Source organism: Coregonus lavaretus, assembly GCF_964263955.1.
Source record: "Coregonus lavaretus genome assembly, chromosome: 13".
Taxonomy (NCBI): Eukaryota; Metazoa; Chordata; class Actinopteri; order Salmoniformes; family Salmonidae; genus Coregonus; species Coregonus lavaretus.
The window spans coordinates 48,908,001-49,052,179 of record NC_140000.1 but is presented as its reverse complement, the minus strand read 5'-3'; the positions used below and the strand labels follow the sequence as shown (position 1 = coordinate 49,052,179).

At 42.8% G+C, this 144,179-nt stretch overlaps 4 protein-coding genes across 7 annotated transcripts; 3 read left to right on the top strand and 1 right to left on the bottom strand.

Annotated features, from left to right (window-relative positions):
- The first annotated feature begins 28,880 nt into the window (after nucleotides 1–28,880).
- On the top strand, nucleotides 28,881–35,081 carry LOC311139177 (normal mucosa of esophagus-specific gene 1 protein-like). Of its 3 annotated transcripts, XM_084174066.1 has the most exons (6): nucleotides 28,896–28,966; nucleotides 29,098–29,148; nucleotides 33,127–33,195; nucleotides 33,482–33,570; nucleotides 33,987–34,047; nucleotides 34,715–35,081. In XM_084174066.1, the coding sequence occupies exons 2-6, from the start codon at nucleotides 29,098–29,100 to the stop codon at nucleotides 34,781–34,783; spliced, it is 339 nt and encodes a 112-aa protein (XP_084030192.1). In that variant the 5' UTR covers nucleotides 28,896–28,966; the 3' UTR covers nucleotides 34,784–35,081. The 3 variants fall into 3 exon arrangements, with proteins under 3 accessions (XP_084030194.1, XP_084030192.1, XP_084030193.1); XM_084174068.1 differs by lacking the exon at nucleotides 29,098–29,148 and having other exon boundaries at nucleotides 28,881–28,966; XM_084174067.1 differs by lacking the exons at nucleotides 28,896–28,966; nucleotides 29,098–29,148 and adding an exon at nucleotides 32,898–32,995.
- A 15,134-nt stretch (nucleotides 35,082–50,215) lies between these two features.
- On the top strand, nucleotides 50,216–95,292 carry LOC311139418 (anoctamin-4-like; the record flags this gene model as incomplete). Its single annotated transcript, XM_084174293.1, has 29 exons — nucleotides 50,216–50,456; nucleotides 51,661–51,741; nucleotides 59,559–59,816; nucleotides 68,452–68,652; nucleotides 68,918–69,054; nucleotides 69,995–70,147; nucleotides 70,991–71,091; nucleotides 71,454–71,498; nucleotides 71,614–71,745; nucleotides 72,105–72,211; nucleotides 72,555–72,610; nucleotides 72,970–73,091; nucleotides 73,348–73,482; nucleotides 73,776–73,872; nucleotides 74,507–74,567; nucleotides 82,433–82,515; nucleotides 84,851–84,991; nucleotides 85,278–85,442; nucleotides 88,328–88,364; nucleotides 88,529–88,640; nucleotides 88,747–88,804; nucleotides 89,297–89,394; nucleotides 89,496–89,638; nucleotides 92,856–93,008; nucleotides 93,324–93,471; nucleotides 93,608–93,727; nucleotides 93,825–93,933; nucleotides 94,042–94,245; nucleotides 94,606–95,292. The coding sequence occupies 28 exons, from the start codon at nucleotides 50,216–50,218 to the stop codon at nucleotides 94,231–94,233; spliced, it is 3,486 nt and encodes a 1,161-aa protein (XP_084030419.1). The 3' UTR covers nucleotides 94,234–94,245; nucleotides 94,606–95,292.
- LOC311139419 (uncharacterized protein) lies at nucleotides 74,657–80,340 on the bottom strand. 2 transcript variants are annotated; one of them, XM_084174295.1, is made up of 4 exons: nucleotides 80,028–80,340; nucleotides 78,154–78,264; nucleotides 75,132–75,284; nucleotides 74,657–74,914 (listed from the first exon to the last, which is right to left on the bottom strand). In XM_084174295.1, exons 2-4 carry the CDS (start codon nucleotides 78,233–78,235, stop codon nucleotides 74,721–74,723), a joined length of 429 nt encoding a protein of 142 aa, XP_084030421.1. In that variant the 5' UTR covers nucleotides 78,236–78,264; nucleotides 80,028–80,340; the 3' UTR covers nucleotides 74,657–74,720. The 2 variants fall into 2 exon arrangements, with proteins under 2 accessions (XP_084030421.1, XP_084030420.1); XM_084174294.1 differs by having other exon boundaries at nucleotides 78,154–78,268; nucleotides 80,028–80,339.
- Nucleotides 95,293–117,593: 22,301 nt separating the features above from the next.
- Nucleotides 117,594–119,108, top strand: LOC311139126 (amphoterin-induced protein 2-like; the record flags this gene model as incomplete). Its single annotated transcript, XM_084174017.1, has 1 exon — nucleotides 117,594–119,108. One exon carries the CDS (start codon nucleotides 117,594–117,596, stop codon nucleotides 119,106–119,108), a length of 1,515 nt encoding a protein of 504 aa, XP_084030143.1.
- Between the last annotated feature and the right edge of the window lie 25,071 nt (nucleotides 119,109–144,179).

The following is a 144,179-nucleotide window of genomic DNA, read 5'->3' as shown; positions in this document are numbered from 1 at the left end:
CCCCTAAAAATAGCATCGGCGGCAATTAAGCGCCAATCTAATCATCCTCCTGTGTAAACGAGCCGACGATTCCACCCTCATATTTCCCAGGCTTTCCAGACCACTTCCTCATCATCTTTGGCTATCTGTTTAATTACGCCCCCGTCAGCCCCAGATGAGGGAGCGATAGCCTTATCACCACGGCTCATTTCCAAATCCATGAAATTAATAAAGCCAACCTCCCATCAGCAGACTGCTATGGCTTGGTGGCTCCGTGACATAGAGGCTCAGCGTCAGTGTGTGAACTTAGCTAACTGGAACTTTAGTGCTTTTCCCAGGGAAGAGAGGATGTTCCTAGAGCAATGATGTTCCCCAAGGTGCTCCTTACATACAGTTCTAACATACAGCTGTTTAGATGCATAGTTCACAAAATAGTATCATGTTGCCTTGATAAACCTGACCAATTATAAGGTATTAGTGAGTACCTTTACACAGTGGCATCAGTGGCAGTGCAGCTGTTCCAACTGCCCACCCTCCAGAGAAAAAGACTGTGCTCGGCCAACCAAAGTCAGTCTCCAAGGTGCATTCCATTCTGACAGCCAGGGTCTCAGACATCGATTTTGGAAGGGAAAGTTGGGCGGATCTGTCACCACGTCGGGGGCTGGCAGCAGAACCAGACAGGCGGATGGAGCGCTCCCCCTAGGTTTGGGCCGTCATTTATCTCTAAATGACGGCAGATGGTGGGCTTGGCACCGGTGCCATCCTCTCAATCTCCCAAGGTGCATTTCTCTGATGGATGTGGCTGAGGGGAGGGCTTGGAAGTGGCTGTGCACGTCTGTGCTGCTCGATAACGGGGGGCTAAGTGTGTCTCTGTGCTAGCCCGTAACTTGTCACACATTACTCATACCACCTTCCACTGAGTTTATTCACTTCTTAGCTACATCTCTCACCACTTGTCCCTCTCAAGTGATGAGAGAAGCCCTCCATTCGATCCTGTGGAGTAATTCTTACCAACAAGATTTCACACTGTTACAGCCCAATGGACACTCTAAATTCTGTTCTGAGGATGGTAAAGTATTCCTTAGTTCAGTTTTAATCGTATAACACAGGGTATCCCAATCTCGGTCCTCGGGACCCCAAGGGGTGTACGTTTTGGTTTTTGCCCTAACACTACACAGCTGATTCAAATAATCAACTAATCATCAAGCTTTGATCAAGCTGTGTAGTGTTATGGCAAAAACCAAAACGTGCACCCCTTGGGGTCCCGAGGACCAAGTTTGGGAAACCCTGGTATAACATCAAAGATTACTGTGTTTGTAACACATAAGTTGTAATATATTCCGAGAGCTGTAAGGCCTCAACATTCTGCATTCCTTAAAACGGCTCTCTCTTTCTCACACATGCAAAACACGTAGTATACAGCAGGTGTATTTGGACAGCAGAGGCCCTCCATCATTGGCTGATCTCCTTGTTAGGGTCATCTCATGGTGTTAATAACCCTGGCCTCTTGCCAGAACCATTAGAGTGGAGATAACGCCATCATTAGCCCATCCACGTCCTAACGCTCACATCTCCATGGAAACCCTGGGCTCTGGCTGCTCCATGAGGCTCCCTTGGAATGCTCCCTGTGTCGTCATGGGGTGGCAGCTCAGGAGTGAAAGCTGATTTAGTGGCTGCATCAGGGAGCTGGCAGATTAGTGGCAGGGAAATAGGGGCCAGAAAACAGTTAGCAGGGTGATTGGCTCAGCAATAACAGAACGCCCCTTTGCCGATGGGGACCGGCACTATGCGGATGCAATGATGAAAAAGACAGTTAGCGAACTCCGCTGGGGCTTTACGAGGCGTGACTGGCTTTCGCATAGCCTTGATTGTAGATGTGCCATTCAGTAGTATGATTATGTAATGATGGGAAACTGTTACAGAGGATTTTAAGCAGTAAAGGCCACAACACATTGGTTCGTAGGGTACATTAAGCATAGCATAATGTTCATCTCAATAATACCATACATAAAAGTTGCATGCACCTTAATGTTGTACTCGTTGTGTTGTTGTACTCTTGTTATTCAGTGCTGTCAGCATGTTATAAACCTGCTGCATTCTATCAGAGATGGTCCCATTAGATAACAGTCCATCTTTCAACATCCCTCCATCTGCAGTGGGGTGGATTAAGAAATGATTTAATGAATTAAGTCATTCATGCCCAAATAAACAAATCAATTATTATGTTTGCGAATGACACTGTGCTTTATTGAGAGTTCAAAGGATTATCAAACTAGTGAGTTCTTGTATTTCCATTCCAAGTCTGCTGGTTCAGGCTGTTTGATCACACTTTGGGCAAGGCAACCAAACAGATTGTCTTGACAGATTGGTGCGGAGGAAGAATCTGGAACAAATGTGTGGGAAGCAGAAGATTCTGTTGGATAATTATCCCCCTTAAAGCCCCTCACTTACTAAAATATATCAGTGTAATATACCATGCATACACTTTGTGTGCCTGCAAGCCATAGCTTTGCATTCAGCTCTCAATATGCTTGTAACATGCCACGGCATGTTGATGAACCAACAGCTGTTGTTATGTTTGTTTTCATTGTTTGAATTGGCAAATGTCTCTAGTGATGGCAAAACTGAAACGTACCCTTCAATCAATTTCAGGGGCGCCGAATGATGGAGTTACAGTGGATCTTCTTTAGACTTAAAAAAAAAAGTTTTATAGTCACTGATCATTGTTGGAATAAAAAGCTAAACAAAGTATATATTGTATGTCATACTAAAGGGTGACGTAAGGCTACATTTGGCAAAGTCCCAGACTAGGAACCTGTTTTACCAACCATTATGAATAGTTAAGGAATATACTGGATGTACCACTACGCATTACAGAGGGTTTGATATATACTTCGTTAAAAATGGTTTAAGCTACACTTTCTGAGATGGATAACTCTTTTAGGGTAAGGGTTTTAAAAAAGTAGGTGTCTAACATAAAACATGAACAGAATAATGGGCAATATGTGGTGTGTTTGTTTAGCAAAATGTTGACTCATGAACGCTCCAGACGGTTTACAGAGCTTCTAGGAAAGCTGACCCTCACTTAGCCAAAAAAACATCGCTATTTAGTAAAGATCCCCCACTGCCTCCTACCATCGATCCTCAGCACAGAGAGAGACGGCTCGGGTCGAAATATTGTTCTTTGTTGTGTGTAAATAATGTCTCTTAGGGACAGACCCAGTTACAGAGGCATTCCGGTGTACTTGGCCTGAATGTGTTATTACTGTTATTCTGTGTAGACCACATCATCACTTGATGCAGACTAATAAACTGCTGAAGGACAGTATTCTGAAACAAGATGTAAAGTATTACAGATTCAAACACAACAGGAAAACTGCTGTATATCTGGTTCACAACAGAGAGTCACTTTTGGTTGAAAACGGACATTTAATATCAAATCAAATCACATTTTATTTGCCACATGCGCCGAATACAACAGGTGTAGACATTACAGTGAAATGCTTACTGTTATTTGTCAATGGGACAGAACATGCAAAGACAGTTTGTGTCTTTGGAAAGGGCCTTTGCAAATATGTATAAGCAATATTGACAGAGCTTTGGAAGTTCTAGTGCTCTCGTGGCTCAGGCACAGTTCTGAGGATCTTTGGGCAGTATTGTGGAGTAAAATGCACCACAAGTTTAGCACTTGTTCTCCAAGGGAGCTGACAGGGTGACCTGTAGAGCACATGGCTGGACGGTATTATCAAGGTTAGAGTCTCCTCTTCCGCCCTTGAGTCCACACGCAAACACTCCGGGAAAGTTTTTATGTTGCGCCTCCGCCTGTACCTCGCTGACTGGCAGCTCATTAGGGCAGCGATGCGCCATGCACGTGTTTGCTCCCAGACAGGCCGCGCCACGGGCTGCATGCTAATTGGGGAGGCGTAGCCGGTGTTGAAACGACCTTGTGTCCGCACCAGGCTCTGATTGTGTGTGTGTGGGGGGGCGATTCGCAAGCTCGTTTGTTGTCTGCCTAGCAGGGAGTCTCTCTCCTCCTCTGCTCCGTCTTGCTATTGCTCACCCCTTCTTCCTCTCGTGACCTCCAGGTTTCATGGCAAAGTCAGCCAACTCTGACCACTAATCCACCGTGAGAGCCGTCAAAGAAAAGAGAGAGTGAGAGAAATGAAAGAACGAGAGAGATGTGAGAGAGAATAAGAAAGAACGTAAAATGAGGACAGACATACAGGAATGCTGGAAGAATAAAAGAAAGTGGTGTAGAAAAAAATTCTACAAACAAAGTTTTACAATTCCATTCGGAATCAATGCAGTACGTACGGTTATGTACTGGGCTCCCAAGTGGCGCGGCGGTCTAAGGTACTGGATCTCAGTGCTTGAGGCGTCACTGGTTCGATCACAACCGGCCGTGATTAGGAGTCCCATAGGGCGGCGCACAATTGGCCCAGCGTCGTCCGGGTTTGGCCGGTGTAGGCCGTCATTGTAAATAAGAATTTGTTCTTAACTGACTTGCCTAGTTAAATAAAGGTAAAAAAAATTAAATATGTTGGTTGTAACCTACTGCTAAACATCTGCCGAGTCATTCACCAAAAGGCAGAGCAATTTAAAAGGTGCACTATGCAGAAATCGCTCTGCCATTTCCTGGTTGCTAAAATTCTAATAGTTTGCCTAATTTCAGTTTATGTGACAAAACAAGCAACTGTAGTGTAGAGAATCATTGTACCATCTAAACCGCTGTAAAATATATTTTCCATAACCAGAAATATAGTATTTTCAGCTGTTTGATGCTGGTGTACAAAACCGAAAGTAAAAGAAGCTAAAACGACAGATCTATACCTAACAATGTCAATTTAGTCGGGTCGCCCAAAAAGTTACATATTACAGCTTTAACGGCAATATTTTTGTCTTTCATAGCATTGTTTGTCATCATATGGTAGATCTATCATAGCAGAGCTATGGTTTTCAGAGTGAAGAATAATGACTAGAGTAGGCTCAATAAAGGCCAATCAATGATCCACAGCCGCATGCACACACACCCACACACACATACACACACTCGCCGTGGAGAGGGTTGCCAGCCAGAGTGTTTAAGTGCTATCAGTCCTCCTGCCCTACCCTCGTAGATAAAGAGGGGCCTGCCATCAGCCACGCGTCCGACTCGTTCAGTCCTCATTAAAAAGCCATCGTATTAAGAAATAATTTCAGCATGTCCTGATGAGCCTTTTATTGCCTACTCTAAAATCTTTTCACTTATCGAGGAGTCAAAGGGAGAGAGAGTGCTATGGTGAAGGAGAGGTAGAATGAGAACGAGGAAGTAGCTGAATGGAAGATTTCATTTTTAAGAGCATTTTATCATGTCATTTTGAAGGCTATTTCATCCTCAAGGGTGAATCAGATATGGCTGTCCTATCTTGCTGCAGGGAAGGACTCTTCAGAGAATTGTTGGCTAAGTTGGGAAGGGGTCTTCAGACCAGGTCTTGGTTGTGTTGAATTGAGTGCAGTAGTCTGTGTGAGGAGTTGCTATATGATTTCTTGGGACTGTATTATGGCAGTTTTCTGACTTGGATGTGTTCTTTGGTCTTTAGCTCAACATGTGTATCATCGTGAAACGTGTCCTAATAGTTGGGGAGTTGCTAGTTATTGGAAACAGTGTTGAGGGGAGCTTCCTTCTCCTAACATCTCCTATTCTCTTGCATGCAGTTTGGCTTGGCTTTGGGGTGTGGCTCAGAAGCAGCCATTACAGCAGTAGCCCATTACTCATCCTCCTAGCTGCTGTCTCGGGGCTCTCGCTCCAGTGCTAATGCAGATTACAGGGATATATGAGGGCTATTTTGTTCTCAGTGGGGTGGGAATGATCACTGGCAACCCTAGCTCTCTCAGATGCACGAGTATACATCTGTTCCCACTGTGAAATCGCACCCAAAGATCTATCAGAGCCAGAGCCCAATCAAATCTGTGGATAGTACATAAATTACACGTTAATTAGCACTTTATAGGAGTTTAATTATTCATGTACAACATGTTAATAGATGGCAAGGCCTTTGTGCAGTTTGGGGTAGTTCCAGAGTCCACTTCTAATGGTTAAAGTGAGTCATTATTCATCTGTTGTGTAAATAGCCCATTTCTCATGTAGTGCTACTGGAGGTCAAATGTTTGAGCAATCTGTCTCTCCAATAGTGCCAGTTTGAGGCAGATCAATTGATCATTTTACAATAAATATGTCACTGCTCATTGTGTGCCATGTAATACTGAACCATTTGGAACAAAATTGAGAGGGGTAAAAAATAGGACACTTTGAAAAGAAAACCTATTTTTTGCACATCTATCAAATGTGGTCCATAGAGTCTTATAGGAGGCTTCAATTGTGCTGCTAATGGCAGTACTACTGACTCTATTTTTACTGCTGCCATTAACAATAGTGATGTTTAGCAATGGTGATAGTAACTGTCACAGCATTACATTTATATTATTTTATATAATAATTATAATAATCCATCCCTCCATTCTTCTTTCAGGGCCCCACAACATCCAGTCATTTGGAAGAAGTTGTTTCAGCAATTAGCACATTTACAGGTGGGTCGGCTAAATTGCCGCCATCTCACATACAGGTAAGTCATGTCTTCTGAAGACATCTATTATAGAGATAGAGTGAGGTTATCGGTCTATATAGTACTCTTTTGTCTTTACGCATTGACCACGTCCATAATTGTACCTGCAATTGTGTAACCCCCCCATCCCCCCTCTTTCTAAAACAGGTCAAAAGATGTGCTAGGTTCACCCTCCATGAATCCCAATAATCCCATCATGCCCTAGGAGTTTAAAAGCTCCAATCCCGCTCGAACTCAACCTCACATGACTCCAGTTCCCATCACCAACTTGACTCCAGTCCCTTGTTGTTCAGTCCTGCTGTTTACACCCAGTGGTCTAGTTGTGACAGTGGCTTTCAATGAGAATCCAGTTGGCCTTCCATCTCTTTTACCCCTCATTAACGTTGGCCCCCATGTCAGAGCCCTGGGCTGTAGAGGGGAAGGCTCTCAGGGTGTCTGTATGGAGAGCCAGGTCTGATCCCAGCCATGAGGAGCCCGCAGGCGTAGAGCCTGGTTTAATATTCCGCTCTGCGACGTGTCGGCTTTCCAATTCACCGCGATTGCATTATTAAACTTACACAAGCTAATTTCCATACAAAACAGGATATCAGCGGCAGAGAGTCATGCATATTTATCGCCGTGTGCCTGGCTTACGCATGAATACACTCGCACGCAGGCATAACTTAGTCGTGGTACATAAGTGAGGGAGGAAAACCGAGGTGCATTCCTAATGGTTTGAGCATGAGAGGTCCTGAGTGAGGATGGTCAGTGAGATCTACATGTCAATCACCTGACAAACCGACACATAAACAGACAGTTTCTCAAACGCAAACAGTAGAGATGAGTTACACTTTGAGATCTGATGAGAAGTGTATTACTGATAATCTACATGCGCAGTCATGCACACACGGTCCAGCCAAGCCTCAACTTGTCCATGTTGACCGTTTCTTGCTAGTAGCTAGTTCCCTTAATGTCCCGACTCCCTACTCTCAGTTCCATTTCCCTGCCTGTGTCACCCCCGTCCCTGCTGCCCCACTGTTCTCCACTAGTTTCTCCTCTCCACCTCCCTCTCCTCCTCCCCCTCTTTTCTTCCTCGCCCTCCTTCAGGTGAGGACTCGGTTGACGTCCGTCCCTCCTCCTCCTCCTCCTCCTCCTCCTCCTCCTCCTCCTGTGAGATTGCTGCTGTGTCTTATGGCTTTTTATTCCTACGTGAGGGTAGATGTGTTCATGTAGGGATTGAAGCCACTAAACACACGGTGAGAGGTCAACGTGCAGGCCAGTAGAGCCAAGGCTTCCTTTTTCACACAGAGCAAATACCCTGCGGTGAAGTTTACTGTCTAACTCTATGCCTACATGTAACCATTATGTGACTTCTAAACAGAAATACCAAACACATAGGCCTAAACAGTGGCAACTCTCAAAGACCCACCAATGAAGGCCCAGTACTAAAGGCTGTAACAAAGCCAAAGAAGGTCCTAAGATATTGTCCAAAACCAGTCTGTAATTCACAGGTTATCAAACAACCTTGTTCAAGAAATTCTTAAGAAAAGGGAAGACATTTCTCTGCTAACAAATGGATGGAACACTTCAAGGCTAACGTAGGTCCACTACATCCATCTAAACTGAGGTGAGTTTGCTGAACACAATCCTGAGATGAATCACTGCAAAGCGTGAAATGTTGTTCTATGTGCTTTATTATGATGAGAAATAAAACCTACTGCTAGCTGCCATCATAGCTGAAGTGTAATAATTCAACACCCTCACTAATGTATATGAATGTTCACACTATAAAATCGACATCACAACACATGATAGGAGCATCAATTATTGACAGTGTTTTCTATAGACCTCAGAGCTTTCAGGGAGAATATGTTGGAATAGATTACTGCCAATGGATTCACTGCCTGAGGGTGTGTATTGTTGTCTGTTTAGTTGATGAATGAATATGAAGTGTTTGTATGTATATACATGCATCTCTGTCTTTTAATATTCTATCTCCTGGCAGACTGATTTTCCTGTAATAAATAATGCTATTTTGTGTTTTGTGTTGTTGCCGTTCTTCATTTGTTTCCTTTCATATTTTCAATGGTGCGAATCGATGAATAAATTATGCATTCAGCCAACCTTTTGTACCGTTCTGTTTCTTCTGCTCATCTGCACTGCTATTTCAATGATACCCCCCCCCCCCCCACACACACACACACACACACACACACACACACACCAAAGCTTTGTTTTCGCGACACCTAGACAAACTCGTGTTCTCAAATGAAATGCTGAAAGGCTGCCACAGGGATTGAAAAAGTCTAAATTCCTACTCATTTCGTATGTAAATAGCAATGAAAAAAATACACCCAATCATGACCTTTGACCCCAACACCTGTAGGAGCACTGTGATGAATCCTTTCACAAATTGTCAAGGGAAAAATGTGATACATCTGTGCCAATATGTTGCCATATAAAAATCAAGGCAATATTAATTGGTAAAAAGTTTATACTAGCTTGGAAAACAATATTTCGGACGTGATTGTCAGGGAAAGCCTGAGAGAGTTTGAGTGATTTCAGGGACAGGCGAACCGTGACAGCAGAGTGTAGCGGAGCAGTCTGGAGTGAGTGGTTGAGTAAAGGTGGAAACTTGCTAGAAGACCAGCATGTTTTTCTTCTTCACTGTGGTTGGGAGCAACCCGCCCCCACACACCAGCCATTTGTCTGGGGGATCCAGTTTGTGGTTTCATGATGAAACTAGAGGAAATCCGACCGCTGCCGCCGGCACACCACACATTTACTTTTCTATTTCTTCTCTCCTTTCTTCAATAATTCCTCCTCGTAGCCTTTTCCATTGAGTGCCGCTTCCACTTCTTACCGCAATTAGCGGAACGCAAAGAAGCCCTCTTGTTTGTCAGCACGGGGAAAAAATGGTAATTGGATAATCCGTGGAATTTCGGCAGTGTGTTCGGGGAGTTTGTAATTAAACCTGAACTTCTGACAAATATTGACTCAGATGAGCCCAGCGAGTGAAATGCATGCTAAACAACTTCAGGATGAGCCAATGGTAACCTAAACCAGCCAGTCAAAGAAGGATTTAGCTGCATGTAAACAGGCAGCCCAATTCAGATCTTTTTTTCACTAATTGGTCTTTGGACCAATCAGATCTGAAAAAGATCTGATGTGATTGGTCAAAAGACCAATTAGTGGTCAAAAAAATATCCGAATTGGGCTGCCTGTGTAAATGCAGCCAGAGTCATGCGTATATTTATTTCCCCATGAATTCAGCAAGTGATACTCAATGTCCGAAATCTATCTTGCCTACTTTTTACTAAAATGACATACTGTATAGGCTGCTAATCATAGTACACACTATTTTGAATGTACTGGAGTAAAAATGATGCAGTAAGCAAAACATATCAACATACTATGGCTCACACATACTGAGAATTCATAATCTAATGCGCGATTGCATTTCCCGCCATTCGTTCATTTTGGTACAACCCATCCTGTCATCGGATTATCAGTTGTTGTCAAACACAAATGGGTCTGAGAAGATGATTCTCTTCCTCGATAGCATGCAGCCAGTTATACTAGATGAAAAAGGCCAAAATTAGTTTGACATCTGGCATTTAAACAATGACTGACAGGGGGGCGCTGTTTTGCAGCCACCACGCAGCCATGTAGGTGAAGCTATAGAAATGCATTTATTAATGTCTACAATTGTTTATGCCAAGTATATTCTATTACAGACACCTTAATGCATACTTTAAAATTACATTATGTGAATAAGACATAAAAATAAAAAATAAAAAATATATAAAATCATATTCCTTAAAGTAGTTTTTAGAGAATGCTAATGTTCTTGTCCCCGCTACAACAAATAAATACTTAAATACATGTAATTATGTCCTTGAAACATTTGATTGAAAAACTATAGCATTCCATTCATTCCTATGGAGGACTGCTCCTTCTGAGGAGTACCAATATGGTGGCCAGTGGTTTCAAAGCCTCTCATTGACCAATACATAGCATCAGCAATCCATTAGATTTAAAGCATACTCAAATTTCGAAATTGGCTACTACAGTATTTAGAACCCAAGTATACGGTAGGTAAGGGTATTCGGACACGGCCTGTATCTGCGTCCTCTATACCAGTAGTTGACCTATAGTGAACCTTGCTGCTGAGTCTTATTGGCTAAATATGTCTTAGCAAGACATCTCACAATAATTCTTCCTTATCCCAGGTCCTCAAACGAGTGTGTCAGCATTCTGGCGGTGATCACAGTGGTTATGACTTTTTAATGGTTTGTTAATGGTCTTTGCTGTGTTGTATCCCAGCTGCCCAAACAACATTAATTGCTTAAACTGCTACTGCTGAGTCCAGTATCAAGCTAAACCTGTAATTACTGAGAATGTTTGAGTTTTGCTCAGTCAACAAATGGATAACGGTGGCCAGAAAATAATTCCATTCCTGATAGGTATGGCAACCACCCAGACAGGGTTGCATACTCATATATCTGCTGTTCTTGCACAACAAAAAAGCTGTATTTCTATAGGGTTATATTTCTATAGGGTTATATTTCTATAGGTTTTAGTCACAACAAACAATCCCACAATCTGCATTTTCCCCAGCCTTAATTAATTCAGAGGACTTGAATTATAGCATGTATGTACAGTTGAATTCAGAAGTTTACATACACCTTAGCCAAATACATTTAAACTCAGTTTTTCACAATTCCTGACATTTAATCCTAGTAAAAATTCCCTGTCTTAGGTCAGTTAGGATCACCACTTTATTTTAAGAATGTGAAATGTCAGAATAATAGTAGAGAGAATGATTAATTTCAGCTTTTATTTCTTTCATCACATTCCCAGTGGGTCAGAAGTTTACATTCACTCAATTAGTAATTGGTAGCATTGCCTTTAAATTGTTTAACTTGGGTCAAACATTTCGGGTAGCCTTCCACAAGCTTCCCACAATAAGTTGGGTGAATTTTGGCCCATTCCTCCTGACAGAGCTGGTTTAACGGAGTCAGGTTTGTAGGCCTCCTTGCTCGCACACACTTTTTCAGTTCTGCCCACACATTTTCTATAGGATTGAGGTCAGGGCCTTGTGATGGCCACTCCAATACCTTGACTTTGTTGTCCTTAAGCCATTTTGACACAACTTTGGAAGTATGCTTGGGTCATTGTCCATTTGGAAGACACATTTGCGACCAAGTTTTAACTTCCTGACTGATGTCTTGAGATGTTGCTTCAATATATCCACATAATTTTCCTTCCTCATGATGCCATCTATTTTGTGAAGTGCACCAGTCCCTCCTGCAGCAAAGCACCCCCACAGCATGATGCTGCCACCCCCGTGCTTCATGGTTGGGATGGTGTTCTTCGGCTTGCAAGCGATCCACTTTTTCCTCCAAACATAATGATGGTCATTATGGGCAAACAGTTCTATTTTTGTTTCATCAGACCAGAGGACATTTCTCCAAAAAGTATGATCTTTGTCTCCATGTGCAGTTGCAAACTGTAGTCTGTCTTTTTATGGCGGTTTGGAGCAGTGGCTTCTTCCTTGCTGAGCGGCCTTTCAGGTTATGTCGATATAGGACTCGTTTTACAGTGGATATAGATATTTTTGTACCTGTTTCCTCCAGCATCTCCACAAGGTCCTTTGCTGTTGTTCTGGGATTGATTTGCACTTTTTGCACCAAAGTACATTAATCTATAGGAGACAGAATGCGTCTCCTTCCTGAGCGGTATGGCGGTTGCGTGGTCACATGGTGTTTATACTTGCATACTATTGTTTGTACAGATGAACGTGGTACCTTCAGGTGTTTAGAAATTGCTCCCAAGGATGAACCAGACATGTGGAGGTCTACAATTTATTTTCTGAGGTCTTGGCTGATTTCTTTTGATATTCCCATGATGTTAAGCAAAGAGGCACTGAGTTTGAAGGTAGGCCTTGAAATACATCCACAGGTACACCTCCAATTGACTCAGATGATGTCAATTAGCCTATCAGAAGCTTCTAAAGCCATGACATCATTTTCTGGAATTTTCCAAGCTGTTTAAAGGCACAGTCAACTTAGTGTATGTAAACTTCTGACCCACTTGAATTGTGATCCAGTGAATTATAAGTGAAATAATCTGTCTGTAAACAATTGTTGGAAAGATTACTTGTGTCATGCACAAAGTAGATGTCCTAACCAATTTGCCAAAACTATAGTTTGTTAACAAGAAATGTGTGAAGTGGTTGAAAAACAAGTTTTAATGACTCCAACCTAAGTGTATGTAAACTTCCGACTTCAACTGTATATCCTATTAAATGGTTAGTGAAGTGAATGGTATTACTACAACCCGACATTGCCATAAGAGCTACACAGTTCTATTTGATGAAACCATCGTGTCTATGCATGATGAAATATGATTGTCTACCTGTCTGAGTAAATATCAGTTCACAGCCAAGGCACAGTTGGTGCAATCCAGTTTGTTGTGGTCCATGTTGAATAAAACAAGGCAATAGGCACTCGAAAAATGTTTTCCTGCAAAGGAAATTGCATTCACTACTGAACAGGTGCTTGAAGATAAATGGGACCTGATTGAATGTCCAGTTGAAGATAGTTCTTGTTTGTGCCTCCCTTCGTGCCATACACATACAACCACCTACATACAGCATGGACTAATGTCAACATCGATCCCCAACACTGTATATTAGGGAAGTGCATAAGCATAGCAGCTCAGTGATCACACCTGAACCCAATACTGGTGAATGACTGGAATAGACACAGCGCCCCCTGGTGTTAGCTGATTCTGCAACATCCACTCACTTTACATGCCACTGTACACTCCTAGAAGAAAAGATCTAGAACCTAAAATGGTTATTTGGCTGTCCCCATAGGAGAACCCTTTGAATTACCCTTTTTGTTTCCTGGTAGAACATTTTTTGGTTGCATGAAAAACCCTTTCCACAGAGGGTTCTGCATGGAACCCAAAATGGTTCTACATCAAACCAAAATGGGTTCTCCTATGGGGACAGCCAAAGAACCCTTTTGGAACCAATCAGATTGTGTTACTTAGAGTGCCAGCCACTCCGAAAGGCCACAGGGCAAACTTAACCATTATGGAATTAAGGAGCCATAATGACACCCAAATGATGTGGTTTGACCTCATATAATTTCACAGCTGTTAGCCTACATCTGAGCTTATTCTTGTCCTATTATGACTATTTACAATATACTTCTGGTTTCTGTAATCGATCTGAAACAAAGTGTATAAATACAAAATGTATTCTCAAACTTTTCGTAATGCTCATGGCAGCGTATGAATGGGTTTGACTTTCCTCTCACAGTGGGCTATTGATTGTGTCTGTGCTCCAGCTGAAGTCTTCCCAATTAGAAGATGGAATTGCTACGCTCGACAAGTGTTCCTCCCTACAGGTGTCTTTGATTTAGCATGGTAGAACAATGACAAACAGTGCTCACAACTGGGGTGTACTTCCATCAACTCCTTGCACAGATTTGATTAAATTAATTACTGTAATTTGCTCTCAAGCATCCAGCGTAACACAGAACCCCTACTTTTCTCCACCAAGAGATCCTGAAAGTCAGAAGTGATGCTATGTTGCAATTGGGTGGTTTGTTAATACAGAGAATCACTATCATACATAAAGAGTGGGATTAGTTAGATGGGAATGTCTCACTGTTTGGTATCATTATGGGAATGCCTGCAGGAGCACTGACTGGGTGTGCAGCCAAGGACACAGAGGTGGTTATTTGTAAAACTTTTCGCCACTGTAAATTTACTGTCTGTTCATGGAAAACCAATTTTAAAAAATTGACAGAGACTATGTTGTGCTTCCTCAGAATACTAACAAGAAGTTGAAGTTATATTCTCAAACATTCGTTCTATATTATCAGGCAGTTTTTTATTATAAATATTTTTTGACGAGCCAGATGTTTTCTTGACGCAAGAATACAGTCATATGCCGTGTTCACGTGCTAGTCGGAACTAGAAAACTCTGACATTTTCGACTTACTAAATGGTTGAACGTGGCACGTGTAGAACTACAACCAGTTAGCAAGTCAGACATTTCTGAGTTTCCTATAGTTCCGACTAGCATGGGAACGAGGCAATAGGCCTACTTGTAAAATCATAATTTCAGTAGCCTGGTTTCAAAGACGTTATCTTTTTAATTGTATTGGTAATCAATAAGTATATTTCCTCTCTCATTCTCTTACTCCAAGCCTATATAAACTGCCTAACAAAAGTAGAGTGGGGGGCCTCGTCAAACGAAAGACACTAAAAATAAGCCTGTGTTATGTTCAGATAACAACAGCCGTTCAGCGCAACCAGCAACATAGTACACACACACCAGTGCACACACACACCAGCCAGGTCACCCGTGATACAAGTCGGTATTCGACGTCCATCCATGTCTGAGGATGTCGGGAGATGACGTGGAAACCGGCCACTAGGGGCAACAGTGAGCGCTGTTACCTTCAAGTAGGTTTTGGTTTTGCTAGGGCATGTGGACAGGGATGGCAGATGGGCATAAGCATCTGCCTCAGATTCCAGAGGTTGCAAGTTCAAAGCATCTGCCTCTGATTCCAAAGATTGCAAGTTCAAAGCATCTGCCTCTGATTCCAAAGATAGCAAGTTCAAAGCATCTACCTCTGATTCCAAAGATTGGTTCAAAGCATCTGCCTCTGATTCCAAAGGTTGCAAGTTCAAATCCAACGATAGAAAGTAGTTTTTTAGATTTTTGTTTTAAGCCTATCCCAAACTTTAACCCTTACCTTAACCATTTGGAGTTAATACCTAACCTAAAGATTTTGGAGATAATGCCAACACTTTGAAATGTGACGTTTGGAGCAACTTCGAAATTTGATGTTTGAGAAACATGGATGAACGTCTGGTTCTGACGTGAGACTGTGAGAGCTAGTTGACACACACACACACACACTGTTGCCGTCTCCATGATGCCAAGGATTAATTAGCACAGCAGACTATCGGCCCATCTCTTGCCAGAGAAAGCACTGTCCCTTGATGAAGTTGGCTGTGCCACCTGTCTCAAATATGCTTCCTCGCCACGTTCCTCCGCTTTTCATTCATTCCCCCATTCCTTACTCATTAATTTAGCAGCCACCCTTTATCCAGGTGGGTTCACCATCGCTTATCGACAGGGTTAAAAATAAGATCCACCTTGTTCATATGCTTTCATTCTTCCCGAGGATACTCGGTCACGTTAATGAGGGCAATATCAAATGTTACCGTGTGCAATTATAGCAGTATGCCACGTTTGACTATAAAGGTCAAATGTACCAGCGGAAATTATATTGACTGATAATGATAAAGGACTTTATTACAGATTGACTTTGGGCTCTTTCAATCGAAATGTCCTTACAAACATCTCAAGTGTGTCTTTGGAGGAAACTGTATTGTCATTAGCTTATAGCGTAGTTGATTATTATTACAGCACTGTAAAGTGTCCATACAACCAGTGGCGATTTTAGCATGTAAATCTTGGTGGGGCAAACTCCCCCCAAAAATGTTTAGATGCATGCCAGCAAAGCCACTACACAACACAACACTAAACAATACATTAATTTCACTATAACGGTGACAAACGGTGCCCACAAACTGTTAGGGCCTACATAAAGCTGTCCCAACAGCAGAGTCCCAACAGCAGTCCCAACACCTTACCACTGCTACACCTGGCTATTAGCGGAGCCTTGTCTGGCAGCAAAACAGTTCATTCAGCCTCATTTTTTATATATTTTTTATATTTATTTGACCTTTATTCAACTAGGCAAGTCAGTTAAGAACAAATTCTTATTTACAATGACAGCCTACACCAACCAAACCCAGACGACGCTGGGCCAATTGTGTGCCACCCTATGGGACTCCCAATCACAGCCAGTTGTGATACAGCCTGGAATCTAACCAGGGTCTGTAGTGACACCTCAAGCACTGAGATGCAGTGCCTTAGACCGGTGCGCCACTCAGGAGCCTTTAAATAAATATATAGCTGATATGGCTGACTTGCTTAAACAAATGTGGTTTCTACTGTACAAACTATGGCGTAAGGGGGTGACGAACGGATTAGGCAAATCATAATTTCGATTAAGACATTAATAAGAGAGCTAGGACGGACGTAGTCAATATAACTATTTGTTCAGCACTTTTTAAATGTACAGCAACAGAATTCAGAACATGGGCCATTCTTACAGTATTCTTCCTGTACACCAAGTCAGAACCATAGGATAAATAAAGGGGGCATATAAGCAGACAATGAAAGCTCTTACAATATTCGATGATTACATTTCTCTAAAAACAGGTTATAGGCTACATGTGCACCACCAAGTCAGAACAGTAGGTGAAATGATGAGGGGAAAAGGGACCAAATTATTAGGGTGAAGCACATGGGCTACTAACAGCTTACTACACAACATACACTTAGTATTACTTTCTTAGCTACAGTATACATATCTCCCTGGCATATTACATCATTTATGCAGCAGCATACAATACATTTTTGGACTCACCTTGTGCTGTGCTCACTTGAACAGGAGGTGGCGCGGCGGTCCTTGTCACGCCCTGGCTCTGGGGACTCTTGTATGTTGAGCCAGGGTGTTAGTTTCTTTGTGTAGTGTCTATGTTTCGTTTTCTATGTTCTGTTCTAGGTTATGTGTTTCTATGTTGGCCGGGGTGGTTCTCAATCAGAGGCAACGAGAATCAGCTGTTGCTTGTTGTCTCTGATTGGGAACCATACTTAGGCAGCCTGTTGTGCACTTGTGTTTTGTGGGATCTTGTTCCGTGTTGGTTTGTGTTGTTAACCGAGGACTTCACGTTTCGGTTGGTTGTTTTGTATTTTGTATCGTGTTGCCAGTACACTATTAAAAAGATGTACGCATATCACGCTGCGCCTTGGTCCAATCATTATGACGATCGTAACAGTCCTTCATGGGCAAAATTAGTCGTCAAACTTTTTCATCAAAGCCTGCCATTCTCTGAATTTATGGTGCTTTCAAGACAACTGGGAACTCAGAAAAGAACAAGGTCGATTCATGACATCAGTGATCTTCAGGTCGTAACTCTAGAAGAGACTTGAGTTCCCAACTTACAATTCCGAGTTGGGTGACCATTCAAAACGTATTTTCCCAGTCGGAGCTCGTTCTTTTCAGAGTTCCCAGTTCCGAGTTTCCAGCTGTTTTGAGCACGGCATAAGTCATGCTGGATTGACAGCATGGCCAATGTTGAATGTTTATACTCTTAAGCTTGGAAAATAGACCCTTAAACCTAGACTTGGACCACACACGCACACTCCACTGAATAGCAGGCTAGTGATTGCTTTTCAATGCTTGCAGTTAGCCACTGATTCCTTCCAAACCACTCATTGTTGAATTAGCGATTTCCAACTTGTTGTGTAATGTTTATGTCCAATGGCCGATGAGCACCGATACGTTTTATCTATACTTTCTCTTCATTATTTCTCTTCATGTGACAAGGATTGAAAAGGATTTGCCAGTAGATTGTCGACTTGATTCATGATGCTAGCTAATTTTGAAAGTATGACGTTGACATGATCAGTCCAATCAAAGCTACTGTAGATATAACATGATTTGACGTAATTTAGCTGTGGCCAATGACCTTGAGCCTTCTTGGATGGGCTCTTCTAATGTAACTCTATGGCATCCAAGGGGCTTGATTTTTCGAGCTCTACCCATAGATTTTGCGGTGATGTAGTGTCCCCATGAGTGACAGAACACTGAGCCAATCACGGCGCAACTAGAGAACATTATCAACCCCTACGCTCCGTATTTTCCACTGGCTGCCCCACCACTACAGAAAACACTGAGTTAGGCTGAAACACCTGCATTTTGGAGCTGCCATACTCAAGAAAGCAAAAAAGAGACCAAGTTTGTATGTGGCTTTATTAACTCAATGATTTATTTATTTATTTTTACATTTTTTGGAAACTGATATGTGACACGTATTAATGCCAAAATAACATGCATAACAGGTGGGGCTCAAAACAGAAACCTGAATGACGGGTCGCCACTGCATACAATATAATTCAAATTGGCATTATAACAGAAGGCATCTCAGAGCTTCAGTCCAATCTGATCTGGCTGCAGAGTGTATTATCCTGCCCTGATCAGTCTGGTGCTGCTGCTAATCTAACCTCAGAGAGCGGGAGCAGAGCGGCAAGGAGGCAGGCTCCCTATCAGTGCCTGGGTCGCTGAACCTGGTTAAATATAGAAGTGGCCGAGATGGGCATCGATTTTTCTTAGAGTTGACGGCCCAGACTGACAGCGCTGAACGCAGCAGGCTTCACAGAGCCGTCGAGGGAATTTGCCAGACGAAGGTGATGAGATGAGATGGCAAGATCACGGCTACAAAGCTGCACAGCTACGCGCTCCAAGCTCCCTCCACCCCACCCCAGCGACGGTCTCCCCCAAAGTAATTACTGTACACACCCCCACTCTCCAGCCCTGAGAATGCAATAGGATTTTGGCTGGCTGAGCACCAGCCTGCCTCATCTCACTCCTTTTGCCAACAAAAAAAAAACCTGTGTACACACACACACTACAACACAGTCCAAGTCATCCTTGTGTCTCTTTCACATCCTCCGCTACACACACCCTCCGGTTTACAGACAAATGCCTGTGTAGTAACACTGTAATTACAGTCGCTAGTCATCTTGTGTGATTACAAAAACACTAAACTCAATTGCTATACAATTACTAAACTATTGTGCAACAATATGTCAATAAGCCTACATTCAATGTTGTTACTAGTGTCACCAAAAAGGACATATTCTGATATCAGGATATCATTTTATGTCTCCTATGTCTTAGCCCTGGTTTCTTTCAGCAGGAAGTCACAAAGGCTTCTGAATCTGCCTGTAGCACAATGCATGCTCCACTTGCATCCTAATACACCTCCTCCCCCTACAACCGTCATGGTCAGCCTAACACCTTCGTTTCACCATTAACTATGACCTATAACACATCAGTTTTCTTGATGTGATGGTTATTAAGGACAAAACCTCCCTCTCTACAGGTCTCTATAGGAAACCTACGGACAGGAATACCCTCCTTAGAGGTGACAGCTTCCATCCACGTCCACTTATTAAAAGTCTTTCTCTAAGTCAATTCAGTCGCATCAGAAGAAATATGCAGCTCAGAAACAGACCACGGACCTCATACAAAGGTTTAAGGAAAGGGGGTACAAAGACAATTGGGTAAAACATACCAATTATCGTTTTGAAGGACTAACACAGTTGGAAAGTTAAAGAAAAAGCAGAATACTCACCATTGGGGAAGGCATTTAAGGACATTATCAGGAAGCACTGGTACATTATTGATACTGACCCACAAACGTGAAAGACATTGTGGTTAAATCTGATTATCCACCAGAGAAAAGGGAAACTTTCTTGGACAAGGTTCCGGAGGGTAATTACAAATGTGGTCAATTGCTTAATGCAGCTTCACGTACAAATGTAACTCATTTACCCACCCCCGCACAGGACAAAGATTGAAGATCAAAGGCCTGATTACCTGCATGTCCACCAATGTTATTTACATGTTGAAATGTCCTTGTGGTCTGTCTTACATAGTGTCACGACTTCCGTCGAGGCTGCCTCCCCTCCTTGTTCGGGCAGGCTTCGGCGTTCGTCGTCACCGGCTTACTAGCCACTGCCGCTCCATATATCATCACTCCATTTGTCTTGTCTTGTCAATTACACACACCTGGTTCATATCCCCTCATTAGTTGTGTATAAGTGTTCCCTCTGCCCCCCTTGTCCTTGTGGGTGATTGTTTATTTGTGAGAGTAGGGTGGAGCTACTCGTACCTTGTATTGCCGGGGTAGATATTTCCCCTGTGCCTGTATTATTGTTGGAGCTACCCGTACCGTGTATTGCCAGGGTAGATATTTCCCCTGTGCCTGTTTTCATGTGTCGCTATCCAGCGCAATTGTGTACGACGGAATAAACTCTGTATTCAGTGATTTACCCTCCTGCGCCTGACTCCTATCACACTCATCACACATAGGGAAACCCGTAGAAGCCTTAAGACCCGGATCAGTGAGCACTGCAGCAATATACGGACAGGTGAGACACAAAATCAGGTTGCTGTTCATTTTATACAAGCTGGACATCCTATTAGTTCTCTGAGATACGTTGGAATAGAAATGGTCAAGATGTCACACAGGGGAGGGGACATTGAGAGGAAACTTCTTCAAAGGGAATCTTTTTGGATCCACAGGCTCAACACACTGTCTCCTCTTGGCCTTAACGAGGAGTTCGACTTGAAACCGTTTTTATAGTTTCAAAATGTACAAATTATTGTGTTTTTTGTCCTACATTTAATATTGTATGTGTATATATACACTACCAGTCAAAAGTTTGGATACACCTACTCGTTCAAGGGTTTTTCATAATTTAAACTATTTTTTACATTGTAGAATAATAGTGAAGACATCAAAACTATGAAATAAAATATAGGGAATCATGTAGTAACCATAAAAGTGTTAAACAAATCAAAATATATTTTATATTTGAGATTCTTCAAATAGCCACACTTTGCCTTGATGACAGCTTTGCACACTCTTGGTATTCTCTCAACCAGCTTCATGAGGTAGTCACCTGGAATGCATTTCAATTAACAGGTGTGCCTTCTTAAAAGTTAATTTGTGGAATTTATTTCGTTCTTAATGCGTTTGAGCCAATCAGTTGTGTTGTGACAAGGTAGGGGGGGTGGGGTATATGGAAGATAGCCCTATTTGGTAAAAGACCAACTCCATATTATGGCAAGAACAGCTCAAATAAGCAAAGAAAAATGACAGTCCATCATTACTTTAAGACATGAAGGTTAGTCAATATGGAACATTTCTAAAAAGTTTCTTCAAGTGCAGTCACAAAAACCATCAAGCGCTATGATGAAACTGGCTCTCATGAGGACCGCCACAGGAATGGAAGACCCAGAGTTACCTCTGCTGCAGAGGATAAGTTCATTAGAGTTACCAGCCTCAGAAATTACAGCCCAAATAAATGCTTCACAGAGTTCAAGTCACAGACACATCTCAACATCAACTGTTCAGAGGGGACTGTGTGAATCAGGCCTTTATGGTTGAATTGCTGCAAAGAAACCACTACTAAAGGACACCAATAAGAAGAAGAGACCTGCTTGGGCCAAGAAACATGAGCAATGGACATTAGACTGGTGGAAATGTGTCCTTTGGTCTGGAGTCCAAATTTGAGATTTCTTTGTGAGACGCGGTGTGGGTGTACGGATGATCTCTGCGTGTGTAGTTCCCACCGTAAAGCATGGAGGAGGAAGTGTTATGGTGTGGGGGTGCTTTGCTGGTGACACTGTCTGTGATTTATTAACCAGCATGGCTACCACAGCATTCTGCAGCGATACGCCATCCCATCTGGTTTGGGCTTAGTGGGACTATCATTTGTTTTTCAACAGGACAATGACCCAACACACCTCCAGGCTGTGTAAGGGCCATTTTACCAAGAAGGAGAGAGATGGAGTGCTGCATCAGATTACCTGGCCTCCACAATCCCCCGACCTCAACCCAATTGAGATGGTTTGGGATGAGTCGGACGGCAGAGTGAAGGAAAAGCAGCAGACAAGTGCTCAGCATATGTGGGAACTCCTTCAATACTGTTGGAAAAGCATTCCAGGTGAAGCTGGTTGAGAGAATGTCAAGAGTGTGAAAGGCTGTCATCAAGGCAAAGGGTGGCTATTTGAAGAATCTCAAATATAAAATATATTTTGATTTGTTTAACACTTTTTTGGTTACTACATGATTCCATATGTGTTATTTCATAGTTTTGATGTCTTCAGTATTATTCTCCAATTTAGAAAATAGTAAAAAATTAAGAAAAACCCTTGAATGAGTAGGTGTGTCCAAACTTTTGACTGGTACTGTATATTACTGTAAATATTGATCACATTCCTTGTGTATGATCATATATTTTGATACATTGAATGTTAATATTGTGAACCTATGTTATATATTTTTTACCTCCTGTTTCAGGAAGTGATGTCACTGAGTACTGCCTCTATATATAGGACCTTCCACCCCCACCTGGGATACGGATGCCTGATGAAGACCTAAGGGTAGAAACTTTGTTATAATTAAATATCACCTGGGAGCATGAGCAGCAGTGTGCGGCATTTTCCTTTCTGTTTTCCATCAGCCACAGAAGAGCTCACTCTTTGATTGGCTTGAAATGTCCTCATGTTCAGGAGGGCACTAGGGCAGAGCGGCTGTTTGCAATCTACAGTGGCTGACAAGGGAATCGATTACCTATTTTCATCCCAGTGACCTGGGCGAGATAAACCACAGTTTATCGTTTTACCTGAGATTGATTGAGGCCAAGTGCAAAGACCCAACTCTGCTGGCTTCCTGACATGCAGAAAGACAGAAAGTGTTTTAATCTAGACAGCCCTGTCAGTAATTCAATATCCCTTTGAGCAACCAGGAGAATGGTCTCCTGTTTAAGTCAACAGTGACTCATTTGAAGTCATAAGGTCCCATTCAACCAATCCTGGGATTCTGGGTTCTAAAATATTTCACTTAGACCTGTAGCTTGGGCTTCATTACAACATGCCATCATGCTGTCGTACAGGGACCATATTGGTGCTGCCCTTGGATTATGAACAAAAGTGGCCCAAAAAAACAAATGACGCATTGTCCCTGTTAAATAAATGATAAAAGTAATGAATAACTAGACTGGTGTCTATTGACTAGTGGCCTTGCTTTGTCTGAATCATTTCTGACTCACTGGTATGTTGAATTCTGTCACTCATTTAATTTGTTATATTTGGAAAATTCATTCATGTTTTTAATGTCCTCAACATAAAGTGGTGTGGCTGAAAATCCTCCACCAGTGAAATGTATTTAATCAGGTTCCTGTACTTTTAATTAAACTATTTTTTAGGAGGGACTTTCTACCTTTTTCTATCAAATGTCACACTTCTAGCTAAGGAACACTACATGACCATTTCATAATATGAGGACAAAATTGAACAGGTTTTTAAACAAATTTAATGAGCCATTTGAGGCCTTGAGACATTTTGCCTAATGAGGCATTCAGGTCGTCTCTCGCTCTTCCTACCCTTGTGGTCTCTCCACCCCTGGTTAAATTGTCTGAGTATCAAGACAGAGCTCTTTCTTTTGTCTCATAGCTCAATTATAACCCCAATCAATTGAGATGGAGACATGAGTCAGACACACAGGCTGACGGTAGGTCTGCAGACTGACAACACTGCTCGAATACTGATCTATAAAACACACAGACCAATCTAACATAACACATGAATCAGTCATAGCTGGCAATACCTAGAAATTCATAGTAAATCCCTGGATACACAATGTGTGACCACTACTCCTTTCATGGACGAGCCAACGTGTCAACAGTGGTAGAAGCTCTGTTGCATCTTAACAAGTTATCTCTTTCAAAAGTGACTGTTCAAAGTGATTATCCTATTAACCTGTGTGGGTTCTGTACTGTAACGTGTAACAATGTTCTTACTAGCAGCTATGTATGAATGTCCATCCCTAGTCGTCTTGCCACTGACCAGCTCATCCTCTCTATACCAAGGTATTTGTCTCTCTCTAGTGGTGATTACGGGTAAAAGTAAGCCCTGTCAGAGCACTATAGGGACCTCAGAAAATATACTATATTATTGTGCATCAAATAGACCAGTGGTTCTCAAACCTCTCCTCGGGGACCCCCAGCTGTTCCATGTATTTTATCTATTCCAGAGCCAGCACATCTAATTCAACTTGTCAACTAATCATCAAGCCCTTGACTAGTTGAATCAGGTGAGGTAGTTCAGAACTACAACAAAATTGTGAAAAGTCTGGGGGTCCCTGAGGAGAGGTTTAGGAACCACTGAAATAAACGACAGAAGTACAAATGGCCTAACATGATACACAAATGAAAGTAACTACCTGAACGCACACACATTATACACAACCCAACACACACAAAAAAGCCTGCACAACTTCTACTGTGATTGTTGATCAAACAGTCCAAAACAGAGCAATGATCAACAAGCAACATCCCAACAGCTCAGCTGTTCCAAAATGTACTGCTTAAAATAACTCCTGCACATCACACAGCAGTGCATAGGCATGCTTATGCCACGTCACAGTATTAAGGTGTACACAGATGAACTTTTAATTGACTGGTCCGGTGGCTGTGCATTACGCCAGGGATGCCACAAAGCTGGACAAATAATATTCTGAGATAACTGTATATTTCAGAGTTCGTACAGATAGAGACACTTGAAATGTGCATGTAGGCTATACAGATGTAGGATCTTCATTTGATCACTCTTTTGATGCTGATCATTTTCCTGCGCAATGCAGATGAGCTTCGTGATTTACATAAATTAACTGTAAACCCGCACTGACACGCGGTTATATTAACAGTTTTCCACTTTTAATGTAGCCTCATTTTGACCAGCTAATAACCTAACCACCGATCAAGCAACATTATGGACCAAACGTTAAAATCCTGTTGCTGCAGGATTATTTTGCTGCGACAATACAGGTCAAATTAATATCCTACACCTATAGGCCTACCTAACTCGACAATGAATAACCCATATTAAGGAACCAGAAATGCAAGAGCTAAATCTTAATGTTTATCAATGTAAACTGATTAACTTACCGATCCTGCTATGTGCTAGAAAGGCCTGCCTTTGAAGTTTCAGCAGGCGGCCCCGCTGGAGAGGGTTATCGAGAACTTCCGACACCATTCATGCTTCATCCAACTGTAAATTAAAATCAATTAGGTTATGTTCCCTATAGACCAAATGTAATGGTGCATTCAAGACAACTCGGAACTCGGAACTAGAAAATCTCTGACTTCCAACTTCAGTGCGTTCAAGACATCTGGGAAGTCTGAAAAAACAAGCTCCGACTGGGAAACATTGTTTTGAACGGTCATCCAACTCAGAATTACAAGTTGGAAACTCTGGCATCATCTAATGCCATGTTTAAGACAACACGGATCTCTGACATTTTCGACTTGGAAACTTGTTGTAGAAAGATGAGGCCCAAGTTTCTGAATCAACCAATAGGAAGCTCTGCGCAAATAACTTATGTTTATTTTAACTCAGAGGTTCAGAGTTTCTGAATTGTCTTCAACGCACCAGTAGAGCTCTGACTTCTCCGACCTGAAGATCACTGACATCACAAATGTTCCCAGTCTGATCCCGCTTTCAAAACAAATGGGAAGTCGGAAGTCGGAACTCAGACTTCAGTGTGTTCAGGCCGACTCGGAATTCCAAGTCACAAACTCTGTCATATTTCTAGAACCCCGACTTTCTGATCTGAAGAACACTGATATGAATTGACCTCGAGTTCCCAGTTGTCTTGGAAGCACCATCAGCTCGTTTTTTCAAAAACCATGTGATCAAAGGTCATGCAGTTTTTGATGAAGTCACCTTCAAGTCGTTGCAGCTGCTTCTCACCAACTGCACCATACAGCCATCACCTGCATTGTGGAAGTCACTATTTGTCAACCAATCATTAGGGTGTTTTTGGTTGACCCACGCGAACGTGACCAAAGACGTGACTGAAACAAGATACAAATAGTATCTTAGTACCTTTCTCTAACCAATTAATTGTACAAACGTTGTCAGTTTGTGAGTGTGCGATATTGGGGTATAGAAAAGTATATTTTGACAAAAACTTTTATAAACAGTAGCAGCTATGTTGACACTGTCATGTTGATCTGAGCCTTGCTGTTGGAAAACCACCATGGCGTCCGACTTTCTGCTGTCGCAGATGCAACTCCCCCTTTGTAAGCCTTATGGTGTGTTCAAGACAACTCTGAACATCAGAGTGAATATTTGCATACGTTTTTTGCGTAGAGCTTCCTATTGGTTGATTCTGATACTTTTCAAGTGGGAAACTCGGACCTCATCTTTCTACAACGAGTTTCCAAGTCGGATATTTCCGAGTTTCCGAGTTGTCTTCAACGCGGCAATACTGCTTGAACACACTGTGCCCAGGCGTTGCTGACACATGTCAGATCTTACAATGCCTGGATAGGTATTTTAAGTATCAGCTAACCATATCATATGTTATAGCAATCTGTCAGTCGACAGACTAGCTCTGGCCCCATGTGAATGCGTTGGATGTAGTAGAAGGCCTAGTAGTGATGGGCATTTCCATTCTTTAGTCAGCCGAATCATTTCGCCCGTAAAATTAACAATTTGTATAACTTTATGGCTTCAATTCCAACATTCTAATTAGTCATCAAAATTGTTAAAAGTTTTTAAACGCAATTCTAATAAATGCAACAGTTGGAAAATGGATGAAGATACGCCAAACTTTTAGAATTTAAAAAATCCATCAGATATTGACAGAATTATAGCACATAAAATATTGTACTGGCATGGACAAAAAAATGATTGGAGTTCAGGGATTTTTGCAGGAATTCAGATATTTAATTGTCAAATTTCAACAACAAAAAATGTAGAATTCACAAACAAATATTTTGTGTTAAAACAAAGAAATGTGGCCTCCCGAGTGGCGCAGCGGTCTAAGACCCTGGTCGATCCCGGGCTGTATTACAACCGGCCGTGATCGGGAGTCCCAGAGGGCGGCACACAATTGGCCCAGTATCGTCCAGGTTAGGGGAGGGTTTGGCCGGGGAGCTTTACTTGGCTCATCGCGCTCTAGCGACTCCTTGTGCCGGGCCGGGCGCCTGCAGGCTGACCTTGGTCGTCAGTTGAACAGTGTTTCCCCTGAGCCCGTTGGGGAGTTGCAGCGAGGAGACAAGATAGATAAAAACAAAGAAACGTATATGTGCCTAATTAGAATAAATACACTGTGGCAATTTGCATATATTAATAAATTAACGTAAAGGGGTAGAACAGGACTGGAACCACCAAAAACCTTGCTGTGTCTAGAAGGCCTACCTGCACTAACCTATGCTGTCTAGCCTGCCTCATTAATTACTGTTGTTGTCACGTTCAGACATAATATCACCATAATCCGAGTGCTCATTTTCGGAACATGCTTTCATTTCAGCACATGTAATTTGTAAACATTTCAACTGTATTAAATCATTACTTTTTTCAATTCCAAAAAACATATACACTAATAAAAATAAAGTTATCTTCTCTTTCTTATGATATAGGTGTCGAGACAATCTGTTAAATCCCAGAAAAAAGCTTCAGCGTTCTTATGGATGCAACAGAAAGACAAAGTATTCCATTGAGCCCATTTCAGCCATTACTGAGGTGTGTTTGACCGGTCATTACAAACATTTCCGTGGTCGTAACGTTAACAGGAAAAAAAGACAGGCACAAGCAATAGTATGAGTCACCGGAGTAAATTGAAAGCAATCAATCCAGTGATATTGAAGTTGATTTTGCACCTTTCAAACACTGGAAATAGATAGCTAAAAAATACAGATCCTCAGGTTGGCGGGGCATGCACGTTGCTACATTTTTATTAGGCATCTAAATAGGTTCCAACTCGTTTCCCATAAATCCAATGAAACAACGTGAGAGATATTCTTTATTGCAACTTGATGTTCAACAATTAGCCTTTTACTCACAGTTCCAGTTTTGGTTTGTGGAAGACACTGAATGTATTCCAAGCACAGGAGGCTGGTGAGCGAAGGAAGGCTCGTAATAATGGCTGGAATGGAGTGAATGGAGTGTTATCAAACACATGGAAACCATGTGTTTGATGTGTTTGATATCATTCAATTCATTCTGTTCCAGCCATGACTATGACACCGTCCTCCCCAATTAAGGTTCCACCAGCCACCTTTGAGTCCAAGTGATAATGATGGCAAAGGTAAACAAAATAAAATGGCAGTAAAAGGATCCATTAAAAATTGTCAATGAAATGATACAATGATACAAATTCCAAACAAAACGGTAGACAAACTGTGTCTCTGCTTGGCATATATCACAGTCTATCCGTATCACTTTGCTGGTGCAATACAGGTAACTTACCAGGTATCACAATAAACAAATATAAGGGTTTTTAATTTATTTTCCCAAATAATATTTTATTTACATTCCATAAACAATTTCAGCACATTTTATTTTCTATCAAAGTGGCTCGAACAAAATGTATTTAAAAGATTTCTCTGCTGTCGGAATGCTCAGAAAACGCGTACAAAACAATACATGTCATTTTCTCCTTGAACATTTAAAACCACAGGGGGGCGATGTGCTCAGAGTTGATCATGTGCCAGCTCAATTGAAACGCTGTGGCGGATTTCGATAGGGCATCTGTCTGCGTGCTTTACAACTCATATCGTGCTTTACAACTCCTCTCACCTCTGGTTGGCTAGTTGTCTACTTCAGACAGACCGTCAGGATGCTGTGCTCACAAGCACCTTGGGACTCTGGCAGTAACAGGTGAGACAGACAGCATCTATAGACCTGTTGCCTTATAGGATGGACCTACACAGATTAAGGATTTACTATACAGAATAACAATTGATACCGAATGGAATTTGAAAAGCAAAATTAAGTCTGGATTTTTTCAGATGCTGAGGAAGAGGAAAGAGGATCAGTGTTGTCTATGGTTTCTGATAAAGGTTATTATTTCCTCCTTTCCTAGCTAGGTTATTCCCCTCAGGAGATTAAAGGAAATTCCAAATAAAGAATTTAAGCTTTTCTTTACTATCAGATTTATTTATTTATTTATGGGAATTTCATTTCCCTTGCTTCCTGGATTGAAATACTGTATGTGGACCTCAATTCTCAAATGGAGTTAAAAGCAACCCTGTTATCCACTATAAGAAGTATAAGGCCCTCATCCTGACAGCTACATGTTTCTCTCTCCCAGCTGATTCCTATGATCGGCTTCATGGCATTGTCTGCTGCAGGAGCTACCTTTGCCTCCCTCTACTTTCTATTTACAAAGAATGATGTCATGTGAGATTTGATGTATTTTATCATGTATTTTCTGTACATGTTGGTTTCCTGGACCCAAATAAGCCTAGTTTCCATTGGAGATTCTCAATTCTTAGTTCAGGAGAATGTTTAATCTGGGTTTTGGAAACCGTCATATTCTACTATTTACTATTTATTGTGGATTATATTTGCTTGTCTTGCTATTTGTTTTGTTTCTAGTAATGTGAACTAGAAGTACTAACCTGACATTTTAAAATACTTTTATCTAAAGTGAATTTGCTTATCAGTCTCTGACAGGCCTGCCCGTTTTGAACTTTCTCATTTGATAAAAGACAAACCCTGGCATAGCAGGCAGGGATACAGTGGGGAAAAAAAGTATTTAGTCAGCCACCAATTGTGCAAGTTCTCCCACTTAAAAAGATGAGAGAGGCCTGTAATTTTCATCATAGGTACACGTCAACTATGACAGACAAAATGAGAGAAAAAAATACAGAAAATCACATTTTAGGATTTTTAATGAATTTATTTGCAAATTATGGTGGAAAATAAGTATTTGGTCACCAACAAACAAGCAAGATTTCTGGCTCTCACAGACCTGTAACTTCATCTTTAAGAGGCTCCTCTGTCCTCCACTCGTTACCTGTATTAATGGCACCTGTTTAAACTTGTTATCAGTATAAAAGACACCTGTCCACAACCTCAAACAGTCACACTCCAAACTCCACTATGGCCAAGACCAAAGAGCTGTCAAAGGACACCAGAAACAAAATTGTAGACCTGCACCAGGGTGGGAAGATTGAATCTGCAATAGGTAAGCAGCTTGGTTTGAAGAAATCAACTGTGGGAGCAATTATTAGGAAATGGAAGACATACAAGACCACTGATAATCTCCCTCGATCTGGGGCTCCACGCAAGTTCTCACCCCGTGGGGTCAAAATGATCACAAGAACGGTGAGCAAAAATCCCAGAACCACATGGGGGGACCTAGTGAATGACCTGCAGAGAGCTGGGACCAAAGTAACAAAGCCTACCATCAGTAACACACTACGCCGCCAGGGACTAAAATCCTGCATTGCAAGACATGTCCCCCTGCTTAAGCCAGTACATGTCCAGGCCCGTCTGAAGTTTGCTAGAGTGCATTTGGATGATCCAGAAGAGGATTGGGAGAATGTCATATGGTCAGATGAAACCAAAATATAACTTTTTGGTAAAAACTCAACTCGTCGTGTTTGGAGGACAAAGAATGCTGAGTTGCATCCAAAGAACACCATACCTACTGTGAAGCATGGGGGTGGAAACATCATGCTTTGGGGCTGTTTTTCTGCAAAGGGACCAGGACGACTGATCTGTGTAAAGGAAAGAATGAATGGGGCCATGTATCGTGAGATTTTGAGGGAAAACCTCCTTCCATCAGCAAGGGCATTGAAGATGAAACGTGGCTGGGTCTTTCAGCATGACAATGATCCCAAACACACCGCCCGGGCAACGAAGGAGTGGCTTCGTAAGAAGCATTTCAAGGTCCTGGAGTGGCCTAGCCAGTCTCCAGATCTCAATCCCATAGAAAATCTTTGGAGGGAGTTGAAAGTCCGTGTTGCCCAGCGACAGCCCCAAAACATCACTGCTCTAGAGGAGATCTGCATGGAGGAATGGACCAAAATACCAGCAACAGTGTGTGAAAACCTTGTGAAGACTTAGAGAAAACGTTTGACCTGTGTCATTGCCAACAAAGGGTATATAACAAAGTATTGAGAAACTTTTGTTATTGACCAAATACTTATTTTCCACCATGATTTGCAAATAAATTCATTAAAAATCTTACAATGTGATTTTCTGGATTTTTTTTTCTCATTTTGTCTGTCATAGTTGACTTGTACCTATGATGAAAATTACAGGCCTCTCTCATCTTTTTAAGTGGGAGAACTTGCACAATTGGTGGCTGACTAAATACTTTTTTCCCCCACTGTATATTCTGTTTTAATAATTTCTCTCTAACTTTCTTTCAGTTTAAATAAAAGTAGAACCCCTGAATTAGCTTCACCATGCCCAAAGGGATATTCAGTGTCTGTTTATTTTTTATTTTTACCCATCTACCAATAGGTGCCCTTCTTTGCGAGGCATTGGAACACCTCCCTGGTCTTTGTGGTTGAATCTGTGTTTGAAATTCACTGCTCGACTGAGGGACCTTACAGATAATTGTATGTGTGGGGTACAGAGTTGAGGTAGTCATTCAAAAATCATGTTAAACACTATTATTGCACAAAGAGTGAGTCCATGCAACTTATTATGTGACTTGTTAAGCAAATTTCAGCTTTTAAGTTTTTATTAATTTGTGTTACAATTTCGAACAACACAATTCCACAAAAATGGCACAAAAATGATCCAGTAAATTTTTTAATTAAATTATACAATGATACAATTTCCAAACAAAATGGTAGGATTAGATTAACACGATACACATATACTGAACAAAAATGAAGCAACATGCAACAATTTAAAAGATTTTACTGAGTTACAGTTCATTTAAGGAAATCAGTCAATTGAAATGAATAAATTAGGCCCTAATCTATGGATTTCACATGACTGGGCATGGGTGCAGCCTTGGGTGGGCCTTGGAGGGCATAGGCCCACCCACTTGGCAGCCAGACCCACCCACTCCAACTCTGGTGGACAGTCCTGCAGTCAGCATGCCAATTGCATACTCCCTCAAAACTTTAGACATCTGTGGCATTGTGTTGTGTGACAAAACTGCACATTTTAAAGTGGCCTTTTATTGTCCCCAGCACAAGGTGCACCTGTGTAATAATCATGCTGTTTAATCAGCTTCTTGATATGGCACACCTGTCAGGTGGATGGATTATCTTGGCAAAGGAGAAATGCTCACTAACAGGAATGTAAACAAATTTGTGCACAACATTTGAGAGAAATAAGCTTTTTGTGCGTATAGAACATTTCAGGGATTTTTTATTTCAGCTCATGAAACATGGGACCAACTCGTTACATGTTGCGTTTATATTTTTGTTCAGTGTATTTGAAAACTATGTATTTGCTTGGCGTCTATCAAAGACTGACTGCACCATATTAATTTGTTGGTGCAATACAGGTAACCACCAGCTGTCACAATAAACAAAATAGGTTTTTCTAAACATATATTTATTTTCCCAAAATAATAGTCTCTTTACATTCCATACACAATTTAAACACATTATTTGTTCTATCAAAATGGTTCCAACAATTATTATTATTTACTTGAAAGATTTCTCTGCTTTCGGGACGCTCAGAAAAAGTGCAGCAAGAAATGCACTTGCCATTTTTCACCTTAAATTTTAAACCACAGGGGGGCGATGCGCTCACGCTCACAGAGGAAAGTTGATCAACTGCCATCTCAATTGAAACGCTGTGAAGGATTTCGATAGCGCATATGTCTACGTGCTTTACAACTCGTATCACCTCTGGTTGGATAGTATTCTACTTCAAACAGACGGTCAGGATGCTCTGCTCACAAGCACCTTGGGACTCTGGCAGTAGCAGGTGAAACTGACAGCATCTATAGACCTGTTGCCTTATGGGATGGAGCTACATAGAATAATACAGAATAATCATTTTTACCACATTGATATTCAACTCAATCATTTAAAACAATCTTACATGTTTTCTTTTAGATACCTGAAGGGAATTTGAAAATCAAAATGAAGTCTGGATTTATTCAGATGCTGAGGAAGAGGAAAGAGGTGAGTTTCTCTCTATTTCTTGTTTTGGATCAGTGTTGTCTTATGTTTCTGATAAAGGTTATTCTTTCCTCCTATCCTAGCTAGGTTATTCCCCTCAGGAGATTAAAGGAAATTCCAAATAAAGAGTTTCAGTGTTTCTTTACTATCAGATGTATTTATGGGAATTCCATTTCCCTTGCTTCCTGAATTAAAATATGTGGACCCCAATTCTCAAATGGAGTTAAGACCAATCATGCTATCCAGTAGAAGGCCCTCATCCTGACAGCTACATGTTTCTCTCTCCCAGCTGATTCCTCTGATCGGCTTCATGGCGTTGGCTGCTGCAGGAGCCACCTCTGCCTCCTTCTACTTCCTATTTACAAAGAATGATGTCATGTGAGATTTTATGTATTTTATCATGTATTTGCCGTACATTTTTAGGGCTGGTTTCCTGGACCCAAATAAACCTTGTTCTGTACTAAAGCATTTTTGTGGAGATTCTCAATGTAGTATTTTTAGTCCAGGGTAAGATTTCATCTGGGTCTGGGGAATCCGCATTTCTTCTTATTTGCATGTGGATTATATTTCCTTGTCTGGCTATTTCATTGTGTTTCTAGTAATGGGAACTTGAAGTACTAAAACCTGGTATGATCTAGCTTTAACTGTAACCACATGCTGATTTCCTTAAGTGAATTTGCTTATCAGTATCTGACAGGCCTGCCTCTTTAATTATCTCATTTGATAAAAGACAAACCCTGGCATAGCAGGCAGGGATATGTTCTGTTTTAATAATTTCTCTAACTTTCTTTCAGATTAAATAGAAGCAGAAACCCTGAACCCTGGGAGAGACTGGACCCATCTAAACCACAGAAGGTGATTGATAACATTATAAACACTTTTATGTCTGTCTATTTCTTACCTATCGATGTTGGTATTGACATTTCTTGCTTTGTTGGGCTTAATTAGTGTGCTGTGTATACTTAACATTATAAACACTCTTCATATGCCTAGTTATTTCTGATAGAGGACCACTCTAAGTTGATATTGGTATTGGTATGGGTATTGGGACCACTCTGTGGGTAACGTCATGGGTATAGTAGTGTGCCAATGCAGTGGTTTCTCCTCTATTCTGCTGAGTCACACAACAGAGCAATGTTGCCAAGTATGACTATAACTTACCATGAAGGGCTGGGCACACATCATGGGCGGGACGTCTCCCAGTTCTACTGTAATCTAAAAGTCATTTCAACTGTTATGTAAACTTCTGTATTCACGGTTGATTCTTTGCATGGGGACCTATTGATAAAGGAGGCAGATGCCGTAGTGTTACATGATTCAATGCCCTGTGGGATTGATTGACTGTGGATGTAGTATGAATCTAGCAGGTTTGGTGTCAATTCCATTTCAATTTAGTCAATTCAGGAAGTTGACTGAAACTGTCATTCTAGTCAAGCAAGGAGGAAAACTGGAATTAGAATTTTACTTTGTTGTTGTTATTGTTGTTGTTGTGTAAGTTAGTGTGGTTTTCTCTCAACTGCAGCTGTTCACTATCAACCAGAAATGGAGGCCCATTGAAGAACTGGAGCTGGTGAAGAGCATGACCAAGTGATCTCTCTATCTCTCTCTTTCTATCCATTCCCCATTTTGTCTGCACTTTAAACCAGCTGTCTGGCTGTCCCAGAGATGTAACTGCACTGTACTGCACTATATATGACTATAAATGTGACCATAGCTGTTTGTTTGTGAAACATACTGTATGTGTGTGTGAAATAATAATTATTGCAATAGAAAATGACCATTGCTCGTGTTATTAATGAGGAGTGTCTACATGGAGTTAAGTACGTCCATTCTGGTGGTTGTTTTCAAAAGCTTGTGTCCCCAACTATCATAAAGGTAACTTTATCACAGCTCTGTCTGGCTTCTCTCAGTCTGTGTCCCCAAAAGTGTGTCTGATGGAGACATTAACCTGTGAAACAAAAGCCCTTGTGCAAAACTGTCCATAAGGTGACATCATAGTTCTGTCTGGCTTCTGTCTGTGTCCCCAAATGTCGGTCTAGAAGTAGTATTGAAAAAACATTATTGGCCATGCATTGTCTTGACTGATGGAACAGACTTAATGCACCAGACTGGGCTGAGTGGAGCCACTCCCTCTCTTAACATCATTACTGATTACACTGAGGCAGAGGAAAAGCAGGATGGGGATAGAGTTACCCTCAGGACACTGTGCGTGTGTGTGTGTGTGTGTGTGTGTGTGTGTGTGTGTGTGTGTGTGTGTGTGTGTGTGTGTGTGTGTGTGTGTGTGTGTTGCTCTCCTTGTGTTTGGCATTCAGAGATAGTCCTCTTACTGACTGGAGGAGCAATAACACCTACATGTCCCCCTCATAAAGCCTTATTATTATATAACCACTTACTACAAGTATACACTGAGTGGACAAAACATTAGGAACACATGACATAGACTGACCAGGGGAATACAGGTGAATGATCCCTTATTGATGTCAACTGTTAAATCCACTTCAATCAGTGTAGATGGAGGAGACAGGTTAAAGAAGGATTTTTATGCCTTGAGACAATTGAGACATGGATTGTGAATGTGTGCCATTTAGAGGGTGAATTGGCAAGACAAAATATTGTATTCCCTTTGAACAGGGTTTGGTAGTAGGTGCCAGGCGCACCGGTTTGATTGTGTCAAGAACTGCAACGCTGCTGGGTTTTTTATGCTCAACAGTTTCCCGTGTGTATAAAGAATGGTCCACCACCCAAAGGATTACCAGCCAACGGTAGTGGGTAGCATTGGAGTCAACATGGGCCAGCATCCCTGTGGAACGCTTTCGACACCTTGTAGAGTTCATGCCCCAACGAATTGAGGCTGTTCTGGGTGCAAAAGGGGGTGCAACTCAATATTAGGAATGTGTTCCTAATATTTTGTACACTCAGTGGTATGTGTGGTACAGAGATGAGGTAGTCATTCAAAAATCATTTTAAACACTATTATTGCACACAGAGTGAGTCCATGCAACTTATTATGTGACTTGTTAAGCACATTTATACTCCTGAACTTATTTAGGCTTACCATAACAAAGGGGTTGAATACTTATTGACTCAAGACATTTCAGCTTTTCATTTCTAATTATATTTTAAAAAACATTTACTACCGTTCAAAAGTTTGGGGTCACTTAGAAATGTCCTTGTTTTCCATGAAAACATACATGAAATGAGTTTGAATAGGAAATATAGCAATATGCATAGGAAATGTAGTCACTGCTCTCTCCTTGTCTGACCATGTGTTCTCGCATACCCCGAGAGCATCTGGTCAGCGGGGTGGTGGCACAGGAATCCTCATCTCTCCCAAGTGGACATTCTCTCTTTTTCCCCTGACCCATCTGTCTATCTCCTCATTTGAATTCCATGCTGTCACAGTCACTAGCCCATTCAAGCTTAACATCCTTGTCATTTATCGCCCTCCAGGTTCCCTTGGAGAGTTCATCAATGAGCTTGACGCCTTGATAAGTTCCTTTCCTGAAGATGGCTCACCCCTCACAGTTCTGGGTGACTTCAACCTCCCTACATCTACCTTTGACTCATTTCTCTCTGCCTCCTTCTTTCCACTCCTCTCCTCTTTTGACCTCACCCTCTCACCGTCCCCCCCTACTCACAAGGCAGGCAATACGCTTGACGTCATCTTTACTAGATGCTGTTCTTCTACTAATCTCACTGCAATTCCCCTCCATCCTCCATGTCTCCGACCACTACTTTGTATCCTTTTCTCTCTCGCTCTCCTCCAACACTACTCACTCTGCCCCTACTCAGATGGTAATGCGCCATCGCAACCTTCGCTCTCTCTCCCGCTACTCTCTCCTCTTCCATCCTATCATCTCTTCCCTCTGCTCAATCCTTCTCCCTCCAATCTCCTGATTCTGCCTCCTCAACCTTCCTCTCCTCCCTTTCTGCATCCTTTAACTCTCTATGTCCCCTATCCTCCCGGCTGGCTCGGTCCTCCCCTCCTGCTCCGTGGCTTAATGACTCATTGCGAGCTCACAGAACAGGGCTCCGGACAGCCGAGCGGAAATGGAGGAAAACTAGACTCCCTGCGGACCTGGCATCTTTTCACTCCCTCCTCTCTACATTTTCTTCATCTGTTTCTGCTGCTAAAGCCACTTTCTACCACTCTAAATTCCAAGCATAACCATAGGAAGCTCTTTGCCACCTTCTCCTCCCTGCTGAATCCTCCTCCTTCACCCCCCCCCCCCCCCCCCCCTCCTCCCTCTCTGTGGATGACTTCATCAACCATTTTGAAAAGAAGGTTGACGACATCCAATCCTCGTTTGTTAAGTCAAATGACACTGCTGGTCCTGCTCACACTGCTCACACTGCCATACCCTATGCTTTGACTTCTTTCTCCCCTCTCTCTCCAGATAAAATCTTGCGACTTGTGACGGCCGGCCGCCCAACAACCTGCCCGCTTGACCCTATCCCCTCCTCTCTTCTCCAGACCATCTCCGGTGACCTTCTCCCTTACCTCACCTCGCTCATCAACTCATCCTTGACCGCTGGCTATGTCCCTTCCGTCTTCAAGAGAGCGAGAGTTGCACCCCTTCTCTTGAGCGTGCCGTCTTTAGCCAACTCTCTTGCTATCTCTCTCAGAAGGACCTTCTTGATCCAAACCAGTCAGGTTTCAAGACTGGTCATTCAACTGAGACTGCTCTTCTCTGTGTCACGGAGGCTCTCCGCACTGCTAAAGCTAACTCTCTCTCCTCTGCTCTTGTCCTTCTAGACCTGTCTGCTGCCTTTAATACTGTGAACCATCAGATCCTCCTCTCCACCCTCTCCGAGCTGGGCATCTCCGGCGCGGCTCACTCTTGGATTGCGTCCTACCTGACCGGTCACTTCTACCAAGTGGCGTGGCGAGAATCTGTCTCCGCACCACGTGCTCTCACCACTGGTGTCCCCCAGGGCTCAGTTCTAGGCCCTCTCCTATTCTCGCTATACACCAAGTCACTTGGCTCTGTCATATCCTCACATGGCCTCTCCTATCATTGCTACGCAGACGACACACAACTAATCTTCCCCTTTCCCCTTCTGATAACCAGGTGGCGAATCGCATCTCTGCATGTCTGGCAGACATATCAGTGTGGATGACGGATCACCACCTCAAGCTGAACCTCGGCAAGACGGAGCTGCTCTTCCTCCCGGGGAAAGACTGCCCGTTCCATGATCTCGCCATCACGGTTGACAACTCCGTTGTGTCCTCCTCCCAGAGTGCAAAGAGCCTTGGCGTGACCGTGGACAACACCCTGTCATTCTCCGCTAACATCAAGGCGGTGAGCCGATCCTGTAGGTTCATGCTCTACAACATTCGGAGAGTACGACCCTGCCTTACACAGGAAGCGGCACAGGTCCTAATCCAGGCACTTGTCATCTCCCGTCTGGATTACTGCAACTCGCTGTTGGCTGGGCTCCCTGCCTGTGCCATTAAACCCCTACAACTCATCCAGAATGCCGCAGCCCGTCTGGTGTTCAACCTTCCCAAGTTCTCTCACGTCACCCCGCTCCTCCGCACACTCCACTGGCTTCCAGTTGAAGCTCGCATCTGCTACAAGACCATGGTGCTTGCCTACGGAGCTGTGAGGGGAACGGCACCTCCATAACTTCAGGCTCTGATCAGTCCCTACACCCAAACGAGGGCATTGCGTTCATCCACCTCTGGCCTGCTGGCCCCCCTACCTCTGCGGAAGCACAGTTCCCGCTCAGCCCAGTCAAAACTGTTCGCTGCTCTGCCACCCCAATGGTGGAACAAGCTCCCTCACGACGCCAGGACAGCGGAGTCACTCACCACCTTCCGGAGACACTTGAAACCCCACCTCTTTAAGGAATACCTGGGATAGGATAAAGTAATCCTGCTACCCCCCCCTTACCCCACCCCCAAAAAATAAAAATAAAAAACAAATGAATGGATAAGAGCGTCTGCTAAATGACGTAAATGTAAAATGTAGAAATAATGATTTTTATTTGTAATAATAATTGTGTCCTTCAAACTTTGCTTTCGTCAAAGAATCCTCCATTTGCAGCAATTACAGCCTTGCAGACCTTTGGCATTCTAGTTGTCAATTTGTTGAGGTAATCTAAAGAGATTTCACCCCATGCTTCCTGAAGCACCCCCCACAAGTTGGATTGGCTTGATGGGCACTTCATACGGTCAAACTGCTCCCACAACAGCTCAATAGGGTTGAGATCCGGTGACTGTGCTGGCCACTCCATTATAGACAGAATACCAGCTGACTGCTTCTTCCCTAAATAGTTATTGCATAGTTTGGAGCTGTGCTTTGGGTCATTTTCCTGTTGTAGGAGAAAATTGGCTCCAATCAAGTGCAATCCACAGGGTATGGCATGGCGTTGCAAAATGGAGTGATAGCCTTCCTTTTTGAAGATCCCCTTTACCCTGTACTAATCTCCCACTTTACCACCACCAAAGCACCCCCAGACCCTCACATTGCCTCCACCATGCTTGACAGATGGCATCAAGCACTCCTCCAGCATCTTTTCATTTGGTCTGCGTCTCACAAATGTTCTTCTTTGTGATCCGAACACCTCAAACTTCGATTTGTCTGTCCATAACACTTTTTTCCAATCTTCCTCTGTCCAGTGTCTGCGTTATTTTGCCCATCTTAATCTTTTATTTTTATTGGCCAGTCTGAGATATGGCTTTTTCTTTGCAACTCTGCCTAGAAGGTCAGCATCCCGGAGTCGCCTCTTCACTGTTGATGTTGAGACTGGTGTTTTGCGGGTACTATTTAATGAAGCTGCCAGTTGAGGACCTGTGAGGCGTCTGTTTCTCAAACAGTTGTGCACCGGGGCCTCCCACTCCTCTTTCTATTCTGGTTAGAGCCAGTTTGCGCTGTTCTGTGAAGTGAGGAGTACACAGCGTTGTACGAGATCTTCAGTTTCTTGGCAATTTCTCGCATGGAATAGCCTTAATTTCTCAGAACAAGAATAGAATGACGAGTTTCAGAAGAAAGTTATTTGTTTCTGGCCATTTTGATTCTGTAATCAAACCCACAATTGCTGATGTTCCAGATACTCAACTAGTCTCAAGAAGGCCAGTTTTATTGCTTCTTTAATCAGCACAGACGTTTTCAGCTGTGCTAACATAATTGCAAAAGGGTTTTCTAATGATCAATTAGCCTTTTGAAATGATAAACTTCGATTAGCAAACACAATGTGCCATTGGAACACAGGACTGATGGTTGCTGATAATGGGCCTCTGTACGCCTATGTAGATATTCCATAAACAATCAGCCGTTTCCAGCTACAATAGCCATTTACAACATTAATGTTATTAATGTTATTTTAATGGACAAAGAAATGGCTTTTCTTTCGAAAACAAGGACATTTCTAAGTGTCCCCAAACTTTTGAACGTTAGTGTAATTCCACTTTGACGTTATGGGGTATTGTGTGTAGGCCAGTGACACAAAATCTCAATTTAATCCATTTAAATTCAGGCTGTAACACAACAAAATGTGGAAAAACTCAAGGATGTGAATACTTTCTGAAGGCACTGTAGCTGCCATTACCACAGATGCGCATGTGTCATTTAACCACTGGGTGAGCCTGGACAGGTAGACTTCCTCTTGTTACCTCGCTACCCATATATCAAGAGATATTGCGCTATAACCATAGCAATTTGTGATCTCAAGTAAAAAAGACTGTCTATATTACCACAGAGGCTAAATAGTCCATCATCCTCTACTTGAGGTAATCAACGATCTGATATGACTGTATGGGTGAAAGCTATACAACAGAACCCTTGCTTACACCTATTCGATTGTGTGAGATCTGCACTTACCTACAGGAAAGAAGTAAGAAATTAAAGGTGCACGTGTAAAAGGTTTGAATTGGGTCTGTGTGTGTACGTGACAACAGTCTCACATACACACTTCCTGCCACCACCACTTACACCCCTCTCATGTGATCAGGAAGTCTAGCTCATTGTGACTTAGGCGCCCACTCCACTCCATAACCAGGGTGGAACTCTCAGAACACTGACTGTTTCCTCTTTGGCCATGGTTATTGGGATAGGCAGGGTTTGTATCAGTTCTAAACTGATCACACAGGCCAAGAGCTGAGTGCAGTACTAAAGTTTTATGGTGCTCCAGAGCTAAAGGTCAAGTGTAGGTTGTAAATCTCTGGTCTGAGGGAAATGTAAACAGGAAGATGTCATTAGGCCAGCTCGCTTAACTAACCACTAATAGTCCTGCTATGTTGCGTAGAAAACAGGCTAGTCACAGTGTGGTGGTTATAAGTATAGAAGGAAAACAGGCTAGTCAAGTGTGGTGGTTATCAGCATGAGAGTTTTTGTTTCACTTCTTCCTAACTGTGACACCTAGGCTCAATTCTGGAAGGAACACACCATACTAGTGACAACTACGCCATCTAGTGGTGTTAATGTAACACAACAGCACAAACAGGATCTCACCACTCTAGTTTTCCACAGAAGGAGAGACCACAAACAACGCTCTTGTCCAATAATATATCGGTCAATGTCAAAACCCAGATGTATGACCTCTGTCATTGCCATATTATCACTAAACATGTTAACCTGACTCACGTCTCTCTGCCTCTTCCCACTGGGCACACACTGGTTGAATCAACTTTTTTTCCACGTCATTTCAATGAAATCACGTTGAACAAACGTGAAATTGATGTTGATTTGAAATCTGTGCCCAGTGGGGTCCTTGTATCTAATAACGTATCAACTCTTTAGGTGAGTGTTCAAAATAAGAAATGTATTATTTCAGAATGTACTAACAGGTTCTTCATTCACGTTTCCAGTCAACGAATCTATCAGGTGAGACAGTGACTGACAGTTATGCTGCATTAGTTTCAGTGGAGGCTGCTGAGGGGAGGACGGCTCATAATAATGGCTGGAACGGAGCAAATGGAATGGCATCAAACACATGGTTTCCATGCGTTTGATGCCATTCCATTAATTCCGCTCCAGCCATTACCACAAGCCCGTCCTCCCCAATGAAGGTGCCACCAACCTCCTGTGATTAGTTTAGTAAAAGGTCTAGTGATAATTTAACTCAGGATTGATAACCATTCACAAACAAACAAACAAACAGCTGATCATGTGACTGCATCCTGAGGTTATGAAGGGAACAGAGGAGCCTGGTGGGAGGAGCTATAGGAGGACGGACTCATTGTAATGGCTGGAATGGAATGCATGGAACTGAGTCAAACATGTGGCTTCCATATACAGTTCCATTTATTCCAGTCCAGCCATTACAACGAGCCTGTCCTCCTATAGCTCCTCCCTCCAGCCTCCTCTGGAAGGGAATTGCAGTTTCTGTTCTAATGGCCATACCAGTGTACCACTTAGAATGCATGCCCAATCATAGGCTGCATCCACATTCTTTAGGCTAGGCGGTGGACACTGTGTGTAGCCCTGTTCCTGTGAATCAGAACCTGCTCGGTGCAGCTGGTCAGGCTGTAGGTATGCAGCAACAGGTGTCGGGCCTTGGCCTGCACGTCCTCCCACACACTGGTACTAGAAGGCACTAGAATCACAATACAGAGAGAGGGATAGGACATTGGCTCTTTCTCAATTCATCTTTCCTCGATTCCTCGCATCCTCTCTCGATGCCTCCTTGGCCTTTTCTCAATTGGATTTCCTCGATTCCTCTCCTCCTTCCTCTCCTTGCCTCATTTTGAAGAAGGTCGAAGGTAATCGAGGAGGCGAGGAGAGGAAACATGGAAACAAATTAGCTTGTATGAAATGAGGCTCTCCTTCTCCACTAGCGTGTCATCAGACAAATTATGTTTACAGAGATGGAATCCAAAAGTACATGTGTAAAGTGGTAAAAAATAATAATAAATGAAGCTAGTTGTGCTAGACATTTTATGGATAAAAGGATAAGTAGCTATCGTTTTTAAATGTGTTCAATGCTTTTCTCCTTCGAGAAAACGAGATACAATAAACATTTATTTAACATCAACACATACACTGAGCGTAGAAAACATTAGGAACACCTGCTCTTTCCATGACATAGACTGACCAGGTGAATCCAGGCGAAAGCTATGATCCCTTATTCACTTTAATCAGTGTAGATCAGGGCTCTCAAACCCTGTTCCTGTAGAGCTACCCTGCTGTAGGTTTTCGCTCCAACCCAAGTTGTAACTACCCTGATTGAGCTTATCAACCAGCTAATTATTAGAATCAGGTGTGCTAGATTAGGGTTGGAGTGAAAACCTACAGGACGGTAGCTCTCCAGGAACAGGGTTGGAGAGCCCTGGTGTAGATGAAGGGGAGGAGACAAGTTAAAGGAGGATTTTAAAGTTTTGAGACAATTGAGACAAGGATTGTGTATCTGTGCCATTCCGAGGATGAATGGGCAAGACAAAATATTTAAGTGCCTTTGAACTGGGTATGGTTGTAAGTGCCAGGCGCACTGGTTTGAGTGTGTCAAGATCTGTAATGCTACTGGGTTTTTCACGCTCAACTGTTTCCTGTGTGTATCAAGAATGGTTCACCACCCAAAGGACATCCAGCCAACTTGACACAACTGTGGCAAGCATTGGAGTCAACATGGGCCAGCATCCCTGTGGAACGCATTCGACACCTTGTAGAGTCTATGCCCCAACGAATTGAGGCTGTTCTGAGAGCAAAAGGGGGAGCAACTCAATATTAGGAATGTGTTCCTAATGTTTTGTACACTCAGTGTATAATGGTCATGGAATTAACATAATGCATTTTAATTGACACAAAACGTAGGCCTAATCACTGATGTTTCAGAATGGATTAGGCCTATGCTATCCCAAAAAATGTCAGCGCACTACACAGGTAGAGTAGTGCATGAGAGCACTTTCGAGAACACCGATCGTGAGACTTTCAAGATGGTGACGCGGTAGAAATGTTACAAACGAAACAGTGTTTTATAGACAAACTGTGCAAGGTAACGATTGCGTCTTTAGCATGAATGTAAAAAAGCACTATTGCAAACACATACAAATGTGAGCTCTCATCTGAACATGAATGAGTAGAGATTCAGAAATACAAATTGACCTAATCCACTCTAATATCACTCTGCTGAGTGACAATACAAGAGGCACGAGTCAAAGTGTCAAACTGTAGTACCTGGTGGTAGGCTATGTGCAAAACATTTACTTGCTACAGATAGCCTTGGAGATCTGTTTAGTGGGAATCTTTCTCGCTACAGGTAGCCTTGGAGATCTGTTTAGTGGGAATCTTTCTCGCTACAGATAGCCTTGGAGATCTGTTTAGTGGGAATCTTTCTTGCTACAGATAGCCTTGGAGATCAGTTTAGTGGGAATCTTTCTTGCTACAGGTAGCCTTGGAGATCTGTTTAGTGGGAATCATGCACCATGGCCTATTTATGCATCTGTTCACTGGCATACTCCCACCCCCTGCTGCCAGAGAGAGGGTGAGGAAGGGAGCCTGAGTGTCAGCACTCAGCACAGCCTTAGTGGAACAGGCCCTTAGATTGCAGACACTGCAACCCAGATACAGTGGGGAAAAAAGTATTTAGTCAGCCACCAATTGTGCATGTTTTCCCACTTAAAAAGATGAGAGAGGCCTGTAATTTTCATCATAGGTACACGTCAACTATGACAGACAAAATGAGAAAAGAAAATCCAGAAAATCACATTGTAGGATTTTTAATGAATTTATTAGCAAATTATGGTGGAAAATAAGTATTTGGTCAATAACAAAAGTTTCTCAATGCTTTGTTATATACCCTTTGTTGGCAATGACACAGGTCAAACGTTTTCTGTAAGTCTTCACAAGGTTTTCACACACTGTTGCTGGTATTTTGGCCCATTCCTCCATGCAGATCTCCTCTAGAGCAGTTATGTTTTGGGGCTGTCGCTGGGCAACACGGACTTTCAACTCCCTCCAAAGATTTTCTATGGGGTTGAGATCTGGAGACTGGCTAGGCCACTCCAGGACCTTGAAATGCTTCTTACGAAGCCACTCCTTCGTTGCCCGGGCGGTGTGTTTGGGATCATTGTCATGCTGAAAGACCCAGCCACGTTTCATCTTCAATGCCCTTGCTGATGGATGGAGGTATTCACTCAAAATCTCACGAAACATGGCCCCATTTATTCTTTCCTTTACACGGATCAGTCGTCCTGGTCCCTTTGCAGAAAAACAGCTCCAAAGCATGATGTTTCCACCCCCATGCTTCACAGTAGGTATGGTGTTCTTTGGATGCAACTCAGCATTCTTTGTCCTCCAAACATGACGAGTTGAGTTTTTACCAAAAAGTTATATTTTGGTTTCATCTGACCATATGACATTCTTCCAATCCTCTTCTGGATCATCCAAATGCACTCTAGCAAACTTCAGACGGGCCTGGACATGTACTGGCTTAAGCAGGGGGACACGTCTGGCACTGCAGGATTTGAGTCCCTGGCGGCGTAGTGTGTTACTGATGGTAGGCTTTGTTACTTTGGTCCCAGCTCTCTGCAGGTCATTCACTAGGTCCCCCCGTGTGGTTCTGGGATTTTTGCTCACCGTTCTTGTGATCATTTTGACCCCACTGGGTGAGATCTTGCGTGGAGCCCCATATCGAGGGAGATTATCAGTGGTCTTGTATGTCTTCCATTTCCTAATAATTGCTCCCACAGTTGATTTCTTCAAACCAAGCTGCTTACCTATTGCAGATTCAGTCTTCCCAGCCTGGTGCAGGTCTACAATTTTGTTTCTGGTGTCCTTTGACAGCTCTTTGGTCTTGGCTATAGTGGAGTTTGGAGTGTGACTGTTTGAGGTTGTGGACAGGTGTCTTTTATACTGATAACAAGTTCAAACAGGTGCCATTAATACAGGTAACGAGTGGAGGACAGAGGAGCCTCTTAAAGAAGAAGTTACAGGTCTGTGAGAGCCAGAAATCTTGCTTGTTTGTAGGTGACCAAATACTTATTTTCCACCATAATTTGCAAATTAATTCATTAAAAATCCTACAATGTGATTTTCTGGATTTTTTTTCTCAATTTGTCTGTCATAGTTGACGTGTACCTATGATGAAAATTACAGGCCTCTCTCATCTTTTTAAGTGGGAGAACTTGCACAATTGGTGGCTGACTAAATACTTTTTTTCCCCACTGTAGATGGGCACCGATTAGGTCACCTCTCTCTCGCTCCTTAGGTAACAGGTTCCTGCTTGATGTGTGTGGGCTACTCCGTCCTAACAGATGGCTTTCATAAGTTTTGTGTTGATGCGGCTAATAAGACTCAGATTCAATTCAAACACAATAACTACAACAAAGTTTATTGTCAAAGTTTCCAACACAACAACTTGTACTACACATGTTCTGCAACTTGACATGGTCACATGTCTTTTGTGCTGTTTGGCTGAGCTAGCCAAAGAAGCTGTGATTGCTTAGTTTTCCAGCTTTCAAGGATGACAGCTTCTGGGCCTCTTTCTGTATCTAGACTATACTCTTTGGCTGCAAGGAGGCACTGTAGGCTACTTGGTGAGTGAAATGAAGAAGTGCAGCTGTGTAGTGTGGCCTAACCTAACTCAAACAAACAAAAGACATGGCTGTCTATCATGCAGCTGCTTGGTGTGAGGCGACTGACATTGATTGTTTCTCACCTTGACACATACACACATACACACATACACACACATTTGATGTCAGATTGCCGATTACAGAAGCTGTACCCTGGGAAGCGGCAGGTTGCCAGATAAAAGTCACTGACTGATGTCCCTTTTTGACATAAGATTAACCCATAGTCTTGTTTCTATGACTATGATAACGTTGTAGCTCATCAGAAAATATGTATTGTGTTTCACGGAAATTAGAGGTAAACATCCCACTCTTTATGGGTCCGATGGTGCGACAGTGCAGCTGCTAGTGACCCCAAAAAGTATCTTCAAAATGTACTTTGAAGAGAGATAACTGTTTCACGGTGAATGAGACATGTCTATGAGATATAACATTGAATGTAATTGTGTGAAATACACTCTTAGAAAAAAGGGTTCCAAAGGGGTTCTTCGGCTGTCCCCATAGGACAACCATTTTTGGTTCCATGTAGAACCCTCTGTGGAAAGGGTTCTACATGGAACTCAAAAGGGTTCTACCTGGAACCAAAAAGGGTTCTTCAAAGGGTTCTCCTATGGGGACAGCCAAAGAACCCTTTTAGGTTCTAGATAGCACTTTTTTTCTAAGAGTGTAGACACTGATATGTGATGTACTGATTGAATTCAGCATAAGGCAAGCAAAGCTTACGACAGCATAATCTGCTAAACATTAAAGGAAGGTTTTCCAGCCAAGGATTAAACCTACTAGTCCTGAACTTAAAAAGTACTTTACATGGAGATTCTCAATTGAGTCCAGGACTAGGCTTAATCTGGGTCAGGGAAACTGTCCCTCAACCCTTAAAGGCCTAATGCAGCAGTTTTTATCTCAATATCATCACCAGTCTGAGTGAGGGACCTAATTGGAGTGGCCTAATGGGAGGGATATGTTACCTGAAAACGAGCTGTTATTGGCAGAGAGGTTTGGAACTCTCTTTGTTATTGGTCTGAAATGTCAGGCTATCTTTTCAAACAGCTCTTACACTAAAAGGGCATTATCATCATTTTCACAATTTCACAGTATTATTTCAACCTCATAGTGTGGAAATAGCATATAAACACAGGGAAATCAGGTATTTGACTACACTGGCCATTTAAAACAGCCTAGCTCTAACTTTTCTCTATTTTTCCCCCTTTTACATTGAAAGATGTGAAGATAAAGCGAGGGATACTTGCAGAAGTTCCCCCCGCAGGCGAAACCCTAATTTAAAGTCCCCAGGTCCTTCACATTATGTTTATGAATGTAGAACACGCCATTGAGGATATCGGCCTTTGAGTAATGACCTGACGGATTAGGGCTATTTCCCCTGGGCCAGAGGGCCTTCCTCCACAGTGCTGTGCTTTGCTGAGGAGCTTTTCCACCCAAAGTTGATATACAGTACATGCACCAAAAATATATTAAACATGCTCCACATTTTACCAGTATTTTCCAGTTTTAAGATGTTGCAATGCTAACCATGTCCTATAAATTTGTTTTTTATGCCAATGCTGCAAATCTATTTTAGATACTTCCATGTTCATTTTAGACATTGATTTAGCTGAGATTCCACTTCTCAGCATCTGAGCAAGCATATCGTTTTTTGCACATACTTTTCATCCGCTGCACCAAAATGTTTTATCCTAGTTTTTAAAGGACTCTTCAAGTGCAAGTGACCAATTTTTTAAAAACAAACTTGCAGGAGTCAACATCGGGTTTTTAAGCTGTACAGGGAGGCAGAAGCTGCTATATCATATCAAACTGTCATTCTGTACTACATGAAGCTTTGAATGGTGGAGCAGAAACATGAAAAACAACATTTGTCTTCTTGACCCAAAATACCTTGACCTTAGCCTAGATGCAAGAATTTACATTTGCTGATGAACTTCTTACTGCAAATTAAATTCACATGGACATTTTAAGATATGGCACCACAAGGGTGCATGCTCAGCCCACTCCTGTACTCCCTGTTCACCCATGACTGCGTGGCAACGCACGCCTCCAACTCAATCATCAAGTTTGCAGAAGACACAACAGTAGTAGGCTTGATTACCAACAATGACGAGACAGCCTACAGGGAGGAGGTGAGGGCCCTGGGAGTGTGGTGCCTGGAAAATAACCTCTCACTCAACATCAACAAAACAAAGGAGCTGATCGTGGACTTCAGGAAACAGCAGAGGGACCACGCCCCTATCCACATCGACGGGACTGCAGTGGAGAAGGTGAGAAGCATCAAGTTCCTCAGCGTACACATCACTGACGATCTGAAATGGTCCACCCACACAGACAGTGTGGTGAAGAAGGCGCAACAGCGCCTCTTCAACCTCAGGATTATACCCTTTTGATCACACTGGTATTCCTCATTGGTAGAATCATCTGAGAATTTGATTGCATAAGTGTTTTGGAACAGTTGCATAATAAACAGCTCCCTCCAATGTGAAAACCTGACTAAAATATTGAGACTCAAGGTTATAGCACAATCTGACAGTGCTGAAAGATGCTGTGGACCAGCTCTGCACCGAGGTGTTTATCTGTGTTAATGATAAAAGCCATCTGTACTCACTGTACCATGCAAACCATCCACAATTTAGAGTGTATGGGTAATGCATTATTCTATTTATATTTGACTGCTGATTCATTCATACATTTTTATGTAGACATTTTGTGCAGGATAATCCCCTCTTTTGAGAGAGTCCGTAATTGCCTGTAGCCACAGATCTACAACAATAATAATTTGGTGGGTGCTTATAATTGTTTGTCCTATTTTTTTTTTCATATCCCAACTCCCCCTGAGACACCCTACGAGAGTGGGATCACAGGTTACCCTATCCCAATCCTAGCCTTATCATTTCGGTTGAAACCACTGGCATTAGATCTAGTGAAATGAAATAGGCTACTTCATGCCGCCATATTGTTCTATAATAGCGTTATACATTACGTTTTTACACACAATGTGCTATATGCTACATAATTTGTTGTTTGACGTCAGTCAAATGTAGGCTACTTTTCAATAAAAGGTTGTGAGCTTAATCAGAAAATGCCTCTAAGGTTAAAATACATTTAACGGGCTTAGGCTACAGTAATATGCTAAACTCATGGTTAACTCATAAAGATACGTATTTTGTAAGAACACATCCATCTATTGATCTGTAGCCTATGAACAGTCAGGAAAGTGTGGCAGGATGCCACCTGGACGACGTCCATGAAAACCACGCCTGTCCCAAACCCTTCGCCGCTTCTAAATCCATCGACCTTATTCTCCAATCTTTCTGGAAGGACGAAGTCAGGGTGGACGATACCAGAATGGCAAGCTAAATTATCTTTAAGAAACCGTTATACCTCCTGAGTAGTTTTAGGCTAGGTTCTGTATTTATTTATAGTCATTAAAATATTAGCTACACCTGTGCTCGAGACATGTAGGCTGGCTAACATATCCCAGGCTTTGAATTGAACTTGCTGGTGATGATGCTCGTGGATCATGACTGTTCTGGGACTGATGTTCGGTTGGTTTGTCATCTCAACAAGGGTATGAGGATTCAACCAGGGATGTGCAGCGGAGGGACCGAGCAGCAACGAGGATGTAAAACTGGAGACGTCAACGAAAATATTGTTTGTCTGCAATCTCAGGATGAAACGGGACGGGTGTGTCCTGGAAGCCCAGCACTAGCGACAGACACGCGGCTATCCTCCTGTTCCACAGCAGGTAAAGTCCAAAGAAAGCATTGTATATTTATTCTATAAGGTTTTCAAAGTAGGCTACAAGAGATGAATGAAGACAAACGAATAATGTATCCCCTTCACACAGGAGCGCTTATATCTGATTCTGAAGTGTTGGTGCATGTGTGGTGATACAATGTAGCTAAGTTTACAGTGCGCATACAATTTACACTAACATCCCACATTAACTTTAAATTAACAATTTAAGAGCAGCCATAAGAAAGCACATAGATGCTTAATATAAATCATGTATAGTCCTGATGTAGCCTACATGTGATTGTTTTTCTATAGGCCCCACTCTGAGAGTTATTAAACATGACATTTTTTATTTCCCTTGATGACCCAGATTTAATTGGTTATTTCTCAGCTCATCAGCCATAGGTTTCAGGGTTGATTTTTCATTTGACTGGGTGACCCTCATAATCTTAGCCAGCAAAGCTGCTCCCTATTCACATTCATCCATTATGGAGAGTCATTGACATGCATGCACACCAGTATTCCAATATGACACCAAGTGTGGAAATACAAGATGTGAGTCTTTTAAACCTTTTGCATCATGTTATCTGAAGTAGGCCTAAGTAATTGTTTGTAAATGTTGGCACCCTTTCCCCTCAATATAATTAGCGAAGTTTCCAAAATGTGAATGCATTTTTGCTAATAAATGACTATTGCATCTTTTGAGCAGTCTGACTCAACATAGGTCTTGTAGTGGACGTGGAGACAGTATTGCATTTTAGGACCAATTGAGTGTGCCTTTACTTTAGACACATGTTGGATAGTTAGGCAAAATGTTTTCAGAGTGGCGACAACAAACATCCCCCTGAATGAAATAAATGTATCTCTGAGTACAGTATCGATTATATTGCAGCACTTTCCCCATCCCAGACACAAAAGTCTGTCCAAAAAATAGACGTTATTTATTTAGTAAGCTTCAGCAGCCTCTGGCAAGATTTAGCTCCTCCATAAAAGCGAATCGAACCAATGGGGGTGTTTTTGTCTTCTGCTCTAAAACACAAAAATGTCCTCCAAGAAACGCTGAAGCTGTAAATTGACTACTGTGTGTGACCTTGCATGATTTTTTCTGTGATAAATCCAGGTTATCTGGGGTGAATGAAAATGTCCTTGAAGGTTGAGTGTGATGTGAGAGTAGCTCTGTTCAAGGGGAACCAATGATGATGTTGTCTTTCCAGACCGTGAACCAAGCAGTGGCAGTTACAACGTCTCCACTGGAACTGGAACCTTTTACAGCTGCGTCAGTCAGATCACCATCGGTAATTGCACTTTACAGAATGTCTTACCCTATATCCAAAAGAGACCGCAAGGGGAGGCTATTGTCACGATCGTTATATGGAGTAGACCAATGCGCAGAGTTAGTTGCAAACATATTATTTATTTAATGAATGCACGAACAAAACAACAAAACGAAAACGTGACGTCCTCGGTATAACACAACCGACACGGCAACAAACCAAAACGGAACAAGATCCCACAAACACAAAGGGAAAACCGACAGTTGAAATATGGCTCCCAATCAGAGACAACCAGCAACAGCTGACACTCGTTGCCTCTGATTGGGAGCCACTCTGGCCAACATAGAAATAGCACCCATAGAATACACCATAGAACAAAAACACATAGAACTTACACACCCTGGCTCAACATATAGAGTCCCCAGAGCCAGGGTGTGACAGTACCACCCCCCCAAAGGCGCGGACTGCGACCGCGCCTGAACATCAACAAACCAGGGGAGGGCTGGGTGGGCATTCCTCCTCGGAGGCGGTTCCGGCTCCGGGCTAGACCACCACCCTCTAATAATCCCCCCGTAGCGCCCCTGGTCCGGTCTGGCCCCGCTGGCTGGAGCTGAACTGGACATCGTAGGAGCGGATAGCTTCAGCTCCGGTGTGGAGCAGCTGACCGGTACCTGACCAGGCACCGGTGACCCAGGCACGGGTTGTGCCGGACTGACGACGCACACCCCTGGCTTGGTGCGTGGAGCAGGAACGGGCCGGACCGGGCTGACGATGCGCACCCCTGGCTTGGTGCGTGGAGCAGCTACGGGCCGGACCGGGCTGACAATGCGCACCCCTGGCTTGGTGCGTGGAGCCGGAACGGGCCTTACCGGGCTGACGACTCGCACCCCTGGCTTGGTGCGTGGAGCAGCAACGGGCCGGACCGGGCTGACGATGCGCACCCCTGGCTTGGTGCGTGGAGCCGGAACGGGCCTTACCGGGCTGACGACTCGCACCCCTGGCTTGGTGCGTGGAGCAGCAACGGGCCGGACCGGGCTGACGATGCGCACCCCTGGCTTGGTGCGTGGAGCAGGAACGGGCCTTACCAGGCTGACGTCTCGCACCCCTGGCTTGGTGCGAGTAGCAGGAACAGGCCGGGCCGGGCTGGCGACGCGCACCGTAGGCTTGGTGCGAGTGGCAGGAACAGGCCGGGCCGGGCCGGCGACGCGCACCGTAGGCTTGGTGCGAGTAGCAGGAACAGGCCGGGCCGGGCTGGCGACGCGCACCGTAGGCTTGGTGCGAGTGGCAGGAACAGGCCGGGCCGGGCTGGCGACGCGCACCGTAGGCTTGGTGCGAGTGGCAGGAACAGGCCGGGCCGGGCTGGCGACGCGCACCGTAGGCTTGGTGCGAGTGGCAGGAACAGGCCGGGCCGGGCTGGCGACGCGCACCGTAGGCTTGGTGCGAGTGGCAGGAACAGGCCGGGCCGGGCTGGCGACGCGCACCGTAGGCTTGGTGCGAGTGGCAGGAACAGGCCGGGCCGGGCTGGCGACGCGCACCGTAGGCTTGGTGCGAGTGGCAGGAACAGGCCGGGCCGGGCTGGCGACGCGCACCGTACACTTGGTGCGAGGAGCAGGAACAGGCCGGGCCGGGCTGGCGACGCGCACCGTACACTTGGTGCCAGGGGCAGGAACAGGCCGGACCGTACTGGGAACACACACCACTGGCCTTAAACGGGAATCAGGAACGGGCCGGACCGGACTGGCAATACACCTCAGTACCTCTCGCCGCGCCTCTACATCTTCCTTCCCTCCTCTCACCAATGGCTCCCGTAACCTGGTGGCCTTCTGAATTCGCCCCTTGTCTGCCTCCGTCAGCCCCGTCGTCCATGCCCTGTGCCCCCCCCTAAAAATGTTTTGGGGTTGCCTCTCGTCCGTCCGACGACGACACTGATTACGCCGTTGCTCCTCTCTCCGTCACGCCTCTACCGTCTCCTTCCATGGCCGGCGATCCATCCCGGCCTGGATTTCCTCCCAGGTCCAGGACCCCTGCCCGTCCAAGATCTGCTCCCACGTCCAGGCTGCCTGCTCCTGGACACGCTGCTTGGTCCAGTGTTGGTGGGATCTTCTGTCACGATCGTGATATGGAGTAGACCAATGTGCAGCGTTAGTTGCAAACATATTATTTATTTAATGAATGCACGAACAAAACAACAAAAAGAAAACGTGACGTCCTCGGTATAACACAACCGACACGGCAACAAACCAAAACGGAACAAGATCCCACAAACACAAAGGGAAAACAGACAGTTGAAATATGGCTCCCAATCAGAGACAACCAGCAACAGCTGACACTCGTTGCCTCTGATTGGGAGCCACTCTGGCCAACATAGAAATAGCACCCATAGAATACACCATAGAACAAAAACACATAGAACTTACACACCCTGGCTCAACATATAGAGTCCCCAGAGCCAGGGTGTGACAGCTATATTTGGTTTGGTGGGAAAAAGTCACGCTGAAACTTTCAGAAATGTGTGGAAAATAGACCCTGTGTGAAAACGGTGACCAAGCCAAGAAATCAACCAAAAATAAGTCTATCCTTTATCAGGTAGAAGTACACAAGAGCCAATATCATGCATATTTTATACCTGCACATGAACAATTCCTCAGGTGCTGTATGTGGAGTTCTTGACAATGAAATTGATATAGAGTAGCCTAGATAAAAAGCTAATGTTAATGGCTGCATGGATGAGTTTTTGACCAAGCACAAGTCGTTCACAGATTGATCATTCTAAATGTAGCCCACATGCTTTACCTTGAGACAAATCAATAGCCTTCCTCAAAAAGCTACCTTCAGAGGAGTCAATATACCGCCTGGACGAGCGTGATTTAAAAGCTTTCCCCATTGTTTGGCCAGAATAGGGTAATCAGCATTAGTATGGGTCCCCTAAAGCACTAATGGAAGATCAGTCTCCCCTAATTCAACCCTAACGGTTTGTTCTAGTCTTTACTGTAGTAAGTGCTGTTGAAAATTGGAAATGAATAAGCGTATTATAACCATGGACAATTCCTGGATTACAAGCAAATGGTGTTCTAAAGTGATGATCTACATCTAATCAAATTTATTGAATTGATTTATTGATGCAGAATATTAGCCTGGTCAAACATACTGACTGCTGCACTCACCATTGTTTGACTTCACTTATTGACCAGGCCAGCTGATCACAGCCCATGATGAATCCAGATACACTTCTATTTTACTGTAAACAAATTGACAACAGACTTTCAGCATGGGCTATGAGGTCGAAGGAGTTGTCCGTAGAGCTCAGAGACAGGATTGTGTCGAGGCACAGATCTGGGGAAGGGTACCAACACATTTCTGTAGCATTGAAGGTCCCCAAGAACACAGTGGCCTCCATCATTCTTAAACGGAAGAAGTTTGGAACCACCAAGACACTTCCTAGAGCTGGCCACCCGGCCAAACTTAGCAATCGGGGGAGAAGGGCCTTCGTCCGGGAGGTGACCAAGAACCCGATGGTCACTCTGACAGAGCTTCAGAGTTCCTCTGTGGAGATGGGAAAACCTTCCAGAAGGACAACCATCTCTGCAGCACTCTACCAATCAGGCCTTTATGGTAGAGTGGCCAGACGGAAGCCACTCCTCAGTAAAAGGCACATAACAGCCTGCTTGGAGTTTGCCAAAAGGCACCTAAAGGACTCTCAGACCATGAGAAACAAGATTCTCTGGTGTGATGATACCAAGATTGAACTCTTTGGCCTGAATGCCAAGCGTCACGTCTGGAGGAAACCTGGCACCATCCCTAGGGTGAAGCATGGTGGTGGCAGCATCATGCTGTGGGGATGTTTTTCAGCGGCAGGGACTGGGAGACTAGTCAGGATCGAGGGAAAGATGAACGGAGCAAAGTACAGAGAGATCCTTGATGAAAACCTGCTCCAGAGCACTCAGGACCTCAGACTGGGGTGAAGGTTCACCTTCTAACAGGACAACGACCCTAAGCACACAGCCAAGACAATGCAGGAGTGGCTTTGGGACAAGTCTCTGAATATCCTTGAGTGGCACAGCCAAAGCCCGGATATGAACCCCATCGAACATCTCTGGAGAGACCTGAAAATAGCTGTGCAGCGACGCTCCCCATCCAACCTGACAGAGCTTGAGAGGATCTGCAGAGAAGAATGGGAGAAACTCCCCAAATACTGGTGTGCCAAGCTTGTAGCATCATACCCAAGAAGACTTGATGCTGTAATCGCTGCCAAAGGTGCTTCAACAAAGTACTGAGTGAAGGGTCTGAATACTTATGTAAATGTGATATTTCCATTTTTTTTTTTTATAAATTAGCAAAATTTATAACAACCTGTTTTTGCTTTGTCATTATGGGGTATTGTGTGTAGATTGGTGAGGGGGAAAAAACAATTTAATCACTTTTAGAATAAGGCTGTAACGTAACAAAATGTGGAATAGGTCAAGGGGTCTGAATATTTTCTGAAGACACTGTGTGGTAGTCGAGTAGTGGCCTGAGGGAACACACTTAATGTGTTGTGAAAAGTGTTAGGAAATGTAATTTCATGTAATATGTTGCCTTAATGCAACATTATATATATATATATATATATATTTTATATTTTTATATTTGTGTATTGTTGTGAATTGTTAGATACTACTGCACTGTTGGAGCTAGGAACACAAGCATTTCACTACAATATGTGAATGTGACCAATACAATTTGATTTGATTTAATGTTGCTGGACCCCAGAAAGAGTAGCTGCTGCATAATGGGGATCCTTAGTAAATACCAAATAATACAAATCTAGCCCAATTCTAGGCACCTGCATTGTAGTGTACCTTGGTCCCTCTAAGAGGCAGGAAGTGCTGGCGGTGGGGATCTGGGCCTCACGTTCCTCAGAGAGCTAGGCAGGGCATTTTTTTGTGATGACTGCGACAGAGATGTTGCTTAGAACACACTGTATCATTCAAACGGCTCGTTGCATGGATGGTTTTAGAGGACACCCTGAAGCACACGCAGGTGGTGTGGATTACCTTGTATGCTATAGCATTTCAAGTGGTATACAGTTGCAATGGCAATGGAGATTGAGATTTCCCAGGGACCCACTACGTTTGCAATGATAAGAATAAAGATTTATGTTAATGAATAAATAGTAGTAATAAAGTTGCCACCCGAAGAAGCTAAACTTTTTTCCTACATTAATTACATTTTAGCACTTGCTTCAGTGTAATATATACCCTTCTATAAAAATGCAATGAATAATGTATTACTGTCTACTGATGCTTTACACAGCATTAATACGAAGGCTGCTAGCAACACCAAATACAAAGTGCCCCTGGTTCCTGGTCTCCAAATGTATGTTTTGAGATGTCCTGTGTAGACCAAGCAGAAATGCGTCCAGCTGCCAGATTCATGCTCTGTCTTATTGAGCGTACTGTGCTTCTTTCTCAGTTAAAGATTTGCTGCTGATGTGTACTAAAAGTATGTGGATACCTGCTCGTCGAACATTCATTCCAAAATCATGGACATTAATATGGAGTCGGTCCCCTCTTTGCTGCTATAATAGCCTCCATTCTTCTGGGAAGGCTTTCCACTAGATTTTGGAACATTGCTGTGGGGACTTCCTTCCATTTAGTCACCAGCATTAGTGAGGTCGGGCAATGATGTTGGGCAATTAGGCCGGCTCGCAGTCGGCATTCCAATTAATCCTGAAGGTGTTCGATGGGGGTTGAGGTCAGGGCTCTGCAAGCCAGTCAAGTTCTTCCACACCGATCTCGACCAAACATTTCTGTATGGACCTCACTTTGTGCACGGGAGCATTGTCATGCTGAAACATGAAAGGGCCTTCTCCAAACTGTTGCCACAAAGTTGGAAGCACAGAATCGTCTAGAATGTCATTGTATGCTGTAGCGTTAAGATGTCCCTTCACTGGAACGAAGGGCCTAGCCCGAACCATGAAAAACAGCCTTAGACCATTATTCCTGCTTCACCAAACTTTACAGTTGGCACTATGCACCCAGGCAGGTAGCGTTCTCCTGGCATCCGCCAAACCCAGATTCATCCGTCGGACTGCCAGACAGTGAAGCTTGATTCATCACTCCAGAGAACGCGTTTCCACTGCTCCAGAATCCAATGGCTGCGAGCTTTACACCACTCCAGCCCACACTTGGCATTGCGCATGGTGATTTTAGGATTGTGTGGGGCTGCTCGGCCATGGAAACCCATTTCATGAAGCTCCCAACAAACAGTTATTGTGCTGACGTTGCTTCTAGAGGCAGTTTGGAACTCGGTAATGAGTGTTGCAACCAATGTCAGACAATTTATACACGCTACGTGCTTCAGCACTCTGTGGTCCCGTTCTGTGAGCTTGTGTGCCCTACCACTTCACGGCTGAGCCGTTGTTGCTCCTAGACGTTTCCACTTCACAATAACAGCACTTACAGTTGACCGGGGAAACTCTAGCAGGGCAGAAATTTGACCAGCTGACTTGTTGGAAAGGTGGCATCCTATGACAGCGCCACTTTGAAAGTCACTGAGCTCTTCAGTATGGGCCATTCTACTGCCAATGTTTGTCTGTGGAGATTGCATGGACGTGTGCTCGATTTTATACACCTGTCAGCAACGGGTGTGGCTGAAATAGCCGGATCCACTAATTTGAAGTAGTGTATCTTATAAATGTGCTGGGGTAGTGTCTCCAGAAAAGCTAAAGAAGGCTTCCCTCCTCTCTGTGGTGTGCTGCCTGTTGAGCCTGGACAGAGGGAGAGAGAGACATCTTCCCTCCTCTCTGTGGTGTGCTGCCCGTTGAGCCTGGACAGAGGGAGAGAGAGACATCTTCCCTCCTCCCTGTGGTGTGCTGCCTGTTGAGCGTGGACAGAGGGAGAGAGACATCTTTCCTCCTCTCTGTGGTGTGCTGCCTGTTGAGTATGGACAGAGGGAGAGAGACATTTGTGTTCATACAATGTCTTTAGGATTGTTGGGTTTGTTGGCAACCTTCCTGTGGTATGCTTCAAAAGCAAAGTCAATTTCATAAAGTAAACTCAGTTAAATCAATTCAAGTTAAATGTACACTATGCAGCACGCTATCAATGTTACTATATTTTTCTTTGAAGGAATTTTATTTATTTAATTCTACAGCTTTTACAGAATTTACGGACTTCCACAAAGGTGCTTGCAGGTGGAAATGTTGCACAACACACCTTTTAATATAGATTTAGTTGTCAACCGTCAAAACATAGTTTTTGTCATAAGTAGCTTCCTCATACTTAGTTATGATACTTCCCAAGATGTATGTGGAAGTAGACCACTCACAAACGAGGAACGGAGATGGACTCATCAGACAAGGGAAAGGACAGTCATGGAGTTGGCAAAATCAACCACTAGAGAGCAGCATTGTTATGGACATAGCCACCCCATTTTTCCTTTTGAACTGGGAGAGCGAAATATGTCAGCATTTTGCTAAATTGCTTAAACTAGGGAAGCAGAACCCTGCATTTCTGAGATATGGGAAATGTAATTGTTAGTGGAAACTCACTCCTCCAGAGAGCAACAACCTTAGTTTCATTATGAAACAGGAAATTATTTTATTAATATCACTAATTTCCCTTTTCAAGGAATAGGATTTTTCTGCAATGTCTGACTTTCTGGGAACTATTCAATATCAAGGATTTTCAAAGAACCCTGACATTGCTATAAGAGAAATTGACTAAGTATGCAAGTTGCAAGGACAATTACAATCACATTACAAAAACAATCACATTCGCATGCTTTCCATGGTTATGTGCTATAGGAGGGGAGTCTTGAGAAACTCTTTCAGTCTGAGATATTAATATTCCCTACAGGGTTTGATCTCGGGGGCCAAGTGGCCATTGGTATCTCCCATTGGAAGAGTCCATTCCCTCCCAGAGGTCACCCCCTGTGTGACAGTCCTGATGGGGTTCGCTCCGAGGCCTCCGCCGCCGCGGCTCCGCAACTCCCTGAGTACCCAGAGCCAGTGTCCTGTCCTGCCTCCCTGTCAATCAACCCTGTATCATCCCACTGCAGCGCCAGCCAGGAGACCATCAGCGACAGCCAGGAGACCATCAGCGACAGCAGCACAAGTAAGGTTTCACCTTTCAACTTTGAACCCTGACTTCATTCTAATTTCAGCCATGTGGTTTGGTCCCTAAGAAGCCAGTCTAGAAACGGCTTATCCTGCCAAAGCTCAGAACCTTTGCCGTTGACAGTAATCGGTGTAGATGGCAGTAGTGAGAGCCATCAGGAGATGTATACTGAACGAAAATATAAATGCAACATGCAACAATTTCATTGATTTTACTGAGTTACAGTTCATATAAGGAATAGAGTCATATATTTGTGTTTATATTTGTGTTTACAGAGTTTATATTTGTGTTCAGTATAGATGTGATAATGACAGTAGTGTCTGTGCTTTTGTGAGTTAGGCCAGTACAGTGTTTATCAGTGCCAATGGTGATGAGTCATATCGAGTCAGTCTGTTGGTTCTGAGTTACACATAAGAGAGTATCCTGGAATCACATTATAGGATGAACACACCTGGGTCGTTCCATGTCATTTCAGCAAGCCATGACACCCACTACCTCAGATTGTTCTGAAATTGTTTCTTTAGTTAGAAACAGATAAGATGTCCTGCAACATTATTTTTTGAAATATAATTTTTTGAAAATCATTTGATATCTGAGACATTAAGCTAATGGATTGCACCCAAATTGGCCATTTTTTATTTATTGGATTCATATAGTACCTAACATCCGATTTGGACCCAACTTTTTTCTAACAATGAGTAAGACATGAGGAATCCAAAGAAATAGTCATAAGCCACCAACGGGGTCCCCACGCCAATCCCACCCCAATAATGAGTATAAAGTATCAGTTCTCTGACTGACAAGTAGTATGGAGCTGCGGCTCTGAGTATTGTTTCTTCATCCTATGTAATGTATTCTCAGTAAATTTGGTGATGTTTTTTTTCCCCTGTTCAGAGAAATGTGTCATTGAAGTTTGATAGGTATATGTCCCATCCTACATCCTTTTATTACCAGGTTCTTACCACTAGATTGTTAATGCTATGAATTGACTTTTTTTTTAAGAATCCCCCTCCCCCTCAATGTTAAAGGGATATTTCACCCAAATTACAAAAAAATATATATATATCCTTACCCTGTAAGCAGTCTATGGACAAGGTATGACAGCAATCCATGCTTTGGTTTTATTTACCTTGTGTGACTGTCCTTATCTATCAGTGTATCAGTGTTTTGTTACTTGTCATGTTTTGTATTTTTTGTGGACCCCAGGAAGAGTAGCTGTGACTTCTGCAAAAGCTAATGGGGATTATAATAAACAAACAAACCTGGCCACTATTTCAAATGCTAACTTTTTAGCATTTGTGGCACAAATCCAATGCAAGTCAATGGTACCTATATTAGCATTTTCGCGCTTCATGTCCAAATCATCTATAAGTAACATCATTGAGTTACACAATCCATTTTGTGTTACTTTAGGATCATTTGGATATGAAGTGTGAAAATGCTAATATAGGTACTATTGACTTGCATTGGATTTCTGACACAAATGCTAAAAAGTTAGCATTGAAACAGTGGCCAACAAATCAAAGCATGGGTTGCTGACATACCTTGTCCATAGACTGCTTACAGGGTAAGGAAACCAATATGTAATTTTGTAATTTGGGTGAACTATCCCTTTAACATTTATGGGGGGGATTCTTCAATATTTTCTCACCTAATAGCAGGAACAGCACCATCTAGTGGTCAGAACCTGGTGATATCCGGATGTAGGATGGGACATAAACCTAACAACTTCAATGACTAATTTCTCTGAACAGGGGAAAAAAAACATCAACAAATTCTCTGGGAATACATTACATAGGATGAAGAAACAATACTCAGAGCCGCAGCTCCATACTACTTGTCAGACATAGAGAACTGATACTATATACATTTTCGTACATTTTACATTTGAGTTATTTAGCAGACGCTCTTATCCAGAGCGACTTACAGGAGCATTAGGGTTAAGTGCCTTGCTCAAGGGCACATCGACAGATTTTTTACCTATTTGACTCTGGGATTTGAACCAGCGACCTTTCAGTTACTGGCCTAACGCTACCTGCTGCTAGGCTACCTGCCACCTCTATATACTAGTTGATGGGGTGGGATTGGCATGGGTGTGGGTGATCCGTGAGTGGCTTTTGAACATTTCTTTGGACAACTCATTGTTAGTAAAAAAGTTTATTAGGTACTATATTTATTGAATATTATATGAATCCTAAACATTGAAAATGGCCAATTTGGGTGCAATCAATTAGCTTAATTTTTCAGATCAAATTATATTTAAACAAAAGAATGTTGCAGGAATGCTAATCTTATCTGTTTCTAACAACCAAAACAATTTCAGAACTTTTTGAGGTGGAACGACCCACCTCTGACCTTTTGAAATAATATGTGGAGGCTTTCCACTTTATTGGTTGACTGTGGATCTAAATATGTGTCAATATTAGAATGGAATATTTGAAACACCATACTGTACGTCACAAAATCTAACAATGCTGGAAATAATTCAGTGCTGAAACAAATATGATTGTTACACACACACACACACACACACACACAGTGCATTTCTGGTTAGCACACTGTGTTCCAGTTGGATCCTGCATGAAAACTAACAAATTGTTAAAATAGTGTTACTAACATGGTAAAGCGTACAGCAGACTTTTGAAAACACACTTTTGGAAAGCAGCCAGCTATTATATATGTAGGGTTTGTTTAATTTGCAGTAGCGTGACACTCACTCTGAGTATTGCATGCAAGTAGAGTGACTAATGGTAGAATTCTCTAAGGGATTCCTCCTTTAAAAGATACACACTGTATTTGTGAATGTGCATTTGTGTGAGGTGCTGGCTTTTAAAGAACACATTGACACCCAGAGCAGCAACAACTGTCATTCCTTTGGTCAACAACGACACTGATACAGCCAGCCCTGCTCCGATTGGCTACCCTCAAAGCTCCTCTCCCACGGATTGGCTGACGGGTTGACTGATAAAGAATACTGATTGTCTTGCAGCTCTCTAGCTCTCCCCCCTCGCTCTCTCCCTCTCTGCATAAACATTCTGCTTGTATTTTTCCCTGAGAGAGGATCTAAGCTGGTCTCCATCTGTTTCTTCCTGAGCTTTGCCTCGTGCCGACTGGACAGAGGTTTATATAATCTGAGGGATGTTTTGAGGATGAGCGGAGTGTGTGTTTCACTGTGAGTGTGTGTGTGTGTGAGAGCGTGCGGGAGCTCAGGAGCTAGAGCAGAGTGCTGCGGTGCTCGGGAGTGGAGGTAAATATTGTGAATGCAGCTGATCGCCTCTGCAGAAGGTCGTTTTCCTTTTCCCGCTGCGGGGTCTTTAGTACCGGAGCCAAGTTTTGCTAGTTGTAGCTACTGTAGTGCTTGTGGAGCCTCCACTGGGGCGGCCCCGGGGCTGTGTTGTCCTCTCCTCCTGTTGCCCTCTGAGGGGTTGAAGCTCTCCCCCGCTCCACCTCGCATGGTGAGTGCTGCAGGCAACTTGTTTTAGACCCACAGCAGTGTTTTTTTCACTGTAGTGGTTTTGCTGCAGTGATTCTCTCTCTCTCTGTCGTTCTCTCTCCCCTCTCTCTCTCTCTCTCTCTCTCTCTCTCTCTCTCTCTCTCTCTCTCTCTCTCAATGACCCACATGTACTCTTCTCCTTTTACTGTCTATTTTCTCTGTTCTCTTTTCATACTGTTGTGTTCCTGAACCATACAGGCGTTTGACCTTCACACACATACACACACTCTCTCTCCCTCTTTCTCCCATCTCTCCTTAGCTCCCGTTCCCCCCTTCTCTCTCTCTCTCCCCGTATCGCCCTCCCACACAGTTTCACTACGGGGGTTGTAAATGAGCTGTGTGTCCTAAGTGTAGCACTCCTCCATTATGCATGGTTCAGGGAAGGAGAAGTGGGTCAGGGATCAGTGGAGACACTGTGTGTCCGTGCTCCGTTGCCCGTCTGGCAGGCGTGAAACGGCCATTGTGTTGCCCTGGGGCCTGACGGAGCCTGGAGGTCTGTTGTCCCCTGACTGTGCTGATGTAGTGGTCCAGAACCATCCTCTGTCTTCCTGATTCCTGGTCGCCATGGCAACCCCCCCCCCACCCCCCCACCCCCACCCCCACCCAACCACCCCCACACCCTTTTTTTTTTTTTTTTTTTCGCTCAGTTACCCAACCAGCTAGCCTTCTGTGAGCTGTCATGCTAAGGCAAGGTTATGTCATATGAAATGAGGAGGTATTAGTGATCTCATTAAGGAATAATTTTTCGCAAGAAGGATTTCTCTACTGACAATCATCAGTGGCTTATGATTCAGGGTTACAAATCAACTAGCTATACTGTTATACTGTAAAATATTTTGTTCAGTTCAAAAGTCGTTGTCGCAGCATAACTAGCAGTTCATACACTTGCAAATGGGAGACAACATCTTAATATGGTGGTTCAAAAAAGTTTTATTGTACCCAAGAATGTAATGCAATGTAACTCACCATTGTTGCATCAGTGGGAGCCTGGAAGCCCTGGGCTTGTTTCCTGCTTCCTGATGCATGGAGAAGTCCGCTAACTATCTATTTGAAAGCCAAAGGAAACTAGAGGGCTTCTAACTTTGACTATTTATTATAATAATAATAATATAATATGCCATTTAGCAGACGCTTTTATCCAAAGCGACTTACAGTCATGTGCGCATACATTTTTACGTATGGGTGGTCCCCGGGGATCGAACCCACCACCCTGGCGTTACAAGCGCCATGCTCTACCAATTGAGCTACAGAGGACCACATTCCATTCTAACCTTACTTCTGATTCAAATATTCTCATGTAGCCTAGATTGTTGGGTTAATCAGTGTCTGACTGGGTATCATGCAACATTGGCTGTAGTCTGTCCTGTTCAACAGCTCTAGATTATTATTATTATTACATATATTTTACCCCCTTTTTCTCCCCAATTTCGATCTTGTCTCATCGCTGCAACACCAGGGTTGTGGGTTTGATTCCCACGTGGGACCAGTACGGGAAAAGTACGAAAATGTATGCACTCACTACTGTAAGTTGCTCGGGCTAAGAGTGTCTGCTAAATGACTAAAGTGTATGTGTGCTGCTGCCCAGTGGTCATTCAGAGGCAACAAAACCACTGTCGTTAATTATTGATGAATTTCTGTTTCTCTATGGACACCTAGGCTTCTATCATCTGTCATAGATCAACCTAATGGTCTATTAGTAGGCCAATCATCTTGTCATGTTCAATATTTGTAATTTTCCAGGGTATAGTCTACTGACTAGTTAATATAAAGCATGTAGAGACATAACCTTTTATAAAGTATATCTTAAATGTAAAGTGTTTTCTCAATGTTGTGACTTGTGCTTAATTTTGAACTTAGAGGGTACTGTGGTAGTCATAGAAACAGCATGAAATAAACCTTGCGTTTGGAATTAGCAGGTCATTGGATTTTGATGGGCACAGATTTAATTTTAAAGTGTGCAAATGATATGCTTTGATATGTAAATTCACACCGGCAGAGCTACATTAGACAACTCTTTCAAATGTAATGTTATTATGGAAGGAATCAATCTATTTCTATAGTGCCCTAGCTTTTATCACTCACATCTCCTTTGGGGCTGCTCTAACCTCTACTCGCGCTATAAAATACCTCCTAGCCGCTGACGGTTGAGTGAAACGTTTATTACAACCCAAGTCACAGAGTGAAGCCGACCATCGATTTCAGGAGGAAAGAGTTAATGGTGGTTTTATTACCTGCTGCTATATCAATACCTCAGCCACTGCGGAAGGGCGCGAGCGTTGAGCGTTCTCCCTCCCTCTCCTTCTCTGTATGTCTGGGGCTCAGCAGAAAGATTCTGCTGAGTTGCGGAGCTGTCACAAAGGGAAATTCAGCGTTCAGGCCATCGACGACCTTCCCCAGAGACAAGGCTCGTCAGAATGAAGAGTGGGTCACAGACCTCTTCAGAGGGGTTGTTGTTAGCCTCCTCACTAGGCCATGTTAGATAATGGCTCCTCTCAGCGGGCGCACAGAATCACTTCAGGGCACACCATTTCTTTCTCTGATCAATTGCATTAGTATAAAAAACATTTGGGCAAACAATATAGCTCAGTATTTGTATTTATTTTATACAGTCTTTTTTGCTCATCTTTATTAAGGGTGTCAATAATTTCAGACCCGACTGTATAGAGATAAATACAGTACCAGTCAAGAGTTTGGACACACCTACTCATTCAAGGGTTTTTCTTTATTTTTACTATTTTCTACATTGTAGAATAATACATATGGAATCATGTAGTAACCAAAAAAGTGTTAAACAAATCAAAATATATTTTATATTTGAGATTCTTCAAAATAGCCACCCTTTGCCTTGATGACAGCTTTGCACACTCTTGGCATTCTGGAAACCTGGAATGCTTTTCCAACAGTCTTGAAGGAGTTCCCACATATGCTGAGCACTTGTTGGCTGCTTTTCCTTCACTCTGCGGTCCAACTCATCCCAAACCATCTCAATTGGGTTGAGGTCGGGTGATTGTGGAGGCCAGGTCATCTGATGCAGCACTCCATCACTCTCCTCTGTGGTCAAATAGCCCTTACACAGCCTGGAGGTGTGTTGGGTCATTGTCCTGTTGAAAAACAAATGATAGTCCCACTAAGCCCAAACCAGATGGGATGGCATATCGCTGCAGAATGCTGTGGTAGCCATGCTGGTTAAGTGTGCCTTGAATTCTAAATAAATCACTGACAGGGTCACCAGCAAAGCACCATCACACCTCCTCCTCCATGCTTCACAGTGGGAACCACACATGCAGAGATCATCCGTTCACCTACTCTGCATCTCACAAAGACATGGCGGTTGGAACCCAAAATCTCAAATTTGGACTCATCAGACAAAAGGACAGATTTCCACCTTTCTTGGCCCAAGCAAGTCTCTTCTTCTTTTTGGTGTCCTTTAGTAGTGGTTTCTTTGCAACAATTCGACCATGATGGCGTGATTCACACAGTCTCTTTTGAACTTATCCTCTGCAGCATAGGTAACTCTGGGTCTTCCTTTCCTGTGGCGGTCCTCATGAGAGCTAGTTTCATCATTGCGCTTGATGGGTTTTGGCGACTGCAGTTGAAGAAACTTTCAAAGTTCTTGAAATGTTCCGTATTGACTGACCTTCATGTCTTAAAGTAATGATGGACTGTCGTTTCTCTTTGCTTATTTGAGCTGTTCTTGCCATAATATGGACTTGGTATTTTACCAAATAGGGCTATTTTCTGTATACCACCCCTACCTTGTCACAACACATTGATTGGCTCAAACGCATTAAGAAGGAAAGACATTCCACAAATTAACTTTTAACAAGGTTAAATTGATCTGTTAATTGAAATGTATTCCAGGTGTCTATCTCATGAAGCTGGTTGAGAGAATGCCAAGAGTGTGCAAAGCTGTCATCAAGGCAAAGGGTGGCTACTTTGAAGAATCTCAAATATAAAATAAAGAAAAATCCTGGAATGAGTAGGTGTGTCCAAATATTTGAATGGTGCTGTATATCTATCTCTACATCTCCTTTGGAGCCACTGTAAAGCTTACTCATGATTTGCATGTCTATATAATAGTGATGCGGGGGGGGGGGGGGGGGGATCGATACAGTTACAATACAGTTGGTCAATATTATATTCATATTTGACACAAAGTACTTTTTTTGCTACTGTAGGTAGCATTAGGTAGCGCTATCGGCTGTGGTCTTACCTGCGCCAAAACGCTGGTATTTACATCCTATAGCTTGTCCTCCATCTTCTTTTTCAATAGTAAGACAACATGGTTTCAGCACTTTTATTTCCCTGTCTGATCAAAACGAGGTTTCTCATGCTCTCTCTTGTCTCTCTGCAGCAGACATATAGTGAGCAACATGTTTGAAACATCGAATCGCAATAAAATCACAGTATCGAATCTCAATAAAATCACAGTATCGAATCGCAATAAAATCACAGTATCGAATCGCAATAAAATCACAGTATCGAATCGCAATCAAATCACAGTATTGAATCGCAATACATATAGAATCGCAATACATATAGAATCGCAATACATATATAGAATCGCAATACATATAGAATCACAATACATATAGAATCGTGAGAATCGTCATACATAACATATCGGCATCTAAGTATGGTAATAATATTGTAACATGAGGTCCCTGGCAATTCCCAGGGACTCACCTATCTCCCATTACCTAACCAACAGAGAATGTCTCCTGAATGTTTGATAAGGTCTCAGAAACGTTACAGTGTGAATGTTACTGCTCCCTTACTGTTACATCTCTCTATATTTGAGGTTATATACCTCGTCATGCTGACACGTTCTTTACTGATCTCTGATCATAATACCACTCTCCCTCTCTTCTATCCTCTCTTTTTTCCACTAAATGTGGAAAGCCCTCTTTCTCTGTCTCGCTCCCTCTTTCTCCCTCTTTCTCTCTCTCTCTCTCTCTCTCTCTCTCTCTCTCTCCTCGCTCTCTTTCGCGCTCTCTCTCCCTCTCTCGCTCTCTCTCTCTCCCTCCTCTCACACTCTCTCTCCCTGTCTCTCTCCCTCTCCTCTCTCTCCTCTCACTTTCTCTCTCTCCCTGTCTCTCTCTCTCCCTGTCTCACTCTCTCTCTGTCTCTCTCCTCCAGGTGTGAGTTTCTCTCTACATGGGGCTGAGCTCCAGTGGCAGAGCCCCCACAGACACAGAGTGCTGCGGCCCCCGACCCCTGGGTGCGAGGCGGCGGACTCAGCCTTCTCCTTCCCCCCCACCAGGTCGCCAGTCAGAATGGAGGAGTCCTTGGCTGGGGCTCCGGATTCCCCCAGCACACAGGACAATGCGCCACCCCACGGTAAGCCATGTGGCACCTCCTTAAAGAGGTACCTCGACCAAATAACATTTCCATAATGTAACTGTTGTGCAGCACCTTTTTAAAGAGCAACTTTTATAAGACAAAAAAACTTTATTAAAGTTCAAATCTGAGTGGTAGTCATGCACTTCAGTTAATCTTTTAGTTATATTATCTGAGTTAGGAAGTAGTCTAGGTGTCCACAGAATCAACAACATATTGAGGGTTTCACAATTCACAATGTGTTTTCTGCTGATTTCCCGTCCAGTTCTGAAGGATGTGAAGTTGTTAATGGAGAGTTTGGAGGGCCTGAGCACCCCATCCAAAGACGGCGACTCGACCCTGCTCGACCCCGGGACCAGTAGCATCTTGGACGACAACACCAGGACTGACCCGGCACCAGAGGTGAGAGGTCAATTACTGGTGTGTCCGTAAAGTACGTATGGTCAATGTGGGTTGAAGCTGGCTGCTGTAAGTAGGGGTGTAACGATCCATCTACTACATCGATGTATCGATTTATATTCCTATGATCCAACTACATCGATCTGTGCTCGGCGAGTTGGCCTTTTGGACAACATATATCAATCTAACATCGTTTTAAAATGTAATAAATCGATTGTATCGATACTAGGAAATAACCCATTGGATTTAAGCACGTCAGACTTTATATGGATGTTTTTTCTTAGCACTTTTAATGATAAAGGCTTTAAACATTACTCAATTCAGTCTGCCTATCCGTGACGTCATCGCCCCGCGCCAGCAGCAGCGCAAAGGCGCAAAGACAACAAAACATAGCATGGCGGACGACAGAGGAGAAGCCGACGAGCGAGAAATTATCAAGCCACCATTGCGGTCCTTACAAGAAACAGGAATCTAGGAAACTTCACCTGCACTGTCCAGTATCCAGGTATTTATTTCAGTCACACTGGTTGAATTTTTGGCTAAAAGGTTACTGAATCGATTTCAAGTCACTGAATCGTTTCGGATCGTATCGTTCTAAATGAACCAATATCGTCCTTGAATCGTATCGACAACCACGAATCGTGATACAAATCGAATCGTTGTTAAAACGAATCGTTACACCCCTAGCTGTAAGTGTTATTCTTATCCTCATTGGGGGATCTGACGTTTTGCCTTCTTAGGGTGAACACATTGGTTTCTTACTACAATAGTGTGATGTATAACCCTTGGAAGGGCACATTTCAATGTTATGCTTATGAGCAAAGCACTTCAGCTGAACCGCCTCTGTAAATGTTCAGCAGCGCTAATGGTAAAATACATTGAAGTCACTTTGGGTCAAAACAACCTTATAGTGGTTACTCCCTCCCTCTGTTTCTCTCCCCAGGTAGGGAGAAGTAGGTCCAGTGGGCTGTGCTTCAGTGATGGCAAGTGCCACATCGACTACATCCTGGTTTACAGGAAGTCCGGTCCGCAGTCGGAGAAGAGGGAAATATTTGAGCGCAACATCCGAGCTGAGGGCTTGCAGATGGAGAAGGAGGCGAGTACTACTGAGTATTACAGTATAATATAGTATTACAGTAACATAGTATTACAGTAACAGTATATTATAGTATGACAGTATTACTGTAGTCACTGAAGCTCTGCCTGTCACTCATAAACCAACGCAAATGTGCTGATGGCAAGTTTCACCCTCAATCTGGTTTATTGCAGGGAAGCAATTGTGCTGAGTGTGTGTGTGTGTGCGTTTGCATGTGTGTGTGTGGCTGCCACATAGTGTGCTGACGCAGTAGCATCAAGGTCATCATCTGAATCATTCAAAGAGACTATGCTGCTTCTTCTCTCCTTTAACAGCATCATTTGCTTCTCTCCTGCATGGAGACGCTTTGTTATGTTTAGGTCCTGCGAGGGTAGCTAGTTTTTCATTTGCCTACTGTGTAGTCAGACTTCTTATGATGACAAGATGCAAGGCAGAATTCTGCTTGAAATGATCAGAGAATGCAGTACTGACTATATAACTTGGCTACTGGGATTTTGAATACATCAAACTCACATAGTTTGGTATCTTTTAAAGATCCTAGTAAAAACTATTCCACGGCCATGACAGCGAATGCCTGTTAACTGTGTGAGATGTCACTAATGGATGTCAAAGGAAATCTATATTTCAACCGTCCCTTTCCTCTCTATGTCCAGTTATGAAATCCATAAACCTCTCTACTGAATTTGGATACACGTGTGGCAACATGATTTAGAATGGAAACATTTTCATTTAAAACATTTGATCCTTCATTATATACCTTTTTAATGTGCTAAGAAACTGTTGTAAGAAATAGTGTTAACAGGACTTAATAGTTCTAATGCTGGGTCTTTTCCCCTCAAACAGTTGTCTGTGTGCAACAGTGATGTGATCTTCCTGAAGCTGCATGCTCCCTGGGAGGTGCTATGTCGCTACGCAGAGCTTATGAACATTCGGATGCCGTTCAGGTGGGGAGACGAACACGCAGCCTCTGTAGCTCCAGAAACTCACACACCTAAATCACGTCGACAGACAGGTTCCCACCACACACACTCACTCTCTCTCTCTCTCTCTCTCGCATACTATGAATATTTGCAATGTACTTTTATTTTCTGTATTTCTTCATGTTTATTAGATAGAATAGTGAGAGACTGACAGGAAAGCTAGAAGAGAGTGCTCTAGAGGGGTCAGATTCTAACACATGTGAGCACCAGTGCATGTGTTCCAGAAGCATAAGCGACCTAGACTGCTAGACCACCCCAAGCCACTGCATTGCATTAATGCACTGAGATTAAGTTTTAATAGTTGATAATGTTGTGGGGTTTTTCAGGAGGAAAATCTATTACATGCATCGACGGTACAAGTTCATGAGTAGGTGAGTGTTAATTGATTTATTTATTGATCACATTTTTGGGGTACGACCCTAATGTTAACGGTCTCTGGCTGTGTGTGATGTGTGATGTGATTTTGGGCTTTCTGTCACCGTCCAGGATGGAGAAGAGAATCAACAGATTTCGAGGATGGCTGCCTCGCAAACCCATGAAGTTTGACAACGACACCCTCCCTGACCTGGAGGAGAACGAGAGCTTTACCGCCCCCTTCAGTCGCTCCAGAATACATCAGTAAGTGTGTGTGTGTGTGTGTGTGTGTGTGTGTGTGTTTGTCTGTGTGTGTGTCCACCACCAGTCTGGTATATGGTTTTTCCTTACTAACTTAAAGGTGAAGATTAATCAGTCTTACATCTTTAAACCATAGTTCTTAGTAAGGAAATAAACTACATTTCCTTGTGGGTGTGGTCCAATTTTAGGGGCCTTTTTGGGGGGCTCACAAGCGCCCGTCAAGGCAAAATTATATAGAATGCACTGAGATGACCTCAGACCAAAATGGTGTGCTTTTCAAAAGCTCAATAAATCCAACGGACTGGAGCGGTTTAGAAGAAATATGATCTAGGATCCTTTTCTCTGTCAATATTCTGTTACAGTTTCACCATTCACAACAAAGACACGTTCTTCAACAACGCTACCAGGAGTCGCATCGTCCATCATATCTTGCAAAGGGTCAAATATGAGGAGGGCAAAGACAAAATGGGTGAGGCTTTTATCATCATATAACACAGTTACAAATGGCCTCTGGATAATACATTTACATTGTTGTCATTTAGCAGACGCTCTTATCCAGAGATACTTACAGGAGCAATTAGGGTTAAGTGCCTTGCTCAAGGGTACATCGACAGAATTTTCACCTAGTCGGTTCAGGGATTCTAATCTGCGCCCTTTCAGTTACTGGCCCAACGCTCTTAACCGCTAGGCTACCTGCCGCCTCTCTAAATAGTAAAAGACCACTGCTAGATGTAATCCATGTTTGAGGTACAGCATGTCTCTGGTGTGTAGAGATATTGACAAGTGTCTTCATGTTCTTGTTCATGCTCCAGGGCTGAATCGTCTTTTGAGCAACAGTTCATACGAGGCAGCTTTTCCCCTTCATGAGGTAATGCACTGACACTTCACACATTGGCTTGGAAGAGAAATATCACTTGTAGGATCTTCATTTGAGCCAGTTCGCTACAGCAGGAAAATAATCCTGCGGCAACCGGAAATGTGAATTATTATGTGGTTTATAATTAATGGACATTTTTGTAGGGGTTGATACATTTTCATAAGGGCAAATCAAGTCTGATATTTCAAAGTGGAAATTACAAACTTTAGAAGCCTTTTTTTAAACTCAAATACACAACAAGTTTGCATTTCCTGCTTAGCAGGAAAATTCTCAGCAACAAAAGAATGATCAAATGAAGATCCTACATCTGTAGTTATGATGGTACATTACTTGCGTGTGTGTGTTAACAGGGGAGCTACAGAAGTAAGAACTCCATCCGGACGCATGGGGCAGAGAACCACAGACACTTGCTGTATGAATGCTGGGCCTGGTGGGGGGTGTGGTACAAGTACCAGCCACTGGACCTCATAAGGTACAACACTGTTAACACTCCTGCTGTATAAGGACATCACAGGTCTAATACAGTGTATTATCTGCACTTTGCAGGTTGTCCCTAGATCCTGCAAGCAATACAACTTCACCAGCCACATGTATTAAAGCCACATTAATTAATTAATTAATGGAGTGAATTTACTAGATCATTAAAAACTTATGAAGCCACAACATCGTTGCGATGGTTGTACATAGTGACCTGTTTGTTGGTGTTTATCTCCTGATGGGTCTGTCAGGCGGTACTTCGGGGAGAAAATTGGTCTCTATTTTGCCTGGCTGGGCTGGTACACTGGGATGCTGTTCCCTGCGGCGCTGGTTGGGCTCATGGTCTTCCTCTATGGCTGGTTCACCCTAGACCACTGCCAGGTCAGGTAATGTGAGCTCACCTGATACTCATTGGTCTTCTTTAATTAAGTTTTACCTCAATGTTTTACCTTAATATTTTATCATTCACTTTAATGTTTGGTCTTGTGCTATTCCCCAAGAAAAAATACCAAACAGACGCATGCTTTACACTGGTGTAAATCTGGCCTTAGTCTGGTAGAAGTCTATTACCAATGCTATCAGTGCGTTAGTCGTTTGGCAGCACTGAGACAGGCTGATAAATGCACTAAGAACTGATGAGTGTATTGAACCAGGCTAAAGGTTGTCTGTGATTCTCCAGTAAAGAAATCTGCCAAGCCACTGACATCATCATGTGCCCCATATGTGACGAGTACTGCCCCTACCTGAGACTCTCAGACAGCTGCATCTATGCCAAGGTGACTTCAGTACTACCATGTAGAGTATGTTAAACGTTTGCCCCAGACTGAGCACTGCTGACAAACATCAGGGCAGTTGTGGCTAATTCCGATCCTGGAGAGCCACTTTGTGTGACTCAAATGATTTAACTAATGATGGTCATAAATGTAGACCACAATTATTTTGTGTTAGAGCTGGGCTGAAACAAAAGCCTGCGTACACTGCAGCTCTCCAGGAACAGTGATTTTGTCATTTACTTTTTAGAAAAATATTCAATTGTTTGACAAACATTTACTCCAGCGCCATGTCACAGTAACAGAAGTATAACTAATTTAGCCAGGTAATCTTTTTACTTTACAATTTAATTTTTAGCAGACGCTCTTATCCAGAGCGACTTACAGTAGTGAGAGCATACATTTTTGTACTTGTCCCCCGTGGGAATCGAACCCACAAGTCTGGCATTGCAAGCGCCATGCTCGACCAACTGAGCTACACGGGACTACTTTGTGAGCTTGCTCTGGAAAATGTCTGACAAACAGCCCTCATTTGCTATCTTTATATACAAATGTTACTACTGTATGTGTTTGTACTGAATTCCTGTTTACAGAAATCATTTCTCTAAGCAATTGCTATTGATTTGTTTCTTGGCTTTAGGTCACCCATCTTTTTGACAACGGAGCAACAGTTTTCTTTGCTGTATTCATGGCTGTGTGGGGTGAGTTTTTATCATTTATTGTAAATATGATAGGTTCAATTTAAAACAAATCTAATTTTATTGTAAAATAAAGTTTAAGAAGTTACTCGTCAGCATTCCATGTACACTTTATTTAAGTTACAGTATTTACAGGGAAGTGGTACAGGGTCCTCCTCAGCGTTGCACAAGATCCCAGGCAAAAGGTGTATAGGGAGAGTTAGTGCAGGGCCTAGCCTCCTCATCGTCATAGCAGCTGGGCCTAGGCAGGGAGGATTCAGCCACTTCTACATCATAACGACAGTAAGCAGGTGGTTTCACACTCTTCAAATCCTCTGGAAGTTGAATGATGGAAGAAGGGACTGAAACATCTGGAATACATGTGTTATTAACATTACCTCCAGTTTAGTCAAATGAAAGGTCTCATTTCAACCTGCTAAACTTTTGATTTCAGAATGTAGTGAGATCGAAAGTGTTCAGTGGATTTGATAAAACAAAAACAAAGGTTTTTATCAAACTAGATATTTGCTTTGGTCAGTTAATGGATCACTACACTGTGTCAAGGCAACATCCCTGGAATAGACCTACCTGTTGTTGGGAGCTTCCCTGTAGAGGGCAGGTTTTTAAGAGCCTGCTTTAGCCTCGTGTCATAACTCCAGCACTTCAGCAGGCAGAACACAGCTAGGTAGAACTGCAGGCCAAAGGTCAACAGAAGCGCTAGCCAAATGAAGACCTGAGTGGCTGTGTGAGAAGACAGGTGGGGAAAAATTATTAGGGAGAGGGTGAGTGAGTGAGGTAAAGGAAGAGAGCAAAGATGGTAGAGACTGATGTGGAGGAAGGGATGATCGAATGTCTACGGTTAATCCAAAATATCCCTGGGGAAATGGACCTAGATTAGGCCTAGCACATCTTGACAAGAGCTCCTAATGGCCAGGGCCAAGCCTTTTGCAATGTATAGCAAAGTAACCAAACAGAAGTTGTAGACTGTAACCAGTGTGGTGGAAAAATCACTCCGAAGGCAGTCCGATCTCAATATACAAAAGCTTTATTACGAGCATTCATGCAAGGGAAAACCAATTTGACTCGCTCTTTGTTCTCACAGACATTGTATACAGACCGAGGATGGGTGGGGTGTATCACATGCCCTTCAAATGAGTCCGGTACTTCTGCTTATCACCACAAATAGTAGGCCCAGAGAAAATCATACCAAGGACATATCCACTCCCCCACAGATCCGGGGATAACAGGAACCATGAAAGATTGTTTGACAGAAAGTTAGAACTGGGCAATTTAGAAACAGTTATAAAACAGACTGATTATAATACATATCAGGGAACAGGCAACCTTACAGACAAGACGAGGAACAGGATGACCTGTGTCTTCTTCAGGTCATATTTGATAACAAATCTAATTTTCTCTTCTACACCAGTCCTCTTCCATCTGTTTTCCAGAAACGTACGCAATTGAACAATAGGCATAAACTATGGCTTTAATACACTTTAGATACCTGACTGTAAACTGCCACATGCTAATCCATACTACCAATAGTGACCAGTCCTCTCTCTATTCCAGATACAGTGCCTTCGGAAAGTATTCAGACCCCTTTTTCCACATTTTGTTACGTTACAGCCTTATTCTAAAATCGACTAAATTGGTTTTTTTCTTCATCAATCTACACACAATACCCCAAAATGACAAAGCAAAAACAGGTTTTTATAAACTTTTGCTAATTTATAACAAATAAACCCAGGAAATATCACATTTACATAAGTATTCAGACCCTTTACTCAGTACTTTGTTGAAGCACCTTTGGCAGCAATTACAGCATTGAGTCTTTTTGGGTATGAGGCTACAAGCTTGGCACGCCTGTATTTGGGGAGTTTCTCCCATTCTTCTCTGCAGATCCTCTCAAGCTCTGTCAGGTTGGATGGGGAGCGTAGCTGAACAGCTATTTTCAGGTCTCTCAGAGATGTTCGATCGGGTTCAAGTCCGGGCTCTGGCTGGGCCACTCAAGGACATTCAGAGACTTGTCCCGAAGCCATTCCTGCGTTGTCTTGGCTGTGTGCTTAGGTTCGTTGTCCTGTTGGAAGGTGAACCTTCACCCCAGTCTGAGGTCCTGAGCGCTCTGGAGCAGCTTTTCATCAAGGATCTCTCTGTACTTTGCTCCGTTCATCTTTCACTCGATCCTGACTAGTCTCCCAGTCCCTGCCGCTGAAAAACATCCCCACAGCATGATGCTGCCACCACCATGCTTCACCGTAGGGATGGTGCCAGGTTTCCTCCAGACGTGACGCTTGGCATTCAGGCCAAAGAGTTCAATCTTGGTTTCATCAGACCCGAGAATCTTGTTTTTCATGGTCTGAGAGTCTGTAGGTGCCTTCTGGCAAACTCCAAGCGGGCTGTCATGTGCCTTTTACTGAGGAGTGGCTTCCGTCTGGCCACTCTACCATAAAGGCCTGATTGGTGGAGTGCTGCAGAGATGGTTGTCCTTCTGGAAGTTTCTTCCATCTCCATAAAGGAGCTCTAGAGCTCTGTCAGAGTGACCATCGGGGTCTTGGTCACCTCCCTGACCAAGACCCTTCTCCCCCGATTGCTCAGTTTGGCCAGGCAGCCATCTCTAGGAAGAGTCTTGGTGGTTCCAAACTTCTTCCATTTAAGAACGATGGAGGCCACTGTGTTCTTGGGGACCTTCAATGCTACAGAAATTTTTTGGTACCCTTCCCCAGATCTGTGCCTCAACACAATCCTGTCTCGGAGCTCTACGGACAATTCCTTCGACCTCATGGCTTGGTTTTTGCTCTGACATGCACTGTCAACTGTGAGACCTTATATAGACAGGTGTGTGCCTTTCCAAATCATTTCCAATAAATTGAATTTACCACAGGTGGACTCCAATCAAGTTGTAGAAACATCTCAAGGATGATCAATGGAAAACAGGATGCACCTGAGCTCAATTTCGAGTCTCATAGCATTTATATTGAATACATTTGCAAACATTTCTAAAAACCTGTTTTCGCTTCGTCATTATGGGGTATTGTGTGTAGATTGATGAGGATTTGTTTTTATTTAATCAATTTTAGAATAAGGCTGTAACGTAACAAAATGTGGAAAAAGTCAAGGGGTCTGAATACTTTCCGAAGGCACTGTAGTTCAAATGAGTAATACAAGTTGTGTAATGTATCTTCTATTCTTCTTAGAGAGCTTGGTGACTTCCAAAGCTCAGGCGGTGAGTGCACTGCAAGACTGTGCTCATATTAAAATAGCTGTAGCTCTTAGTTTTTCCGTTATTGATTGCACTGCAAATTCAGACATTGTCTTCAGGGCTTATGGAAACCACTCATACATTTCCCTGTCGTTCATCTTTTATGGTGAGAAATGTATTGGATAGAGGGATTTAACTTCAACATACATTGGATCAGGTATTCATTACACACTCTACATATACTACTGTACTGTAAGTCAACAATTTAAATTCTGTTTATCCAAGAATAATTAATTAACCAACACATAAACAATGGAGCAATACTCCAAGGTGCATTCTATGCCATTTTCACATGCATATATAGCACTTGATTTGAGTGTGTCACCGCATGGTCTGTGATTTACTCACCCTCCGTTGGTTCTGGCTCCCAGACCCAGACGTCTGGCTGGGAAAGGTCCAGAGAGAAGCTGTCATTCTGTGGACAGCCCATCGATCATCGTCCTTGCACAGAACCAGGACCTATCTAGACAAGACGGAGACATTAGTATGTAGCATTAACAACAGATTGCTTTAGATAACATTTTGGACTTGACAGAGGCTGTCATACTTCTTTCATAAGAGTTTGTGACAGTAGAGATAACATATTTCTACAGTGTATGTTAGTAGCTATGGTTACTGATTGCCAGTGGAGTAAAAGTCTAAAAGTATTTCGTTTTAAATATACTTAAGTATCAAAAGTAAATGTAATTGCATACATTTACTTAAGTATCAGAAGTAAAAGTATAAATCATTTCAAATTGCTTATAATAAGCAAGTCGGACAGCACAATTTTCTTGTTTTATTTTATTTACGGATAGCCAGGGGCACACTACAACACGCAGACATAATTTACAAACAAAGCATTTGTGTTTAGTGAGTCCTCCAGATCAGAGGCTGTAGGGATGACCAGGTATGTTCTCTTGATAAGTGAGTGAATTGGACCATTTTCCTGGCCTGCTAAGCATTGAAAATGTAACGAGTACTTTTGGGTGTCGGGGAAAATGTGTGGAGTAAAAAGTACATAATTCTCTTTAGGAATGTAGTGAAGTAAAAGTAGGCCAAAATATAAATAGTCAAGTAAAATTCAGATACCTAAAAAAAACGACTTAAGTACTTTGCACCACTGTTGATTGTGAACTTCTTCATGAGTCATGATTGTGTCATTTGTTATACTGTTCACTGTTTTGAAAGGTCACATGTTGATCAATGGTCGTTGTTTGTGATTGCTTTACGCAGTCTTCATGTGTACTTAGTCTTCTCCTAATGTGTTATATAATGTGTTGGTGAGATTAATGTATAGGTTAATGGGGTCAAATGCAGGTCATTGTTACACTAAATATCCACCATTCATCACCACAAATCCCTTTTATCTAACCTTCCCTTTAATCCATCACAAATTGGCAGTGTTATCTCATTGGTACAAAGGTGAAATATGTTGAGTGAAATGTTCTTCACCCAACTTCATGCAACAAAGTAGATCGGCTGAAAACGTGAAAACAGGTAGAAAAATGTAATAAACTAACCTGGAAAATGAGGTAGTTAATTGTTAGCTACACTTCAATAGCGCACTACTCTTTTGTAACAATCCCATAGCCTACTGACATTTTGAGTCTTTGTTGTTGTTGTTGTTGTTAGTCAAATGATGGTAACTCTCAAATCTACAACTGATAAACAACCTAACTGCATTCGGTGCTCATTCAACTGGTAGATTGCAATCATTTTCTGTAGTGCAATTACATTCACATTTACATTTTTGTCATTTATCTGACACACTATCCAGACACACTTACAATCATATCGGTGCATACAAGAGGAACCACAGCTATAAAATTAGGACAATAAAGCAAAACATTTAAAAATACATTTAATCAAGGCTAAATAACTGTATAGGCCCTCAGATACTCAATACAGCAGGGTTCCCCAACTGGCAGCTCACGGGCCAAATTCTGTGGTTTTATTTGGCCCCCATTTTCATTGTTGGACATTAAAAAAACACCAGGAAATCAGCTCCAAGTTATTTTAATGTAAGAAACCTGTTCCCAACTATTCCCACACATAATAGAGAGACACAACGTGATCGTATACAAATGTAAGCAAGGTTTGAAATGATTGTTTTAGTCAAACATTATCTGTTTGGGCAGACTTTTTGAAGAAAAAAATTGGCCCACGGCTGAATCTAGTTGATGATCCCTGCAATACAATATCGTTGGACTGCCTGTAAATAAGTATACAACTCAACCTACCTGGGTTTGTCTGGAGAGCAGTGGATCTTGCTGCAGGGCCTTGCTGTTGTCCAACACTGGACTATTTCTTGGCATTCACCTACAGTAGAATACCCATTGAAATCACTTCATTAACATTCCTCTGAAGTGTGCTCCCCTGCTGCTGGCTCTGCAGAAACATGTGCCTTTCCACCAAAAGAGACCGCTAGTCACTGACTGGCCTCATATAACTGTCTGGAACTACAGAAACATGTGCCTTTCCATTCAGAGCTACTAGTTCAACTGATCTTAGTCCAGCCTCTGCAAAGAGATTGCTCTGATTGTCAAGTGACACACTGGTAAACAGATTGGCAATGGGTAACCCATCCCAAGGACTTTGTTCAGGAGAACCTACCCTCTCTCTCCAGTGCTTTAAAGGCAGCAGTGGCTTGTTTGAAATGACCTATTGCACAGCGTCCATCCTAAATAGCTAGAATAGTGAACGATTTTAGATAACTGAAGTAACGGTATGAATCCTGGCACCCAGCAACTGTGCTGCAAAATTGTCTTATCTGAATGTGGAGAACTACTTGAAGTGATAATTGAATCATTTTGAGTCATGCAAAACAACCTTCCTTCAACAAAGAAAGAGATTAATTTAAATTATTCCTGTTTTCGGCAGCAATGCTAGAGATGGTTACATTTAAATGATTCTGTTTGTATTACATTGCCAACATTGTTTTATAGCTTGAACACAAGTGTACATACAGTGGGGAAAAAAAGTATTTAGTCAGCCACCAATTGTGCAAGTTCTCCCACTTAAAAAGATGAGAGAGGCCTGTAATTTTCATCATAGGTACACGTCAACTATGACAGACAAAATGAGAATTTTTTTTCCAGAAAATCACATTGTAGGAGTTTTAATGAATTTATTTGAAATTATGGTGGAAAATAAGTATTTGGTCAATAACAAAAGTTTCTCAATACTTTGTTATATACCCTTTGTTGGCAATGACACAGGTCAAACGTTTTCTGTAAGTCTTCACAAGGTTTTCACACACTGTTGCTGGTATTTTGGTCCATTCCTCCATGCAGATCTCCTCTAGAGCAGTGATGTTTTGGGGCTGTCGCTGGGCAACACGGACTTTCAACTCCCTCCAAAGATTTTCTATGGGGTTGAGATCTGGAGACTGGCTAGGCCACTCCAGGACCTTGAAATGCTTCTTACGAAGCCACTCCTTCGTTGCCCAGGCGGTGTGTTTGGGATAATTGTCATGCTGAAAGACCCAGCCACGTTTCATCTTCAATGCCCTTGCTGATGGAAGGAGGTTTTCACTCAAAATCTCACGATACATGGCCCCATTCATTCTTTCCTTTACACGGATCAGTCATCCTGGTCCCTTTGCAGAAAAACAGCCCCAAAGCATGATGTTTCCACCCCCATGCTTCACAGTAGGTATGGTGTTCTTTGGATGCAACTCAGCATTCTTTGTCCTCCAAACACGACGAGTTGAGTTTTTACCAAAAAAGTTCTATTTTGGTTTCATCTGACCATATGACATTCTCCCAATCCTCTTCTGGATCATCCAAATGCACTCTAGCAAACTTCAGACGGGCCTGGACATGTACTGGCTTAAGCAGGGGGACACGTCTGGCACTGCAGGATTTGAGTCCCTGGCGGCGTAGTGTGTTACTGATGGTAGGCTTTGTTACTTTGGTCCCAGCTCTCTGCAGGTCATTCACTAGGTCCCCCCGTGTGGTTCTGGGATTTTTGCTCACCATTCTTGTGATCATTTTGACCCCACGGGGTGAGGTCTTGCGTGGAGCCCCAGATCGAGGGAGATTATCAGTGGTCTTGTATGTCTTCCATTTCCTAATAATTGCTCCCACAGTTGATTTCTTCAAACCAAGCTGCTTACCTATTGCAGATTCAGTCTTCCCAGCCTGGTGCAGGTCTACAATTTTGTTTCTGGTGTCCTTTGACAGCTCTTTGGTCTTGGCCATAGTGGAGTTTGGAGTGTGACTGTTTGAGGTTGTGGACAGGTGTCTTTTATACTGATAACAAGTTCAAACAGGTGCCATTAATACAGGTAACGAGTGGAGGACAGAGGAGCCTCTTAAAGAAGAAGTTACAGGTCTGTGAGAGCCAGAAATCTTGCTTGTTTGTAGGTGACCAAATACTTATTTTCCACCATAATTTGCAAATAAATTCATTAAAAATCCTACAATGTGATTTTCTAGATTTTTTTTCTCAATTTGTCTGTCATAGTTAACGTGTACCTATGATGAAAATTACAGGCCTCTCTCATCTTTTTAAGTGGGAGAACTTGCACAATTGGTGGCTGACTAAATACTTTTTTCCCCACTGTACTTGTCCCACATTGAATATGACACATACTGACCTAGCCCTAACAACCCTCAAACACTAACCTAGTTGTGTATTTTAGCAACCGTGTTTCTCGAGTTCTGGAAGAGGCGGCGAGCGGTCCTTGCGTATGACTGGGACCTAATTGACTGGGAGGAAGAGGAGGTAAAAATACATTCATTATGATCAGCATCATCAATTTAGAAATAACCTCCCAGTTATAACGTGTGTGTGTGTGTGTGTGTGTGTGTGTGTGTGTGTGTGTGTGTGTGTGTGTGTGTGTGTGTGTGTGTGTGTGTGTGTGTGTGTGTGTGTGTGTGTGAACGTATAAATGGTAATGAACTGTCTGCTGTTTTTCAACCATGAAGACCTTTTCAACAAAAAAATTATTACATTTCTTAAAAGATTTGAACAATCATGCCATGAAGGTCCTAGGGACATTCCACTTTTTTGATGTATACAAAATATTACAAGAGGGAGCATTGCCTTGAGATTCCCACTCGGTTATGACGAGGGTTGAGTAGCGGGAACTGGGTTACCAAGATTTCCCACCCAAACCCAATCCCTTTTCCCGGGATAAATAACTACAAGAAACCGGTAAATTATTTATATGAACAGCATGATGTGAAATAGAACTGTTAAATGATATGCAATGTCTAAATCTTCTCTAGGCTACGGCCTTCTCTCTGCTATCGCATATCTGCATGATCAATCATCAATACTCAGGTTGGGGACAGACTGCGCATCTCAGTATTCACAATGCATGTATCATCTCATCATGGTAGGGTGACTTGGGGTTAAACGCCCCCCAGTGTTAAACGCCCCCCTCCTGTAATTCTCATAAATTCCACTTTATATCACCCCAAGTCTTGCTCAACTAAAAATGTTATCGGCCTCGTCTCACCTTAAGGCACTCCAACAACGATTTTGAGGTACATTGTTCTAGTATTTTTTTTTAACAACCCCTTTCTAAAGTTTGTTTTTATAGAATAACCAAAAATATATTCATTCTGCCAACACTTATTTTCCTTCAAAATGTGTTTGCCTAAGGATAGCCAGTTTTGCACATATCTAAATCTTACCAAACACTGCATTTTTCTGTCAGAAATATACATTTCCCTTAAGGGGGGGGGGGGCGTCCGTCCGTCCGTCCCCCGTCCCTTAACTTTTTTTTCTTGTGACAAGTAGGCCTACATTTGCTGCAGTAATATAAGGACTGAATGCACATCTAATTTACACATCTCCATCTGGCTTTCGGGGGTCATCTTATTTTTTTAGTTTAAAGATTATTTTTTTTATTCCAGCTGCAGAGTTTTAAAACACCCTATCACGCCAATGTCATTGCTTTAAATCAGTGCGCATGTGACCACTCTCTCGCAGTGTTTCTCTCTGTCCATCAATTCCATTCAAATTGCATCCAAAATAGATAATCCTGTTGATTTATATATACAGTAGATGTCCTAGCCTACCTCTTCCAGGTAATACATATTAGCATTATATGTAGCTAATGAATGATGGGTTCATATGCATAAGCTTCAAACTTTTGCGCATACGCACCCACACTCCTCTCTCCTCTCTTTCTTTAAAAAACACTCCTTGGCTCTTGGAGTCCCAGGAAAAGCTAGACTAGAATAGCTTGCTGGACTTTTTATTTCAGCATTTCTTATACTAATAGACTATTGGAAGAGGGATGTAAGCTCTTGTTTGCTGAACATTAAATACAGCAGCCCATAGAACTCATTGGGAGTTTGAAAGAAGAGAGAATGCGTGATGGTGGTATACTATGGCAGTTATTTATTCAGACCCATAACCATTCAATCTTCGTGAAGAGAAGTGAAAGCCGTCGGCATCTTCTAGTCTTATATTATTCAAGGATGTCATTAGAATGATGAAGATAAGGACAATGAAACTAAGTTCATTGAACTGTTGAAAGTGAGGAAGGAATGAAGCAACAATAGAGAGAGCAATGAGGTAGTATAATACAAACGTCGACAACATTAGCGGAAATATTATGAAAGGTGTATATATGTTTAAGCCTACAAATTATAGAAATGTAAAATAGGACTTAATACATTTTAAAATCAAATTCACTTGCCTATAATTGTAACTTTGTAGGACCCATGTCCTTTACCAGCATCACAGCTTCTCTCCCAGCTTCATGGTTTGAGCGAGGTACGTAATTCCAGTCCATATAATACAGTACAGTAACGTAGTCCACACTCAAAGATTCATCACTTTAGAATGACACTTCCGGTTTTGGCGGGAAATACCAGGTTACCCGGGAGAAAAGTTATTTATTCTCGGGGATGGACATTTGTAAAATACCAGGAAAATATTCAACCTTAGTTATGACACACTGCTGTGTTCTTGAAATACCTACAGTTTGTGTTCTAAAGCTGTTTCAAGAAAGCCAAGGAGACGTGTCATGATTACATTTTGCAGACGTTTGCAGAACATTCTGAGAGTGTTTGTGGCTCAGCCAGCTTTCTGTGTGCTGCAGGAGGAAATCCGTCCCCAGTTTGAGGCCAAATATTCCAAAAAGGAGAGGATGAACCCCATATCTGGAAAGCCTGAGCCGTACCAGGCCTTTACAGACAAGTACAGCCGACTCATTGTCTCAGCTTCTGGAATCTTCTTTATGGTAAGTCCCTGGAGTAGGTATAGTGAATATTTCGTAATAATTTAATTTGAGTAGGGACAGATGCATTAAAATGGTTTGCATGTTGCCTCATGCTTGCTGCTTGTTAAACCAGTTTCCCACTGGTTTTTGTTTGAATTCATTCAAATCTTCAGTATGTGGCCCATGTAGGAATCAAACCCACAACTGTGATGTTGCAAGCAAGCCAACTCAACCCAGTGAGCAATTAATCAGATTTGCCTTGTTGCTATATGTGTGCCTGACCAGAATGTTTTATTGACCTCCTCAGATCCTGGTGGTGATCGCTGCCGTCTTCGGCATTGTGATTTACCGCGTGATCACAGTCAGCACTTTTGCCGCCTTCGGCTGGGCTCTTATCAGGAACAACTCTCAGGTGGCCACCACCGGCACAGCCGTGTGCATCAACTTCTGCATCATCATGCTCCTCAATGTGGTAAAGGCTTTGTTGAAAAATGCATTTAGGATTATGAGATCAATAAAGTGGCATATATACAGCACCAGTCAAAAGTTTGGACACACCTACTCATTCCAGGGTTTTTCTTTATTTTTTACTATTTTCTACATTGTAGAATAATAGTGAAGACATCAAAACTGTGAAATAACACATATGGAATCATGTCGTAACCAAAAGCGTGTTAAAGAAATCAAAATATATTTTATATTTGAGATTCTTCAACACTCTTGGCATTCTCTCAACCAGCTTCATGAGGTAGTCACATGGTATGCATTTCAATTAACAGGTGTGCCTTGTTAAAAGTTAATTTGTGGAATTTTTTTCCTTAATGCGTTTGAGCCAATCAGTTGTGTTGTGACAAGGTAGGGGTGGTATACAGAAGATAGCCCTATTTGGTAAAATACCAAGTCAATATTATGTCAAGAGCTCAAATAAGCAAAGAGAAATGACAGTCCATTATTACTTTAAGACATGAAGGTCGGTCAATCCGGAAAATTTCAGGAACTTTGAACGTTTCTTCAAGTGCAGTCGCAAAAACCATCAAGCGCAATGATGAAACTGGCTCTCATGAGGACCGCCACAGAAAAGGAAGACCCAGAGTTACCTCTGCTGCAGAGGATAAGTTCATTAGAGTTAACTGCCCCTCAAATTGCAGCCCAAATAAATGCTTCTCAGAGTTCAAGTCACAACATCAACTGTTCAGAGGAGACTGTGTGAATCAGGCCTTCATGGTCGAATTGCTGCAAAGAAACCACTACTAAAGGACACCAATAATAAGAAGAGACCTGCTTGGGCCAAGAAACACGAGCAATGGACATTAGACTAGTGGAAATCTGTCCTTTGGTCTGGAGTCCAAATTTGAGATTTTTGGTTCCAACCGCCGTGTCTTTGTGAGATGCGGTGTGGGTGAACGGATGATCTCCGCATGTGTATTTCCCACCGTAAAGCATGGAGGAAGAGGTGTTATGGTGTGGGGGTGCTTTGCTGGTGACACTGTCTGTGATTTATTTAGAATTCAAGGCACACTTAACCAGAATGGCTACCACAGCATTCTGCAGCGATACACCATCCCATCTGGTTTGGGCTTAATGGGACTATCATTTGTTTTTCAACAGGACAATGACCCAACACACCTCCAGGCTGTGTAAGGGATATTTTACCAAGAAGGAGATTTATGGAGTTCTGCATCAGATGACCTGGCCTACACAATCCCCTGATCTCAATCCAATTGAGATGGTTTGGGATGAGTCGGACGGCAGAGTGAAGGAAAAGCAGCCAACAAGTGCTCAGCATATGTGGGAACACCTTCAAGACTGTTGGAAAAGCATTCCAGGTGAAGCTGGTTGAGAGAATGCCAAGAGTGTGCAAAGCTGTCATCAAGGCAAAGGGTGGCTATTTGAAGAATCTCAAATATAAAATATATTTTGATTTGTTTAACACTTTTGTGGTTACTACATGATTCCATGTGTGTTATTTCATAGTTTTGATGTCTTCACTATTATTCTACAATGTAAAAAAATAGTAAAAATAAAGAAAAACCCTTGAATGAGTAGGTGTGTCCAAACCTTTGACTGGTTGTGTGTATGTATGTATGTAGGGGAGGAGATAGGTTAAAGAAGGATATTTAAAGCCTTGAGACAATTGAGTCATGGATTGTGTATGTGTGCCATTCAGAGGAGGAATGGCCAAGACAAAATATTTAAGTGCCTTTGAACGTGGTATGGTAGCAGGTGCCAGGTGCACCAGTTTGAGTGTGTCAAGAACTGCAACTCTGCTGGGTTTTTCACAATCAACAGTTTCCTGTGTGTTTCATGAATGGTCCATCACCCAAAGGACATCCAGCCAACGGCAGGCCAGTGGTTGAAAACGGGTAATTAATGAAAGGGGACAAAGGAGGCTGACCCGGATTGTGCAGAGCAACAGACTGGCTACAGTTAATCAACTGACAGACTAGTACAACATTGGTGCCCAAAGACCCATTAAAGAATGCAAAACTCATCGTACCTTGACACGAATGGGGTATGGCAGCCAACGACCTTACAGAGTTCCACTTCTTTCAGCAAAAACAAGAAACTGCGGTTGCAGTGGGCTAAGCAACGAAAACACTGGACACTGGAGAATTGGAAAAACATTGCCTGGTCTGATGAATCCTGGTTCCTGCTATTTCACACTGATGCGTGTCAACATTGCAGGCTGGTGATGGTGGTGTGATGGTGTGGGGTGTGTTTTCATGGCACACATTAGGCCCCTTGATAAAAGTGGAGCAACGTTTGAATGCCACAGGATATCTGAACATCATTGCCAATCAGGTGCATCCCTTCATGGCAGCAGTGTATCCGTCTGCTAATTGATTTTTTCAGCAGGATAATGCCCCATGCTAGGATTGTCCAGGAATGGTTCCACGAGCTTGACAGTGAATTCAGCTTACTGCAGTGGCCTGCCCAGTCACCAGATCTCAATCCAGTTGAGCATCTGTGGGATGAGATGGAACAAGCTATTCGGAGTAGAGATCCACTACCAGCCAACTTGACACAATTGTGGCAAGAATTGGAGTCAACATGGGCCAGCATCCCTGTGGAATGCTTTTGACACCTTGTCCATGACCCGATTTAATTGAGGGTGCAACTCAATATTAGAAAGGTGTTCTTAATGTTTTGTACACTCAGTGTATTTTAATGTCTATCAGTGGTGAAACCCTAATGTCATGTAGCGCTTTTTGATATAGTTAACTACAGTTGTGCTCAAAATGTTGATAAAAATGTATCCTAACGCCCTTCAATGTCAGGACATCGCGCTTTAGCTACAACAGCATGAGAATAAGGAAAATAAAACCATATTAACTGGTAACCTTTTTTTTTTTTCAGTTGTATGAAAAAGTCGCCCTTCTGCTCACCAATTTAGGTAAGCTACAAGTGTTCCTCCATCTGTCATCATGCTGTAACATGCCCTCTCTCCCTCTCTCTCTTTCTCTCTCCCTCTCTCTCTTTCTCTCTCCCTCTCTTTATGTTTCTTTAATCTTATTCTCCATTTTCTCTGTTTCTCTCCCTCTGGCTCTATATCCACAGAGCAGCCAAGGACTGAGTCAGAGTGGGAGAACAGCTTCACCCTGAAGATGTTCCTGTTTCAGTTTGTCAATCTCAACAGCTCTACCTTCTACATTGCTTTTTTCCTGGGCAGGTGAGGAAACATCTCTACTTCATGGGGTTAAATCGTAATATCGACCATATTTCACACTATATTTCATTGAGATTGGTTAGTAGAATGATGTGACCACCTTTGTCAGGTTCACTGGTCGGCCAGGAGCCTATATCCGCCTCATTAACCGCTGGAAACTGGAAGAGGTGAGTGAACTAAGGCTTTTCAAATGTGTTCAACGTGGAACATTTCTAGTGGAAAGTACTCACGTGGACAGATGCACGTAACATAAATGGTAGAAGCATCTGTCGACAGACTGTGGGATGCCACAACGAATTAGGAACTTTGATCCAGTACGTAGAGTTTTAATCGCTGATTATATCACAAATTCGCAAGGGCGCTCGCATCTTTTGAATTTAGGAAGTGGAGGGGACATTTGTCCCAGAGACTTGCCAGAAACTGTCTGAGAGTTTCAGTTTAGAGGGGTGGAGACTTCACTAGTTTCTTTAGTATATTTCCTAACACGTGTGATGGTGTTCTGGGTGTCCCAGATTAAGTGGAAAGTAGCTTGGAACACTGTATTGTCACTCAAACCTCTGTGTTATGAACCAGAAAATGAGGGTGTAGGGTTACTGTATAGTTAGTTGAGCAGTTGTTTATTGAATGAAGTGCTGGCACTGTTTCCCCTGTCTGTGTAGTGCCATCCCAGTGGCTGTTTGATAGATCTCTGCATGCAGATGGGTATCATCATGGTGCTCAAGCAGACCTGGAACAACTTCATGGAGCTGGGCTACCCGTGAGTATGGCCTGCCTTAGCCAATTAGACGCAGATAGCGCCTAGCATGTCATCTCCACCAGTCACCCCCCCGTGACTCTTAATAATTGGTTGTTTGTCAGGCTGATCCAGAACTGGTGGACACGGCGAAGGCTGAGGCAGGAGCACGGCCCCAACGCCAAGGCCAGCTTCCCGCAGTGGGAGAGGGACTACAACCTGCAGCCCATGAATGCCTACGGACTGTTTGACGAATACCTGGAGATGAGTATGTGCCCTTTGACCCTGAGCCCACGTTTAAAGTAACTGTCCAGTGAAAATCTCACTTTTAAAAGGTCATATTCTGTTAACTCATACCCAAATAATGTTGTTGGCTCATCCTATACTCGTATTTGTGGCAAAAACATACATAGGAGAAAAAACACTTCAAAAACCCCATGTCAAACTGACCGTTTAAAAAATGCTTGCTATTTCAACATAGAGGATGATGTCATCCTCCTGAGAAGGATGAGCTGGCCAATCAGTGGTCTACTCAAATAAATGTTTTTAATGACCAGTATGCACCCACACCTTTCTGTTGTTGGGGTACGCCATTCCAATACAGAAAATATGCTTTTTAACATACTTAATTACCATTTCTTGGAAGGAAAAATGTCACTCATATTATAATTAATTATAGGTTATATTCCATAGAAATCTGGAAACACTGGACAGTTACTTTAAAACGCAAATAATTTCTACCTCAATTTCATTCAAGCACAATCAATCAATTGACCAATCAGAAGAGCCATATAGACCTGAGTGAGCAACCAAGTAAGCCACTGCTCTGCATTGAGAACACTGAGAATCATTGCCGTCATCATCTTGTATACGGTTAATACACAAGTGCAGAAAACATAGCTAACTCCTCTGTGTAAGATGGGTGTAAAAATGTGTTGATGTTGTAAGTTTGTTATCATCGATAGATCCTCTTCTTTCTGTTTGTCCCATTCCCATCAGTGGTGCTTACACTGTTCTGTTTGTTATGTTCACACGCTTTCACTACAAATGGCTCAATTTTAGACACTTTGGGATGATTGGGACATGAAATGCTAAACATGCTAATATTGGGGATATTGATTTTTGGACAAAAATACTAAAATGTTAGCATTTGGACATTTGGGTAACACTTTACATAGGGTTCTTATTACTGTGTAATTATTCCTGTGAGTACAGTGTTACAAGTATTGTAACTCATAGTTACACTCCAACTTACAGCAGCACAACTAACCCTAGCAGCACCCCTAGACATAACCATTAGTTACACTAACAGTATGTACAGTGTAGCAATGAGTAATTACAATACTTGTTGCACTGCTTACAATAATAATGATACAGTAATTAGACTACTGTAACGTAAATTGTTAAAAGTTGAGAGAACCTATTGGTCAGTTGTGGGACACCAACTCCGTTGTCATTTCTCCCTGATTGCCTGATTGCTTGCAGTGAACATGAAAGGTACTGTAGAAAAAAATGTTGTTTACTAGTTAGGTCATGAATGCATGTGCCAAATATGTGTATTGCACTCCTTGCCATCATATTCTGCTTTGCCAGGCAAACTGCACAGGGAGAGGACAAAGCCCATGAATATTAGCTTAGGACCTAATTACTTCTATAGAACAAATATTTCCACTGGGCAAAACAGTGTCCTATGAGGAGCTGTGGGTGGTTCTGGGGTGGGGAAAGTGCTGGTGTTAGTGCCAAATTTTTCTCCAGCCAGCCAAAACAATAACACACCTGGCTACAGTCTGTTGATGACTATAGATCACCTCAGAGGATGCTGATTAATCGGGCTAGTTTCTGGGTGGTGGAAATGACCTTTCTGCCGGAGAGATTCCAGAATGAAATACAGCCTACTTGAATAAGTGGCCAGTTGATTGATTAAACGTCACAAGGCCCACATAAGGCTAAAAACATCTGTCATAAGAATACAGAATTTATAACAATTTATACCAGTGTTACAAATGATCCGGGAATGTAATTTACCAAGTAAACACTGGTGTAAGAATAATGAGTGGTTATGTATGATGTCATTATTGAAAAGTTATTATCTCATAGTTAACTGAAGTATAATGCTATACAATTCTCCATGTGAAATGTCCATATCAATCTGTAAGCTCTTCACCTTTAAAGGAATAACATCCTCTAAAACGGCATGCAGCCTCTGCCAACTTTACTAACTAGGAGATATCATTATTGAAATGTCATCATTTCAATATTTCACTATTTTATAATCCTCTAATACAGTTTGACATTTAAGAACTGTTGAGTAAAAACCAGAACATGTTTGGACAGTAAGAACTCTAACCTGCTCTTGTTACATTCTACAATAAGTTGATCTACATGACTGACTTAACCTCTTTGCCCCCTGGGGAACTGGAGGTCGAAGGTTAACCATAATCCAGCATTCGTACTGTGTTAGCTCATGTAAACCATTATATACATGCCATGTACTGTATGTCATGTTTACATTTATTTACCAGCGACATGAATCCTTGTCTATATAGTTTTTTCCACATGTGTATATTGAGGGAAAAACTCCACCCAAAAACGATCTTTTGGTATTTGTTTTATTAGTCCATTGTTGACATAGTCCCAAAAGGTTTTGCTTGTCAGCACTCAATTTTTCAAGATATGGAACTTTCAAAGTACAGAAATCATCCCTGTATGATGCATTTTGCATCATATGATGCTGCATTTTGCATCATATGCATCATAAGCAGATGATTTCTGTATTTTGAAAGTTCCATATCTTGAAAACTTGAGCGCTGACAAGCAAAACCTTTTGGGACTATGTCAACAATGGACTAATAAAACAAATACCAAAATATAGTTTTTGGGGTGGAGTTGTCCTTTAATTAAGTCTTTTAAGTATGATTATGTGAAGTATACATAAAGCAGGCACATGCCATGTATTAATCACACAATGGTTACTTGAAGCATTTCTCCTACATGTGTTTGATGTAGACAGATATATGTATGACAGTGTCAGATGACCGTGACATTTATGACAATGACAGATCAGTGTAACACTTAGGCTAGGATTCCGTGGTTGCACACAGCATGCAACTATATCCACATGCATGTGTCACTGTTTATTTTAACCCATAATGCTATTTTAACCCATAATGCTCCATAGATCCATTATGTGATGTCTCTCTAGGCTTTTGAATGCTGATTTGTAATTACGCTCGATGTACTACCGTCTGTGACTTCCTTGGCGAGGCTCTTCACGAAGCACAAAATCTAAATGGCTAACTTTGTCCTGTGCAATGCCACACGCACAGTAACAATTGTGACATTGAATGGTATAACCTCAAATCATATTGGCCTTTCAGAGTGAATATGGCTTTGGGTTGGCCATCTGTACAAAATGGGGTTTTTGAATGGGGTTTTGAATAGGACTACTGTTCATGCTTTACTCTCTGTGCCTGTGTGTTTTTCAGTTTTACAGTTTGGCTTCACCACCATATTTGTGGCAGCTTTCCCCCTGGCCCCGCTCCTGGCCCTCCTCAACAACATCATCGAGATTCGCCTGGACGCCTACAAGTTTGTCACCCAGTGGCGGCGACCGCTGCCCACTCAAGCCAAAGACATAGGTTAGGCTCATCTTCCGCTCTGACCGTCCCCTACTGTAGGGCCATTTTCAAAGGAACGCAAAACATGCCGTATAGACATAATTGTTTTACGCCAACACCGTGCCTCAGCTATTTTCACTCAATAGAACCCTATTTTATTCGTTTCAGCACAGACAACCAATTTTAGCCGACTAGTCTTTTATGCTTCATACTTTTGGAATCATTTTCAAACCCCTTTGAGTATTCTTTGAAGAAGTCCTGACAAAGGCTGCTTGTTGGTGAACCGTAATAAATCATTTGCATCGGAGCAAGAACATTCTTTTATTTTCTCTCCAGGGATCTGGTACGGCATCCTGGAGGGCATCGGTATCCTGTCCGTCATCACCAATGCCTTTGTCATCGCCGTCACCTCCGACTTCATCCCACGCCTTGTCTACGCATACAAGTACGGCCCGTGTGCCGGGCAGGGCCGAGCCGGGGAGAGGTGAGTGAGCCAGACCACAGTGACCACACAGACAAAGTGTCTGCCTTTGACATGTATTATGGTTAGTAATAGAGGGCAGCGGCATTGTCCTGCATCACAATGTCAAAGCACTGACATTTTATTGTTTCCTGTCCAGGTGCATGATGGGATATGTGAACGCCAGTCTATCGATGTTCAGAGTGTCTGATTTTGAGAACAAGTCGGAGCCCAGGACAGATGGATCGGAGACATTTGGAGAAGCAGTGAAGTACTGCAGGTAGGTTTGGTGACCAAAGAGAGTCTTGGTATGGTTGGGCTTGTTTGAACAGAAAAGTCATAACCTTTGACCTTTTGACCCTGTGTTTGACCCCCAGGTACCGTGACTACAGAGAGCCCCCAGACTCGCCCGGTGAACCATACTCCTACACGCTGCAGTTCTGGCATGTCCTGGCCGCACGGCTGGCCTTCATCATAGTCTTCGAGGTTAGTTTGTAAAATTAATTCTATTAAACTCAGATACCGCATGCAAAACCATAACAATGTTCAGCCAAGATTGCATTCTGTAATTACTGTACTATTGTGCTTTTGTAGCACATGGTTTTCACCATCAAGAACCTGATCGCCTACCTGATCCCAGACCTGCCCAAGGACCTGCGGGACCGCATGCGGCGGGAGAAGTACCTGATCCAGGAGATGATGTACGAGGCTGAGCTAGAGAGACTGCAGAAGGAGAAGAACGAGAAGAAGAAGAATTACAGGGCCAATCATAACGCGTTGCCCTGAATGCACAAACAGGTGATACATAACTGCACTGCACTGAAGGGACCAGCACGGAATACTGGACAGGCAATCTATAACAGTTTGCAGGCTGCAGAGTGTGGCGCATAGGATTTACATTTATATATAGGAAGGATAACTCACCTGCATGACCAATGTGTAGCACCACTCATCTGGGTGAAGCACGGCTGTCATTTTATGCCTGAACGCTCAACACACATCAGCTATCGAAGTAAGATTTGCCAATTTGAAGCACTGGATGACAAGGGACCAGGTTGTGCAAGGAAGTTAAATAAGTCATGTCGCTTTTGTTCCTGTTGTCTAGAAGTTCCACTACTGTTGTGATTATCAACTGACACTCTCTCTATGACTCCACAGGTCATACTGGTGACCATTTTTGCTCGGTGGTGTTGTGTGGGGGAATGACAGAGAACTGGCTGCATGCATGCCAGGGACTGTCCTGCCTGTCTGTGTCTCCCGCTGGACAAGGTGAGCACCCCCAAGAGGACCGTCCAACAAACTGCATTCAGCATACTCCTCGCCATGGTGTTCAAACGTACTGTATGTCATTCTGATGCCGAGAGGCCAGTGGGTGAGGGAAAAAGAGGACATACATTGGAACATTTGACAATGGGGTTTGCTACTTTTTTCCAGATTTCTCCTTCCACTTTGGACTCACAACTGTACATTTCTTCAAAACCTGAATGTAGATTTCAAAGAAAAGAGACACAAAAAAAACTTTTGCATTTCTATTGTCACAACTTTTAAAAAAGATTCTGTCATCCGTGCGGTTGAATGACAAACCCTGTTTATGACAAACCCTGTTTACAATCCTAGCCTTTTTATTTTGAGGACAAAACTCATGAGAAATCATGATCAGTTGCTTTCACGAGGTTGTAAACCTTCGGCGATGTTCTCTGCTTACATTGTGTGCTGCAATAAGATGTTATTTTGAAACAATGTTCCATCAGATCTGTGGTTGGGGACGCAGACTGCTCAAACATCATATGCCTTCCTTTACAATGGATACTAATAACAAGAGTAATAAAGATTCATATTTATTACAAACCGGTTTTGTAATTGTCCCATTTGCACTTTGATGTCATTTTAAACCTGTTTCAACATCTTTCCATCTGCCACTATTAGAATCTCCATTGAGGTTATCACATCCTTAGCGGGTAGGTCAGGTTGTCAGGACACTGTATACATCACTACCACTAATGTCTCCTCCAGCGCGTTTAGAGGCTGCCCACCAAGTGACTGTAACTGCAGCTACTGTCTGTCTCTAGTGACTAGTGTGGTAACACCTGATCCCCTGTGCAGTTCCCTACTGGACCACCAGGGGGCGCCAATATACCTATCTCCTGACGCAGCCACAGGGCTCAAAGCAATGAGAGAGAGATGGGAATAGGTTTACATTTAGCATTTTGTGAGTGTTCTCACGTATTTTCAGTCAAGTGTCCAAAGATAAACACAGTCATGTTCTGATACTTTGAAGATCAAAAGTATGTTTGTTTTGACCAGTGACATTGTAGGGTGTTTTTTGTTGTGCCCCTGGAGTAATTCTTGTTAGATTAACACCATTATTGGTGTAAAATATCTTCTCAAATCCTTAAAGCTGTATGTTTATTTGAATGCTCTTAACTGTTGGCAGCTTTCTCTTGTACGTTTATATAATTCTTATAGTGTCTACATGTCGATATAATATTAATACACATTTTGCCAAGGGCAACAGTTGGTTGCCAAGCTCCACTTTGTATGCAAGTCTCAATATCAACCACTTTCTTTTATATCCGTAGACAGACTTGTTTCACACATTTCGCGCTACAACAGCCTATCAAGGTGAACTAGCTTGTTATCCCTTTCTGTGACAGGTAACAGTTACATTGAGGACAGATGTAATTTAAAACTGTTACAGCTCCTATTCAGGTTTGAGGTTCAGGGGTCTAATAAGACTAAACAAAAGGATAGCTGAAGAGGCCAATCAAGGTCATGTTGGCACACAGAGCACACTGAAAGGGCTTTTTCATCAGCAACCACAGGGCTGGATTCTAGCAGAAATGGGATGTTCCTGTTTGTATTGGCTGAATGTCATTGAAGAGAGACAGCATTTTGGTTGGAAGTTGATTGTCTTGACAATGGAATCACAACCATCTTGCAACTGTCTTGACCCTGGAAGCCTGAGAAAATGGCTTTGTAATGCCATTGGGAAGTTGCAAACCATTCTGTATGTTTTATGAACACTGCTTTTACAGTATGTTGTCTATGGTCATATTGTGTTAGCATTATAAAGCCATTCTGAGGATACACAGAGCATCTCTTCTTAGCCTAACTGTCTGACCTTGACTGGGATTCTTACATGTGCAGCTGGAAGCTGTTGGAATCTGTTGGAAATCACATTAGCCAAATCTGAGTCGTAGTGATGGAGCTAACGTAATAATCCTCCTGACCCTTGAAAAATGTTTGTAATCTGCTGTGCAGATTTTTAACTTTCGCTTGTACATGATGCACATCACTACAAATTGGAGGCTACAAGTTATATGTTGTCCAGTGCCATGTCCTTCAGTGTGGATTACTGTGGTGTGGTGGAGGAGTTATCTCAGGGTGCCCATCTACACGTAAACTCTCCATTTTTATGATTAAAAACAGGAGAGGGGAAACATGACGTGTTTGTTTCCTATTATGGCAAATTTTCTCCTATAAGAGGATTATCCCTGACACCGGCTTTGAGTTGCGTAAGGCTATCCTGGGAATCTGCGATCATATCAGCCGTGTCCTCATATCCTGTATTTTGGCAGCTATGTCCAATAGGAAGTGGGAGGGACCTGGGCTCATAGAAATAGAATGAATGAATAGATTATAATTCTATGTCTGGGCTACTGTTTGATGGGATGTAAGCTTCATTTGAGTTTTCATCTATTTCGTTCAGACTGGTGACCAGTGTTCCTTGACCTGTCTGGGGTTTTTTTTCTTCCAATTTTTATCCCTTGCTAGTCTTTTTAATTAATCCATTCTAACTCATTGTCTAATACTTTTTCATGCAGGACTACTCAGTCTGCCTCTCCAGTCTGTCTCAGCCACGATCCAGATTTAGACGTCAAACACAATGTCTCATAATGTTATACCCAAACGTATTGATGTTCAATAACATTTAATAGGAGTTCTCAAATATAGACTTTCAGATTTTAATTAAAGAGACCCCCTGCTTTGTGTGGTTCCATTACTTTTGCTTGCCTAATGATCAACCATGCCTGATACCTGAAAACCCATGTCAGCTCCTAGAGCTCATTCTAAGGCTTTAGCTCAGTGGGCTACCAAAGACAACGCGGGTTTGATACTGGTCAAATTTGTATATATAGATCAAGGCTCACGGGTAAAAGCTAATTTGTCAGGATCCAGAACTTCAATGTGAGGGTGAAAAAGCTGTAGCTCACCTGAATCACACAGTTCTGGTCCCTCAGGCATTTCCCAACCTCACTGAGAGCTTCGCCAGAAGAATGCCTAGGCCCTTTGGACAACAGAAAACCCCAACACACAACTGTTGTGTTGGTTTCTAACATGGTCTTGTATTTTTATCATATATGTCATAAATGATTTCAGCGCTCCCGTGGGGACAGTGCCATGGTGCATGTCCTTGAATGTCAGGGCCCCAGCTGTCGGCACTAATGTTGCTGATAAAGAGTCCTCCTCACGGGCTGTTTGCACACGCAGATTAGATGTATGACTGTCTTCCTCTGTCCCTGCTACAGGGAGAGAAAGGACCACTCACTGGTTGCCTGGTGTGACACAGCTGCCTGTTCCATCAAACACACACACACACACACACACACACACACACACACACACACACACACACACTTAAGTGCGCCTACAACCCTTGTAACGGCGGATAGATAATAATGTAGTCTAAAACACGGTTGATGATGTGGAAAGCTGCTCTCATCCTGTCCAAACCGTGACCTGCTGCGTGCACCCAATACATTGGAAGGGACCATTTTAAGGGGGAATCTGTCAGCGCTTGTCCCGGTGAAAGTGGCAATTATGTCAACAGTGCATCACTCTTCACCTTCCCCACACAAGGAACTGGGTCAAAGGCACCACATTCTATTGTTTTGTCCATTTAACTCATTTCTGTTTATATGAAATCTCATGGCACCCTTTACCAGTCCTGGTCTAGGAAATAGTGCCACAACACACAAATCTTATTCCCCTCACTTTAATAGGTCCACCGACCGTACAAATTAATGAATTCTGAAAGAACACATAGCATTGTTATAAATTGATAGTAAAACGAATTATGAAATGAGTTCCATATTTAATAACTGAACAATAGTGTGCGCTGCAGCTCTCTAAGTTAAACATTTTGAAATGCTGCTCAATAGTTTCATAGCCAATCATGTTTGATCTTTCTCACCCATGTAACTGCATATCACTTAGAGATTATGGTCAAATGTCAAACGTGTAAGCTTTCAGAGGAGGCGTGTAAGAAATCTAAGTGAATAAATATCAAATTATGGATCTGGCTAAATTTGCTAATGCAGACCCATCATAACTTTTAAATGTATTTGTCTACACCTGTTTCATAAGCTCCTGCTAAACTAACCTGTTAATTTACTTGTTTACTTTCCAAACGTACATCTCCTTCTCACTGAATGTTATTTTAACCTTTATTTTAACAGGGAAGACATATTGAGACCTAGGTCTCTTTTTCAAATGCGCCCTGTATAATACAATATAAATATACACACACATTAAAATACAAAAACACAGTAATGGGAAGCACAAATAAAACATCACAAATCACCCAGAAAAACTGTTACATTCCTCCACAAATAAGTCCTGTCCCATGTCAGGTGCATTGTACGTACCTCACAGGTCTCTCCTCTCACTGTCACCTCATAGGTCGTAAACAAATTTGGGTGGGAACTTTTAAAGGGTGGGCTAAAGTTACACCTCTGTCATAGCCTTGGTGACCCTTGACCTGCTGGGGATGAGGGGATGTATGACCTGCAGAAGACACTACTTACAAAACCCAATGTATTATTAACACTCACACGCACAGACATGCACACACACACAGGCACTTAGCCCAGCATCTACCTGAAGGGTTTGTAAACGTGCAGTCAGCTGTTGTTTATCACAACCTGCCAGTATTTCTCTACTGTCTGTTTTCAAAATCTCCCATGTGTTTCACTATGGTAATTCACCCATGTAAAGTTTAAAGGTGCAGTATGCAGCATTTTATGGAAACACTTGATGGTGTTGCAATTAGTAACAGTAACCACGTTTCCATCCACAGTTTTTATGCGCGTCAAGTCATACCGTATAAAAAAATTAATCACAACAGCTGTGATGGAAACAGGTCGGTAAATTTTTATAACTGCAGCTTGATCTGAAATAACAAGGCTTCCAAAAAGCTGTTATCTCTGACAAAAAGGAAGCTACACAGGTTCAGATCAATGATACGCCCCTCGGCGTGACCAGACTATAAATGCAGCAAGGTGTCTGGGGTAAATTATCCAATTTCTGTAATTTCAATCCTCGATGTGTCGTGGTGGTTGTCACTTTTGCAGAGCTCTCGAGACTATTCCCTTTGATGATGATTGCCATGGCAACCATCCCTAAGGCAGAGAGTGTCTAACACGGTGTCCGGGATGGGAAGCTCATAATTACATTTAAAAAAAATTTTTTTAAATTTTAGTCATTTAGCAGACGCTCTTATCCAGAGCGACTTACATTATTTTGTATGTGCATACATTATTTTTTTATTTTCCCCCTGTGGGAATCGAACCCACAACCCTGGCGTTGCAAACGCCATGCTCTACCAACTGAGCTACATCCCTGCCGGCCATTCCCTCCCCTACCCTGGACGACGCTGGGCCAATTGTGCGCCGCCCCATGGGTCTCCCGGTCGCGTCCGGCTACGACAGAGCATTACAAGTGCATAGAGATTAGATAGGACGTCTGGATTACGCTGTAGGCCTCCCATTCAATTCCCATACAGCTAATGGAATTGACTTCACTTTGGGTGCGGGAATTAAATGGACTCAAGCTGCTCTGTAGTTTCATCAGGTACTATCGTCACTGCTTACTAAAGCATCACGTGTGACGCTACAAAGGTGTCATGTGCGCTGGTGCACATGCAATGGGTGTCGTGACTAAACTTGAATGTCTTTATCCAAAATGGAGGCCTGCTATCAAAAATATTGTTTCCCAGTTTACCTACACTACCGGTCAAAAGTCCTAGAACACCTACTCATTCAAGGGTTTTTCTTAATTTTTACTATGTTCTACATTGTAGAATAACAGAGAAGACATCAAAACTATGAAATAACACAGGGAATCATGTAGTAACCAAAAAAGTGTTAAAACAAATAAATATTTTATATTTGAGATTCTTCAAATAGCCACCCTTTGCTTTGATGACAGCTTTGCACACTCTTGGCATTCTCTCAACCAGCTTCATGAGGTAGTCACCTGGAATGCATTTCAATTAACAGGTGTGCCTTCTTAAAAGTTAATTTGTGGAATTTCTTAATGCGTTTGAGCTAATCAGTTGTGTTGTGACAAGGTGGGGGGGGGGGGGGGGGGGGTTTGATGGTTTTTGCAATTGCAAAAACCATCAAGCGCTATGATGAAACTGGCTCTCATGAGGACCGCCACTGGAATGTGAGACCCAGAGTTACCTCTGCTGCAGAGGATAAGTTCATTAGAGTTACCAGCCTCAGAAATTGCAGCCCAAATAAATGCTTCACAACATCAACTGTTCAGAGGAGACTGTGTGAATCAGGCCTTCATGGTCAAATTGCTGCAAAGAAACCACTACTAAAGGACACCAATAAGAAGAAGAGACTTGCTTGGGCCAAGAAACACGAGCAATGGACATTGGACCGGTGGAAATGTGTCCTTTGGTCTGGAGTCCAAATTTGAGATTTTTGGTTCCAAATAAAATAAAATGTAGACCTGTAGACCTTACAGTGAAATGCTTACTTACAAGCCCTTAACCAACAATACAGTTTAAAGAAGAAGAAAAAGGGTTAAGTAAAAAATAGATGAGTAAAAAATAAAAATAGCAGATAATTAAAGAGCAGCAGTAAAATAGAATAACAGTAGGGAGGCTATATACAGGGGGTACCGGTACAGCAAATAGCCTGAGTAGCCATGATTAGCTGTTCAGGAGTCTTATGGCTTGGGGGTAGAAGCTGTTAAGAAGCCTTTTGGACCTAGACTTGGCGCTCCGGTACTGCTTGCCGTGCGGTAGCAGAGAGAACAGTCTGACTAGGGTGATTGGAGTCTTGGACAATTTGTAGGGCCTTCCTCTGACACTGCCTGGTATAGAGGTCCTGGATGGCAGGAAGCTTGGCCCCAGTGATGTACTGGGCCGTACGCACTACCCTCTGTAGTGCTTTGCGGTCGGAGGCCAAGCAGTTGCCATACCAGGCGGTGATGCAACCAGTCAGGATGCTCTCGATGGTGCAGCTGTATAACTTTTTGACGATCTGACAACCCATGCCAAATCTTTTCAGTCTCCTGAGGGGGAATAGGCTTTGTCGTGCCCTCTTCACGACCGTCTTGGTGTGTTTGGACCATGATCATTTGTTGGTGATGTGGACACCAAGGAACTTGAAGCTCTCATCCTGTTCCACTACAGCCCTGTCGATGAGAATGGGGGCGTGCTCAGTCCTCTTTTTTTTCCTGTAGTCCACAATCATCTCCTTTGTCTTGGTCACGTTGAGGGAGAGGTTGTTATCCTGGCACCACACGGCCAGGTCTCTGACCTCCTCCCTAAAGGCTGTCTCATCGTTGTCGGTGATCAGGCCTATCACAGTTGTGTCGTCGGCAAACTTAATGATGGTGTTGGAGTCGTGCCTGGCCATGCAGTCATGGGTGAACAGGGAGTACAGGAGGGGACTGAGCACGCACCCCTGAGGGGCCCCCATGTTGAGGATCAGCGTGGCATATGTGTTGTTACCTACCCTTACCACCTGGCGGCGGCCCGTCAGGAAGTCCAGGATCCAGTTGCAGAGGGAGGTGTTTAGGCCCAGGGTCCTTAGCTGAGGGCACTATGGTATTGAACGCTGAGCTGTAGTCAATGAATAGCATTCTCACGTAGGTGTTCCTCTTGTCCAGGTGGGAAAGGGCAGTGTGGAGTGCAATAGAGATTGCATCATCTGTGGATCTGTTGGGGCGTTATGCAAAGCCTTTCAAAGCACTTCATGGCTACAGACGTGAGTGCTACGGGTCGGTAGCCATTTAGGCAGGTTATCTTAGTGTTCTTGGGCACAGGGACTATGGTGGTCTGCTTGAAACATGTTGGTATTACAGACTCAGTCAAGGACATCTTGAAAATGTCAGTGAAGACACTTGTCAGTTGGTCAGCGCATGCTCGGAGTGCACGTCCTGGTAATCCGTCTGGTCCTGCGGCATTGTGAATGTTGACCTGCTTAAAAGTCTTACTCATATCGGCTACAGAGAGCATGATCACAGCCATCCGGAACAGCTGATGCTCTCATGCATGCTTCAGTGTTGCTTGCATCGAAGTGAGCATAGAAGTGATTTAGCTTGTCTGGTAGGCTTGTGTCACTGGGCAGCTCGCGGCTGTGCTTCTCTTTGTAGTCTGTAATAGTTTGCAAACCCTGCCACATCCGATGAGCGTCGGAGCCGGTGTAGTACGATTCAATCTTAGTCCTGTATTGACTCTTTGCATGTTTGATGGTTCGTTGGAGGGCATAGCAGGATTTCTTATAAGCGTCCGGGTTAGAGTCCCGTTCCTTGAAAGGGGCAGCTCTACCCTTTAGCTCAGTGCGGATGTTGCCTGTAATCCATGGCTTCTGGTTGGGTTATGTACATACGGTCACTGTGGGGACGACGTCATCGATGCACTTATTGATGAAGCCGGTGACTAATGTGGTGTACTCCTCAATGCTATCGGAAGAATCCCGGAACATATTCCAGTCTGTGCTAGCAAAACAGTCCTCTAGCTTAGCATCTGCGTCATCTGACCACTTCCTTATTAACCGAGTCATTGGTGCTTCCTGCTTTAGTTTTTGCTTATAAGCAGGAATCAGGAGGATAGAGTTATGGTCAGATTTGCCAAATGGAGGGCGAGGGAGAGCTTTGTACGCATCTCTGTGTGTGGAGTAAAGGTGGTCTAGAGTTTTTTTTTCCTCTGGCTGCACATTTAACATGCTGGTAGAAATTAGGTAGAACGGATTTAAGTTTCCCTGCATTAAAGTCCCCGGCCACTAGGAGCGCTGCCTCTGGATGAGCATTTTCCTGTTTGCTTATGGCCTTATACAGCTAATTGAGTGCAATCTTAGTGCCAGCATCGTTTTGTGGTGGTAAATAGACAGCTATGAAAAATATAGATGAAAACTCTCTTGGTAAATAGTGTGGTCTACAGCTTATCATGAGATACTCTACCTCAGGCGAGCAAAACCTAGAGACTTCCTTGGTATTAGATTTTATGCACCAGCTGTTGTTTACAAAAACACACAGATCGCCACCCGTTGTCTTACCGGAGTCAGCCGTTCTATCCTGCCGATGTAGCGTATATCCCGCCAGCTGTATGTTATCCGTGTCGTCATTCAGCCACGACTCGGTGAAACATAAGATATTACCGTTTTTAATGTCCTGTTTGTAAGATAACCTTGATCTTAGGTCGTCGAAATTATTTTGAAATGATTGAACGTTGGCTAATAGGATTGATGGAAGAGGTAGTTTACTCGCTCGCTGTCGGATCCTTACAAGGCACCCCGACCTACGTCCACGATATCTCCGTCTCTTTCTCATGCGAATGACAGGGATTTGGGCCTTGTCGGGTGTCTGTAGAATACCCTTTTCGTCCGACTAGTTGAATATAAAATCTTAGTCCAATACGAGGTGAGTAATCGCTGTCCTGATATCCAGAAGCTCTTTTTGGTCATAAGAGACGGTGGCAGAAACATTATGTACAGAATAAATTACAAATAACGCGAAAAAAACACACATAATAGTACAATTGGTTAGAGGGCCGTGAAACGGCGCCATCTCCAACCGTTGTGTCTTTGTGAGACGCGATGTGGGTGAACGGATTAACTACGCATTTTTATTTCCCACCGTAAAGCATGGAGGAGGAGGTGTTATGGTGTGGGGGTGCTTTGCTGGTGACACTGTCTGTGATTTATTTAGAATTCAAGGCACACTTAACCAGCATGGCTACCACAGCATTCTGCAGCGATACGCCATCCCATCTGGTTTGGGCTTAGTGGGACTATCATTTGTTTTTCAACAGGACAATGACCCAAAACACACCTCCAGGCTGTGTAAGGGCTATTTTACCAAGAAGGAGAGTGATGGAGTGCCACATCAGATGACCTGGCCTCCACAATCCCCTGACCTCAACCAAATTGAGATGGTTTAGGATGAGTTGAACGGCAGAGTGAAGGAAACGCAGCCAACGAGTGCTCAGCATATGTGGGAACTCCTTCAAGACCATTGGAAAAGCATTTCAGGTTAAGCTAGTTGAGAGAATGCCAAGAGTGTGCAAAGCTGTCATCAAGGCAAAGGGTGACTATTTGAAGAATCTCAAGTATGAAATATATTTTGATTTGTTTCAACACAGCATTATTACAGAAGCCACGCCTATAGTCTGTGTGGTGGTAGCTCCCTGCTATTGCTGGGAAAATGTTCCCTTTTCTTCTTCTTATGAGAAGAAAGCCCAAACACAAATTGTTGTTTTCACATCAGTTTGCGGGCAATTTTTGTTTTAGGGAGAACTTCAACACCAAAAACTTCAGAATATGGTACACTATGGCCATACTGTACTCTAAACTATGTAATTGCATGAGGAAACCATTTGTGAGTTGCCGTACACAAATGCTCACCTTGTCTTGCCCCTTCATCAATTATATAACTGTAATGGAGGCGGAGTTTCATCTTACATATTCCTCTAACTCCCCTACAGATGACAGCAAAGATATCTATTGTTGAGATGGCTTTTCTGTTACAGTTAGCGAGACAGCACAATCTAAAAATCAGCTACAGCGCCAGCATCCCTGTGGCTTCAAGCATCAAATCAAGAATTGTTTGTTCTGTTCCTACAGTACAAACAGACTACAACACACTAAAGCATGAAATGTCATTTTTGTAAAGGTCCACTTTTCCTTTGTTGAATGAAAGGCCTTTTGAAAATGTAGCTAAAAGATCAAATTGGATGGAGCCTCGCTTTTTATTGGACAACATTTCCATAAAATAACCCTGAAAGGAATAACATTTATTTTGATCTACATGGGTGGTTTCTGGCTTAGCTTATTGCTGACCATTCCACTGTCACATGGATGGCAAATGAGCTGAGGTTTACTTAACGAGGCAATGTCAATGACCAAACAAACACTTTGCATTTAGTGAGCAAGAAATCCCTCACACCTCTCTCAAACTTTGTTCTATTCCATGATTTAATTAATTCATACCTCTAAACACTGCAATACATTTGATAGCAAAATGTTATGTTACGAGAATGACAACTTTTGCATACATTCCGTGACAAATGAGAACAGCGTTACCCAGATAAATGAAACAGTAATCCTTCAGATAGGTAGACAATTTACATGTCACGTTTGATTCAAAACCTTTTTATATAATGCAAGCCTGGCAGCATTGCTTACATGGGAACGAGCTTGGCAATGGCAAAACATATTTAGCACACAGGAAATACAGTAACTACAACTAACAATATTCCTATCTGAGGAGTCAAGGACAAGACCATTGGTGAAAGGGCACAGGTCATGGTTGTAAAAACTAGGGCTCAGATACTGTAGCTACTAGCTAGAGGTGACAAAATACCCAGGACATGACTAAAGGGGAGGACTGAGTCTTGGGAAATGGGACATGGTAGTTTTACGTTCCATTTGACAAACATTCTATAGAAAACTGAATGAAATACAATGAGTAGACTGAAAGAAGCTCCTACTCCCTTGTTGTTTGCAGATCTGGAGAAACCTGATATGTGTAAACAATATGGCGGAAGCTCCCCAAAGCCCACTGAATAGGCTAGACGGTGCCATCACCATTGTTGCTTACATCTATCCAGCTCCTTCAGACCTGTAAACACAGAAGGGATGGGGGCTAGGGGTTCAGATCACACTTGTTTGTCCCGTACATACAACGTTCTCTGCACTAGACAACACTGCCTTAAAAATGGTCACAGATTTTAGTTAATCAGATTCCTTCTTCAGATACTTCACATCACTAGGTTCTATCCTGGTACTTCATGTCTGTACAAGTCACATTTAGCTGTGGTATACTGTGATCACATAATACTCACAACACAGTTTGTAAAAAAAATAAAAATGAAAAAACATAACATGTAACTCTGGACTTTGTCTATAAACATGTAGGTTTGGTACAGGGACCATTCAATTTGACATGCTAAATCACATCTGGATGTCAGTTACCTTGTCATGGGGGGGGGGGGGGGAATGGAAACCTAGTTAAATCTGTCCCCTAGAGAACTGTCAGTGGGGTGGAATCTCGGCAATCAACACCTGTCCAGTCCATCACCTCTAAGGACGTGAAAACACTTTTTAAAGCTTTATTCCATTACAGCCTAACGCTAAGATTAAATTAAAGTGTTTTCTTTCTAAAAATGGTGTCTGCAAGATATATCAGGTCTCTTGCACTGTTTAGAGGTAATTTATGGATAAAAAAGCCTACTCATCTGAAATGCATATATACAGTAACAGTCAAAAGTTTGGACACACCTACTCATTCAAGGGTTTTTCTTTAGTTTTACATTGTAGAATAATAGTGAAAACTATTAAATAACACATATGGAGTCATGAAGTAACAAAAAAGTGTTAAAAAAATTAAAATATATTTTATGTTTGAGATTCTTCAAAGTAGCCACACTTTGCCTTGATGACAGCTTTGCACACTCTTGGCATTCTCTCAACCAGCTTCATGAGGTAATCACCTGGAATGCATTTCAATTAACAGGTGTGCCTTGTTCAAAGTTAATTTGTGGAATTTATTTCCTTCTTAATGCATTTGAGCCAATCAGTTTGAGCCCGAGTGGCGCAGTGGTCTAAGGCACTGCATCGCAGTGCTAGCTGTGCCACTAGAGATCCTGGTTCGAATCCAGGCTCTGTCGTAGCCGGCCGCGACCGGGAGACCCATGGGGCGGCGCACAATTAGCCCAGGGTAGGGGAAGGAATGGCCGGCAGGGATGTAGCTCAGTAGGTAGAGCATGGCATTTGCAACGGCAGGTTTGTGGGTTCATTTCCCACGGGGGCCCAGTATGAAAACAAATTAAAATAATGTATGCACTCACTAACTGTAAGTCGCTCTGGATAAGAGCGTCTGCTAAATGACTAAAATGTTGTGACAAGGTAGGGGGGGTGGGGGGGTATACAGAAGATAGTCCTATTTGGTAAAATACCAAGTCCATTTTATGGCAAGAACCGCTCAAATATTCAAAGAGAAACGACAGTCCATCATTACTTTAAGAACTTTGAAAGATTCTTCAAGTGCAGTCGCAAAAACCATCAAGCGCTATGATGAAACTAGCTCTCATGAGGACCACCACAGGAAAGGAAGATTCAGAGTTACCTCTGCTACAGAGTTACCAGCCTCAGAAATGGCAGCCCAAATAAATGCTTCAAAGAGTTCAAGTAACAGACACATCTCAACATCAACTGCTCAGAGGAGACTGTGTGAATCAGGCCTTCATGGTCGAATTGCAGCAAATAAACCACTACTAAAGGACACCAATAAGAAGAAGAGACTTGCTTGGGCCAAGAAACACGAGAAATTGACATTAGACCCGTGGAAATCTGTCCTTTGGTCTGATGAGTCCAAATGTAAGATTTTTGGTTCCAACCACCGTGTCTTTGTGAGACGCAGAGTAGGTGAACGGATGATCTCCGCATGTGTGGTTCCCACCGTGAAGCATGGAGGAGGAGGTGTGATGGTGCTTTTCTGGTGACACTCCTGGTGATTTATTTAGAATTCAAGGCACACTTAACCAGCAGTTAAGAAGGAAGGAGAGTGATGGAGTGCTGCATCAGATGACCTGGTCTCCACAATCACCTGACCTCAACCCAATTGAGATGGTTTGGGATGAGTTGGACCGCAGAGTGAAGGAAAAGCAGCCAACGAGTGCTCAGCATATGTGGGAACTCCTTCAAGACCATTGGAAAAGCATTCCAGGTGAAGCTGGTTGAGAGAATGCCAAGAGTGTGCAAAGCTGTCATCAAGGCAAAGGGTGACTATTTGAAGAATCTCAAGTATGAAATATATTTAGATTTGTTTTAACACTTTTTTGTTTTGCTATATGATTCCATATGTGTTATTTCCTAGTTTTGATGTCTTCACTATTATTCTACAATGTAGAACATAGTAAAAATTAAGATAAACCCTTGAATGCATAGGTGTTCTAAAACTTTTGACCGGTAGTGTATATAATAGGACCTGTTTGCTATTGCTCTAAATTAATATCTGATTGTCTGGCAAGCCAGCAACTATTTGAATGTAGGCTGCATTCAAGTTTACAGCGGGCAAGAAGTGCACCCTTAACTCTGTGTAACATTGTCCAATACCTCAGAAAAGTTAAGACAATCTTAATGGAAAGCAATGAAAGCTACCAAGTTAATTGTACATTTAAAGGCTATGTGATGGATTAAACAGAGCTAGAGTTGAAGTCGGAAGTTTACATACACCTTAACCAAATACATTTAAACTCAGTTTTTCACAATTCCTGACATTTAATCCTAATAAAAATTCCCTGTCTTAGGTCAGTTAGGGTCACCACTTTATTTTAAGAATGTGAAATGTCAGAATAATAGGAGAGAGAATGATTTATTTAAGCTTTTATTTCTTTCATCACATTCCCAGTGGGTCAGAAGTTTACATACACTCAATTAGTATTTGGTAGCATTGCCTTTAAATTGTTTAACTTGGGTCAAACGTTTCGGGTAGCCTTCCACAAGCTTCCCACAATAAGTTGGGTGAATTTTGGCCCATTCCTCCTGACAGAGCTGGTGTAACAGAGTCAGGTTTGTAGGCCTCCTTGCTCGCACACGCTTTTTCAGTTCTGCCCACACATTTTCTATAGTATTGAGGTCAGGGCTTTGTGATGGCCACTCCAATACCTTGACTTTGTTGTCCTTAAGCCATTTTGCCACAACTTTGGAAGTATGCTTGGGGTCATTGTCCATTTGGAAGACCCATTTGCGACCAAGCTTTAACTTCCTGACTGATGTCTTGCTTCAATATATCCACATAATTTTCCTTCTTCATGATGCCATCTATTTTGTGAAGTGCACCAGTCCCTCCTGCAGCAAAGCACCCCCACAGCATGACGCTGCCACCCTCGTGCTTCACGGTTGGGATGGTGTTCTTCGGCTTGCCAGCGTCCCCCTTTTTCCTCCAAACATAACGATGGTCATTATGGCCAAACTGTTCTATTTTTTAAAATCAGACCAGAGGACATTTCTCCAAAAAGTACGATCTTTGTCCCCATGTGCAGTTGCAAACCGTAGTCTGGCTTTTTTATGGCGGTTTTGGAGCTGTGGCTTCTTCCTTGCTGAGTGGCCTTTCAGGTTATGTCGATATAGGACTCGTTTTACTGTGTATATAGATACCTTTGTACCTGTTTCCTCCAGCATCTTCACAAGGTCCTTTGCTGTTGTTCTGGGATTGATTTGCACTTTTCGCACCAAAGTACGTTCATCTCTAGGAGACAGAACGCCTCTCCTTCCTGAGCGGTATGACGGCTGCGTGGTCCCATGGTGTTTATACTTGCGTACTATTGTTTGTGCAGATGAACGTGGTACCTTCAGGCGTTTGGAAATTGCTCCCAAGGATGAACCAGACTTGTGGAGGTCTACAATTATTTTACTTAGGTCTTGGCTGATTTCTTTTGATTTTCCCATGATGTCAAGCAAAGAGGCACTGAGTTTGAAGGTAGGCCTTGAAATACATCCACAGGTACACCTCCAATTGACTCAAATGATGTAAATTAGCCTATCAGAAGCTTCTAAAGCCATGACATCATTTTCTGGAATTTTCCAAGCTGTTTAAAGGCACAGTCAACTTAGTGTATGTAAACTTCTGACCTACTGGAATTGTGATACAGTGAATTATAAGTGAAATAATTTGTCTGTAAACAATTGTTGGAAAAATTACTTGTGTCATGCACAAAGTAGATTTGCCAAAACTATAGTTTGTTAACAAGATATTTGTGGAGTGGTTGAAAAACAAGTTTTAATGACTCCAACCTAAGTGTATGTAAACTTCCGACTTTAACTGTATATGATATATAACTTCACACAGGGAGATTTTGTCTTGGCTGTTATGATAAAATCAACCTACAGTCAGAGTGGTGTAGTGGAGGGTATACGCAGGTATATGCCGTATACCCACGTATCTTTCAGTGGGCATTACGTAAACTCACTTTTTAATCCCCACGATGCATATCTAAGTAGGCCTAGTGTAGTGGACATATACGCCATATCCCCACGATGCATATCTAAGTAGGCCTAGTGTAGTGGACATATACGCCATATCCCCACGATGCATATCTAAGTAGGCCTAGTGTAGTGGACATATACGCCATATCCCCACGATGCATATCTAAGTAGGCCTAGTGTAGTGGACATATACGCCATATCCCCACGATGCATATCTAAGTAGGCCTAGTGTAGTGGACATATACGCCATATCAATGAATAAGGGTGATGGAACAGGCCGGAATGTTTAGCTTAAAATGTTGATAAACTATTATTTCTTCACATTTTAAGCGCAGCAACGTGCACACGGCGGTTAACCTAATGTAGCAGGCGTAAAAGAAACGCCTGAAACTAGATCCCCTACATATTGGTCTTGAAGAGAAGAAAAAAAGCTGTCGGGGGAGGTCCTCTTCTGCACTGTTCAACCAATCCAGTAAATATGGAGGAGGAGTAAAGATGGAGTTTCGATCTCAAAAGTGGTCTCCTGATGTGGTTTAAGCATTGCTGTTGTGGACTTGAAGAGGAGGTTCAAACTCATTCCATGGAGGGCCGAGTGTCTGCAGGTTTTTGGTTTTTCCTTTCAATTAAGACCTAGACAACCAGGTGAGGGGAGTTCCTTACTATTGTAATTAGTGACCTTAATTCATCAATGAAGTACAAGAGTGGAGCAAAAACCCACAGACACTCGGCCCTCCGTGGTATGACTTTGACAAGTGTGACTTAGAACATCCAATTTTTTATTTTTTATATTTTTTAAGTGAAACCTTAAAAAAAAAGTAATAAATAAGAAACCTGTGAATTTGTGACTCAGTTGACAGCCTCATTTATCTGTTTCAATAGTAGGCCTACTATTAGCCTACTTGAACAGTACAGCTTGGGTTGCCTGAATGTGAAAGACCAATATGGGATTTATCATTTTTGGTCATTCAGAGCGTATGTCACTGTTTCTCATAGAATATTTCACACAGGGTGCCTTTCCTTTGCCGGGCGGGCCGCTTTTTTGTTGTTGTTGCACAATTACAGTATATCCACTTCTCCAGGCACCACTACACCACTGCCTACAGCGATTCACACATGTTTTATTTAGGGAGGGAATCTGTGTGGGATGGGTTGTATCATTCAAGCTAATCAGATATTTTATGTTCAATGCTAAAAGCTGTTAGGTGGGTGAGAAGTGTTTCATGTTGGTTATGCTGATCAAACCCTTCAAAGTTGGATTTTTACCATAAACTGAATTAGTTAATATAATGTTATTCCTAATAGGATATGTGGGTAACACTACCCTGTGGGAGGCATATAACATCCATACTGTATAACAGCATGAGGCATTGGTCATGTCAGCGGGACCTCTTCGAAGTACACAGTCACAGGAAATGAGGTACATGAGTCAGGGGTATGGGCAGAATTTAAAGCTTTAGATTGTCACAAAATACTTTAAACACTGCCAGATAGGCCTAATAACTGCTGTTCAATAGACATGCCAGTACCTCATATTCAATTATGAAATATATTATAATTTTTATCCAAAGTAGACAAGTTCAAGTGTTGATTATTTTGTATAAATATATACTGTAGGCCTATGATTTATCTTCTTATACAATCAATCTATTAAAATAATATACAATTTCATTGTTCCCTTTTCCAGGTGCTAAATACAGGTCAATTCACCAGTTTGTTACAGTGGATGTCTGTTGAAATTCTAAGGCCCTTCTCCACTGTGGTAGAAGACATATGGTGATTTCCATAACCAAGCTACTCTCTATTCTGATTTAAATAGGCCACTGTCTTCGTATGACTTAAAGGGGCAAACTGCAGTTGCTACATCCATTTTTGGACTTGTAAATTAATTATATATACCCATTGATTCTTGAGGAATATAACTTATAAAATGCCTCATGAGCTTAGTTGAACTGTCACACCCCATCAGAACCCAAAATATAAGCTGGTTTTACTACAATGTTTGTAAACATTGTAAATGTATAGCCTCAACACTGTATAGCCTCAAAACAGGGTTAAAACGATACCTTTGATATAATGTATGGTCAGTCCTCTGTTTATGAATTTGAGTGGTTAGGTTTCTCCAGGCCCATCCCTCAGCTTTTTAGCAAAACAGAGGCAGGGTAAACACTTTGTTATTGTTTCAACTGCGGATTCGGCCTTTAAGTGGAGACTTGAGAGATATGGGATAGGCCACCTAACTGTATCAACACAGGATCCTTTGGGCAACATCCCACTGGGCAAAAACTGGTTGTTGATATGACGTTGAATCATTGTGGAAAACTGATTTGGATTGCAAAAAGTCATCAACATAAGGGCATTTTGGGGGTTTTCACCCAACTTTTAACCTAAATCCAATGACATGGTGATTTTTTTTTAACATTCACTTTAGTTGACAACTCAATCAAATGTAAATTAAAACTAGACGTTGAAATGACGTCTGTGCCCAGTGGGATGTAGCCTACATAACTGAAGAAAATTCATTTGATTGCACTTTATGCAATCAAAGGATTTGATCAATATCGGTGATGATTTCTCTTTGCTTTCATAGCCTACACTTCTTGATTAGCCTTTAGCAACAATAATTGTAAATACCACTCACTTATAGGAGTCTTTTTTTCCCGGTTAAACTGCATCTTCTACAGATGTTAATTATTGGGTGTGAATAGGAATGATTTAGGTAAGCATATCTGTATCAGTGGAGGCTCCTCAGGGGAGGACCACCCTCCTCAGTGAATTTCATAAACATTTCGAAACCTTAAACATTTACATTTTAGTCATTTAGCAGACGCCCTTATCCAGAGCGACTTACAGTTAGTGAATACATTTTTTTTTTCTTTTTTTTTTTATACTGGCCCCCCGTGGGAATCGAACCCACAACCCTGGCGTTGCAAACGCCATGCTCTATCAACTGAGCTACATCCCAGTTATGCTTTGTAGATAAAACTATACTAAATATATTCAGATCAGTGGCGGTCGGTGCCATTTAAGATGAGGGAGGGGAAAAAAACTAATCATGAGCATGACCTTATTTCTATTACAGCATATTGGATGACTGTCATTCATATTCCATTAACCCAGTTCAATGTAACATGGATAGGTTTAGTCTACTACATGATACTCAAATTTTCCCTATACCCATCATGAGGTTGCTACAACCTAGCCTATGAATGAAAGTTTACAACGTAGGTTAATCTAGCTGATCTAGGGTGTGATCATTAGTCCAACAGTTGCAAACAAGAGTTTCTATTGGACAAATTCAAGTACTGTATGTTAACTCCGTTGCGTTCTGTTTGAGAAATGTTTTTCAACAGAATCTGCGGAATGAATACACCCCTGATCACACATAAACACAGTTTTACTTTCATAGCAGCCACGTTGTATTCCTTCTCGCATCTATGCGCTCTCCTCCTCTCACCTTTTCCCTTCGCTTGTGGACTTCAATGCACAACACATCAGCTGTATGTGACCAGGCGAAAAAACCTTTCCAAACCATATCATAACCGCTACACACAGCCTACATCGTTGTCACCATATGAGCTAAAGTAACGTCATAGTCAACATAGCTAATATAACTAACGCATTAGTAAACCTGCTACAATCATGCAGTACAGTGTACAGTCAGTAAGCAGTTTAGCAGTTACACCGGCGGGCCCCAGTGGCAATAAATAAGTAAAACTAAAAGCTTACCTTGACTTGGAAGAGTTCCAGTGTTGTGTTGGATAGTCATAGCCAGCTAACTAACATAGCATTCCTCTGTTTGAGCCGGGTGTTTGAGTGGGCAAAACTAGCTAGCTGCATTTGCTAGCTAAGTAAGTGAACGTGAAAGTAAAATAACTAAATATAGCTCTCGCTTTGCTTCTCCTTCATTTTTGAAGAAATGAATTTGTCCAAAACTGTTCAACTATCGTCTTTCTATCTCTTTGAGTCAACTACTCACCACGTTATGCACTGCAGTGCTAGCTAGCTGTAGCTTATGCTTTCAGTACTAGATTCATTCTCTGATCCTTTGATTGGGTGGACAACATGTCAGTTCATGCTGCAAGAGCTCTGATAGGTTGGGCACGTTCTCCGGAAGTTGTCATAATTACTGTGTAAGACTATGGAAGGGGGTGAGAACCATGAGCCTCCTAGGTTTTGTAATGAAGTCAATGTACCCAGAGGAGGACAGAAGCTAGCTGTCCTCCGGCTACACCATGGTACTACCCACCAGAGTGCTGCTGAGGCTACTGTAGACCTTCATTGCAAAACAGTGTGTTTTAATGTACTATTTGGTGACGTGAATCAGTGAAGGCTCCTCAGAGGAGGAAGGGGAGGACCATCCTCCTCAGTGAATTTCAAAAAAATTTTTATAGTGAAACATTAAAAAGGTTATCATTTTTAGATAAAACTATCGACCTGTTACAGTTCATAGAAGGAAATCAGTCAATTGAAATAAATTAATTAGGCCCTAATCTATGGATTTCACATGACTGGGCAGGGGCGCAGACATGGGTGGGCCTGGGAGGGCATAGGCCCACCCACTTAGGAGCCAGGTCCACCCACTGGGGAGCCAGGCCCAGCCAATCAGAATGAGTTTTTCCCCACAAAAGGAATTTATTACAGACAGAAATACTTCTCAGCACCCCCCCTCCCCCGACGATCCTGCAGGTGAAGAAGCAGGATGTGGTGGCGTGGTTACATGTGGTCTGCGGTTGTGAGGGCGGTTGGATGTACTGCCAAATTCTCTCAAATGACGTTGGCGGCGGCTTATGGTAGAGAAATGAATATTCAATTCTCTGGCAACAGCTCTGGTGGACATTCCTACCTCAAAACTTAAGACATCTGTGGCATTGTGTTGTGTGACAAAACTGCACATTTTAGTGGCCTTTAATGTCCCTAGCACAAGGAGCACCTGTGTAATGACCATGCTTCTTGATATGCCACATCTGTCAGGTGGATGGATTATCTTGGCAAAGGAGAAATGGGGCGACAGGTAGCTTAGTGGTTAAGAGTGTTGTGCCAGTAACCATCCAGGCTCTGTCGTAGCCTGCCGTGACCGGGAGACCCATGGGGCGGAGTGCAATTGGCCCAGTGTCTTCCAGGGTAGGGGAGGGAATGGCCGGCAGGGATGTAGCTCAGTTGGTAGAGCATGGCGTTTGCAACGCGAGGGTTGTGGGTTCGTTTCCCACGGGGGGCCAGTATGAAAAAATAAATAATGTCTGCACTCACTAACTGTAAGTCGCTCTGGATAAGAGCGTCTGCTAAAATGACTAAAATGTAATGTAAAATGTAACCGAAAGGTCGCTGGTTCTAATCCCAGAGCCGACTAGGTGAAAAATCTGTTGATGTGCCCTTGAGCAAGGCACTTAACCCTAATTGCTCCTGTAAATCGCTCTGGATAAGAGCGTCTGCTAAATGACAAAATAACTAACAGGGATGTAAACAAATTTCTGAACAAAATTTGAGAGAAATAAGCTTTTCGTGCATATGGAACATTTCTGGGATCTTTTATTTCAGCTCATGAAAAATGGGACCAACACTTTACATGTTGCGTTTATATTTCTTATCCATTTGTCATTAACGCTAATGCCAATATTATGCAATTGTTGCAGCCTGGTTATCAATAGATCCATCTATCAGCCTGCAGTAAAATTATTTTGATTTGCAAATGAAACGTGTTTATTTAAAAATTCTCTGTTTACACACGTTGTAGATTCTTTTTTTTTTTACACCAGTTGAGGGTTGTGAACACCCACTGATGCTGCGCAATAGCGTAATCGACCCAGACACACCGTGGCATCCAAGCAACGGTTGTATTTGTCGGGGACAGCAGGAAACAAGTAGCCTAATTGGTTTAATAGCCTAAACCTACTATCGATTGTGCCATATTTATTTTGTGCTCAACCACTCCCACTATAAGGTGAACTGAACAACACGCTTCCTGAGTCCTGACAACTCTGCTTTCATTTGGACGCTTTTGGAGTCGGTTTGGAGATGACAACGCCGCGTTTGAAGTGCGCAATCATGTGGCATTCTGCTTGAAAGTGTATTTTATTGTATGAAGTATTGGCTCTTAATTTTTTTATTATAACGGAATATAGGCAACGCATCTTGTGTAAGTTTAAAAAAAGTTCCAGAGGAGAGTGAAATACATTCATTGGGTATGGTCACAATACGAAGAAAACGATGTCGCATTATTGTGAGGATCTTCTCCGCTTGGAAATGTAAGTGGTTATGTTACGCTTTCTACTGCTTGGACCTTTTCTTTTGTTTGGCCGCCCCTCTGCGAGTCTTTTCTATGAGACTCAATCTCTTCCCTTATAGCCTAATTTTCATCTGGTACAAGAATAGTTTCACTAGTAGTTCTAAACTACATGGTGGTTCGAGCTATTTCACTGTAAGAAGCCTACTAAACGAGCATTAAAAAACATCCAGATGGTTATCTAATTTAATAGCTAATGCCTCGTGAGTTTAGTTCAACTGTCTAACCCCATCAGAACCCAAAATATAGGTTACTGCAATGTTTGGTTGTAAACAATGTTAATATAAACAAACACTGTATAGCCTCAACACATCGTTAAAACTATCATTTTGATATCATGGATCGTGAATCCTTGCATCCACAGCTCTATGAATTTGAGTGGTTACATTTCTCCAGGTCCATCCCTCAGTTTTGACCAAAACAGAGGCGGGGTGCCCGCTTTTTTGTTTTAATTAAGGACTCTAGCTTTAAGGTTATTTTGCAGAGAAAACAAGTTAATCACTGTCATATGACTGTATTGGATGCCAAAACCCATCTCTCTCTTTGTCTCTCTCTCTCTCAGCTCTTTTTGAATGGGACGCCTAAGAGTGGCTCATAAGATGTTTGCAACTTCTTCACCAACAACCTGAAACAGTAGAATGTGTCCCGTTGTGCCACAACCGCTGTGTGTGTCCATTGACGGGCACTTTATGGTTACCTTGGCATTCCTTCTGTCCATGTGTCTGTCCTGTACGACGATCACGGCTGCCTGCCCACCACCCTGCCTGTGTGCCAGCGACATCATCTCCTGCAGTGGTCGCAATCTGTCAACCGTTCCCCCTGACCTCCCTGGCTATATCACCCGATTGGACCTCAGCCACAACGTCCTCTCTGCTCTGCTTTTGGATTGGTCAGACCGGCGTCTGGACAGGCTGACCGCGCTGGTCCTCAGCAGAAACGCCATTACCCATCTGGCACCGGACGCCTTCGCCCCCACCCCTCACCTCCGCCACCTGGACCTCTCGTCCAATGGGCTGTCTCGGCTCAACGCGTCTGCCTTCCATGGGCTCGGGGAACTGGAAGTGCTACTTCTGTTTGGGAATCGAATCAGCCAGACCATGGCGGGAGCCTTCCAGGGGCTGAACAGCCTGGAAAGGCTGTATCTGGGCAGGAACAGACTGGCTGCCTTCCCCCTGGAGCTCTACCAGGGAGATGGGGCTCTGCCACGCCTGCGTTTCCTGGATCTGTCGATGAACATGGTGAGGCAGGTGCCCGTGCAGAGCCTCCTCTCTCTGGCCACCTGGCAGCAGGGTGGCATCTACTTGCAAGGGAACCCGTTGGTGTGCGACTGTGCCCTGCGCGCCATGCTTGAGTACTGGGAGAGGAGGCAGTACCGTCCCCTACTGGACTTCAGAGAGGAGTATCCATGCAGCCTGGGTCAGGAGGAGTGGCTGAATTGTTCTGGCAGCCCTCAGGGTGGGTTCCATGGAACTGTAGAAGTGTCTTGCCAGGCAGAGCCTGGCGATTGGCTCATGGTGCCGTGTCCCGGCGTTTCTCTCCCCCTCCGGGAAGAGGTGGTGGTGTTCTGGGTGACCCCGGGCGATGGATCCCCGGCACTGGGCGTAACAGGCGATCAGAGCAGCCGCCTCACGGTCCTCACCAACGGTACCCTGGAGATCCGAGGGGCTCTCCTGGAGGATTCAGGGACTTACTCCTGCGTGGCAGTCCGCGGACGACACCGGAGCCCCAACGAGACTTTGGAGGTCACCGTCTCCGTAGGTAACACCAGCGGACCAGGCGAGAGCGGGGAGGAACGTGGCAGCGGCGGGGAGCATTTTAACACGGCCTTTACCACGCTGGCGTCCTGTGTGGTCAGCATCATCCTGGTGCTCCTCTACCTGTACCTCACTCCCTGCCGTTGCCATGGCGGAAGGGCAGGGGGCGTTGGCGGGTGCGGCGGGCGAGCCATGCTCCTCTGTGCAGACCCCAGGGAGGTGGAGCTCGCAGACAGAAGGGTCACCGGTGGAAAGCGGGTGGCCTTCCTCGAAACGGGGGACGAGCACCCCCACAAATGCAGCGCCAAGCACCCAGTAATGGACACTGCAGCCACAGAGGGCATTTTGAAGAATGGAAGCAGAGCCTTGGAGCAGGTCCTGGAAGACCACGTTGCGTAGCATTGTGTCTATCCTTCAAGCTCCACCAAGCTCACTGGACTAGACTACACCATGCAAAATGGACTGTTTGTAACATGGTTCTCAAAATGTCAAAAATTGAAACCTCGCATTGAGAATCCATACATAAAGTAGTTTTAACATCAGACCGCTTTTTAATTTTATGCCTATTTTTATTTTATTTCACCTTTATTTAACCAGGTAAGCCAGTTGAGAACAGGTTCTCATTTACAACTGCGACCTGGCCAAGATAAAGCATAGTAGTGCAATAAAAAAAACAACACAGAGTTACATATGGGGTAAAAAACAAAGTCAGAAATACAACAGAAAATATATATACAGTGTGTGCAAATGTAGCAAGTTATGGAGGTAAGGCAGTAAATTGGCTATAGTGCAGAATAATTACAATAGTATTAACACTGGAATGCTAGATGTGCAAGAGATTATGTGCAAATAGAGATACTGGGGTGCAAAAGAGCAAAATAAATAACAATATAGGGATGAGGTAGGTGGGTGGGCTAATTTCAGATGGGCTGTGTACAGGTGCAGTGATCGGTAAGGTGCTCTGACAACTGATGCTTAAAGTTATTGAGGGAGATAAGAGTCTCCAGCTTCAGAGATTTTTGCAATTCGTTCCAGTCATTGGCAGCAGAGAACTGGAAGGAATGGCGGCCAAAGGAGGTGTTGGCTTTGACCAGTGAGATATACCTGCTGGAGCGCAGACTACGGGTGGGTGCTGCTATGGTGACCAATGAGCTAATATAAGGCGGGGATTTGCCTAGCAGTGATTTATAGATGGCCTGGAGCCAGTGGGTTTGACGACGAACATGTAGTGAGGACCAGCCAACAAGAGCGTACAGGTCACAGTGGTGGGTAGTGTATGGGGCTTTGGAGACAAAACGGATGGCACTGTGATAGACTAAATCCAATTTGCTGAGTAGAGTGTTGGAGGCTATTTTGTAAATGACATCGCCGAAGTCAAGGATCGGTAGGATAGTCAGTTTTACGAGGGCATGTTTGGCAGCATGAGTGAAGGAGGCTTTGTTGCGAAATAGGAAGCCGATTCTAGATTTAACTTTGGATTGGAGATTCTTTATGTGAGTCTGGAAGTTGAGTTTACAGTCTAACCAGACACCTAGGTATTTGTAGTTGTCCACATACTCTAGGTCAGACCCGTCGAGAGTGGTGATTCTAGTCGGGTGGGCGGGTGCCAGCAGCGTTCGATTGAAAAGCATGCATTTAGTTTTACTAGTGTTTAAGAGCAGTTGGAGGCTACTGAAGGATTGTTGTATGGCATTGAAGCTCGTTTGGAGGTTTGTTAACACAGTGTCCAATGACGGGCCAGATGTATACAAAATGGTGTCGTCTGCGTAGAGGTGGATCTGAGAGTCACCAGCAGCAAGAGCGACATCATTGATATACACGGAGAAAAGTGTCGGCCCAAGAATTGAACCCTGTGGCACCCCCATAGAGACTGCCATAGGTCCAGACAACAGGCCCTCCGATTTGACACACTGAACTCTATCTGAGAAGTAGTTGGTGAACCAGGCGAGGCAGTCATTTGAGAAACCAAGGCTATTTAGTCTGCCAATAAGAATGCGGTGGTTGACAGAGTCGAAAGCCTTGGCCAGGTCGATAAAGACGGCTGCACAGTACTGTCTATTATCAATCGCGGTTATAATATCGTTTAGGACCTTGAGCGTGGCTGAAGTGCACCCGTGACCAGCTCGGAAACCGGATTGCACAGCGGAGAAGGTACGGTGGTATTCGAAATGGTCGATTATCTGTTTGTTAACTTGGCTTTCGAATACTTTCGAAAGGCAGGGCAGGATGGATATAGGTCTGTAGCAATTTGGATCTAGAGTGTCACCCCCTTTGAAGAGGGGGATGACCGCGGCAGCTTTCCAATCTCCGGGGATCTCAGACGTTATGAAAGAGCGGTTGAACAGACTAGTAATAGGGGTAGGGACAATTTCGGCGGCTAGTTTTAGAAAGAAAGGGTCCAGATTGTCTAGCCCAGCTGATTTGTAGGGGTCCAGATTTTGCAGCGCTTTCAAAACATCAGCTGTCTGAATTTGTGTGAAGGAGAAGCGGGGGGGGCATGGGCAAGTTGCAGCAGAGGGTGCAGAGTTGGTGGCCGGGTTAGTGGTAGCAAGATGGAAAGCATGGCCAGCTGTAGCAAAATGCTTGTTGAAATTCTCGATTATTGTAGATTTATCGGTGGTGATAGTGTTTCCTAGCCTCAGTGCAGTGGGCAGCTGGGAGGAAGTGCTCTTATCTACTGTGTGGACAGATATGGAAACATCCAGTAGTGGGTTTCTGTAGGTCAAAGTTTCATATACACATGAACTTCCAAATAAAGAAGTAGTTCAAAACAAAATACATTCTGTGAAACACACGTGTGTAATGCATTATGTAGGCTTTCATGGCTCTATCATTTCATGTTGTATATACAGGATACACATGGTATACACTGTCCAACCAAATGCTTACTTGCAGGTTCCTAGTCTGTCATAAGGTGTCATGCACTATTATGAATGATCATAACGGGGCGAACACTGTAAATGTATTCTTAATGTATTATATGTAGGTTGAATGGATGCATTCAGACAAAAATGCCAAAGTCGTCCCTGATCAGTGTCTGGGAACTAGCCAGCTCTAGCCCCAAGCCTCCCATGACCTATATACTATTGTTGTTCTCGGTTATTTTTGTAGGTGTGACTGCGAATAGAGTTTTTCAAGGTGAGGAAGGGACTGATATGTTACTGCTGGTGTTAATATATTGAACTAACTTGGATATTGACATTAATTTAGAAGACCTACATTCCATTGTCTCAATGTTGTATCTTCCTTTAAGTACAGCACCAGTCAAAAGTTTGGACACACCTACTCATTCAAGGGTTGTTCTTTATTTTTACTATTTTCTACATTGTAGAATAATAGTGAAGACATCAACACTATGAAATAACACATATGGAATCATGTAGTAAGCAAAAAAAGTCTTAAAACAAATCAAAATATATTTGAGATTTGAGATTCTTCAAAGTAGCCACCCTTTGCCTTGATGACAGCTTTGCACACTCTTGGCATTCTCTCAACCAGCTTCACCTGGAATACTTTTCCGACAGTCTTGAAGGAGTTCCCACATATGCTGAGCACTTGTTGGCTGCTTTTCCTTCACTGCGGTCCAACTCATCCCAAACCATCTCAATTGGGTTGAGGTCAGGTGATTGTGGAGGCCAGGTCATCTGATGCAGCACTCCATCACTCTCCTTCCTTCTTAACTGCTGGTTAAGTGTGCCTTGAATTCTAAATAATCACCAGCAGTGTCACCAGAAAAGCACCATCACACCTTCACCTCCATGCTTCACGGTGGGAACCACACATGTGGAGATCATCCGTTCACCTACTCTGCGTCTCACAAAGACACTACGGTTGGAACCAAAAATATCAAATTTGGACTCATCAGACCAAAGGTCCATTTCTCATGTTTCTTGGCCCAAGCAAGTCTCTTCTTATTATTGGTGTCCTTTAGTAGTGGTTTCTTTGCTGCAATTCGACCATGAATGCCTGATTCAGACAGTCTCCTCTGAGCAGTTGATGTTGAGATGTCCCTGTTACTTGAACTCTGTGAAGCATTTATTTGGGCTGCAATTTCTGAGGCTGGTAACTAATGAATTTATCCTCTGCAGCAGAGGTAACTCTGGGTCTTCCTTTCCGGTGGTGGTCCTCATGAGAGCTAGTTTCATCATAGCGCTTGATGGTTTTTGCGACTGCACTTGAAGAATCTTTCAAAGTTCTTAAAGTAATGATGGACTGTCGTTTCTCTTTGAATATTTGAGCGGTTCTTGCCATAAAATGGACTTGGTATTTTACCAAATAGGACTATCTTCTGTATACCCCCCCTACCTTGTCACAACACAACTGATTGGCTCAAACGCATTAAGAAGGAAATAAATTCCACAAATTAACTTTTAACAAGGCACACCTGTTAATTGAAATGCATTCCAGGTGACTACCTCATGAAGCTGGTTGAGAGAATGCCAAGAATGTGCAAAGCTGTCATCAAGGCAAAGGGTGGCTACTATGAAGAATCTCAAATATACATTTACATTTTAGTCATTTAGCAGACGCTCTTATCCAGAGCGACTTACAGTTAGTGAGTGCATACATTTTCATACTGTCCCCCCGTGGGAAACGAACCCACAACCCTGGTGTCGCAAGCGCCATGCTCTACCAACTGAGCTATAAAATATATTTTGATTTGTTTAACACTTTTTTGGTTACTACATGACTCCATATGTGTTATTTCATAGTTGCCACTATTCTACAATGTAAAACTAAAGAAAAACCCTTGAATGAGTAGGTGTGTCCAAACTTTTGACTGTTACTGTATATATGCATTTCAGATGAGTTTTTTTCAGAGCTTTTTTTATCCATAAATTACCTCTAAACAGTTCAAGAGACCTGATATATCTTGCAGACACCATTTTTAGAAAGAAAACACTTAATTTAATCTTAGTGTTAGGCTGTAATGGAATAAAGCTTTAAGTGTTTTCACGTCCTTCGAGGTGATGGACTGGACAGGTGTTGATTGCTGAGATTCCACCCCACTGACAGTTCTCTAGGGGACAGATTTAACTAGGTTTCCATTCCCCCCCATGACAAGGTAACTGACATCCAGATGTGACTTAGCATGTCAAATTGAATGGTCCCTGTACCAAACCTACATGTTTATAGACAAAGTCCAGAGTTACATGTTATTTTTTATTTTTTTTACAAACTGTGTTGTGAGTATTATGTGATCACAGTATACCACAGCTAAATGTGACTTGTACAGACATGAAGTACCAGGATATAACCTAGTGATGTGAAGTATCTGAAGAAGGAATCTGATTAACTAAAATCTGTGACCATTTTTAAGGCAGTGTTGTCTAGTGCAGAGAACGTTGTATGTACGGGACAAACAAGTGTGATCTGAACCCCTAGCCCCCATCCCTTCTGTGTTTACAGGTCTGAAGGAGCTGGATAGATGTAAGCAACAATGGTGATGGCACCGTCTAGCCTATTCAGTGGGCTTTGGGGAGCTTCCGCCATATTGTTTACACATATCAGGTTTCTCCAGATCTGCAAACAACAAGGGAGTAGGAGCTTCTTTCAGTCTACTCATTGTATTTCATTCAGTCTTCTATAGAATGTTTGTCAAATGGAACGTAAAACTACCATGTCCCATTTCCCAAGACTCAGTCCTCCCCTTTAGTCATGTCCTGGGTATTTTGTCACCTCTAGCTAGTAGCTACAGTATCTGAGCCCTAGTTTTTACAACCATGACCTGTTCCCTTTCACCAATGGTCTTGTCCTTGACTCCTCAGATAGGAATATTGTTAGTTGTAGTTACTGTATTTCCTGTGTGCTAAATATGTTTTGCCATTGCCAAGCTCGTTCCCATGTAAGCAATGCTGCCAGGCTTGCATTATATAAAAAGGTTTTGAATCAAACGTGACATGTAAATTGTCTACCTATCTGAAGGATTACTGTTTCATTTATCTGGGTAACGCTGTTCTCATTTGTCACGGAATGTATGCAAAAGTTGTCATTCTCGTAACATAACATTTTGCTATCAAATGTATTGCAATGTTTAGAGGTATGAATTAATTAAATCATGGAATAGAACAAAGTTTGAGAGAGGTGTGAGGGATTTCTTGCTCACTAAATGCAAAGTGTTTGTTTGGTCATTGACATTGCCTCGTTAAGTAAACCTCAGCTCATTTGCCATCCATGTGACAGGGGAATGGTCAGCAATAAGCTATGCCAGAAACCACCCATAAAGTAGATCAAAAGAAATGTTATTCCGTTCAGGGTTATTTTATGGAAATGTTGTCCAATAAAAAGCGAGGCTCCATCCAATTGATCTTTTAGCTACGTTTTCAAAAGGCCTTTCATTCAACAAAGGAAAATAGGATCTTTACAAAAATGACATTTCATGCTTTAGTGTGTTGTAGTCTGTTTGTACTGTAGGAACAGAACAAACTATTCTTGATTTAATGCTTGAAGCCACAGGGATGCTGGCGCTGTAGCTGATTTTTAGATTGTGCTGTCTCGCTAACTGTAACAGAAAAGCCATCTCAACAATACATCTCTTTGCTGTCATCTGTAGGGGAGTTGGAGGAATATGTAAGATGAAACTCCGCCTCCATGAGAGTTATATAATTGATGAAGGGGCAAGACAAGGTGAGCATTTGTGTACGGCAACTCACAAATGGTTTCCTCATGCAATTACATAGTTTAGAGTACAGTATGGCCATAGTGTACCATATTCTGAACTGTGTAGTTTTTGGTTTTGAAGTTCTCCCTAAAACAAAAATTGCCCGCAAACTGATGTGAAAACAACTTTGTTTGGGCTTTCTTCTCCTAAGAAGAAGAGCAGGGAGCTACCACCACACGGACTATAGGCATGGCTTCTGTAATAATGACAGCTGAGAGATGTTACAGTGAGGGGGAAAAAGTATTTGATCCCCTGCTGATTTTGTACGTTTGCCCACTGACAAAGACATGATCAGTCTATAATTTTAATGGTAGGTTTATTTGAATAGTGAGAGACAGAATAACAACAACAAAAATCCAGAAAAACGCATGTCAAAAATGTTATAAATTGATTTGCATTTTAATGAGGGAAATAAGTATTTGACCCCTCTGCAAAACATGACTTAGTACTTGGTGGCAAAACCCTTGTTGCCAATCACAAAGGTCGGACGTTTCTTGTAGTTGGCCACCAGGTTTGCACAAATCTCAGGAGGGATTTTGTTCCACTCCTCTTTGCAGATCTTCTCCAAGTCATTAAGGTTTCGAGGCTGACGTTTGGCAACTCGAACCTTCAGCTCCCTCCACAGATTTTCTATGGGATTAAGGTCTGGAGACTGGCTAGGCCACTCCAGGACCTTAATGTGCTTCTTCTTGAGCCACTCCTTTGTTGCCTTGGCCGTGTGTTTTGGGTCATTGTCATGCTGGAATACCCATCCACGACCCATTTTCAATGCCCTGGCTGAGGGAAGGAGGTTCTCACCCAAGATTTGACGGTACATGGTCCCGTCCATCGTCCCTTTGATGCGGTGAAGTTGTCCTGTCCCCTTAGCAGAAAAACACCCCCAAAGCATAATGTTTCCACCTCCATGTTTGACGGTGGGGATGGGGTTCTTGGGGTCATAGGCAGCATTCCTCCTCCTCCAAACACGGCGAGTTGAGTTGATGCCAAAGAGCTCGATTTTGGTCTCATCTGACCACAACACTTTCACCCAGTTCTCCTCTGAATCATTCAGATGTTCACTGGCAAACTTCAGACGGCCCTGTATATGTGCTTTCTTGAGCAGGGGGACCTTGCGGGCGCTGCAGGATTTCAGTCCTTCACGGCGTAGTGTGTTACCAATTGTTTTCTTGGTGACTATGGTCCCAGCTGCCTTGAGATCATTGACAAGATCCTCCCGTGTAGTTCTGGGCTGATTCCTCACCGTTCTCATGATCATTGCAACTCCACGAGGTGATATCTTGCATGGAGCCCCAGGCCGAGGGAGATTGACAGTTCTTTTGTGTTTCTTCCATTTGCGAACAATCGCACCAACTGTTGTCACCTTCTCACCAAGCTGCTTGGCGATGGTTTTGTAGCCCATTCCAGCCTTGTGTAGGTCTACAATCTTGTCCCTGACATCCTTGGATAGCTCTTTGTTCTTGACCATGGTGGAGAGTTTGGAATCTGGTTGATTGATTGCTTCTGTGGACAGGTGTCTTTTATACAGGTAACAAGTTGAGATTATGAGCACGCCCTTTAAGAGTGTGCTCCTAATCTCAGCTCGTTACCTGTATAAAAGACATCTGGGAGCCAGAAATCTTTCTGATTGAGAGGGGGTCAAATAATTTCCCTCATTAAAATGCAAAACAATTTATAACATTTGTCTGCATGCGTTTTTCTGGATTTTTTGTTGTTGTTATTCTGTCTCTCACTGTTCAAATAAACCTACCATTAAAAATATAGACTGATCATTTCTTTGTCAGTGGGCAAACGTACAAAATCAGCAGGGGATCAACTACTTTTTTCCCCTCACTGTAAGTATGTGTCCCTATTGATCAATTAATATTGATGATGTTATGATGAACATGTTTGTATGATATACTACAAAAATTAATGGTAATTTTTGTCAAATACATACGTTAAAACACGTACAGTTGAAGTCGGAAGTTTACATACACCTTAGCCAAATACATTTAAACTCAGTTTTTCACAATTCCTGACATGTAATCCTAGTAAAAATTCCCTGTCTTAGGTCAGTTAGGATCACCACTTTATTTTAAGAATGTGAAATGTCAGAATAATAGTAGAGAGAATGATTTATTTCAGCTTTTATTTCTTTCATCACACTCAATTTACATACACTCAATTATTATTTGGTAGCATTGCCTTTAAATTGTTTAACTTGGGTCAAACGTTTCGGGTAGCCTTCCACAAGCTTCCCACAATAGGTTGGGGGAATTTTGGCCCATTCCTCCTGACAGAGCTGGTGAAACTGAGTCAGGTTTGTAGGCCTCCTTGCTCACACACGCTTTTTCAGTTCTGCCCACAGATTTTCTATAGGATTGAGGTCAGGGCTTTGTGATGGCCATTCCAATACCTTGACTTTGTTGTCCTTAAGCCATTTTGCCACAACTTTGGAAGTATGCTTGGGGTCATTGTCCATTTGGAAGACCCATTTGCAACCAAGCTTTATCTTCCTGACTGATGTCTTGAGATGTTGCTTCAATATATCCACATAATGTTCCTTCCTCATGATGCCATCTATTTTGTGAAGTGCACCAGTCCCTCCTGCAGCAAAGCACCCCCACAGCATGATGCTGCCACGCCTGTGCTTCACGGTTGGGATGGTGTTCTTCGGCTTGCAAGCACCCCCTTTTTCCTCCAAACATAACGATGGTCATTATGGCCAAACAGTTCTATTTATGTTTAATCAGACCAGAGGACATTTCTCCAAAAAGTACGATCTTTGTCCCCATGTGCAGTTGCAAACCGTAGTCTGGCTTTGTCGGTTTTGGAGCAGTGGCTTCTTCCTTGCTGAGCGGCCTTTCAGGTTATGTCGATATAGGACTTGTTTTACTGTGGATATAGATACTTTTGTACCGGTTTCCTCCAGCATCTTCACAAGGTCCTTTGCTGTTGTTCTGGGATTGATTTGCACTTTTCGCACCAAAGTACGTTCATCTCTAGGAGACAGAACACGTCTCCTTCCTGAGCGGTATGACGGCTGCGTGTTCCCATGGTGTTTATACTTGCGTACTATTGTTTGTACAGATGAACGTGATACCTTCAGGCATTTGGAAATTGCTCCCAAGGATGAACCAGACTTGTGGAGGTCTACAAATATTTTTCTGAGGTCTTGGCTGATTTTATTTTGATTTTCCCATGATGTCAAGCAAATAGGCACTGAGTTTGAAGGTAGGCCTTGAAATACATCCCCAGGTACACCTCCAATTGACTCAAATGATGTCAATTAGCCTATCAGAAGCTTCTAAAGCCATGACATTTTCTGGAATTTTCCAAGCTGTTTAAAGGCACAGTGAACTTAGTGTATGTAAACTTCTGACCCACTGGAATTGTGATACAGTGAATTATAAGTGAAATAATCTGTCTGTAAACAATTGTTGGAAAAATTACTTGTGTCATGCACAAAGTAGATGTCCTAACCGACTTGCCAAAACGATAGTTTGTTAACAAGTAGTTTGTGGAGTGGTTGAAAAAATTAGTTTTATTGACTCCAACCTAAGTGTATGTAAACTTCCGACTTCAACTGTACATGTGTGTTAAATTGGCATGTTGACAGGTGATTGTAAGTGTAAATATGTAATAACTAAGTAATACATGTAACTGTTGAAGCCAACTTTTCCCTCAGTCAGTCCAATATTAAGGTTCTCAACATTAGCGGTGTAGCAGCACATTAGCTATGTAACCATAAGTAAGTGAACAGAAAATACAACATTGACACACATCATATGTGTATTGAGTCACTGACACTTCATATGCTTGGGATCAATGTCCTTATAAAGTCATTGATCAAAAACAGAAGGAGGAACTATTTCTATAGGAAACATACGAATCATTGAAATAGTTGTTGGAAGCCCATTTGACGCAATCTACCTGGGAAAACGCTGATGCCATCTAAATATATTAGTGGTGCATTTCTGAGAATTACAAGTGATGCAATTTCCATTCGCAGAAACTGAAAATAACTTCAGAGTGCTGTTTCTGCATAAAGCTTACTTGAGTCTAGGTGGATCAGGAGACCAAACGCTTCAGGATCCTTATAACAGAGAAGGTAGTTATTCCAGAATACCCTCATTTCAAGGCAATTACATTTTTTTTATCATTCAAAATAACTACCATTGAATTGCCATTCTATTAAAGCAATACAAAAGAGTGAATCGACAACACTTCCATATATCCAGTTGTTTCCATTTCATAGAACACTCCCCCTTTCTCTCTTTTCAGCTAATGCATATCTGTGGTGTGACCTACATTTACATTTACGTCATTTAGCAGACGCTCTTATCCAGAGCGACTTACAAATTGGTCCATTCACCTTATAGCCAGTGGGATAACTACTTTACTAAATGTTTATTAATTGTTTACATTTTGTTATTTGTTTCAGTTATTTTTATTTTTAAATTATTTTGTTTATTTACTTTTTAGTTTCGTTTTTTGTCTTTAATATATATATATATATGTATTTTTTTGGGGGGGGGGGTGGGATAAGGGGGGGTAGAAGGATTACTTTATCCCATCCCAGGTATTCCTTAAAGAGGTGGGGTTTCAAGTGTCTCCGGAAGGTGGTGAGTGACTCCGCTGTCCTGGCGTTGTGAGGGAGCTTGTTCCACCATTGGTGCCAGAGCAGCGAACAGTTTTGACTGGGCTGAGCGGGAACTGTGCTTCCGCAGAGGTAGGGGGGCCAGCAGGCCAGAGGTGGATGAACGCAATGCCCTCGTTTGGGTGTAGGGACTGATCAGAGCCTGAAGGTACGGAGGTGCCGTTCCCCTCACAGCTCCGTAGGCAAGCACCATGGTCTTTTAGCAGATGCAAGCTTCAACTGGAAGCCAGTGAAGTGTGCGGAGGAGCGGGGTGACGTGAGAGAACTTGGGAAGGTGAACACCAGACGGGCTGCGGCATTCTGGATGAGTTGTAGGGGTTTAATGGCACAGGCAGGGAGCCCAGCCAACAGCGAGTTGCAGTAATCCAGACGGGAGATGACAAGTGCCTGGATTAGGACATGTTCCGCTTCCTGTGTAAGGCAGAGTCGTACTCTCCGAATGTTGTAAAGCATGAACCTACAGGATCGGGTCACCGCCTTGATGTTAGCGGAGAATTACAGGGTGTTGTCCAGGGTCACACCAAGGCTCTTCGCACTCTGGGACAACGGAGTTGTCAACCGTGATGGCGAGATCATGGAACGGGCAGTCCTTCCCCGGGAGGAAGAGCAGCTCCGTATTGCCGAGGTTCAGCTTGAGGTGGTGATCCGTCATCCACACTGATATGTCTGCCAGACATGCAGAGATGCGATTCGCCACCTGGTTATCAGAAGGGGGAAAGGAGAAGATTAGTTGTGTGTCGTCTGCGTAGCAATGATAGGAGAGGCCATGTGAGGATATGACAGAGCCAAGTGACTTGGTGTATAGCGAGAATAAGAGAGGGCCTAGAACTGAGCCCTGGGGGACACCAGTGGTGAGAGCACGTGGTGCGGAGACAGATTCTCGCCACGCCACTTGGTAGGAGCGACCGGTCAGGTAGGACGCAATCCAAGAGTGAGCCGCGCCGGAGATGCCCAGCTCGGAGAGAGTGGAGAGGAGGATCTGATGGTTCACAGTATCAAAGGCAGCAGACAGGTCTAGAAGGACAAGAGCAGAGGAGAGAGAGTTAGCTTTAGCAGTGCGGAGAGCCTCCGTGACACAGAGAAGAGCAGTCTCAGTTGAATGACCAGTCTTGAAACCTGACTGGTTTGGATCAAGAAGGTCCTTCTGAGAGAGATAGCAAGAGAGTTGGCTAAAGACGGCATGCTCAAGAGTTTTGGAGAGAAAAGAAAGAAGGGATACTGGTCTGTAGTTGTTGACATCAGAGGGAACGAGTGTTGGTTTTTTGAGAAGGGGTGCAACTCTCGCTCTCTTGAAGACGGAAGGGACATAGCCAGCGGTCAAGGATGAGTTGATGAGCGAGGTGAGGTAAGGGAGAAGGTCTCCGGAAATGGTCTGGAGAAGAGAGGAGGGGATAGGGTCAAGCGGGCAGGTTGTTGGGCGGCCGGCCGTCACAAGTCACAAGATTTTATCTGGAGAGAGAGGGGAGAAAGAAGTCAAAGCATAGGGTAGGGCAGTGTGAGCAGGACCAGCAGTGTCATTAGACTTAACAAACGAGGATCGGATGTCGTCAACCTTCTTTTCAAAATGGTTGACGAAGTCATCCACAGAGAGGGAGGAGGGGTGGGGAGGATTCAGCAGGGAGGAGAAGGTGGCAAAGAGCTTCCTAGGGTTAGAGGCAGATGCTTGGAATTTAGAGTGGTAGAAAGTGGCTTTAGCAGCAGAAACAGATGAAGAAAATGTAGAGAGGAGGGAGTGAAAAGATGCCAGGTCCGCAGGGAGTCTAGTTTTCCTCCATTTCCGCTCGGCTGCCCGGAGCCCTATTCTGTGAGCTCGCAATGAGTCATCAAGCCACGGAGCAGGAAGGGAGGACCGAGCCGGCCGGGAGGATAGGGGACATAGAGAGTCAAAGCAGTCAGAAAGGGAGTAGAGGAGGGTTGAGGAGGAAGAATCAGGAGATTGGAGGGAGAAGGATTGAGCAGAGGGAAGAGATGATAGGATGGAAGAGGAGAGAGTAGCGGGAGAGAGAGAGCGAAGGTTGCGACGGCGCATTACCATCTGAGTAGGGGCAGAGTGAGTAGTGTTGGAGGAGAGCGAGAGAGAAAAGGATACAAAGGAGTGGTCGGAGACATGGAGGGGAGTTGCAGTGAGATTAGTAGAAGAACAGCATCTAGTAAAGATGAGGTCAAGCGTATTGCCTGCCTTGTGAGTAGGGGGGGACGGTGAGAGGGTGAGGTCAAAAGAGGAGAGGAGTGGAAAGAAGGAGGCAGAGAGAAATTAGTCAAAGGTAGACGTAGGGAGGTTGAAGTCACCCAGAACTGTGAGGGGTGAGCCATCCTCAGGAAAGGAACTTATCAAGGCGTCAAGCTCATTGATGAACTCTCCAAGGGAACCCGGAGGGCGATAAATGACAAGGATGTTAAGCTTGAATGGGCTAGTGACTGTGACAGCATGGAATTCAAATGAGGAGATAGACAGATGGGTCAGGGGAAAAAGAGAGAATGTCCACTTGGGAGAGATGAGGTTTCCTGTGCCACCACCCCGCTGACCAGATGCTCTCGGGTATGCGAGAACACATGGTCAGACGAGGAGAGAGCATTAGGAGTAGCAGTGTTTTCAGTGGTAATCCATGTTTCCGTCAGCGCCAAGAAGTCGAGGGACTGGAGGGTAGCATAGGCTGAGATGAACTCTGCCTTGTTGGCAGCAGAACGGCAGTTCCAGAGGCTGCCTGAGACCTGGAACTCCACGTGGGTGGTGCGTGCAGGGACCACCAGGTTAGAGAGGCAGCAGCCACGCGGTGTGAGGCGTTTGTATAGCCTGTGCGGAGAGGAGAGCTACCTGAGCTCCCCTTGACAGAACTTGGTTTTCTTGATGTCTACTACATGAAGGTTTGCCCTTTACAATGCCCACTGGGCACAGACGTCAATTCAACGTCTATTCCACGTTGGTTCAACATAATTTCATTGAAATGACGTGGATACAACGTTGATTCAACCAGTGTGTGCCCAGTGGGTGGTTTGCTCTGTCCTTCTCTGCTTTGTTCATACTGGCAAGGTTTTACCCTCCCGTGTAACTCTGCCATGTCACACTGTTTAGTGTACTATTCAATCCCAACTTGAGATATGCAAATCTGAAATTCCTGTTTATATCAATGAATAATTAGCGCTTGAGTAATGAGTGCATCATATCTCCATGATTCTACCTTCTGTATGTGTACAGTAGGCACATTTTCTCTGTAGCACTAAATTAACAGTGCTGTTTTGACTGGTATTTACCTGGTATTTGATAGGAAGTAATGTGGTAGCATTGGGTATTTTCTGGTACTTTACACCTATTGGTGGCATGCGTTTTGCTCATAGCCTAGTGCAGTAGAGAAATGGCACCCTCATGTGCTTTGACTGAGGGTGCCACGTTCCGACTGTGAGATGTATCGTTAGGCTTATTCCGTAGGACATATACACGCTACAAGCACACTAAATAGTAGGCTACACACCACAACAACATTAGGGTTTGAGTTAGCGCTATCTTTGGGTAATAACGAATAGCAATTGGGTAATAGCAATACGATACCATGTGTAAATGTTTTTATACTAACTTTATGAAAGCGCTCATACAAAATTGAGGAGTATTCTATTTAAAGTCCATTCAGTCCAGGCCAGAGGGTAAAATCTAAAAGATTTCAGGACAAGTTATAATTCCTAATTTAAATGTATGAGATGGTAATGCTTTCTCATCCCACCACCTTTCTTCAGGACCAGGGTGAAAGCCCTATTTGATCACAATTGGTATTTTGAAGTTTACTGTGTGCACTCAAACCACATAATGTGCAGAAAAATAATGTTTGATTTAATTGATTTCCTCCATTTTATTTCAACATCAAAAAATACATTGATTTGATTCTAAATGACCATTATCATAAAACAAGATAGGCCAACGCCATACAGCACAGCAAGCAGCTTCGTCAGAATAGGGCCCTGTGTAACGGTTGTGAGTAGCCACTGGATGGAGCCAGTAAACCTCATAGGTCTACCATGTCACTGCACAATGTAGAAATCAGCGGTTAGGCTACAGTAGATCTAAGTGTTGTATGTGCAGTTCAAGAGCAGGCTGTGACAGTGACATAGTTCCCATATGTCAGTGATCATTTAATATTCATTGATTTTCTTTATTCAATTATAATGAGGATGTCAAACACGTATTGAGTTGGAGAACATGAGCATTCTTAGAAAATGGCTCCAATTTTGTCAACACAAGTAATTTCCACGGCATTTTGACCTTTCTCAACTTGTTCCCTGTCTCTATCAGAATGTTGTTGGCTTAGCAAGACCTAAGGAGCCACATTTCTTTTTCAGAAGTAGCTTTCTAATTCTTACTTTCTAAATGTCAATCATATTTTCCACGGTCTTGTTTTGTACTTGTCACGTTCGTTGAGTACAGGATTGGACCAAGGCGCAGTGTGGTATGCGTACATGTTCATTTATTGAATAAACACCGAACAAAACAACAAACGTGACGTTCTAAAGGCTAACATCAAACAAGCCAAACACACAGAAACAAGATCCCACAACATAGGTAGGCAACATGGCTGCCTAAGTATGATCCCCAATCAGAGACAACGATCGACAGCTGCCTTGGGAACCACACCCGGCCAACATAGATCTACAATATCTAGATCTTACACATAGAAATTCACACCCTGACCAAACCAACTAAAGAAAACCGGGCTCTCAAGGCCAGGGCGTGACAGTACTCTGTGCCTATGTAAGTGTAACTGGTTGGATGTGTGTACACTACTTTGAATGGGAGCGAGCTTATATACTCTGTACTCTACAATAAAGAATGACTTACAAGCGGTCTGACCTGAAACTTCACTCACCTGTGGCATGCAAGCTTCCAGTAAATGGTCCAATTTAGCACAGTTAATCAAGTTACGAAAGGTTAATTGAGTCACCATTTCAGATTCCAAATATTAGTGTAGCCGACTGTACACCGGAGACATAAACAAGCATTTACAAGAAGTCCGATGCTTAACGAATTCAGCGCTCCATTAGTAACACTATTACAGATAGCTATTTGGGGGCCAAGAGGAGGTTGTACATACTGAAATAAAGCCAGTTGCAGCATCACAAGACAGTCCGTAACTGTGATAATCTCTGTTCATGGTTGCTAATGATTGCCATCACAGAATCCAAAGCGTTCACCACGACCAAAGGAAAATCATCGTTAGTCTCAAATTGTTGATCATGAACTTTACCTCCAAACACCAAATCAGCATCCATCCAAAATCGTGCTACTTGCAACATGTTCTCTCAATCATTTGTTCTGGTTTCTCCATGTACTTCCATGTGATGTAACTTTTTATTCATTTAGTCTGTTGCTGTCTTATATTATTTTCCCCAAATTTTATTTTTATTTTTTGAATCGTTTATTATTATCATATTTTCCTTTTTTTCGTTTTTTTTGTATTTTCATTTATTTTACTTATATTCTTTCAGTAATTTAAAAAAAATAATGTTTCTAACATTTTTAATTTGTTTAAATTTTTAATTAAAAAAATTTACATGACAAATACTAAGAAATTAACACATATCAGATGATAAGAGCTGGACAAAGAGTTGTTAAAGGAAACATGAAGTATGTCCATAACACTGGTATACTCATACAATGTATTCACATTCTGAGTATTGATGCAGTATTGACACAGATACACAATAAGTCCATTCTGTATACCAACTCTGTGGCCTTGTGGTTAGTGTCAGCCCTGACATTGGAAGGTAAGTAAGGAAGGTTGGGAGTTACAGAAACAGAATATACTGTAGGCTCCTGCCTCTATTAGCCGTTCTGGCTCACACAAGCCAAGGTTCGTGCTTCTTACTGTACGTACCATTCTGTATGGATCTTTGCGAGGAAGGAGATCCACCATTGTATCAAAGCCAGTCACTATTGAACTATAGGCAAATTATAAGTATTTGATAGTTCCTTATTTTTGAAACCATAATCTCACTGGTAATGGAACTGGTTTCAAGTACTTGTATGTCTTTTTGTGTGCATGTGTGTGTGTGCGTGCATGCGCACTTGTGCATTCCTGTGGGCTGTGTCAGTTTAGTGTTATTACTGTATGTAGAGGTGTGTGTGACTCCTATGGTTTACGTGCAACTGGCTAAATGTTTGTCTACACCAGACATCATGTTATGATCATAAAGAAAGACTTTGAACCCATCGGGAGAGAAAATACCCATCCTGTATTTACACAGAGGTAAATAATACGACCTGTTCGTCAGAGGGAAGGAAAGGTGAACCCGGGAGGAGGTCACTGGGTTTGCATTCCAGGTAGAACATACTGCTGGGGTCCTTGAATTAGACTCTGACGTTAAATAGCTTGAGTGAGAGGAAAGTTTGTTTGAACGTTCGCCACCGGAGACAGTTTGAAAACTACAATTGAATGTATTGCTAGGATTCTGGCTTTGTCTTCATTTCTTAAAATTAAACCTAGGCATGTTGGTGGCTTGCTTTTTGACCCAAAGGGGCTTGGGGAATGGCTCATGTTGTGATCTGCTTGGGGGTCACGGAGTCAAGTCCAAAATATAATGTTTACAGGAAGCTAATGGACATGGAGCGTACAGGTGGTCGCCCGCCCTTACAATGAGCTGAACACTGATGCAGCTAAAAGCATGTAATCTGCAGTCCAACACACAGAAAACAATAACAACCTCACACTGAGTCTCCCCCTTGCCCCCTCACTTGGAGGAGTGGGATGAAAGAGCAGAATACAGCTCTCAATAAGAGGATGAGAGTGCTATGAAGCTAGACAGACGTTTTCAACTGCTTCATGGAAGTAAAGGGCTACGTTCACCCGGTCCCCACCCACTACAACCACCACTGAAGCCTCCCAAGCTCCAGTGCTGTTTGTTAAATTAGCGCAATTGAATTTATGAAAACAACAGGCGCATGATGCTCGTCACACAAAGTCCTTGTTTGTGCGAGCGCCTCACGAGGGGCAGCTTTGATTTGCTTAGTGACATAGCAGAAAAACTCCCAGAACGGAATAACTATCTCACTGATGAAATCTCTCCAAATCTGCCCACAGTATCCAATTAAGTTGGACAGCTGTTCATTCAGTTTTGTGAAAGCCATTCAGGGCCAGCACGCTCACACAGCCACTGTAGCCCATGCCGAAGGCCTCTTCTAGGAGTTAGATTTAGCAGTCTTTCCCAAACCTATCCTCTAATACCCCTGGCTAATTTCTGATCTAGTAGACCTGATTAAAGTAGCACGCCATTGGTCAGTTCAATCAGGTGTGCTAGTTCATGAAGTAGTGACTATTTTGCTGCAGATCAAGAAGGGTGCATGTGCATCAAATCCTCGCCTCTACACTGGTGGTACATTAGAACACACTTGTAAGAGTCACATGATTGTGTCAGAAGCATTTCTGTGAGACACTCGCATGCCAGTAAGTTGTGTGAAGCCGGTAGTCCTACACAGCAATTTCATTTTGGGGATTGTCACCTTCACACTTGTTTCTGTAGTGGTTTGTCACATTTTGAATGGTGACAATTTGTTACACCATCAATCAATCTCTTGTCACGAAGTGCTTAACAACATGACGGTGACAATGAAAAATTGACACTAGAGGGGGAATTCATCCTCTCCTGTCTGGCCAGATAGAAGTTCAGAGTATATACACTGAGTATACCAAACATTAAGAGCACCTTCCCAATTCGTTGAGGCATGGACTCGAAAGCATTCCACAGGGATGCTGGCCCATGTTGACTCCAATGCTTCCTACAGTTGTGTCAAATTGGCTAGATGTCCTTTGGGTGGTGGACCATTCTTGATACACACGGGAAACTGTTGAATGTGAAAAACCCAGCAGCTTTGCAGTTCTTGACACAAACTGGTGCGCCTGGCACCTACTACCCTACCATAGCCCGTTCAAAGGCACTTACATTTTGCCTAGTCACCCTCTGAATGGCGTACATACACAATCCATGTCTCAATTGTCTCAAGGCTTAAAAATCCTTCTTTAACCTGCCTCCTACCCTTCATCTACACTGATTTGAAGTGGATTTAACAAGTGACATCAATAAGAGATTATAGCTTTCACCTGGTCAGTCTGTCATGGAAAGAGCAGGTGTTCTTAATGTTTTGTATACTCACTGTATTTATTTTATTTTACTAGGCAAGTCAGTTAAGAACAAATTCTTATTTACAATGACAGCCTACACCGGCCAAACCCGGACGACGCTGGGCCAATTGTGCGCTGCCCTATGGGACTCCCAATCACGGCCGGTTGTGATACAGCCTGGAATCGAACCAGGGGGTCTGTAGTGATGCCTCAAGCACTGAGATGCAGTGCCTTAGACCGCTGCGCCACTCGGGAGACCATGTATGACCATGTGGGAAGGCCAATCGGTTGTCCTCAGATCCCAGCACGTGCTAATAGTTTTGTCCGTCACGTTCTAGTCCATTAGGTGTGTACTGACTGTGATCCAGCGGTGTAGTGAACTTCACCTGTGAGTGGTGATAATGTACAATTCATAAAGCCTTTATGAGCATGACATAGAGGGTCATAATGCTCTACATAACTTTAGAATCTTTCATGCACTTTTAAAAAGCCTCAAAACAAATTGTGCCTCATGGTATGATGAGACACCTGTTATTTCCTTCAAAACAACAAATAAATAGCAAGAAAGTGAGCTGGGCCTGGTTTCAGCAGACACGTCTACAGTTTCATGAGGCATGCGTCGGTTGGTTGCACTGTGGATCGGCACATTACTGGTGGTCATGATGTGGGGAGTGGACTGGCACGAGTTGCTGCATGTTGTGGACAGTTCCGTTGGACCCGTGTGTATTTTCGCAGCGCTCCTCCAATCTGACCTGGCCATTTGTTTGCGTGTTTGGGTGCCTTGTGAATGAAGCCCAACAGCAGGAGATGAGCTGGGCTCTTATCACGGCTATGTGAACGTCAACAGAGGGATGCGACCCCCTAACCCCTTCCCCATTAGAGAACAGGGGCCAGGAAAATAACCGTCTGAAAAATAGATTACATAATGGGTTTTACATAACGACCTCAACAATTAAAGAGAGGGTAGAGGAGCGGAAGAATTTGGAAATTATGCAGTTGACCTTGGCATTGAGCTCCTAGACTGGTCATTGAGGCACAGCAGAGGCCTCCGAAGGGTTAGTCTCTAATGAGGCTGGTACAGTGTGTCTACATGCAGTCATAACAACAGCTATATATGCCTTATCTATTGAATAATGCGGATTATGATTTTCACTCTCAACACAACTCTATATTGACAGTTAGGCCTATTCCACCTAAACTGCCATTTTGATAAGGTACAAAGTGTTGTGAATAGTGTCATGGAGAAAACTAGTCCAAGGGTAATTTGATAAACAACTATATTTTTACGTTTCTATGGTGCCCTTATGTTGTGACAAGATTTGCCACTTCTGCAAAATAGTAAACATACACCTGTGGTATGCCCTCCATGAAAGATAAATATTACCCAGGAATAGAGAAGAAGGAGGATATTGTTGGGTTTCCCGTCATCCTATCTCACGTTAGTGCAAAATATTCTGTCAAGTGTCTACCCTCCAAGATGAATTAGCTGAGGATGACTATTGGAGAAATATCACACCCAGCAGATACTCTTAGCCCATCGTTTTGATGGGAAAAGAAATGTAAAAATACTGACCTGTAGCCTCACAGCTGAGAATATAGGGTTAGCTGAATAGACTATTTGTTTCCTTTTGTCCAGATGCTGACCTAAACCACAACCTGCTCTAACCCTGGAGGGCATATCAACAGACAACAAGCATTTATTCAATCACGTTGCCCAAAGAGTAAGACACAAAAATGATGGCTTTATACCTCCGGTAGGTTTTGTGTTGCTTGATCTTAAAAATTAACAAGTTGTGGAACATCCAGAACCATTAACATTTTAATGACTAGGGTACAACAAACAATGGGCCGTGATACATACATACTTTTTATGACAACAACCAATCACATGAGGCAACCCAGTTCAAGAAGTCAGAGGTCATTCTAGGAATAGAGGATGTACACCAGAATAAGCAAAAAGTCATCTGTTAGTCAGAGTGCTATGCAGAAACCCATTAAGCAACTTTTGAATTACAGTCAGCGCAACTAACTGTGCAATTCAAAATGGATTGAGTAATGTCATAAGTCTGACAGGAATCATAGTGCAGTGTGTTATTCTTTTTTGAACTGATTTGTCTTACCGGTAATCATTTTTGGATGGAAATGGACAATTCTATAATTATTCAGATAAAATGTATAAATAAATACAACTTCCTATGGTTTATGGAGTAACTCTTTAGTTTCCGTGGTTAAAAAGTTGAATTAATTTACTAATTGAAAACAGGAGACTGGAATTTGATAATTGGTCTGAAGTCAAGCCAAAGTCTCCAAAAGAAGAACATGGTCACAAACAGGGACTGAACTGAGGGACCTATTTCTGTATAATTGAATGTATGACCAAGACTGTGGAGCCATTACTATACAACTGATCAAAACCTGGTGTGCATGAATGAGCTTGCATGCATGGATGAAGAATATAAATATTACCCAGACATAATGACAAGAAGTACACCCAAATCTAACTGAGTTGAGGAGATAGTAATCAATGTTCTGATCAACAGTCTAATCGTAATTTAGGCAAGTACTTTGCAAAATAAGTTTGCTGAAGTGCAACTTGATGTAATGGAAATTATACCTGTCAGATGTGTCTGTCTGTGTTATTCGGGAAGTTCTAACCATTCGTAACGGTATCTTGTTTGTCAGTGCCCCTGTTATGCATGTTTTTATCTAAAGGGGCCATCGTAAGTGGCAATGCCTGTGAACTAATTGCTCTGCTGAGCCCTGTCTTAAACACTGATCCCAGAGCTGTGACTGAGTGGCCCCTACCCACCTGAGTAAACAGCTAGGAACAGGGACAGGGAGTCGTAGGGGGCCTATTTTTCAGTTGGTTGGGGAACTTCCTCTGTGTCTGTCTGTGAGATGAACTGAGTACACAGATGTTCTCTCATGCAAAAATAGACACATTTTCACATTCACTCTTGAGTACTGTTTGTCCCTCAAACAATTCAAGTCCAGGTCATGTTGAGAGCCAATACATTTACAGTTGTTTATTATTCTACAAGAACAGCTGGTGTCTGCTGATTTACTTTTTAAAAAATGAAAACGCTTGGTCTTCCTATATTTGACTCAACACATCCATCTGAAGCCTGACGTTACAGTAGGGGAAAAAAGTATTTAGTCAGCCACCAATTGTGCAAGTTCTCCCACTTAAAAAGATGAGAGAGGCCTGTAATTTTCATCATAGGTACACGTCAACTATGACAGACAAAATGAGGAAAGAAAATCCAGAAAATCACATTGTAGGATTTTTAATGAATTTATTTGCAAATGATGGTGGAAAATAAGTATTTGGTCAATAACAAAAGTTTCTCAATACTTTGTTATATACCCTTTGTTGGCAAAGACACAGGTCAAATGTTTTCTGTAAGTCTTCACAAGGTTTTCACACACTGTTGCTGGTATTTTGGCCCATTCCTCCATGCAGATCATCTCTAGAGCAGTGATGTTTTGGGGCTGTCGCTGGGCAACACGGACTTTCAACTCCCTCCAAAGATTTTCTATGGGGTTGAGATCTGGAGACTGGCTAGGCCACTCCAGGACCTTGAAATGCTTCTTACGAAGCCACTCCTTCGTTGCCCGGGCGGTGTGTTTGGGATCATTGTCATGCTGAAGGACCCAGCCACGTTTCATCTTCAATGCCCTTGCTGATGGAAGGAGGTTTTCACTCATAATCTCACGATACATGGCCCCATTCATTCTTTCCTTTACACGGATCAGTCGTCCTGGTCCCTTTGCAGAAAAACAGCCCCAAAGCATGATGTTTCCACCCCCATGCTTCACAGTAGGTATGGTGTTCTTTGGATGCAACTCAGCATTCTTTGTCCTCCAAACACGACGAGTTGAGTTTTTACCAAAAAGTTCTATTTTGGTTTCATCTGACCATATGACATTCTCCCAATCCTCTTCTGGATCATCCAAATGCACTCTAGCAAACTTCAGACGGGCCTGGACATGTATTGTCTTAAGCAGGGGGACAGGTCTGGCACTGCAGGATTTGAGTCCCTGGCGGCGTAGTGTGTTACTGATGGTAGGCTTTGTTACTTTGGTCCCAGCTCTCTGCAGGTCATTCACTAGGTCCCCCCGTGTGGTTCTGGGATTTTTGCTCACCATTCTTGTGATCATTTTGACCCCACAGGGTGAGATCTTGCGTGGAGCCCCAGATCGAGGGAGATTATCAGTGGTCTTGTATGTCTTCCATTTCCTAATAATTGCTCCCACAGTTGATTTCTTCAAACCAAGCTGCTTACCTATTGCAGATTCAGTCTTCCCAGCCTGGTGCAGGTCTACAATTGTGTTTCTGGTGTCCTTTGACAGCTCTTTGGTCTTGGCCATAGTGGAGTTTGGAGTGTGACTGTTTGAGGTTGTGGACAGGTGTCTTTTATACTGATAACAAGTTCAAACAGGTGCCATTAATACAGGTAACGAGTGGAGGACAGAGGAGCCTCTTAAAGAAGAAGTTACAGATCTGTGAGAGCCAGAAATCTTGCTTGTTTGTAGGTGACCAAATACTTATTTTCCACCATAATTTGCAAATAAATTCATTAAAAATCCTACAATGTGATTTTCAGGATATTTTTTTCTCAATTTGTCTGTCATAATTGACGTGTACCTATGATGAAAATTACAGGCGCCTCTCATCTTTTTAAGTGGGAGAACTTGCACAATTGGTGGCTGACTAAATACTTTTTTCCCCCACTGTACATAATGCATGTTCATTTGACATTATGAATGTTTCATAATATTGTCAATCAGCATGTGAAGTTAGGAGTTTAATAAAAAACGTAATTAATATTCTATTCATCCTGAATATTGACCATATTGAATACAGCCTAATGTATTCTACACAACAGAGTTGTAGTCTTGACTCAAAGTTGAAAAAAATATGACATGACACTCCACCCAGACTTACCAAGTGTTTCATGACTTAAGACAAAAAAATATATATGACTGAAAAAATTACTGTCAACCTTACACTAAGACTGAAAGTGATTTGAGTAAGACTAAAACTGATGACTTAACAGATGACAGCTCTGCCATTTCAACACTTTTTTTGATACAAATACCCCTCCCACTTTCACTATGTTCACAGGACGACTTCTTGAGACTTGACCCTCTTAACTTGGAACCTTATTGAGACTTGAAGAACCAGACTAACTGCTTAACTACACCAGAGGTATCGGGTTTGCATGTAGTGAGTATTCTATAAAGTTTAGTTCTACACAAACTTCTACAAAAATCTGGCAATCTCAGAGACATAACTTGTCTGAGTCTGAAGTGTAAGACACTGTGTGTTTATGCTCCATAGGAAATAGACTTGATACGGAGGAACACACAACAGGGATTTAAGTCTGATTGCATGTGTTGCTGCTGCACTAATATGCAGCTTACAGAACTGATGCAGCAGGCAACATTGACATCTGTGGAGATGTATCAGTTGTGTCTCACAGCCGTCCAAAAAACATGGCTGATTTGATGTTACTCAGAACTTGAAAATTGGGACTTGGTCCCATGTCTGCTCCTCAGTGCATGGAAACATGTAAGTTGATCATGTCAGATCATAACATTGAAAATCTGGATATATCCTTTGACTTTTGGTCAGTGGCTACTGGCTAAAACATATTTGGCTCAGTGACCCAATGTCCTGTCTGCTTTCTATTTGACTGACAGGTCTTGGGGATTGACCAAAAGTCACTCTACTGAAATGGACACCATACCTACCCACTATTTAAAGCTGCAATATGTACTTTTTAGGCGACCTGAACAAATTGACATATAAATGTGAGTTATAGATCTGTCATTCTCATTGAAAGCAAGTCTAAGAAGCGGTAGATATGTTCTATGTGCAGTATTTCTATGCTTAAGTTTACGTTTGGTTTTGTACTCCAGCTACAAACAGCTGAACATACAATATTTTTGGTTATTGAAAATATATTTCACAGCGGTTTAGATGGTACAATGATTCTCTACACCAGGGCTATTCAACTCTTACGCTACGAGGTCCGGAGCCTGCTGGATCTCTGTTCTATTTG

Bases quoted from the DNA above. Each gene is read 5' to 3' on its own strand.
- LOC311139177 (XM_084174066.1), top strand. From the start codon at position 29,098: ATGCTGAGGAAGAGGAAAGAGGATCAGTGTTGTCTATGGTTTCTGATA. The intron at 29,149-33,126 runs GTTATTATTTCC...GTTTTCTTTTAG, and splicing joins GTCTATGGTTTCTGATAAAG to ATACCTGAAGGGAATTTGAA. The intron at 33,571-33,986 runs GTGAGATTTTAT...ACTTTCTTTCAG, and splicing joins TTTACAAAGAATGATGTCAT to ATTAAATAGAAGCAGAAACC.
- LOC311139419 (XM_084174295.1), bottom strand. From the start codon at position 78,235: ATGGGCTGTCCACAGAATGACAGCTTCTCTCTGGACCTTTCCCAGCCA. The intron at 75,285-78,153 runs GTGAGTAAATCA...CTTCTCACACAG, and splicing joins GGAGCCAGAACCAACGGAGG to CCACTCAGGTCTTCATTTGG. The intron at 74,915-75,131 runs GTAGGTCTATTC...CATGTATTCCAG, and splicing joins AGGGAAGCTCCCAACAACAG to ATGTTTCAGTCCCTTCTTCC.